The sequence below is a fragment of the Argiope bruennichi genome, chromosome 2 (genome assembly GCF_947563725.1).
Source record: "Argiope bruennichi chromosome 2, qqArgBrue1.1, whole genome shotgun sequence".
NCBI lineage: Eukaryota > Metazoa > Arthropoda > Arachnida > Araneae > Araneidae > Argiope > Argiope bruennichi.
Window position 1 is genome coordinate 133,518,754 of NC_079152.1, and position 132,433 is coordinate 133,651,186.

Below are 132,433 nucleotides of genomic sequence, written 5' to 3' on the forward strand. Positions count from 1 at the left end.
TTAAAAATGGAAATGATTAAACTGCAATTAATATAATGATAATTTTTACTGAAACAAAGAATTTTTTTTAATAATATGATTACTGAAAACAGAGCCACTGAACATTTCAACCTTATGGGCACTAAAGAATATTTTTCTTAATTTATGTAATATCTCAAGAATTTGTCAACAAATTTTTCTCAGATTCATCATGAGAAGATCGATTAATTAACACTGTTTAATTTTAAATGCCTCAAACACTAAGAAAATAAACAGAATCGTTTAAAATAATCGGTCGAAAACCGGTTAAAAAAACTACTTAAAAAACGATGCACTTAAAACTCTAAGCATATACAAAAAATATATAACTAACATAAATACAATTAAACTAAAAATAATTTAAATCAAGTCCGCATCCGATGAAAATAGTTGTCAAGAATTAGAACACAATGCGCATGCGTGAATTTTCAACGTCAGTTATGGCAAATTCACACAACGCAAATGTGTGAATTTTTCTACACGAGCTGGGGTAACGCTATGCTGATTAGAAATTTTTAATTTCCTTTATTCTGTTTTATTTTAATTCAAAGGTACTTCAGAATGAATCTGAAAGATCTATTAATTAACAATGTTCAATTTTAAATGCATTAAACACTAAGAAAATAAACAGAATCGTTTGAAATAATCGGCCCAAATATGCTAAGCCTATCCTTGCTAGCGTAAGGGGAAAAAAAAAAAAAAAAAAACTGAAGCCTTACTGAATTGGCGGCGGAGAAATGAAAAGATTTTTTTGGCGGGAAAGTTAGTTTTTAATTAATAATTAAAAATTCATAAAAAGGCCCCCCAGGAGCACATTTCCGAACTCCAAGGTATGCATGTGCCAAATTTGGTAGTTGTAGGTCGAACGATATGGCTTGTAGAGCGCCTGCACATACACATATACACATTGAGCTTTATATAAGTATAGACAGATGATCAGAATCCAATTTAAATAATTATATATATTTAATTTTGAATTCTAAGAAAGTTATGAGAAAATAAGAATATAATTTCCGCTCTATATTTTCAGACCCTCTGAGCTGCAAGGCCAATCTACGAACCTGGCTAAGATTTTCCTCTTCCAACTAATTTACACCAATTCAAAACGAAACAAAATTATTCTAGTCACTGTTTCAAAAACAATAAAAGTAATGCGTACTACATAGATATAACTTGTGAATGAAGGATAGTTTTGAGTTCTAAGAACCAGTATCGATGATGATCTACTGAAATTTTCTTGAAATCATGTCATGACAGCCATTGTAACTGATACTTTCCAATACGGAATCAATCTGAAAGCTGTTTAACAATTATGCTATGTGCATTAAACCCCAATAAAATCAAATGATGAACTATCAAACTTGGTTCAGTAGCCATTTCGATTTGCTCCACAATGACACAAATAAATTTCATCAAATATTGTATGTTTTAAAGGAAGAAAACAACAAAATAAAGAGCAACATATTTGATATTTATTTACAAGCTTGCAAAAAAGAAAATCATCAATTAAAAAAAGAAAGTTACATATTATTATTTAGTAGTAGGCATTATTTTATATTTTATCCCCAAAAATTTGTTCTTGTGCATTGAAAGAAAAACACATGGCATCAATAAATAAGAGATAAATAAGACGAAAAATATATTAAAAATACAATCTCACTAAATAGATAATAGTATAGTAAGAAAAATCATTGTAAAGTTAAATAAAAAATACATTAGTATACAATATGATGAAGAGGAATTTGGTATATAATATGAGGAAGAGGAAAATATATATTTCATAGTTTGATTTTATTTCAACATTGTTTTCAAAGAGAATTTTATATTCTGATATTCACTGTATAAAGTTAAAATTTTTAATGGATTAATTTTATACTGCAAGAAAATTATATCTGAGCTTATCTTAACATATATCTAAAAATCATACTGAAATTTAAATTAAACCTTATGTGCTGATCATAAAACTTATACTTTGGATACCGAGTTTTAAAATTTTTTAGAATAATACTAAAATGGCATAGTTATGCAAACCATTTTACATAGCACTGTTTTTAGGACCACTATCATTACATGTGTGTAGTTTATCATGCAAAATTAAACAATACCATAAAATTCACAACAGATAACATGTAAAACAAAATCAATTTTAGAGAAATAGAGCATTTTAATTTCTTTTTTAAGGCTTTGAAAAAAAAATAGTTATATTTAATCTTAAGTTGATATCTCAGGAATATAATAGCAATCAATTTTGGAACCCTTTTTAAAATAAAGTGAAATGAATGGAATAAAGCAAATAAATGAATAAAGTTTTTTGACTTTACATTATGGATAATAGGCAACTTTAAGACAGAATTTAAATTATGACAAAAATGGCAATAGATTTCTTGCAACAAACATATATATATATTAACAAACTGATATTTTGGCACTGCAGGAAATATAAGTAAATTCATAAAACTTTCAAGTGTATAAAACTATAAAATGATTACACATAAAAGTACAAACGAATTATTCATTTATAAACAAAACAAAAGAGGCTTTATTGAAAATAGTGCACACAGATGTATTAATTGGAATTTGAAATAAAAGACATGATTTCATTATGAAATGAAAACTTAGATTATGAAATGATATCTACAGAAACCATATTAAAAGAGGAGAAAATGCATTGGAATATTTTTTTGGAGAGAAGAGGTAGTCAATGACCTAACAAATAAACAAAACTTTTTTTAAAAAATGTGTTCAGTTATTTTGCATGTTATGACTCTCGCCTCTTTGTTTGGGCAGTGCCAGTGGCTGTATGAACACTTTCTGAATTAAAGAGAAATTGGAAGAAATCATACAATATTACAGAAAATTAGAATGATTTTCTTCCAATTTCGAAATTTCAATAGATACATTTGCTTCTATAATACCAAAATAAAACACATTAAATATGTTAAATAACACACTATACAGAGAAAACCATTAAAGGTCAATTATTTAAGAAAGAAAAAGAACTCAACAGATCAGTGGAAGACTTTCTGAATTATAAAACATTTGACTCTTCTTAAGTAGAATTTTTTCACAAAAGATTAACAATGCACACACAATAGGAACAAATAGAGATATTTTTGAGTATATATATATATATATATATATATATATATATATATATATATATATATATATATATATATATATATATATATATATATATATATATATATATACCATACTAAAAATGGATCAAATTGAGTGGCTTTATGTAAACATTTAATACACTAAACAAACTTTTTAAAAATATATTATAATCTACATTATTGCATGATCTTTATATATTTGATTTAAATATAAATATATATTTTTATTGCCATTTCATTGAGAAAAACGAAACAAAACAATGGTGAATGCTTTTATTTTCCGACACAGCTCTTCTATACCTATAGTAGTGTTTCAAGAAGCTTTTACCTTTCTTAAAATTAATGCGCAGATTTTGCAAACAGCAACTTAAGGCTGAATGCTTCTTCTCTAAAATTACCTTTATTATTAAAATTTTCAGACTCCAGTTATCTTCAATTTAATAACAATAATTTAAAATAATTTCTTTAAAATAATATATTAAATTATGAAATTGAAACTTGATTTTAAAATGCATGATTACACAAAGAAGAAAGATCATATATTTGTGTAAAAACAACTAAGAGGACAATTTTACTTTATAAACTGGTAACTGTTAATGACAGAATGTATAATTTGTCACATTCATGCATTTTATTGCCTTGGTTTTATCAAAATGTCTCAAAACATCAGTTATGTCTCACAACACTATAAAAATAATTATAATCTGAATAAAAATTGAGTACATGGGTGTTCTCATATCAAGACATTACTATCATTTGGCACGTAAAGCAAGCTTCAAGGTACCAATTTAATTCTTCTGGATTTTACATAATACATAACATTACATACAAAAACGATCATTTGATCATACATAAAGATTGCATACGCTCTATATAATAAAATGCTTATTGCTTAAAATTATGAAAAATAGTCCCAGAGAAGTTTCAGTTCAATAAAACTTGTACATACATCAAGTATCACTCAGAAATAGAAAGAGGAAACTTCATAAATACGATCGGATCCATAATAAAAATTTTATTCAAATATTTTGTTTAAAGAAATTAGGTTTGTTTTAAGCTACAAGGAAAAAAAGTGTTTACATATCATAAGACTCAATAAAAAGAATTAAGACATGAAAACTATTACTGATATAATATATCTAACTGATATTATAGAAAAATAAAATAAGAATTTTTTAAAAATACTAATTGTAGATATTATTTTTTATGCAATAGAATTAAACAAAAATTGATTTTTTTTCTTTCACTTAAAGTGGCCTTTCATAAAATGTAATTTCTTCCCATGCTGAAATATGTTTTCTCCCAATTTACACGAATTGCTCAAATGAAAGTAGTCTTAAAATGTTAAAAAAACCCAAGCTGGAAAACGATCCAATGGAAACAGAAAGAAAAGTTTTCCACTATATTTTTTGTTTTTAGTCAAATTGAACATAAATCATATTTACTAGAAGATCTAATAAACAATTATTAATTAACAAACAGATAATTCAGCAGGATTTTCCATATATATTTTTCAAGTACATAATACATAGAATGCATACAATGGAGTATAAAGAATAAAATTAAAATGAAGTGCAACAAAATAAGAAACTAGAAAACAGAAATTCCTACATTTTTCTAACATTTAATGTTTTTGATTTGTTGATCTTCTCAAAGAAACAAATTTTATAGAATGCAGTAAAATAAAAATTCATTACAATTTTTAAGATTTGAGAAGAAATCTTGCATAAACGGAGTTCTTAAAATGTACCAAACATAATTCTAAAAATATCAAATTCATTTATATTGCTTTTGTAAGCTTCTGAATCTATGAAAGTGGTATTTCCCTAAACATTTAACAGTTGAAAAAAGGTACGTTAAAGATAAATAAATGAATAATAATATAAAAGAATGAAATGGAGCTCTTTATATCCTAAATGATATAAAAACCTATATAATGACTCCTGAAATGTAAAATTAAGTATTAAAATAAGGAATCTATTTCAATTGAACATAGATAAGTTGTCAGAATAGTTAGAAATTTGCACATTCAATCACAACTGTACAAAGCAGTTAAGAAAACACATTTCTAGAAGCATGGTGAAAAAGTAAACCCACAAATATACAGGATTAGCATTTACAGAACATAGTTACAATTAGGGAATTACTGTACATATCACGGTAAAAAGGAAATTTCAGAGCTATTCATGATTAGGCTTCTATTATGTTTTCAGATAAGAAAAAGTATCCTCAAACATTTCTCATGAACAGCAAGGTCACAATCAAATTTTAAATAGGATCTTCTCTGCAGTACAATATCTCGCACAAAAATCTACACTGCATTCATGGTGTTTACCTATTCATCCCAGAACACCAGTTGGGAAAATGCTAGAAATGCTTTCTCTAAAGAAGTAGAGGAAGAAAATAAACAAATTAAAAAAAAAACATTTTCTCACATAAAACAAAAAATAATAGTTAAGGAGTCACATTTTTTGTTGCTATTTAAATTGCTGCTATATTGTCTTTAATAAAAACATAACTTTTATTCACCTTTCTAAAGAAAAAAAAAAAGTTAGAAAATTAGCCAGAGTGGCCCATCATATTCAAATATAAAAATTCAATGAAAAAAAAAATCCTCTCACATACAAAAAAACGACACTCCATAATAGACTCAATTTATGTTATCATATGATATATCTAATAGAGTGTATAGGCATAGATGCCAAAAGAGGTTTTTAAAAAGTGAGTGTATTGTAACTTTTTAAAGGCACATCTGCCCAAGATTATTAGAAAACAAATTTTATATCTCAGATTCTTTAGATTGTATCTCAAATTATTATTGTTACCCAACTGCATATCATGCAACACAGATTCCACTGCACTTTTTGTAGAAATTAAACAAAAACAGGTAGGAATTAGGAATGAAAAAATACAGTTTAGAGCAAGACAGTGCATCATTAGATGGTAATAACAAAGATGTTAATCATATGATTGTGATGCCAAGTAAATTGACCCATTAGAATAGAAGAGTTTTGAAGACTGATATTCATGACAAACATCTAATATTCAATTGTCTAGTCTGCCTGCTTGTGACAAGTACATCATTGGAGCTAGAATTAATTTCAAGTGATTAATAAATAATGGATATTTTCAACAACTTAATTTTAAATCTATTTTGCTTTTATAAATTATTATATCACTAACATAGTGAACCAGATGCTTATTAAAGGAATTAATAACTGCTAATAATAAAAAGAATATATGCATTGGTGTTCTACATGACAAAGTGCTGGAATACAATGGAATTTGGAACCATATACCTTAGAGAGTGGAAAAATGTCTTTTAAAGTGATTTTTTTTTTCAATTTGCATTATAAATGTTAATTAATTAAAAACTAAACAAGATTTTAGAATTTTTTCACAATAAAGAATTTTTTAATACTACTTTAAAATTAAAAAAAATGTCCTTTTAATAGTATCATTTTAAATGCCATGCATTTAAAAAAAAATTGAAAATATTTTTAAAGATATTTTTTTTACATAATTTTCAACAATTTTCCTTGCAGCAAACTGTTTTCATTTTTTGATTAAGTATTTAATCACACAATTTTTTTCAGTAGTTAAAAGTAAGAAAGGAAGATTTTGCTTATTATTTTATGGTTTACATGAGAAATAAGAAAATGGAGCTACATTAGCAAGAAAGAAAATGCAGAGTTAGAATATAGATTAATTAAATAAATACATTTTACTGGCATTATGATGTTATGGGATCTGACTCCATTTTGAAATTTTATGTATAACATAACCAGACAGGAATAAAACAATCAATATAACATGGTTTTAATGTCAAGAATAATTTGTTTTTGAGAAAAATCAAGAACATCAAGTTATGTATACGGAATTTAATGCAATAAATATTTCAGAGGAACTAATCAGTTGCCAAACACAGTTATGTAGTAATAAATGCCCTTCAAAAATGAATGATTGAATGAATTCATTTGTAGACTGATTATTATTTTTTACTGATAATCTAATGCCCTCTGGGTTCTTGGATATTTAGGTAAACTATATAGTGTTTGTCAACTCTTTTTTAATAGTTTCAAGCTGGTAGTTAAATAACAAATTACAATGCCACATCATGTATCAAGAAACAGCAACTGGCTACGACTTCCAAACAGCACTTGAGGCAATCCAATTTTAAATGGCAGCCTTATTTGGAGATGATAAAACTTGCACAAGATTCGATAAACAGGTTCGAAATAATCTAGCTTTGACATTTTGTAACTGCCTCTATAGTTAAATTCGGGAAGAGAAGAGTGGAGAATCTGTGAAATCAAAGAGAAACAATCTTAAAAATGGATGCCACTGTTAGGATGGTATATGTACATGAGCGTATTTTGTTCCACTAGAGTCCGGTCTTCAGTTCTTCATCATATGGGAAGGTCAGAACTGGATGAAGTTTGGAGCAGACGATGACCAGTTTCGTTTTCCAACATAGCTATCCGCTGTTTCAGCATTCTCACCTGCACAAAGTTTTGTTGTATATTATATTGAAAGTGCTTAAAATCAGCAACAAAAACTTTAACAAGAATAAATAAGTTTCCCTTTCCAACTAATATAAAGCTAAGTTTTATTTAAATGTTTTGCAAGTTAATGCCTCAACTTGAGAACAATGAGAGACATATACCTTTAGATCAGACAAAAAGAATGGTATTTTATTCACAAATTTATTTACTAAATTCCTACCTCAATATCAGTGTAAGAAATCTAGCTCATGATTTCAAATTTAAACTGCAACAGATTTGCATAAGGTATGGATATTTGGAGGAACTGAATCAATACATTCTGATTCTACGATTTCCAATGGTGGCTTGCCATCTCAGAAATGAACAATGTTGCAAATAATATTAATCAAGAGAACATAATAACAATAAAAAAATCTTTTGCCCAAAGGTAACCTAAAATTTTGAGGTTTTCATTACTTCAAAGATATTAAAGTAATAGCACAAGATATAAGTTTTATAAACAGAAAATAAGAGAAAGGTATAGTGATATTCCTGTCAAAAAATTAATCATCTCTGACATACTTCACACTATTAGTTTGATTACATTTATCCAAAAATGAATACCAAATAATGTATATTAGCTTTTATTCTAAGAACATATATCTTTAACCTAAAACAAACAAACATAAAATATATTTTAGCTAAAGTATTAATAAATAATAAATAAATAAATAAAGTTTCAGATTAGCACCATTTGCTTGACAAAGATAATATTTTATTATAGCAAAATATTTCAGAGTTAATTTTTTAACTTTAATGGCAATGACGGATTTTCCCTTATAAAAATTGTTATTTGAATAACATTTAAAATCCTTTAGTTATCTTTTTCTAAAATTATTTCTAACGAAAGAAAATGGACGTTCAATACACCAGAAGTATTTTTGGGGATGAATTTGAAGCAAAACTGGAACTTAAAAACAATCAATGGAAAAAAAAAGCACAGCAAAGAAAAACAATTGAGGAAGAGGAGGCAAATTTTGTGAAGTACTGGAGGACATTTCTTGGACACACAACATACAAAGATTAGGGGAAAGACGATATGTTCAAAGTGAGAAAGGGCTGTCTTTTCATCTACTGATTCATCACTGTGACGTGTGCAGTGAAAGAGTTTTGGTGTTTTCTATAGTTGTTTGATGAGTATCCTCAAATTGTAAATATCTTATTTGTTGAAGTTATTTCATCATTTTCCCCCAAATGATTTAATCAATGAATGTGTCCTCTTTGCAAATAAGTGATATAGTTTCAAAACTTAAATTCTTTTACAGAAATAAATCATATTACCTGCCTATATGATGAAATTGCTGCTGCAGTGTGATTATAATATATTTGCACAGACAGTTTTTTATAATCTTTGAATTAATACTCATAAAATACTTTCATTGTTATGCAATAATATATAAGCTTTAAAGATGGAAAAAAAAAAACCCTGTGTGATTTTATTATTATAGTTAAAATAATGATAAACAAAAGATTCATACCTGAGCATTATGTCTTTCTGTCAGTGAACTCATTTGCATTTCCAGTTTTTTAACTTTGGTCTGTTGTTTTTTCTTTGCCTTCTCAAAAGCAATAACCAAGGCACTAAAGAATAACAATTCGGTTTTAGTATATGTGAAAGTTCAAGATAATCTGCATAATAGTTCAAAGAACATGAGTTCCTTCAAGATTTGCAACAGATTAACACTTGCTAAAATTTCTATAGACACTTTAAAATTTTCTTTTTAAAAAAAGAGGCAGATACTCACAGACAAATTGAAATAGTAGTAAAGTCAAATCCTTTAGAACAACTATGCAAAAATACAGCTCATACATTACTTGATATTTTACATAACAAGTAAAAAAAGATTCCTATAGTAATTCTAAATAAATCTGCATTTGAAACATTAAACATAAACAGATTAATATGCAAATGAACAAAAAATTACATTAAAACATATTTCTGGATAATTTCATTATTTTTCCTTTTTCTCAATTTTATTTCATTAAAAAATGCATTCAAATATGCAGAACTAAAAATAATCAATCACAAGAACTTTCAAAACACAAAGAGCTTAATCTTTCATGGTAGTCAAAAAACATACATTTTTGACAAAAACAAGGGTTAATTAATTATGTTTGGTTTCTTCAAAATTAAAAGTTTTATCTCTATATTTTGTGGTAACTTTAAACGATGTCCACACAAATTATCTTTCTAATCATGCTATAAGTGTAAAATCATTGCAATAATATGACTTAAAATACTCTAAAAGTATTAATACAATGAAATTTTTCTTTTTATTATCAAAAGGTATGTAAGAATGTATTCTGGTTATCTCTCAAAACATTTTGATTATTTATATTAGCCACTGGTGTAAGTTATCTATGAAGGCCAAAATCATATGAACATTTTTTAGTGAAACAAAAACAATTACAGGAAGGTATCAATAAGTGAAGAACCCAATAATAGAAAATGAACTATATGACAATGAAAATATTGTCAATTTATTATTTTTTAGTATTTATATTCCCAGTCCTGGATCCATTTGAAAATAAATGTCTCTTAGAACACTGTCAACCTGTTCATCCAAACTTGCAAGGACTCGGTTGGGAAGCACCCACTCTGGAATTGGCAACTCAGATTTTCATTTGTTTGGGTCCAAGAAGAGGTTTCTTGTTGGTTAGAAGTTTACCTCTGACAATGACCTCATATATGTCAATGGCATTTTATGAAATTGCGATTTTCAAACATATCCAGCACTGGGACAAGTAATACTTCCATTTCCGTTTCACACTGCCATGCAACACGATTTTTGTTATTGTGTATAAAATTATGTACATTACTTATTGATACATCTTCGTATATGGATCAAATAAGTGCCAAAATGGGACAATATTATGTCATTCATTCATTCGTTTGCTTTTTAAATTTACTTTATATCTTTTATTGCACTTTTCCAAAAAGAACAGGGATTTTGAGTTAAATGAAAAGAAAAGTAAGCAGAAAATGTAACACTAATAAATATATCCTTAGTGAGATAACATATCCTGTTTTCCAATAGCACCAATAAAATTGGCAAAATACTTCATTATTAAATAGTTGCAAAGAATGAAATGCAACATAACCAATCAACATTTAAGCAGCATTATAAAAATTCTAAAACTGTAAAAACTGAAACAATTATAAGGCTAAATGGATCAAAATATGAGTAAAAAATCTATATATGTAATAATAAATGACAACTTTTTTCCCCAGCTAATTCTAAAAGGCCATTTTTAATTGATTTCTAGATGCAAAACTCACAAAAAAACCCTACTATTTTTGTAATAGAATGAATTGCTATTTTTATTCCGTAGTAAAGCATAATTGATTTAAATCAATATATTCTTAAAAAAAGCCACAAAATGTTAGGGAATGACTGTGATGCAATTTCTGTATTGCCCAATGCAAAAAAGAGTAATGCATAATTTAGGGCAGGACTTACCTATTAGTACGCTTTAGATCATTCACAAATTCAACAGATTGCTGAGCACTCAATTCAGAGTTTTTAGTGACTTTTTCTATTGTTTGAACCAGTTCCTGGATTCTGGTTTTCAATTTGTTGACTTTCTCAGCAGTTTCACTTTCATCGATGCTAACATTCTTTTGATTTAAATTGGAGGACTGAGAAAATAAACTGAATTAGAAACAGAACTGCTTTTGTAAAAACATTTAAATTCATTCATGAAAATGGAAACAAAATTTCATTTGGTCACTTACAAATGCCAAAAAATTATCAAATTATAAATCTGAATGAATAATTCATAATAATTAATTAAAATAGGACAGATTCATTATAATTTATTATGATGAATCTGTTCTATCATCTTGATAATAAAAACACTGAGGTTTAAAACTAAAACTCCAGTAGTACATGTATATTATACAATATTGTTAGATATTACTTGCAGTATTATATAATGGTTGAATATTGAATAATATAACATCAGAATACTGCATAACATTCTGGGCTACCTGAGAATATGAATTCCTAGAATGATTGTGAACAAGCACTTAGGCTGATTATTAAACATTTATTATCCATAAAATATAATATCAAATGGAAGAAATTACATAATAAGTAAATGCAAGATGTTTTTATTACCAAGATAGTTAATACAACATGTGCAATAACTATTTACAAATTGAAAGAAAAATCTATACCCATTAAGGAGGTAACCTTATAGAAAGATGAGTAAAATCATTTGATATTTTCTAAACATTAAAAATTAATATTATTCTAAATGACAGGGAAATTTTATATTATCGAATAACATTATCAAGCAAAAATATTACCACATATAATTAAAAAAATCATATATAACATTCCTGTAATAATATATAAGTCTTTGACAAATTGTATGCCAACACATACCAAATGAAAATAATATTAGCATCTGGAAATAGCAATTAAACTGTTACATGTTACTTTGGGCATTCAAAGGATTTTTGAAAAGGATAAACATTTGTTTAATAAAGCTATTTCTTAATAAAATTTTAGGATACATTTTAATCTGAGGCAATACTTACACAAGTGAAATAATGCTATAAAAAATTTAAAAATAGAGGGAAAAAAATCCTAAAAAAATAACTTTTAATTTTAAAATCCAGATAAAAAATGAATAAGGCTTTTAGAATAAAATTCTCAATGATAGAAAAATGACGAATTTTTTCTAATCCAATTTTAAAATTAGGCCACTGTGGCAAGACAAGCCATTAAAAATAAATCCCTATTACCCCAATACAGACTTTAAAAATATAAAAAAATATTGTATGAACACCATTATGGCTTCAAGGACCAAACCATGAACTTGTAATCCAACTTGTAATTTGGTGGAAACTCATTCTAATATGCTAACAATCATATTTAAAAAGTGAATTGAAAAGGAGTCAAAACTTACTTTAAGTTTTTCAATTAGTTCTGCTTGTTCTTGCAATTCACTTTTAAAATGCTCTATTTGCACCAAATAAGCTTGCTCTTGAGCTTCTCTGCTACTCAACTGCAGTTCCAGAGAAGTTTTTTCCTTTTCTAACAGATACACTTGAGCTTTAAATTCTGCCTTCTCTTCCTAAAAAATAAAATTTTTGTATCATAGATTTATTTTTTAGGAAATATAAGAAGAATTCTCATGAAATATAATCAGTATGATATTTATTCCAAAGTGAAGTTCAGTTTAAACTGTGTGAATGATTTTGACACAAATAGTTGCAGCTATGTGTGATTTGGAATCAACTACTATTTGGGTCCATTATTACATATTGTATCCAAATATGTAAAGTGGTGTAATGCACAATGAAAAAAATTTCAATTGATCTCACTTTTCATAATATAATAATTAATTTCGATTAAGGTTTCAATTAAAAGTTGCTTTTCACATTAATGGCTTTAAAATTTGAAATTCCTAAAAAAATACTAATCTAATTTTATTAAAATTATTTAATTTCATTTTGTAATTAGTTTGGTATTTTTAAATCATTAAAGTAATTTTCAAAAATTTTTTATATTGAAGGAATTAAATCACTTATTTCATGCATTTTATACTAACAAAAACTTGTGAATTTTATCAAATTGTTTTATATATTACATTTTTAGAATCCAGGATACATCTTGCTCATACTATTCATATTTATATATGAAAATTTCACACAATAACTGAAAGGAGCACAATATATTTTAATATAAAATGGTACATTTACAAAAGTGTAGATATTCTTTCTAAAATACAGTAGTTCCAGAAAATAAAATTAAAAAAAAAAAAAAAAAAAAAAACAGTATAAATATCAAGGAAAATATGAACACACTTTTTCATAGCTTAACTTTTTGTACTAACATAACTAAGTATTAGTATGAGAATTTACCATTATAAAAAAATATAAAGTCAGAAAAGAATTGCCAAATTTCCACACATATGCAGGTTTCTTTGATTTTATGGCACCAGAGTTAGATTAGTCCCTATTGAGTCAAATATATGGCAAAACCCAAAAAACCATTCAAATAAGGAGAATAAAATATTAATTCATGATGGAAAAAAAATAACAATATAAGATAAAAAATTAAGAATCAATAATGACAATAAAATAAATTAAAATTTCTAGAGTTCAAAAGTTTTAGTTACAAATGAGTTTTTGAAAATTAAAAATGAAAATATATTTAAAATTGAGGAAGTTGATAAATGAAAATTTCTATAAAATCTTAAAATACCCTTAATTTTTCAAACCAAGACTAGTTACAGCTCCAAGTAACAAAATTATAATGTACATTCTCTCCCATTAAATTTTCATATGTAAAATTTATTCTTCACTCTGTTTAAAAAAATTAATTTGCTTAATAAGTGAAACCCATTTACCTTTATTGCCATTAATTCTTGCATGAGGACGGCATTCTCCAGATCTAATTTTTGAGCATCAATAATTGTTGGTGGTTCTTTACTAGTTGGATCCACATACACGCTTTCCAATTCCACCACAGTTGTGCGAACAGCTGCTCTATCATTCTTCAATTGTGTGATATAATCACGCAATCTACGTTCATCTACTTTGGTAAATTCTCCATCACAACTACTGGAGACAGAACTGGAAGTACTAAAAAAACATATATGTTTATAAAAAATATACTTTAAAATTTACATTCATTTTATTTGAAAAATTACTGATAATTTTTTTTTTTTTTTTTTTTTTTGCATATTATTAGAATATTGTTTAAAGAAATTGTTAATAATATTTTAATGGAATTCAAAGCATCAGTAATTTTTCAAATAAAATGAATTTTAATTTTAAAGTATATTTTTTATAAACATATATGTTTTAATTCCTATGGTTATGCAATCATACTGACAGTAAATTAGATTTTTATTATATTGTCCTGTTATTTTTACTCATTGTTCCTACCCCAATGTTTCTTTCTTTTTTTTTGTCACCCTAAAATTTGAATTAACACAGTTTTATATATAAGAGTATACATTAATAATAAATTTCGATATTTTGGTAATTTTGATAGGTCAAATCTACAGAAATCTCTGAGCTCACAGCAAATTCATATTTTATTTGAAAAATGATACTGATTAGAATTAGCAGAGGGAACAAGTTCAACTGATAGGAATCTGCAGGGGTTCAAGTTGAAGTGCTCTCTAGTCTTTCTTTTAAATTAGATTAATTGCAATTAAACCTGAATTAACACTTCAAAACTATAACTTTGGCACATTATAAGTCTTTAAGATGAATCAATAATTACCTATTAAATAAAGGTATTATTAAAAGAATATAGCTTGTTACAAACATCTGGCAGAAAACATGGATAGCACAGAGTTTTAAATAAATTTTCCATCATCGATACAATAACATTACTTTCCTCACAGTCAAAATGATATAATGAAAATCCCTCACTTTCCAACACGGACAGAGGATCTTTGCTGAATGTCCTTGGTGCAAGGCAGAGCAAGCCTCTCCCAATCACATTAAATGTTTAAATTTTATGATTTTTGAGATTTTAAGGGATCCACTATTGTTTTTGGACTCTTTAGAGATCTTTGGTTTCATGGAGGTAGAACAGCGCAGCTAAACACCGGGGATTAGAAACAACAAACAACAACATGATTTCCAAAAAAATAAAAATCAATAAACATATTCACCTTGTTGTATGACTGTGTGAAGACAGATCTTCCCACGGGCTAATATGACAACCACCCATTCTACAGGAAACACCGTAGCTTCTATCAAGCTTCTGCAGGAAATGCCTTGCCATGTTCTCAGCTTGTTTTCTGTTTTCTTGCGATTCTTTCAAGAGTTCCATGATTTTTTCTTGATTTTCATCATCAGATTTGACTGTGAACAAATAAAAGTACAGAATTAATACTTTACATTCCGAGAGGAGAATTAAAAAAAAAAAATTGGTTATATATTTTGTATAGCCATCAAATAAAGTATTATCAACTATCTAACATTAGGTTGTTTTTAATTGCTTTTTAGATTCAACACTATCAAATCTTTTGCAATTCAGTAACTTTCTATTTACACACAAATTTCAATATCATTATAATCTATGTAAAAACATTTTCTTGAGCAATTTCTACAAAACAATTTATTTAGATAGAGAATTAAACTTCTATTACTATAAAAAAAAACAAAGACTTTTTATAAAGTCACTACATTTTATTCTACATTGATAAATGTGAACCATATCAAAAGGAAATGAACTCAATGTAGTTGATTGTTTCTCTAAGTAGGAAATAAAATCTCGACCCCCCCCCTGGTCAATATAATTTTTGTGCTTCTCATTATAAATTTTGTTTAATTATTTAAAATTGATCGTCTATATAAAATGAGCCCCCTTACATATACATACACATGTATGTATGTATATGTATCAGTAAATTTTTCTAGCATTTTATTCATTTTTTGTTTCATATATTAAAAGAAATTCTATCACTGAGATTATAAATGTATGGTCAAATCCAATGATTTAGTACAATATCTAAAAATATAACTTCTAAAAGTTTATTTACTTGCAGTTGTTAAAGAGTTTTTACATTATTTTAGAGAAAGAAAAATTGTTCATTTATATACACGTATATATACATATTGTATATACTTATATACAAGCATATATATCTTGATACATATATATTTCAAGACCTGAGTCTAAGTATCAAAAACAGTCAACTTTATTCGCTAATTGCTTTATTAGAATAATATTTTGAAGCTACACGAAGCAGAAATGCAAATTTTTAGCAATCCACTCCGAAAATATTCACACCATATCCATAAGAGGATGTTTGATCTGAAAACACTAGAATATATTGAAATGAATGATGCTGAATGTGCAGACAGTTTTGAAAGGGAATGTAATTTAAGCAAAATATAAAACTCAGTTTATTGGAAGACAGGATTACGCTTGAAATAGTCAAAAACAATTTTTAAGGACATCGATATATGTTAAATTAACCAAACCATGAACATCTTTAAGAAAAACACAGCCACAGCCTTGACAAGAAATGAAAATGACAGAAAAAAAAACTATAGGAACAGGCTTTAAGCATCTGAAATGTGAATACCCAATACTGAAATGTGAAATACCCAATTCCATATTTTTTTAGACTTATAATTTTCATGTTATACAGTAGATCAAAGATTAAACAATTAAAACTATAGTAATTAGATTTTGAATAGCCTAGGACAAACTAATGACCCACATGGCCTAGCAGTAAAAATAACTGTTAATGTGTCTGAATATAAATAATGAAAAAAACAACAACAACGAATTAACATTAAAGGTGTAATTAATTTGAATTTGTGACACACACATACCTGCATATACATGTTTCATGTACGTACATATATTAAACAAAACTGGAATAAAAGATTAGTCGATAATTTATTTATTTATTTTTAAAATCCAAAAATATTTTTCTATAAAGAAAATAACTAAAAGAAATTCGATACAAATAGATTATTTAATACTAGACGAAGTTAAAAGACACTGGTTAATTTATTCACTATCCAAATGATTTGCTGCTAAAACGCTTTTATTGCGGCAGTGCAATAATCTCCTTTCCATTCTTATGCCTGAATTTTTAGAATGAATTTCAGTTTGAACTTCATTAGATAGGTTGCATCTTTAAACTTTCTACCAGAAAGATAATTAAAAATTTATAGAATATCCCAAAATTATTTTTTGGCTCAAAATTTGACAAAATATTTCCAACCAGTCTTTTTCCGATTTAATGCTATAAATGTCTAAAAAAAGCAAAGAATATACATTTTTTTTTCATAATATTTCCGATTTAATTCTATGAAAATCTGAAAAGGTAAAGAATACACATTCTTTTTCATGATAGTAAGGTACAAACCTAGGCCTACAGCTCTGCAATTGGCACGTATTTGATCTTGCTCCGACTCCAACAATGCTAGCAGCACTTCGAAGGTCTCAATTGCCTGATCACTGTAGGACAGGGCCAACTGGAGGGCAGTATTGTTCGACTCATACTTTCCGATGAGGACGCTGAGTCTGTCACACTGCCCTTTGCTCTCCTCCAGAGTCAGACTGAGAAGGTCATTCTGGGACTTCAGGTGCTCGATGCGGCTGTTCAGGCGTTCCATCTCCACTTCGAATTCCCGAATTTTGTTCTCAGGGACAGGGGAGCCCGTTGAGAACAAGGTTTGGAAAATTTCCTGAGCATGGGACTCTTCGTGAACGTTCTGAGCTAGATGCTCTGCCATTTTGGTGGTTGATAGCTAGAATTTGAATTAAACGGTTTAGTTGAAATCTCATAATTACTCTCACTGATAAAACGAGCATAGTTAAGCAATGAAAATTGGCTAATTCGAACTGTGTAATTTGAGATAATCAGTAACTAATAAGTTATTTTGTTTATCTCAAAGAAAACAACTAAAAATTGACCCCCCCCAGGTGAATATGTTTGTAATTTTTATTCCCAGCGATTGCAAATGAATAATTTTTTTAAGGCCCTTAATCCATTCAAAAACTTTACTGCTATACAAAGACAAGATAAAACTTTTTTTTTTTTTTTTAATAAGCGACTCAAGAAATCTTTCTGAGTTTTGAAAAATAATAATTAAAAACAAATATTAACTGAAGCGATGTAAATTGCGATTTTAAGTACACTATCCAATTTTGAAAAGGAACAAAACCTAATTCCAATTCACGGAAAAAATTATTTATGAAACTTTGATATTTTGTGATTTGAAAACTTTGGAGCAACTAACATTCAAGTTTTAGATTAGTTTAGTTTAGTTATATTAACGTCCCGTTTTAAAGCAACGCTAGGGCTATTTTGGGACGGACCTGGTCATTTTAAACCACGTTCAAATGACGAAGACGACACCTGAGCTGGCATCCCCTCTCCAAACTTCCACACAACACCAGCGGAAGGACGTTCGGCCTCGATGGATTTAAAGTGCACCAGACCCGACGGTTTACACGACGGTTCTTCAGTGGAATCGGCTCTCGAATCTGAAATCCTCTGGTTCCGAAGCCGAGACCTTACCACCAGGCCACAGCAGCCCTATATAACAACAGTGAAAAGGCACAGAAAACGAGCTCACCCCAAGACTTGAAATCTCGGAGCCAAGTATGTGTCGATCCCCACTCTCCACCTTTTTCAGTCTCACTCTTTCTGCCATTTTGGCGATAGGAACATCTTCTCTGGACGTCGGCGTCCTCTCCCCGGTTGTCGGATTGATGTGGGGACTCTTGCTCCGGGTCGGAGAGCTACCCGTCTGGGAACCTTGAGAACTTTGGGATTGAAGACTAGCAAGTTTAGACTGCATTTCTCGAATCTGAAAATCAAAGCCACTTAAAAAAAACAAAGAAAAAATATTAAATTAATCGAATGAGTTGGGAGTAATTATTGTACATTAGGTAGAACTTAGAGAAGAAACTTAAAGACTTCTCTTTAAAAACTTTAGCTAATCCCAATAGTTGAATTCTTATTTTAAATTCATTTATATCTGATGCTTCCAGGCTTTTCTGCCAAAGCTAATTTTATTTTGTATTCCAAATTCAAAATCGAATTTAAGAAACACCTCTTATTATTCAAAAAAAAAAAAACTCATAAATATGACATTTCGCTAATAACAACAACTGCAAAATTGATTCTTTTCTCTTTCCGGTTCTGACGCGAGAAGAATATTATGGCTGTTGGTGGGTTCAGATTTGTGACCGAAGAAAATTTCAACATAGTTAAGTGTAAAAAACGCACAGAAGCAACAGGTACGGTAAATGGGATGGAATCTCGTCATACTTCAGCGTAATCAGAATACGTGATTGAACCTTCCTCTCCTAGCATAAGGTCTATTACCAGCTGCAAGATGTTAGATGATGCATGTCATATTTAAAGTGCATTAGTGTACATACAATTTCTGTTAGAACAGGATTTCAAACTTGGAATCTGTCGATTCCGAATTTATTACCAGACTACTATGACCTAGGCAAATGCCGATAATGATTTATGAGAAAGCGATCCATATTTTAAACCCACGCCAACCAAAGCGTGGACGTCTAACCTAAGACAACAGTTTTAAAGCACACCAGGGCCACAATTTGATTCCATCTTCTCAAATCCGAACTTCTTCGATTTCCCCCCCCCCCCCAAAAAAAAAACACAACTTTACCATCAGGTTTTAGACATCTCGAAATTTTCAATATAAATAGCTGCCTTACACAATGTAAGTTGCTATACTATTGCAATAAGTAGAGCGTGAGGCAAACGAAAGATCCATAGGGAAAAAAAAAAAAAAAATGAGCAGCAGGACGTTCTCAATAAATAGATTCTGCAAAATTTCAAGAATTTAACATGAAGATGGATAAATTAAAATTATTACATAATAAGTTAAAGAGATCTTCATCATTTATACAGCATGCAGGTCAACTTACCCTTCTCGAAAACCTGTCCCTTTCTTCCCGACAGCTGGAAAGCGCCGCCCTCGTGCGATTCAGCTCGTTTTCTTGTCTTCCGAGCTGTTCCTGCAGCGCCGCATTCTCAGCTCTCAGTACAATCACTTCCTCCTGTAGTTGCGAGATCTGAAGACTGTGACATGAAGTGGCTCGGTTCTCCCTGAAACCTTCCATTTCGCGATCCCGTCCGTTCTGAAAATCGAAAGAACTTCTGTAAGAAATCTCATTTCTGGAAATGATTTTAACATTAAATAAAAAACGCACATAAACCATGACACATACTTGAAGGGGCCGGTCTTCAGAACTTTCGTTGTCCCCGAGACCGCTGCTCGCCTCTTCCCCTTCTTGGAGAATCGTCCGAGAAATCTCATGCCGAGAATCTTCTTCACCGCCATACCTGGAAAGTTCTGAAAAGACAAATTAAGCATTCAGATTCCGTCATAAGTCCTTCAATAAATAAAATTTTATGACACACATTTCATCTTTCTTATGTCTATTAAATTTTGACAAGTCATCAGCGTCCTCTCTAATCTAGCACACACAAAATGAATGCTCAGTCAAACAAAACGATTTGTGCACTGCGAGATTTCTCGTTCGTAGTACATAAAAAAATTGAGCGAATACAGATTTTTTGAGAAAATTGCAACATAAAAAGCATAATGCCATATTCGATGCATGTAACATACGCTCTACCGGTAACAGAGCAATACACCGATTAAGCTAAAAAGAATAAAAGGCACCATACTTATCTTACTGTACACAATTTAACAGCGCAATGTAGGGGTTTAAACTCTTAAAATGTCGCAATACATAAATCAGAATATGTGCCATCATAAAAGTACTTTAAGATTAAAAATCAACGGATTCTAGATGGAGTGTTTATAATCAAAGAATTAAATAATTTCAGTAATAATTTAATATAAATATTGTCCCATATAATGGGTAATAATAAACAAATGAAAATAAATTTATAAATAATTATTGAAGAAAATAAATTCAACGAATGAAGCGTATGTAACTACCATTTTCTTTTCAAGCTCAAAACTTTTAAATGTTGTTTATTTACTGATATTGAAGTTATCATGGCTAAGATTAAAAATAACAATAAACAGAAAATAATATATCAAATTAACACAGAAACCTAACTGGTATAGGAAAAACAACTTTCTGAATTTTCAGATTGTGTGAAAATCTTTTTCATCAGATAATAGCTTCCAAAATCAACGTCGGAAAGTATTAACATTTTAAAATCGAAAAACAGCGATGAATTAATTGTTCGAGGAAGGGGAAGGAACTTCCTATTAAGAGAATTTTATCGAATATTTGATTGCATGGCACAGCTATTTTTAACAACGAAATGTAAGTGATATTTTAATGAAAAAAGCGCCCTGATTTTAATCTTTAAGTTGGCTTAGGTCCTTTTTTTTTTGTTCCATGCAGTTAATATCGTTATGATCATCTTTAGGCGGCAGTGATCAGAAATTATTTTGCCCGTCACATGGATCAAGAGTAGGAAGTGTATTCACATAGATCTAGAGGAAGCACTTCAAAATAAATGCTTACCTCTTTCGCTACAGGATTCTGTAATGTTATTGTCATTACTCGTACAATGACTCTGTGTTTCACTCTGCCTGGATTCTTCGCCAGATTGTTGACTGCATTCGTCTTCCTCCCTGAAAATTAAAACGAATCAATTAATTACACATTCTTAACGAATTGATTTTATTTGGTAACAACCAAATAACGAATTGATTTTGTTTGATATCCACCAAATAACGAGCATTAATTAATTAACGGATGGATTTCATTAGGTAATAACCAAACTGCAATATCGAGTAAAAGCATTTTCAGGAAAATCGTATAACATCTTTTAAAATTACTAAAATTTTACGGCAGCTTTCCAATAACTACAGACATCGGAGAAAATATCCAAAACAATGTTTTTATAACACGTGAAATTTTTATTTTATATTTTAACTAAAATATTTTCTAAGGTATACACACAAAAAAAGCTTTTCTTTTCTCTTTCTTGTATATAAGGTACATAGGAGAAAACTAATAATTGTCATAAAATTTCGATCAAGATTTTGATGAATCTATTAATTTTATCCCTCTTTGCGTAAAATGGAGGAGGGGGGGGGAAGAATTATCTGTATCTGTGAATACAACAGACAGTGGTCTTTCCAAAACTTCCAGTCATACTCTCTAATAAAGGTGTTATTACCCCTCCTCCTACATAAAGTTGTGGATCTAGCGTAAGGATAAGAATGCCTTTCATGGCACTGGCGAACAATAGTTAGGAAATATGGGTCTTTGGTGTATTTTCACAGACAATATCGAGCGATCTATGGCGATTTATTCAGCGATTAATCCCTGGCATTTAGCAATAAGTATCTGAAAACAGAATTTGGGTTTTGGACACGTTTTTCTCAACCGATTGAAACAAAAATGTGACACAGAATTACAATTGCAGATATAAAGTCACATACCATATATAGTATATCCTTGTGTTTTTTAGTTATTTAGTTATGCGAAAGTACAAACCGACAGAAAAACAATCCTTTGACGAATCAGGTTCCAAATGTCAAATCTGTCCACCAGATTTTACCCATCTATTAATTTTGTTTTGAAATTATTGTGTCAATTTATATTCAGACAGCTGGACAGACACATCTTCACTCAATGGATATGGCCAAGAATTTGACAGAATTGATGTACACACCCTATACAAGATTTCGATCGTCTAACTCAAAAGATTTTTGAGTTATTTTTGACACAGATAGACAAACATAATGCAAAACTAATTTTCAAACTACTTTCTGAAACTGGAGTTTCGACAAAATCTCTAGTTTGGATTTTTTGACGACTACACGACTTCGATGACAACAACATACTTTCTCTATAACTCTATATTTCATATCGAAGAAGTAAAAAAAAAAAAAAAAAAAAACTAGACGGATAAAACTTGGTATGGAGCATTTACATCAGGACAGAAACTCTTCCCTAAATACTGGATAACGGAAGTCTGAGTGTTTTTATTTTTCCAAAAGTATATGCCCATGACTAAAGCGGGGGGGGGGAGGAAAAGAAAGAAAGACAAATGAGCTAGGCGAATAAAATTCTGCTCACGATTTTACTACCACAATTGTAAATCTATATAAAATTTTAGATTCAGTCGAGCAAAGAGAAGAGGTCACAAATACATATTTGTTTTCTTCCGCACTGTTACGTGAGTAGAGACATAACGTGTTATACAGAGCAAAAATATGAGAAAGTCAATAAGAGAGCACTTAAAATAATTATTTAAATAATTTTTTTAAATATGTCCCATTCTTAAAACACATATTTAAAAAATATAAAATAATTAAAAAAATTTTTTTAATTAAAAGTGAAAAACGTTAAAAATTCACAATCACAAATTTTTAGGACAATCTATATGATATCTGAAGCCTATAGGCTGAGAGAAATTATTTTATACTTTTTAGACCGTTTTAAAAACGTTGTATATTAACTTTTTAAAAAATTTAAATTACTATTTTCTATTTTTGAGTCGTGTATGAAATTAGAATCGATTTTAAATTTATTTTCCGATGAGCTAACTACCTGGCATAGCGCTATCTTTTGACAATGAAAATTTTTAATCGACTGCAAAATTTGTACCGAACAGACACAAACAAACAGATATGCAAGAAAACGAGTTTATATTGCGTTGTCATCCAGTTCTAAACTACGTTTAAAGTGTCAAGATTTTAGCTCCCTGATAAGTGAGTTTAAAATAGATTAATAAATTTGTACCGAATAGATAAACAGATAGAGAAGAAGGCGAGTTAATAAACACGCAATGAAATATCAATTCTGCATATTTAGAAACAGATGCAAAGTTAAACGATATTGAAGATGAAATATAATGATAAGTTATACATAACAATTTAATCAATAAATTTTAGATTTGTTAATAATTTATTTACAAAATGAGCTGGTCAAAGACCAGACAAAATTTTAAAATTCATTTATGAATTTTCAAAACATGAATTTATTTCACAATTGTAATTATATTACTACTTTTAACAGTAATTATATCAACAAATGCTATGTTATGCCAAAGATAAATAATATTTTTAAACAATTTTTAGCATTTTTAATTCATTTATGAACTGTTAAAATAAACTGCTTAGTTATTTGAAAAAATAAATGAATAAACAATAAACCTTTGAAATACTTCAGATTTGAATTGGATAATTTTTTTCCCATAATCTTTTGGCACATTTACACTTAACTACATTAACATACATGTATGTTAGTTGTAATTTGTTTAGCATACAATTGACAACAGAACTTAAATTTGAGGGTAATAATTAATTAAATTGAGGGACTATATAGAGTGTATACAATAATCGTGGCCCAGTAGCTGATTTGTAAATTTTTAAAGATGCATATATAATTCTAGTCGGGAATTTCCTTCAGACGAGGAAAAGAATTGGAGTATATGTTGTTTCAATCAATAAATGTACAGCAGAGAAAAAAATTGGGAGATGCGGTTTTATACAGTTCATTAGTAATGTTAATCCTATTTAGTAAAATAATTCTGATACACTAACATCTTGAAAAAAAAAAATCAAATCGAAGTAATCGCTTTTAGATTGAAACAGAAAATGTGAGCACAACATCAAGGAAGGCAGAACAGAAAAGAAATATCAGTAATAAAGCAATGAATTGTGGTATGTGAAAAAAATACATTTTAGTCACAATAATAATGATAATAAGAAATAATGATTGTTTTAAAAAAGAAGTATTTAAATGAATGACCCTCAATGAAGCGCATTACATGAATCACATTGGCGACGGAGTGAGTTCGAAAGATAGCAAGCTCGCACCTACTCTTTTGAAGCAATGACATTCATTCTGGCAATTAAAATGACTTTTCATTTCTGTGTAATGTATCATATTCCTTGGATGACATTTTATATTCTATGCTGCATTACAAGTTGCCATAAAAGTTTCAAAGTTGCTCTTTAAAACAACATCAAATAGAAATGTATCTCAAAAAGTTATCGACCTACTAACATTTAAATATCACCGCGAAACTTCCTTTTACAATGTTACATTATGTTTCTGTCTTCATAAATACAGTTGGCCATCGATGAACACACATGTTGACAGCAGCTTAAAAAAACTAATGTTCATATTTTTAACTGATTATCAATGCACACGACTTTTTTTTAAAAGAATTATGTCTGTCTGTGCATAGATGACTACACGAATAAAATTAGGCATTGGGTCTTGACATCAAAATTGTATTATAAGTATGAACTTTGGCATCTATTTGTTCAAAGGCAAAATACTTTTTCTAGTTTCTATATTATATTATGAAGCAAGGCTAGATTAAGTCTTCTTGAAAGTTTTGGGCAATGCGAATCTCGGGGTGATTTTTCTCCTCCAAACTCTCTCAAAAAATTTTTTTATCGATTTTAATTTTATTTAATTAATTTGAAGCAACAAATTTTAAAAACTGAAACAGCAAAACAGTCATTGCAAATCACAATCTAAAAAATTGGTTTTAATAAATGTAATAAAATGTACGACTGAAATGTAAAATATTTTATAAAAAAGGAAATAAACAAAACTTTTTAAAACACATTTTTTTAAGAATTATAAAGTAACATAAAACATGAAAATGCTAATTAATTAGGAATATTACTAGAATAATGTAATAAATTGTAATAATTAATAATAAATTTAAGCAATACTTAATTTGAATAAATTTGATTGCACAGCTTACTTAAATAAAAATACAAAATTAAATAATTTTCAAGAAATATACAAAAAAAACAAAAAAAAAAAAACAAATTACAGCTTGGGGCTGATAGGCAATTACTTCCTTTGCCTGTTTAATAATTCGGCCGTGCAACAAAGTCAGATTATGTCAATGAATTATAAAATGCAGGGAATACAATCCCGGGTAAGAAAAAAAATGTATTTGTTTGCGCATAATAAAAGTACATTTGACATCATTATGGTAGGCAGTCGATACATTTGCAGTGACTACTCACTTTATCACATTCGCCCTCTGAGCTTCTAGTTTTTTGGTGAGCTCTGCAATGACGCTGTGAAGTTCGGTCAGCCTTTCTTCGTACCTCTGGGCTTGCTGGTCCAGCCGCTCTTCCTGTTCACGAACTAGCCGCAACCTATCGAGCTGCAAAAAAACCGAGTTAAACAAATCATTAATAAAACACCAAAGGAAATTATTATGCCCAGCAATCTTATACTTCAAATAATATTAAATTTGTTCTGAAATACTGTAGGTTGCTTAGGAACAATAATTGATGAAAATTCATCCTAGAATAATAACTGCATCGTTGCACAAAGTTTGTGAAAAAATAATGATGGTAATTACAGAACGCTTTTGTTAATTCAAGTTAATGTAGTGCGAGGGCAGATGATATGCAAAGTTCGTGAATAATATATATCCACAACTTAACAAAAGAAAACTTTGTAGTATGTATTAGTAACGTAACCATGTCGAAATCTTTGTGAAAAAGTATTCTGCAATACAGATCGCAACTGCGTAGAGGCATGGGGTAATCATAGCTGACTATTTCGACCAAACCAAAGGCACAGAAAAAATTGGAATGACCGGTTTGCCACGATGGCATTAGCAGGAACTAAAATTTAGTACTAAGGACCATCACTGGCCACAGTACAACTTCTCCTGAAGTCTCTGTACTCAAGAGGGCGTCGGGAACCAACCACCATTCAGGTAGCTTCTCATTCACGTATCTAAGGAACACCCTGGGAGGGAGGTTTAGCGATCTGGGGTAACAATATAAGATCTAACCCAAGCCAAAGTTAAATGGGAAAAAATGAGTCACCGTGAAGCATTCCGTTCGGTAAGAAAATTTTAAAGAAAATGATAGGCCATCAAAAGGCAAATCAGAGGACCAGCAGCCGGCTCGTTTACACTAACGTCTTGCGGAATGCCAAACAGCAGAAACAAACAGCGAGTAAACAGAAAAAATAGAATATAAGCAAAAAACGACCTACAGTAAGACGGATGTTTCAGGCACCACTTTAAATGGGTGTCATGAAGATAAAATATTAATTGCGTTTATGCCACTTTTTTAACGTCCAATAACATAATAAGGAAGCGAAAAAAAATAATAATACCATGCTCCAGATGCCATTTAATCTTTTCTAAAGCACTGATTAGTAATTGGATGTCAAATAATCATATTATACCCTGGGTGCTAATTTACTCTTGCTACGCCATAGTTCATATTATGCATGCAATAACAACACTGGATATACTTTATACTCCGTGGGTTTCAGAATGTGTCCGACACTCGAGATGCCAATCCATGTTTAAGTGCACATTGCATATTAAACACCAGAAAAAAAGTTATGAACTTCTTCTGGTGTTAAGATGCACATCTTCTGCATCTTAAATTATGTATATCTCAAATTGTACCATGCGCCACTCTAATACGTTACATATTGTAATCACGAGAATACCGATATCTGTTGAATAAATACTATACTACATTCATTGTAACGATAATTAAACTTCGCAAACAATACATAGATATCATCATCAGTTTAAGTGTGTATACAGTCTTTTTTGTACACTCCCAAAATAAAAAATAAGTTCGTGTTCAGAGTAAAAAACATGCAGGTTTACAGGATGCCTCAAAAATGTCTATTAGCAACTGCATGAAAAATGAATAACATTTTAAAGGTTTTATAGTTCCTTTCGTCTCATTTTCTCTTTCAATAACTACTTTCAACTAATTTACTAAAATTAATTTTATGGTATTAAGATTAATGGTTAAAGCCTCCACAGATAGGAAACATTGTGAGATCCCCACATCGAATCAATCATCATATATCAATAATTCTGAGAGTAATTCAACATACGCTTCCTTCAGAATTCCATTAAAACATGCATCTTCAATTAATTTATAAGTCAAATTAATTAATTAATTTATTTAGGAACTAATAAATACAATATTAAACTTGAATAATAAAACTCAGATAGCTTATATTAATTGTTTATGTAATAATTATTTAAAGTGCGCGCATATTTATTTGGGACACAGTGTGTTGATAAATAAATATGAAAAATTCATTATGATCGAGAATTTAATTGTTATCAAATTAATTTTTAAGAAAAAAATAAGATTAATTGGAATTGAATAGGTGAGAAGAAAAATAGCACAAATCCAAATTCCTCCCTTTTTTATGAAATCATTTTATTAAATGCAGATCTAACCAGTTGGGTCTCAATTATTTACCAGACTGTCTATTCTAAATCGAAGAATTTTAATTTTCAAAATAAATAAGAAGGTATTCCGTTTTCAATCCATGCATCGATTTACAAAGAATTCTTGTTGCTAACAGATGAACAACAATCACCAAAAAAAGTTGAGGTGTTACATTAATTTCAAAAGAAAGTTCAACGTAGATGCTAACAACCACCGAGCCTTTATTCACTACTTCCAGACATAGTATCTATCTAAAACTTTACTAAAATTATCTCGAAATAAGAGTTTCCGACAAGTACTGTTCTTTTTTGCGCAGACGGCACATGATCACGGTTTCAGTGGCACAAAACTTGAACTATTACTCTGAAATCAAAAACTAAAAACTTGATTTATTGAAGAAGATACTATCCATTCATTTCCTTTACTTAAATAGTTTTAAGCTAAAACTGAGGAGCCACTTATTTTTTGCATTTATATGTAATGAAAGAACTATCCAAATGAGTAAGGCACGGTTATAGCTCGTCAAAGCACCTGCACTCAGCATGCTCGAAGCAACTTCCGTCATGAAAACAAGATTCTCAGCTCAATCACCACCTGCGTTTCACTCAACTTTTAATGATTGATATAATTCTTACAAGAAAAGTTGCCTTTAAAAATCACCTTTTTTCCTTTTTCGTAATATTAAGCACATTCAAGAATCGGTCAAATCAATCTTTGGGAACAACACGAAGAGCTCTTTGGAAGCTTTATCTTTTAATAATTAATCAAATGATTGCTTCGCTAAAAGCAGGATGATGATACTTCCAATAATATTTTAAGACTTCATAAATTCTAATCGTTTGACTGATATACAGTCGCTACAAGTCAAACTCGGACACCATAAGAAAAAAACTTCCTCTGCCAAAATATTTTAACTAAAATGAATTAGAAAAAACGCAAAATGGTTCTTTTAACTGTGAACTTATTGTACAGCTAAAAACAGATCCTAATAGCACCAATTCATAAATTATAATTAAAAATTGAGCCTTAAAAGCAAAATTTGTGAAAAAGAGTCTGTAAGCCAAACTCGGACATTTCACAATTAAGCACCAAATAATTGCAACCCTGGGTTAAAATTACTGCCACCTTTATTATTAAAGTTTTAATTGTTCAGGAGAATTTCTCAATTATGTTGTTTTCATTTACTGTGGAAGTAAATATTAATTTAATTGAAATATCAGGGCAAAGGGTTAAGAAAATTGGTTATTAAAACTGCTAAGAATGAAAAGTATATACCAGAAATAAAAGAAATTGTCCACAGAAGTTATTCAACGGTTAATGACATCATAAAACGCTTCAAAACCAATAATCATACGAAAAATAAGCTTAAGACAACTCACAACAAAATTTTCAAAGAAGCAGATGATCGACATTTAATCAGAAAAGAAAAAGCAAATCCGTTCCTTAGTGCACCAAACCTATCTATAATTGCTGAAAAGGAAAAATTTATCCCATCAACAATAAAAAAATATGTTCCATACGGCAGATCTCAATGGAAGAAAAGCCAAACAAAAGCCTTTCATAAGTAAACGAAATCAGACTAAGACTTAAATTCGCAAAATAATTACTTAAATTTTCAAGGAACGTGAAAACAAGGATTTTTCTTTTCGGAAATATGTATTATTTACTGATGAGAGTATACTGGGAATTTTTGGATCTGATGGCAAGCCTTACGTCTGGAGAAAATAGAACGAGGAATTTCGCACAAAAAAATTTGAAATTAACTGTGAAGCATGGTGGCGTAAAAGTAATGGTCAGAAGCTTGTTTTCAGCTATTGGCCCAGGAACCCTGCATTATATTGAAGGGAGAATGTATCAGAATGTTTACCTCGACATTTTACCTCGACATACAATAATGTGTGCTGAAACTTTCTCTTGGCAAGAACTAGCGATTTTATCCGGATAATGATCCGCAACATAAAGCTTATCGAGTGCGCTCCCGGCTTCTATATAATTATTCTCACGCCATGGACACTCCAACCCAAACCCCCATATTAATTCCATCGAAAATTTATTGGAATACCTAAAGAAAAAATTCCGAAAACACGCCATTTCCTGTCAAGATGAATCGAAAAGAATATTGTTGCAGGAATGAGAAAATATTGAACTTAATTTTTGTGAAAAATTTGTGCAATCTATGCCTAAAAGTCATAAAAAGGTCATAAAAAAACAAGGAAAATACAAAATAATACTTCATTTGAAATATTAACCAGTTTTTAAAATCTTCTTATCTATCCGAGTCTGGCTTGTGCATTATTATTATTATTATTTTTTTTTTTTGCCATAATTTCTGGTTAGAATGAATTTATTTAGAATTTTTGTTATCTGTTTCTACAATAGCAATAAATATACTGTTGAAAATTCATTTAATTATGTTTCTTATCATTTTTTTAGTTTACAAATTTTGACTGTATTAGTATTTTTTCTTTGATGTCCCAGTTTGGCTTGGAACGACTGTATTATTACTTTAGAACTTCCTTGAGCATATTATAGAACTCTAAATTTTTTTTAACATAAGAGGGTGCTTCAAATGAAGAAAATGAATTTTATTAAAAATAAAAAATAAATTAAATAAATCACATTTTTACTGACGTGACGAGTAACATGAAGAGAAACACGAATAATAATTATAAAGACATCGACATTAGGACAACATGAAATATTAGAATAGTCTCTCAAGGGTTATCACAAGAATATCAAGCTCAGAATTTCTAAAGATGCTGTACTATTCAGAATAAAGCGAGTTCCAAGAAATAAGAATTTATGACTTTAGAAGTAAGTAACTGCCAAAGGACCGCTCGATAAATTTGTAGTAAAATCGCCGTAACTTTTCAATTCGTGAAACCTAATTTCAAAATTTCAGCAGTTTTTAAAGACATTTGACTTAATCGCTGATGCTATATAAGTGGTGAAATTTTTATTCAGCTCATACAATAATCATTTTCTTAAAATGTTAATATACCAGCAGAATAGGAAAGTTGATTGCCCAATAAATCTCAATAGCATGCGTTTCGTTTTGAATATTCTTCTCCTGAGACATGGTGCATGCTTTAAAAAAAATAAATAATGAATTCTTTTAAACACAAACACTGAGAAGTAAAAAAAGTATTATTAATTTAATAATAAAATAAATTAATTTATACAAAAGTGCTTGAGTTATTAAGAATATTATAGAGATACTATATAAAAGAAATTAATCGATCTCAAGAACTACAAATTTCCGAAAATATTGAAATCCGCATTTCCACGCATATTACTCATGTCTGCATGAGTGAAATGTTTACTAGACAATTACTAGATTTTCAAATCCAATTTTGCATTTCGCTGGTGATGTAAAAGGATAAAAGCTTTTAATGCTTAATTTTCAAAACGTCCAACTTCTATAAAAATATATATATAACCAATTTAAAAAATAAATTAAGTAAGGAAATTAATTTGTGAAAGGACAGACTGTCATGAAAACAGAAAGACAGGAGTTATTTAATTTCACAGCATTATGTAAATGCAACCGAGTGCCTTACCTGTGTTTTATTGAGTTGCCTCTCTATAAGGTCCCTTTCTTGAGCCGTGTGCTGAATGATAGTAGTAAGCTCTGCTATTTTGCTCTTCAACGAATCGAGTTTCGCGAGGTGCAACTGGAAGAAAACACAATACTTGTTAGAAATCATGATGGGGATAAAAACAATATTCTCCAAATATATTATACCTAACCATCTAATGACATGGTGATTTTACTTCTCTTCTTCCTATATACTGAATTTCAGTTTATCATAGCATCAATGGTGCAGCATATACAGTACACTCCTGAGTATCCGGCTTAATATGGCGGAAGGACAGGCCGGAAAACAAAAGACCCGGAGAAACCGGAATTCCATGAATTCATTTCTTTGCCCACCAATACCAGAAGACAGAGTTTTTATACCAAAACTCACTGTAATAATACTATTTTCTCACTTCTTAATGAGTACTAAGCCCTCATTTTATCCCAATGTGAACGCAGCCGTGGCCCCGGGAATCAAAGAAGCATTTGCCGGTAATGTGCGTTAAAATAGAAGGCTCAGTACTGGTAATTTATATATGTTTATACACTGCACTGCACGTTTCAAGGATTTATTAGAAAAAAAGTAAGTTTAAAGGATATAAAGTGTTCACATTTTAATAAAAATTCTGTGATTCCCAACTTAAATTTAAGAAACATAAACAAAACATTAACGTAAATCGTAGGCCTAGTTCTTAAGAAAATTGGCTCAAACTGATTTTATTTTTCACTGATAAATGATTATACAGATATGAAAAGGTAACCCTAAGAGAAGAGTCAAAACTTAACAGTTTTTAGGTTTTTGAGAAAGACCTTAATAGATGATTTTATAGACGCCTCGTCTTCCTCATTTAATTACGATAAAAGAAAAATAGGCCGGATAGACGCGAACCGGATACTCGGGAGTGTACTGTTGTTACATTATAAACGTACAAGTAACATACATCATGTCACATATACTTGTTATTCTTTCAGCAATACCCGCAATGGATTCAAAATTTGTAATGGCGTATTTGAAAAGTGCCATAAAATAACAAAATTTGTCAAGAAAAATAACAAAATAACTGTCAGAAACAAAACAATAACAACAAATAACTAACAAATAAACTGGCAGAAAAATAACAAAATTTGAAAAACGTAGAATATTAATTAAATCAATAACAGAAAATTAATTACTCTGATAAAACAAAAATTGAAAATAACTGTAAATAATTCTGTGAAAGTTCATATAGTGAAAGTTTTTTTAAATATATAAATAGCAATGTTTATCAAAAATGGAACGGTTATAGAAAACTTTTAATCATTTCTTGAAATGAATTTATCGATTCACAGTTCCACGAAATGCTACATACATTCATTATTGACTTCAATAAAAAATAAAATTAAAAAAAAAAACTCTAAGTTTTTCCTTCACAAAAATAAATATATACTTTTTTATGTTTTTTTGACTTATGGCACTTTACAAACCCGCTGACAGTTATCTATCAGCGATTTAAGTCGGGTGAGCGTCTCTTGTTTTTTCACTACCGCCAATTAGGGCCAAGAGTACAAATTATCTACTTCATGCGTCACATTCGCTTGCACAACCTCTTTTTAAGGGGGGCACATTCACATACCTCAAAGATAGAACAAAGAAGAACAACCATGCCCGAACCGGGACTCGAACCCGGGACGCCCAGATCACGGGGAAGAGGCACTAACCCTATGCCAGGACGCCAGTATATTTTTCATACATTCATAAATATAAATATGACTACCGCATTAAAGAAATTTTCAAAGGAAATTAGAAAATTCAAAGACCCTTTATGTAAACGAAAATTAGAACGGGGGAAAAATCTATAGTTCAATCTGAAAGACAAAAACACTTAAAACACATAAGATTGTTTTTTAAAAAATAAATAATTAAATGCCCTTTCAGAATATGGTTTTTCGTAAAATAAAACATTAAATTAGAATTCCTTTCACAAACATCACCGACTTAAAAAAAATCATCTGCCACATTAATTTTCATCGAACAAAGCGTTTTGATGAAAAGCAATTTCCAAAGCAATCTAATTTGCAATGCCCAAAGCTGAACAACAGGAGGGAAAATTTAATGAGGAAGTGTTAGGAAGGTAAGGGCGGGGGAGGGAAGGGACTCTCCCCATTTCGCACGAAATAATATTCGGCTGAAGCGAATGAAATTTCATTATAGCAACCCTTCCGAGTTCAAGAATGGGAAGTGGAACCCAAAACGACCGGATGTGCGTCAGGGCACCTGATGCCTTACTACATGCAAATCATCTCACGGTTTTCAGTAATGCACACCATACTCCGCTCCTAAGTGTTGGAGGATTATGAATTCCTGTGCATAATCGCAAGAGAGAAAGAGGAGGGAAAAAATGACAGATGTTGGTAAGTATGGGAAGGGGAACAAAACCACTAAAACGATTGATTAAAAAATGACGGAAAAATGTTTGGGAAGAGAAATTAATTTTTTTTTTCTCTCGGTTCAGTTTTAATACAAAATACCTTTTAAACGATAATTTGTCACATTTAATACTTCCAATAAAAATGAACGTCAGAACGAACAATTTTAGTCATTTGAGTGAGTAATTTTCCCGATCTAAATAGATGACATTTCTTTGGGTAAGTTTGACAAAGATTAAACTAAGAATTCATGTGAATTTTGGTTTGTATTCAATATCGAACTATATATACTTTAAGAAAGGCTTTATTTTATTTTATTACTTGGAAAATCGATGCATGAGGGTTTAAAATAATTCAATACCAAGTTTTTATTTATAAGTGTAAAAAATATCCTATAATTATAAGTGTCTGAAATATACGTGATTTCCAATTCACACACACCTTTTCATATTCATTTAATTCAAGGTAATTTTTTACTTATTTATTATTATTATTATTATTCTGAATCACAAGATCATCACAAGATCCTGCTGTAGCTAAATTTTACGGAATTAAAAATCTGTATTTTTTAGGCACTTAGAATTTTATTTTTATGATAAGAAGTGATATTAAATCTAATAAAATGGTAGTGTATCGTTACGTCGTTATTTTATGTCAAATTAACAACTGTCAAGGATGTAAGGAATCTGCCTTATGATCGACATACATATAACTTTTCACGTATGAAAGATGGTTATTGATAATAATTTAATGTTATTTGACGTCAAATTTGAAAGAAAACAAGAAAGATAATGTAAGGGCAAAGAAAAAAAAAGTATGCTGATGAATAAATAAAGATGATTTTTATTCCTTTCGATAAAAAATGGAAGAGGTGGAAATGCAGGAAGTAACTAATCTCGAATCATCCGTGGTTGATTTATTTTTTTAACAAATACGTATATTTAGATCAATTATATTGAAGGTATCAGAATGACGACCTATTATTCATAGAGCTGAGGGACTGACGGAATCCAAAATAATCAAACGAACGCGACAGGTTTGAACAGCATCAATTTAATTAAATCAAAATTTGTTTTGGCGGTTAATGATAATTTACGATTTCCGAGAGTCAGATAAAAAGTTGTTCAACTAAATCCTATCGCTTAAGAAGGCTTTTTTTTTCTCGTCCAGATAGCGTACATATCAGATAAAAAAAATGAGCTGAATAACAGATTGAACGTTCTACTTAATGCGAAAGCTTTTCTTGAACAATAAAATTGAACTGTTAGTCCTTACTCATTTTAAAGCGCGTTTCTTAGATTTTCTTTCCATGTCTCATAATAATCAGTCATTTCTGTTTATCTTATAATCAGTTATTTCTCATTTCCTGACAAAATTGGGTCTAGACTGATTACAAACTATATTAAATTGAAAGTATATAAAAAAATTGAAAATAAATAATTACGAGAATTTACATGGTATATTATCTGAAACAAAATACATTTGTACTGAAAAATAATAATAATAATAATAATAAAAAACCCCACTAGTTCTCTGGAGTAGCTAGGAACGGGAAATAAAATAAATTCGGAGGCAGTATTATTTTATTTCCAGAGGTAATTTTTCATCATTTTAAATATATCCCCTTCAAACCTCGTTACGGCGAAACGAACTTCCCATTTATCCTATACTCTTAGGAGCAATTAGAAACACACCAGAGTAATTATAAACGTCGCTGTAAACGAAACTGGCTAATTAATAAATTAATTTGAGAAAGAGGCATTGATCAATAAGACTCCCAAAAGATAGTTATGCACTTGTATGTAAATGATAGGTGTACTTCCTGTCTCATGAGACCATTTCAAATCGACAAAGTCTGCAAAATTAGTTCTCAAATAGCCTAATTATATGATATAAATTGCTTTCTTAATCTAATTTATTATAAGCATGGTTGGTTATTCGTTTTCCATTCCCAACACTATATAGGAACAAAAAATTTTTTCATGGCCATACTTAAATAGCAGAATAAAATGTAAAAATTAAACAGTCATTCACGATAAACAAATTAAAGTAAACACAATTACTTCTGAAATTTTCCTAGTATTTTTTCTGTTAAATGACTTTTTGAATGACACTACCTAATTAATATTAAACAATTTGGTAACAACCCTTGTTTCTAGTTGCAGTCTCCCGAAAACTTTCTCGCATTCTCTCTAAAGTGTTATCTTAAAGAACGCCTTACATGGCATTGGAGTATAATACCATGCAATTGTAATATTAATGGAAATTAATATTCACGCCAAATATAAAACTTGAATTAAACGTGATTTTAGCATTTTTACTGAATGTGTGGGATTCCTGGCGAATATTTTGGCAATGAATCCCCGACATTCGTGTTTATAATATCTGAATATCGAATTTGTGTTTTAGACGTGTTTTTCCCAACTAGTTGTAGCAAAAATGTAACACAAAATCATATTTATGCCACAAAATCACATATCAAATTTGATATATTTAAGTCATCGCGTATTTGAGTTATCGCGATTATATGTTTCTGAAAGCACAGACCGATAGACAATCAACTCTTTGTTGTATTTGGCGTAAAATTTGATCGCCATATAGCCATCTACACTATAGATGTTACATCTGCATACCGAATTTTATCTATATAACTCTTTGTTTTTGTAACTTTTATGATACATATATGTAATATTATTTGTGGTGAAGCATGATGCAGTTGAAGGCAATGAAGATACTTTTAATTTCGTGACGTCGTTTTATTTCATTTTGAAGAAGCAAGCATATGTACAAGCGACGAGCACACAGAAAGGAATGAGGGAAGAGCTCTTGGACATTTTATCCCTGGTCTTATATAACCTATGATTTTGATAGGGAAAATGCTTCTTTACAGTGCTAATGTATTATGAGATTTCGATAGGGATTTTCATTACAGGCGCCGAGAAGGTAGGGGAAACAAAGGGAGATTTTAAAAAAGTATTTGCTTGATCAGCGGTATGTTATCTCTTCACGCGTAGTGTGGGAAAGTTAGATTTTAGCTGATTCAACAATTTAACAAAGCTTCTCTTGAATTAATTAAGTAGAGACAGTGGAATTGGATCACGAAATAAGAGAATATTTTAGAATGAAGTTACTATGGGCTAAATTAAGATGAAGTTACTATGAAAATTAATTAAATTGAAATTAGAGTTAAAATATCATTACAATTTTCCCCCCACTGCAAGACGCAGAAGTATGCCGGGGCCCTCGACATACAGCCTTACCTTACAGTGGTGGTCAAGTAAGAAACTAAAATTTAAAAGTCAAAATCAAAAATTGGTCAAGTAAGAAACTAAAATTTAAAAGCATATTAAACGTGATACCCGAGTTTCCCTTACCTTTACAATAATATATAAATGATTTTTAACAAGATTATATAAAGCACAAAAAAGATAATATGATATCTGTGAATATATTGGATAATATTCAACAACACCAAAAATAATATTAAAATATGCAATGTACAAATGATTTTCTGAAGAAACTCAGTCTATTGTCTCTCAATCTGTAAGATTGTCTCTATTTGATGAGGAATGTCTCTAAAGAATGTTTGCATACAGGGTCCTTTAAATAGTAGAAGGCTCACCAAAATTATCAAATTGAATGTAAAATATTGGAATAACAAATTGAACTTATATAATAGTAATATATCAACACTGTTCTAATTTTTGTATATAACACTTGAATCTGAAAATAATAATATGAGATTCAAAATCTTATTATAGCATAAATATTTAAAATAAATGACATAAAAGTGTGTATTTGTGAAAGAAAAACTTTAACCCACTAGTTAGCCAATTAGTGGTGAATAGTAAAACTTTGTCCACCAATTTCTAGTAGTGGGTGAAACTTAATGACCCAAAAGTAGGACATCAAGAAAAGGGGATGTAATTCTTATTCTCTCTCTACTCTCATCCAGGAATATTTATTTCCAAAGTGGAGAACATATCCAGGATAAAAATAGAAAGAGATAGAAATTAATTGTAAGGTTGACCCTATACTCACATCTCAATAAGACTGAGGTATTTGAATTTATGTTGTGATGGCGCCTATCACATCATCATCATGAAGAAAAGAAAAACTAACTCTTACGAGTGGAGACAACGGGCCAACATAAGTGGGGTTATGTGGAAGAAACATGAGAAATAAAAGGATTTTTTTTTTTTAAATTTTAAATTATTATTCATGACTTAATTTTAATTTTTCTGGTGGATAATATATTCTTAATTTTGATACATGGACAATATCAGTAGCTTTGTTTGTTAATGCGTTTGGTTTAGTTATTTCATAATTTACATCTGAAATTTTAGTTACTATTTCATATGGACCTGAAAACACTGGAGATAATTTTCTACGATTTGGATAATTAAATTCCTCATACATTACAATGTCACCAGGTTTGAATGGAGAATCTATAAATCTAGCATCATATCTTATTTTATTTTTATCATGATATTTTATTGTATTATCTTTAGCTAATTTTCTTGCTTCTTCTACTGGAGGATAGAATTGATTTTGAGTTAAGGGAGGAGGATAAGGTAAAGTGCCAAATAACAAATATGCAGGAGGAAATTTTGTGACTGAATGCGGTGTTAAATTATATTCATTGATTACTTGTTCTAAAAGTTTAGTCCAAGGAATTTTAGTAGGAGAAGAATTGACTTTGCACTTTAATTTAGTTACTATTGACTGGTTAACTCTTTCACATTTTCCATTAGTTTGTGGATGATGTGAAGATGTTAACAGATGCTTGACACTGTAATTTCTGAGGAAATGTTTGAATTTAGATGAGGTAAAAGCACCATTTCTATCAGTTAATAATTTGGAAGGAACCTGAATTTGGAAAACTTGTTTTAATATATTAATATAAGTTTCAGAATTTTCATTTTTGGAAGGAAACGCCCAAACATATCTAGTCGCATGATCAATTACTATATGAAGAAATTTTTTAGTTGAATTGTAATAGTTAAATCCACCAACAGTATCGACAGAAAGACATTCAAAAGGACGATCTGTGGGGGGCACAGCCTGTAAAAGGCCAAATCTTTTTTGCTTTTTCTTTTTATTTAATTGACAAATATCACAATGTTTAACAAAAAGTGCAATATCTTTAGTAATATGGGGCCAATAATACTGAGGAGTAATTAAATTTATCATTTTTTGAGTGCCTGGATGCCCAAATTGTTCGTGAGCTGTTTGCAAAACTTTTCTCCTAAGAGAAAAAGGTACAACTATTTTAAATAAATTTTTCTTTTTAACTACAAGTACATCATTAATATTCTTATATTTAGTATTATCTAAATTGTCTAAATTTTGATAGTGTTTTATCTCATCTAATTCCAATAAATGCACAGAATGTTGGAGATATTGAGCAGTAGGATGCCTTGATAACATATCAGCTTCAACATTAGCAGTTCCCTTTAAATATTTAACTTCATAATCAAACATGCTTAATTTTAAAGACCAACGAAATAATCTTCCCCTTAAATTTTTTACATTTTTAAGCCAAACAAGAGCAGCATGATCAGTATGAATTATGAATTTTTTCCCATGTAAATAGTAATAAAATTTATCAAGGGCATCTACTATTGCTAAACATTCCAACTCAGTTATACAATAATTTTTTTCATAAGATCGTAAAGTTCTTGAATGATAAGATACAGGATGTAATTTACCAGAACAGTCAGGCTGTTTTAGAACAGCTCCAATGGCTACCTGAGATGCATCACAAAAAACATGAAGAGGTAAATTAGGGTTATATAGTTGCAACACTGGTTTAGTTATCAATTTATTTTTTAACATTTCAAAAGCTTTTTGACAGTCTTCTGTCCATTGCCATGATGTATCTTTTTTAAGAAGATTATTTAAGGGTTCTCTTATTTTAGCATAAGAATCAATAAACTTATTATAAACATTTACAGAGCCAAGAAAACCTTGAAGTTGCTTGACATTTTTTGGAGGTTGTAATTTTTTAATACTTTCAATATTATGATTATCAGGAGAAATGCATCCTTCTTTGACTTCATACCCCAAGAAATTAATTTTATCTTGAGCAAACACACATTTAGAAAATTTTAATTTAATGTTTTCTTTTTCACACATTTGAAAAATCTGTTTTAAATGATCATGGTGTTCCTCTAATGAGTTAGAGAAAACTACTATGTCATCAAAATAGTGACATGCAAAATTGGAAAATTTATGTTTATTTAAAATTCTACGAATAGTTCTATTGAATATTGCAGGTGCATTTTTAAAGCCAAAAGGTAGGACTTGAAATTCATATAAACCTTCAGTAGTTACAAATGCCAATTTATGTTTATCTTGTTCATGCAAGGGTATGTGCCAATATCCAGATGCAAGATCCAAAGTTGAAAAAACTTTAGCAGTACTTAATTTATCTAACAAGGTATCTATTCTAGGGAGAGGCTCTGCCTCAGATTTACAAAGGGAATTAATTTTACGATAATCAATACAAAGTCTACTTTTTCTATTTTCATCTCTTTTATATGCTAATGTTACAGGGGAGGAATAATTACTAGTAGATTCTTTTATTAAACCTGCATCTAACAAATTTTTAATTTGCTTATTTATTTCAATTTCATCAGTAGCAGAGGTTCTATAAGCCCTTTGTGAAACTGGTAAATCAGATGTTAAATTTATTCTAGAGGGTTCCATTCTTATTTTACCAACATCATATTTATTTTTTGCAAACACATGAGAATATTCTGACACCAGAGATAATACAGGTTCAGATAGTTTATTTACAGTCAGAGGTGGGAAAATTTCCTCTGAGGTATTCACTACCCTGACCTTATTATCACTAGTGTTATCATTTTCAACAATATGTAAAGACAGATAATTATTATTGGTATGCAAATTGGTAATAATTTGTCCATTTTGAAATATTTTATTTTTGTCACAATCTATAATTAATTTATATAAACTGCAATCTGGTAGTCCTAAAATAATATATGGTAAAGGATTGTCCATAATATATAATTTGATTTTCTTATTTATTTGGCCAATTTTTAAATATATGTCACAAATTTGGGTTAATTGGAACGTTCCATGGGCTTGTTTGACTCGAATAGGATATACATTTTTTCTTGTCAAGTTAAGTTTTTGTACAATATCTGCAGATATAATTGAAAGAGTGGATCCTGTGTCAATAACAATATTTATATTACTATGATGGTTATAAACATTGTCCAAGTTAGCTAGACTTGGTAAAGTTGAGATGTGTCCGGACACTAATAATTGTAACTGTGCTGGGCTAGGGGCCTCATTAGAAGAATTTGGTCTCCTTTGAGGATTTTTAAAACAACCAAGAGGGACCTCTGTGCACGGGGAAGTCACATTGGCTGTTATTGGAGTATTGGTCATAAAGTGAGGTTGATAAAAAGGACATGTTTGTGTCCAATGATAAACATTTGGAATACCTATTTCAGTGCAAATTCTACAGGGAGAAGGTGGTAATCTTTGTTGAAAATGCAAATTATGATTATAGTTATTGTAATTATTGGGATGTGGCCTTATTGAATTATGAAAATTTTGTCTAAAATTACTGGGAGCCCGAGGAGTAAAAGAATTTTGAAATTTATAATTAAAGTTATGCCTAGGTGTAAAAGGTTCTGGTTGTCTTATTCTGATTTTAGTTTCATTACACTTGCCTGTGTTTGGTTCTGAAGACTCTTCCATTTTTAATAATTTAGCTGTTATTGCAAGCCATTCTATAGGGGTATTAGGAGCTTTTATGCTAACTAATTGTTTTAGTTGAGTTGGCAGCCCATCAGTAAGACCTTCTAAAATAAATTGTGGATTAAGGCCTAACTGTCTGCCATAATTTAATTTTTGATGGAAATAATCAACTAAGTTACTATTTTTTGAATTAAATTTCAATTGTGAAAAATCAGAAAAATTAACAATATTGGGTTGAATAAATTGTTCAATTAATATACAATATAAATCATCAAAATTATCAATATTTAAACAACTATTTATATAATGTGTTAAAGCTGACCCTTTTAGAGATTTAGCAATATTTTTAATTTTCCACAAATCATTTTTGTTATTTTCTTGACAAATTTTGTTAAAATATCTCACCCATAAATCCACTTTCATCCCATTTTCAGGATCAAAAGGGATTATGGAGGGTTCTTGGGCTATTTGATCATTTTCTTTATCAATTTTATTTTCTTTACTTTGAGGGCTAGACACACTTATTCTTTCTGGGTGAGTCATTTTTCCAGCTCTTAACACATTAAAGTATTTTTCAAATAAAAAACATTATAAATTTATGCATAACATTTTAAAAAATAGACTTGATAAAAGACTAAAATTCAATATTTTAAATAATATTATAAAAATATAACTTGCAATAATTCTAAAATTCAAAAATGAAAATCAAAAGAAAAGAAAAACACACAATATAAATCTTGATTTTTCACTGTTGAGTCGGGAAACACTAAACACTTTTTGAAGAATAATCATTTTTTTTTTTTTAATTAATCACAAAATGCAATTTTGAGCACTGGAACTGGAGACTGAAGACTACGGCAGGTGACTATTATTTTGGTGATGACGTACAACACAAGTGATATTTTGAAAATCTGGTTGATTCAATTTAGCACTGGAGACCACTGGCGCGTATTATATTGTGGTGATGATATAAAATGGAAATGACGTCGAGATCGGGATTATTCAGCACAGGTAAGGAGCAAGAAAATTTTTATGATGACAAGGAGCCCCAACTCTTTGATGATATAAGGAGCACACACATGACAACAGTGTCGGATGAAGTCACAGGTTGTGGAAGGCATAGGTTTCAACGGGAACTGGACCGGATCCCGGACTACGGTTTGCGTGAAACAATGTGGCCGGAGGCAGCCGAAGCAGACGGCGGTGAAAACATCGCAGCTGGGCGAACCTGGACCGAAGTCATCTTTGGAGCACGGCGAGCGCATTGCAACGTTGAAGTCTGGCCAGTCGATTTAATTTTAATTCTTTTAGTTCATTTCATAATTTTTCACAGGAAACTATCCTTGTCGACTTTTTAATATGTAATATTATTTGTGGTGAAGCATGATGCAGTTGAAGGCAATGAAGATACTTTTAATTTCGTGACGTCGTTTTATTTCATTTTGAAGAAGCAAGCATATGTACAAGCGACGAGCACACAGAAAGGAATGAGGGAAGAGCTCTTGGACATTTTATCCCTGGTCTTATATAACCTATGATTTTGATAGGGAAAATGCTTCTTTACAGTGCTAATGTATTATGAGATTTCGATAGGGATTTTCATTACAGGCGCCGAGAAGGTAGGGGAAACAAAGGGAGATTTTAAAAAAGTATTTGCTTGATCAGCGGTATGTTATCTCTTCACGCGTAGTGTGGGAAAGTTAGATTTTAGCTGATTCAACAATTTAACAAAGCTTCTCTTGAATTAATTAAGTAGAGACAGTGGAATTGGATCACGAAATAAGAGAATATTTTAGAATGAAGTTACTATGGGCTAAATTAAGATGAAGTTACTATGAAAATTAATTAAATTGAAATTAGAGTTAAAATATCATTACATATATTACTTATAACTTCTCATGTTAACTTTTATTCGAACAGCCAGACTTCCTTTGAACGGATTTCGCTCAAAATTTGACTGAAATCTACAAATTAGGTGTCAATTTCAAGCCATCTAAATTAAAGAATTTTTCAATTCTCTTTGTCACTCACAAACATACAATTGTTTTCCAAAACTGAGTTTTTCGAACTCCGAACTCAGGAAGGACTGAAACGTGAAAATAGTCAAATCTATATTTCAATTTTTTTTCTTCTTCACAATTACAATACTTTTTCTATATTACGAGACTTTGTTATCTTAAAAAGTAAAAACTCTGGCTTATACCATAAAATTGAATTTTTTTTTTAAATATAAAAGTTAAAACGAATATCTTAAAAAAAAAAAATTTTTTTTTGTAACTTTTTAAATGAAGCCTTCTAAATATATCGAAACATTTCATAATATGTACAATGGAACAAAAGTATAAGAGGAATTCCAAATTTAGAGCTTCAGCACATCAAATTTAAACTATAAATGAGTAAAAATGCATATGAAATGTAATGGAGTTGATTCTTGATCATGTAACATGAGCAAAATATGCTGATCAAATTTAATTTTGGGAGTCACTATATATTCTGCAAGATCTGCATAACGAGATTTTACAGCAGAACGTAAACAGATATCATGTGTAGTAATGTTAGTCATAAGACAAAAGAATCACAAAATATTTCGTAAATGACGTTAAGGAAAATATTCCATCAGTATTAATATAAGTAGTAAGAAAAATAGTCTATCCTTAATCATTGTTACGAAAAAGAAAATATTCATATTGAGCAGACACTTTTGAAGTTACTTACTATATTTAGAATGGACCCATTAACTCAGGCCAACAGCTTAAAAAAGTTTTATTTATTTTTTAAAAGATAACGACGGTCATCGCTTATGATTCAACACAGGGGTAACATGACAAGATATATGATGAGATCTTCAAGTTGAAGATGAAAAGACCTGATAAGAAAGGAATAAACGGAAACTTCTTAAACAGATTCACTAGAATAACAAATTTTTAATGTGCAGTTGAGATGGCATTTAATGATTACTTTGATATGTTTACGGTCTCGGAATGTAAATTTTAGCTGATAAGTAGAAATTTTCCCTACATAGAGTGAAATAAAAAAGAACTTAAAAGTAGAGAACGTTTGATGTTTTCACTTCTTTAAAAACCAAGATATCTTGATTTCTTTTTAAATGAATGCATAAAATTTTCAACTCTTTCCACAGATAGCAGCTAAAAGGTATACTTTGTTATTTTCACTTATCTTTTTGTTAAAATTTAACAGACTGTTTAAATTACTATTGTTTATTTATTTATTTTTAAAATTTTACTAAGGTTTTTTGTTTTGTTTTTGTAATCATTTTTTCCCTCCAGTTAAATATAACTCTCGTCAATTTAAAGCATTTAAAAAAAAACTTGTTTCAATCTGAATTTCGTAACTGATTTTCAGTTCCTAGTGTGCTAGAGTTTTCCCATTTTGTATACGCATTAGTTGATGATATTACACTATTTCAATATTTTCAAAACAGATTTATTAGTTACTCAATGAATTTAATTAAAATTTGAATCCATAACAGCAGCGCCCATGGGTAATGAATTTGGAAACAATGAATATAAAATTCCTTCAAACTTAAATCAGTGAATCATTATATATATATATATATATATATATATATATATATATATATATATACAAAAGTATTAGAATCAAGTTAATAGGAAAAACAAAAATCAAATAAAAATTAAACCAAAAAAATTATTAAAAAATATTAAAAAAGAATCCGGCCTGAGGGTGACCCTTGAAAAAGTCTTCAGGCCGGATTCTTTTTTAATATTTTTTAATAATTTTTTTGAATCCCTGCCTGAGGGTGACCCTTGAAAAAGTCTTCAGGCCGGATTCTTTTTTAATATTTTTTAATAATTTTTTTGGTTTAATTTTTATTTGATTTTTGTTTTTCCTATTAACTTGATTCTAATACTTTTGTATAAATTCATCTGTGTTTTAGAAGTAGCTGCAATTGCGCTCTCTAAATACTATGAAGTTCCTTTTTGGTTTTAGTTTAAATAGGTAATAAATTTTAGTTGCGATTTCGAAACTGTTTTGTTTCGTTTTCATTTTAGTTTCGTTTACAAACTTTTTCTTACTTTAGATTGGTTATATATATATATATATATATATATATATATATATATATATATATATATATATATATATATATATATATATATATATATATATATATATATATATATATATGGAAACCCCCTTCTTTTTAGAATGCCAATAAAAATTCGCTTGCAAAAATTATTTTAATTTAATTATCGTTAAATTAGCATTCAAATTTAATTTTATTGCCACGATGTTTATGCTCTAATGTGATTCATTGACTTGAACAAATTCGACAATTCAAATATAAACCAATCGCTGTATGTTTCTTATTGCTTCACAGAATGTTTTTACAGTTGTAATTAATTCAAAGTTTCGCACAGCTAATTAATACGATTGCAAAATATTATTTATTAGAAATGCCAGGATAAGGGTTGCCATGACACTGAAACCTCCATTCAGGATAAGGAAAGAATACGATAGGTATCAAACAGAAGGTTTAACGGAGGGCAAAAATAGGCTTAACCGTCGTCATTTGGATTTTTAACAATAATTTGCCAAAGATAATTGATGTTCAATCCTCCTTATCTCACAAAAATGAGTTTTATATTATTTTGAAACTTAAAAAAATTACCTTTTTAATCATATTAATTTCCTTTTCTTCCTTTATTTTTAATATTTATTATTATTTTGTATTTAATTTCTTTCTTTCTTTATATTTTTTAAAAATTTAATTTGATAGATAATCTGTAACAAAAGTATTAATGTTATGATGAAATTCAAATTCATCCATTAAAATATTTAATCGCATGCTTTCGCCAATGTTAAAATGCAAATAAAAAAAAAATTGCTTTCTATGTACCTTAGCTCGAAGGTGGGATTTTTACTACCACTTTTATTTGGTAGTCTATACCACTTTTTAATTTGCAGGCGTAGTAATCTGTAGTAGACTGATTCACTTAATCGATGTTTTCAGTCTTATTCAATAACAAGACGGATTTTTAAAAAATGCATTTTATATTAAGAATTTAACAGCCTAAAAACTTAATAATTTGGGCGAACAAGTTAGTTGACAATGTCGGCTAGTAGCATTTTTGTATCCAAACGGAATTATTTACAAAATAAATACCAGAACTGTAAAACAAAATGCACGTCATGCAACTATTAAAACTAGAAATTACATTGAGTATACTAAAACACAGCATTGCTGTCTGTATAAGAAACGTAAGTATATTTGTTAAAATGAACATGAGGTACAGGTAGATTTAATACATGTGAGGAGGTACTATGCGTTTAATACCTTTCGCTCATTTTGGTAAAATTAAATAGAAAAAAGAAAGGAAAATGGGAAACGAAAAAGGGGAATGAATAAAATTCCCCTTCCATCTAAAAAATATAAAAGGAAGAGGAAGGGACCTGAACATTTGTCAGAGGATGTGACAAGCAAAAATAAAACGATCCGAAGGAAAAGGGTGGCCCAGAAAATTATTTTCATTAAGAAAACGTAGTTATGAGGCGCGTCGCTTTTGTATATCGACAAAAGAAGATGGGAAGACCAGAAGCGAACTAGTTGGAAAAAAGGGTTTTATTAAAGTGGAAAAATGAATAAGAGTTTTACCTTTGAAATGGTCCTTTTTTCCTTTATAACCCCTCCCCCCTGCTTTTGATGAATTATTGGAAACCAAAAATGAAGCGAAATTATAAATACGGCATAATTTATTTGTATGTCCAACAATTAAAACGGTATTTTGGTCGATAAAAGTCTTTAAAGGGGGGAAAATGTAATCAATGATTCCTAATTTTATGATGCAAGTCTTTTGTAAGGCAGACAAAAATTCTAAAAAAAATAAAATTAATTATTGCGCATGCTTAATTTTATCAATTAATATCATAAAAAGCAAGAGACGCATTCATTGCATTCAGGAAGGAGAATATCCCATCTCTCCTAAAATACTTCTCAGCAAACTGGAAGACAAAGGTAAATGATTCTCTAAGTTAATGTTTCCAAATCCCTTTCAATCCTTAGATAAAAGCAATAAAATATTACATATTAGAGCAATTATAGATTATTGTAATCACAAAATTCCACGTTTATTGGAAAATAAATAATATTAAGTGAACATAATAAAATTTAAACAGGTTTGTTTCAATATTAAAATATATTACTGAAACATTAAAATTTTTTTTAAGAAAATGCCAAAAGATGGTAACAGTCACCTAAAAATTTATCGTTTGCATTTAAACATATTCGAAGAAATTAATTATCGTTCGCAATTTAGGTATAAAATGTGAAATTTAAAAAAAAGACACGTTTTATATTAATCGTTCAACAGCCTAAACGCCAATAATCTGGACAACAAGCTGACTAAAAAGTTCTTAAGGTTTTTTCTGTTCAAATAACCGAAAACATTTCCCGTTATAAATAAAACAGAACTCAAATCGAGGATGTTGAATTCTTGCCAAGTATTTTCTAGAGCAGATCTCATAAAAAACAAGACTTCATTTTTTAAGGTGCATAAAACTTGTTCTCTTTGGCCAAAATCAGCAGGAACAAGCAGAACTGTTCCGAAGAGGTCGATCAGCAATCAGAGTGGACACGAAGATGGCAAATGCAATTCCACGAAGGATGACAGCAGAAGATAATAAGGAAAATAAGAAAGCGACGTGACCAGCTTGTAGATAAAGATATTTGGTCCTACAACTCACGAAACATATCTATAAATAAATACCGGATTACCGCAAAAAGAATAATACAATAAATTACGCCTGCTAAAATTAACAGCGATGATGGGAATACCATATCCAGGTTGTTTTCTAAAAATGAAATTCGATTTTTTGACATTTGTAGTCAGATAATTTTTGCTCACTAATGATTCCGGGAGAAAAAAATGTATCATAATATTGATCTTTTGCCAAAAATTGTTACACATTTTTTTTTTTTTAAATATAACCAATGTGATATGCTAGGTGTCCTCAAAAAGACTGACGGATTGTGAAAAAAAAAATAATAAAAACAAAAACGGGATGCGTTAGAAATGTGCCACTTGTGGCCTTACGCTTGTAAAATCAAGAAATTTTATTCCACCAAATTGCAAATTAGTTAACACTGTCACCGATTGATAGCGATGCAAATTAGGAAAATTAAAACCCGTATGAAAATCTTGCAAGGACTGTTGCAAACGAGCGGGAATGGTTTCCCCAAAATTTTCTCGCATAGTCTCTAATAAAGATGTTATCCCAGTAAACACCATGCATGGCATTGGCGTGCAATAGTTACGAAATATTAACTTTCGACCCGAATTTAGCACTTCTACTGAATACATTGTGCCATCGTTGGCGATTAATCTCTGGTATGTGGTTACTAAAATTCGAAAATCGAATTTGTGTTTTAGAAGCGTTTTTCTCAACCGATTGAAATATTAATTTGACACAGAACTGAAATATAATAACAAAATTACACACTAAATTTGATAGATTTCAGTCGTTGCGCTTTCGAGTTATCTCATTTACATGTTTCTGAAAGTACAGACCGTCAGAAAGTCAACCCCTACTTGAATTTCACTCGAAATATAGCAGGCGTCTATACTAAAAATGTTCAATCTGTATACCAAATTTTATTTACCTAGTTCTCTTCGCTTTACAGTTATCATGCTAACTTACATTCGAATAGCAGGACAAACATATTTCCTCTGAACAGATTTTGCTCAGAATTTGATAGCAATCCAGAAATTTGGTTTTAAGTTTGTATACCAAATTTCATCCATCTAGCTCGAAGCCTTTTGGAGTTATCTTTGTCACAGACAACGGACATTTCCCAAAAATGTGTTTTTCGAACTCACGAAGGTCTACAACATGGCGACCGAATTCAGGGAGGTGATGGTCAAAATTTCGAGTTCGAATTTTAAACCAAAAATTAAAGAACAATGTTTTCAATGCGACCTTCATTTGCAGCAACAACGTGGCGCAGAGCTTGAGACAAAAATGTCCAGACATTCGTGCAAATATGTCAGTTGGAATTGTCTCACTTGCAATGCAGCGCCACCTTTTGGTGGCAACGCTAACTAAGTTTGCAGTTTGATGAGATAAAATTTCTTTATTTCCCAACCATGAAGATGTAAGCGACACATTTCTATCGGGTCCCGTTTTTCTTTTTTATTGTTTTTCAACAATCCACCAGTCATTTTCGGGACATCAGGTATATATCGTTTATAAAAAAGAATAATAACAATAATTAGAACGCTATTTTCCTTCAAAAGCACGACGGCTGTTCTAATTTCATTTGATCTAATATATCTAACGAGTCCAAGGAAGCAAGCACTTACAAAAAATTATAAATATGGCACTGCCTTCTGGTGAAAGTGATTTTGGAGCACGTTAGGTAGAAGGCTGGTTTAGCTGCCAACTTTATAGGAAGGCTGTCGTCCCAGAGGGCTATTCGAGGAAACTAACCAAAACCAATGCTTCGATGTAGAAAAAGTATATACCCAGCCCAATAGCAGCGAAAAATTCGTTGCCAAAGCGCACCAGTCTATTAGTCTTCGAACGATGCCGATCAAGAGAGAAAGAAGAAAATAAGAGCCCGTAATTTTCTCTCTTCCAATCATGCTTCTCAGTCATAACATGCTTTAAAACCCTAGCCCATTAACATGTATTTCAAAAGCATGATTACAAGTGAGAAGAGTTCCTCCCTCTCATAACTTTGTTACTCATCCATTATTCGATTATGTGACACCATGTGCGCATCTTTATTTATTTAGTTACATTAACGTCCCGCTTCAAAGCAACACTAGGGCTATTTTGGATGGACCTCGTAATTTTGAACCGCGGTCAGATGATGAGGACACCCCAAGCTTCCACATCACACCAGAGAATGGAAGTTTGGCCCCGACGGATTTAGCTTGCACCAGACCACACTTACACATCGGTTCTTCGGTGGAATCGGGTCTCGAAACTGAAACCATCTGTTTCGAATCCGAGTCCTTATCACCAGGCCACCGCAGCCCTACACCATGTGTGCGTCAGTTACCAGTTTAGTAAGAGAATTGAGTCGATTCTGTGACCTGACTTTTTTTATTTCAAAATATCACTGTAACTTATTACATGCATCAAAACATAGACATGTAAAAATATGAAACAAAAAAGTCACAGGCTTCAGGTCAAGCATTAAATGGAAAACCGCTTAAAATTCTACAAATACACCGTGATATTTCTTATGAGGGGTCTTACTTCAGTGAAGGTGAAGACGTTTTTTATTTGAAAGAATCAACTGTACATGTTTTGAACTTTACCTAAACATTAACTGATACTTAAAGGTTGCGACCATAAATTATCAATAACATCTCATTTGTTACTGCAATATATTATGCATGATTTTGGAACCTTGAATAGTTGCAGTCACATTCAGGTTGACATCAGCTGTGGGAAAAATGATTCGTTATCAAATGCTACCAATTTGATGGCAGCCGCAAAGTATTGGAATTATATCAGACGATAAATAGTAACAGTCTAACCACTTTAAAGAATAGAATGTTTCTTTTTTATATATAAAATATTTCAACGACTGGATAATTTATTCCAAAATAGAAAATTTTCAAATACGGATCTCAAAACTAATATCTTAAAAACTGTGGATATTTCTTAAAAAATGTCTTTTGAATAACAACACTGAATAGAACTGATATATCTGTAGCTAGTGCACAATTGCTACTTCTATTCATCAAGCAAAAACACGACATGTGATCCATTTACAAGTATAGCCTTGAGAGCAGATGTTAATTTCCTCCTCCACTGCCTTAACACCAAAGATTTCAAGAAGAAAAGTTAACAACGGACAAAAACCACGACATCCTGCAACCTACACTTTACTAACAGCTACTAGTGCTGTTGTTTAATTACTGTAGCATATTTTTCACTCCGATATTTATCTAGCAATTATGCAGTGTCCTTTTTATTAAAACCTTAGTTAAAATAGCATTAGACGTGCGGTTATCCCACTTTCATAAAAATGACGTCGCAGTTTAAGCTGCGTGTTCGTGTATATTGCATTTTCTTTCTTTGTATTCCATTAACTAGCAAAAACTTCTCCTTAATGTTTCATATAAATAAAAATGTTATTTTTAAAATAATATTTTAAAATTTATAGGAATAGATTTTTATCAGAAAAAAAAAAGAATGAAAGATCCTGGAATTTTATTCGCCATTTGATATACAAAAGTATGCTTTCCCCACCTCTTCTTTTATCCAATATATTGTTTCTCATCTTTATCAATAAAAGATCGATCAGTACAGAAAATTTAAAGTACTGTTAAGTTAAGTAAGTTAACAATTATTAAAAACTAACTGATTAACCCGCCATTGTTTGGAAAGAAAATATATTCAAGTATAATTTAAGCATGAAGCTCACTTTAAAACATACATATTTAAATTTACTTAATTTGTATGTTATTTAAAAAATATTTACTAAAGGATTTTAAAGCATTCTTGTAGCACTCAGTGGAATGGTAACGCGAACGTTAATAAAAGCATTTCTTAAATATAAGTATGTATAATATTCAATGAAAAAAAACTTTTTTAATAAAATATTATAATAAACATCGTCTGTTTAAAATTTTAATTCTTAATAAAAATGAGAATTAGTAGCTCCAAACAATTTTTAATTCCCATAGCTTCTTTCAAAATTACACGAATCGAACAATTTTTAAAAACCGCTGAAAGCTATCCCCCCCCCTTCCCCTCAATAAATATTTTTCAATAAATGATTCAAAACTTAATAAAGCACTGTAAGTTGCAAATCGAAAATCTGCAAAGGTATTAAAATATTTATACAATTTTTATTCAACAGGATTGGCAAAACTAAAGGTAATTATTTGTATAAATACGGAAATATAGCTTTTAATTAAAATATTTAACTATTGTGACAAAATTTTCACAAATATCTTCCTTGTGCTTCTCAGTAAGTATGAGCAAAGTTAGATCAATAATGTAAGCCTAATCATGATTTTTTTTTTTTTTTTACTTTTATTTATATAGATAAATCCGTAAAATTTTATTCTCCGTTTCTTTTAACGAGATGGGAGAAAAAAAAAAAAAGACGCATAGATAAAAATATGGATACAGTTTAGAAAAATATAAAATTCAAAATAATTTTTTCCATTTTCAACAATATGACAGAATATTTTTTTATAAAATTTATTCCATTCATTTATGAAGATCGTTTTCAAATAAATGGAATGTCTTAAATATGAAAAATATGTAAGGAGAAAAAAAATGGGGAGGAGGGTTTAACTCTTTATTTATCGACGGTACTTTAAAATATCATTTAAATCAGGCTGATATCTTCACAATATGACTATTTTTTCTAACAGTATTCGAAAGAACACGAAAAACGTATTTCCAATAGAAATCAGTAGATACCAACTAAAAATAATATTCAAAATCTTAAATTATTAATTTAATTTATTTAAAAAATTTTTTTTTCTCTTCTTTCTAGGTTTATTCTGTACCAAAACTTAACTAATCGTTAATAAATAAATTTGAAAAATTGATGGTAAAATAAATAGGTAAATAAGGGGTTAAGAAACAAAGATTCATTTAGATAGACTATTATTTTGTTATTTTTTAAATCGAAAGTCTTATTATTAATAATTACTTTTTACAAATTCAATTTTCTTTCAGATATCGGTAAAAAAAAAAAAAATACTCTTTTATTACATATGTAAACTTCTCATAAGCATAAGATAATGAAGGGTAAAGTATTTGCAATGAGAAATCAACCAATTTTAAATATACGAAAAAAGAAAAATTGCATACATTTTTAATTTAAGTTTTTTTTTCTTTCTTTCTTTCCTTTTTTTTTTACGAAAGCATTTTAAGAAAAAATAAAAATTGCATAAATTTGAAAGATTTTAACGTCTGTTACTTGAATCAAATGAATTTCTAAAAGTATAACCCAGTACAAAATAAACTTTTACAACTTCCATAAAATCAAACTATCATTGAAAAAAAATGAGTGTACTTCATATTAAATTTAATATGTTTCGAAAAATTATAGTCTGCAATCTGAAATTCACAAGCCTCTTGATATTTCTTAAAATTATTTTAGAATTTTAACATATTACATTAAGAAAAAAAAATCGGTTGTCAGAAGATTTGTGTCACATGCTGGGAAGTCTATTAAAACATGTCAGCAGACTGATAAGAAACATGTTCCTTTTTTGCAAGTCAAATCAAATACATGGTTCGTCAAATATCACCTTCTTTTATACCTTTCAATTTTCCTGCTCATTATACAAGTTAAATCGAAGGGGAGAAAATATTAATATTTAATTGAAACATGGGAGAATTCTGCATACATGTTGGGATGGCGATAATGAGTATAAAAAGTATTCGAAAAGGTTGCATGATAATCTTAATGCAGAGAGAATTTTTATTTTATTTACATGTGGATTAAGAGCATGTGCAAACGTTTTTTTATTTAACGAAAATATGTACCAACTTATCTTTTCTTCCAGTCTTCGACCCCTCCCCCTCCACCTAGTAAATCAATTTCTATGATAAAAATGGCTTATAACTCGACTAATATAATATAATTTTTGAATGACTTAAATGAGAGCAGCCCCCAAAATGATTATTTATCAAAGAAATGCAATGCACAAAACTATAGAAATATAATAATATTTTATAATAATATGGATAAATTTTGGAGGGGCTAGAATATGCAAAGAATAATCGCAATCCATACAGATATACAGAGTTAAAAATATTATTTTCACACGATAAAATTTTGGGAGATCCCCTTCCCTCATGCTGCACCGACACAAGCCGACAATGTTTGCAAGAGATTGTCGGAAATCACCTTAAAAAGTCATGCTTCAAATGCCAACATCAGGAAAGAGACACTAGATTGTCAGCTTTGTTGGAATTTTTGGAAGAACACCACCTCTAACAAGCGCTGGCTATGAAACATTCCTCCAACACGAAAAGCCCTTCACCCATTTCAATTATGCAGTTTATCAATGCCAAAAGAACCGTAGAACACATCTGATGGTCGCATATGATCATCAGACATATCCAATCTTAATTCCTTAGTATGCCATCATTTGAACGGTTTGACAAAAGATTCTCTCGCTTTGTTAGACAATGCTGAGAATATTGCTCTAAATATTATGCGGATGCCACAGATCCGGCGACATTAGGCAAGAGTAAGATAAAAACAGAAAACCAAATAGATTTAACGATTTGTTTAAATCTGGAAGATTTGACAGCAATTGAGAGAGAGAGAAGCAGTTAGAAAAATAAAAATTCATCCACTGTCGAATATTAGATGTAAGTCGCAATCTAGAACTGATACCAAAATACAGCTGTTTTCGCAACATATTAAAAATAAAAGTAACGTTGAATTTTTTCAAAAGGTAATTATTGTATTGCATTATTATCACAGAAAAGTAAAGACGGTAAATGGCGCTAGGGGAACCGAATTACTTTTTCACCTCTCAACATATTCTATTTTAAACGGTAAAAAACTGCATTAATATTTTAGCTGCAATACAAGTTCATTCTGCAAACTTGAACGCACACAGTACAGTTTGCAACACTGAATGCTATATCGATAAATGTAAATTTCAGTCCAATAGTAAGTGAAAAATGCTTGATAATGCATCCTCTTGCATCCACAAGATAATTGCAGATAAACAACCATCTCGAAAATTAAGATTTTAAATACTCAACGAAATATCTCAATGAATACTTCTTTTATCCTTCCGTCGTTCAAATGGATTTTTCCTAAAAATTATGAAAAGGACAATGTTAAACATAAAAAACCTCGGTTTATACAGTTGCTCATGCATTTTTTTTACGAGTGTATGTGTAATGTTACGTATCTGGGTAGAAAATGGCATATTAGGTCGAAATTTTCATTTTGTTTCCTCGCTTTTCAAACAAATTTGCCAAAAAGTACGACAGTTTTCTAAATGTTATTTGAGTAATATTGAAAGAAAACATTATTTTTAGGTTAATTAAGAAGTGTACTGATGAATCTACATGAAAACAAATAAGAATAAAAGTGAATTAACTAAAAAAAAAAAAGATATACTTGTTATGGTAGAAGACAGTACAAAATGTTCTTTCGATGATCAGATATCAAAGAAAAAGTGGATAATTATTACAAGATTAATGGGATCAATTTTTTTATGTTCACACAAATTTCGATATAAATTAATAAATTATTACTTGATATTTTGAAAATCGAACATTTAATTTTGGACAAGAAAAAATATGGCAAATCAAATAATAAAATTTTTTCGAAGGGAGTATTATTTTACGCATCTCATGGTAAAATATAAGGTCGGAAGAGAAAGCAACAAACTATGTTCGAAAGAACAATTTTGAACAATAAAAGAAGTGACAGATCGTAAAAACATCCAAATTAAAATGAAATTATTGGAGAAGGTGGATAGAAAGGTTTTTCGATACTACTTCAATGACAGTCACAAGAATAATACCATCATCAATCGATCAAGACAAATCAGAGTGATAAAATAGTCCAATCACTATTATGGGGGGAATCGAATCGAATCTCCTATCGTCCGAAACTAATAGGAAGCGGATCGAAAGCCTATCTCTTGATTACTGAGAGTTGAAGGAATTTAAGGGAGTGGGGTGATTGGACGATAATAGGAAATGAGGGGTGGGGGTCTCCCGGATGAGAAAGAAATCACAGGGCTTAAGGACCCAATGGGGTTGGATAGAGACAGATGACGATACATCACGCCGATTTTAGATAAACAGAATGTTAAAAAAAAAAAAAAAAATGCCACACAGAGAAAAAAAAAAGATCATTACACAATACAACACGAAACGAAATTTCAATTACAGGGTGATGGAATGGTAGTAGAGATGATTTATGATTGGAAAGAGAAATGATGAATTGAAAAAGCATTCGGTGAAGAGAGAATTATCAGTTAATTACAAATCGATGGCTTGCAATAACAGTTTTGCACAACGGACGATCACATCAAATCCAACAGACAACTCTAAAAGACAATAATAAAATCCAACAGTACTTTCAACCATCTATACGTAGCATGTAATTTCTGAACTTTATTTTGCAGTTCGAGTTCTAAATCATTAGATTTAGAAGCATGTATTAGGTTAAAAAAAGTTACGAAGTATTAAAAATAGAGACTATCCAACTCTCTCGACATCATTTTAAATTCAAAAATCACTCCTTTCCATTTCATTCTTCTTTTCTTATTAACTGTTTTCTTAAAAATAACACATAAATCTTTCCTAAACACTAATATATATATATATATATATATCGTTTTCAAAGAAAATAATAAATATGGAATTGGTATAAATAATATATTTTTACTTCCCAATACATTTTCATTTGTTTCCTAGGACCAGAAAAGATAGATTATTTCTTTTAAACCTAACTTTTATGTAGATCTCCAATTTTGGAGTTTCAGAATTTAAATACATACCTTTTTTTTGTATCATGAAGTAATTTAGAGTATTTATAATAATTCGACTGCTGTTGATGTTTTCTACTGTCAATTTAGCATTTGAAAATCGCAAACATAAAGCAATTTTGACAATTTTCCTAACCAATAGTCTTTTAGAATGTTATCGAAATACTGTATCAATTCCCTTTCCATTCTGAGGTTAAACTCACAAAATAAAAACCTATTTATAAAAATATTTACTTAACTATGAATTTCAGAGGAAGAATCATTCATTTATCAAATTTATATTTAGAATAAATATATTAGAGGATATAATTAAATCATGTTCATCAAAGAGGGGGATTTCTATCCCAAATTTAAAGTACATTTATATGGAAGATTATTTTTCATATTTAAGTTGGTGGAAAAAATGTTGTTATTTTCTGAACTTCCGACCAGATATCAAAGGAAATATTTAAAATAGTGTAGCATTTAATAAAAACTCCAACAAGGAAATATTCCATTCATGGCAGATTTAATGTAGAGTCTAAAAAACTGGTGCAACTTCGGCATCAGTCATGATCGAGCTTACAATTCTCCGATCTCTCCTCAAACTTGACTATGCTCTCAAAATAAATAAATAAAAAGTAGTATTTAATTAAAAACTTCATTTTAAAACCAATGGTCCTTTAAGTAATACATCACATCAAAATTTATTTCTTTCAGTTGGAAATACATTCGCAGATGAAAAACTTTTTCGAAGCTATTGAACTTCGGTAATGGAAGTAAAATCAAGGCAACAATGCGTTCCTTAAATCAAGACCATAATACAAAAAAAACGTATAAAAAGTCTTTAAAACTTTTTACCCACAGAATTTTAGAAGACATTTGGGGGAAAAAAAAATGCAGTATTGAGTCCAGTTAAATTGCATTCCAAGATCTCTCAATACGAAGAAGTCTGTAATGTAGGAATTGATGCACGCCACCATAGGACTCGAAGATGTAATTCGGTTACTTGCCCGGGAGAAAACTCGACGACCCCCTTTTTTTTTAAAAAAAAAATAAATAAAAACAGCGGAACCCCATTATCGATTTCAAGGAGAGAGAGCATAAAACATTAGGGTAAAGAGGGGAGCAAAAAAAAAAAAAAAAAAAAAAAAAAAAAACTTACATATCCACAGTTTATTCCTAAAAGCCACCAGTTACAGTAAAAAGAAGAGAAAATTGAATCAGAAGAATATATTTATATATTTTTTGTGGTCATGGTATTTCGATTTAAAAAAAAGAAAGAAAAAGGGAATTCTTTTTTTAGATCCAAATCGAAAAATAAAAGCTTTATACTCCATCCGGAAAATCCATTTGTCTACATTTGGAGACTTGAAAGCTGTCCACGAGCGCAAGACTTTGAAATTTATTTTTTCCGAGTTTCATTTATTCCACAATTCTAAAGTTGTTGAAATGATTTCAGAAAAAGCTTCATTCAGAATTACGACAGATGAAACTATCTTAAAGTTTTTAACCTGGTTATAAGGCTCTAAAACACATTCCTCCTCTGAATTATAAAAAAAATTATAAATAGTTACAAAAACATACATTAACATTAGTTTTTTTTACGGATTATTCCAAAAGAGTTTCAATATTACAACACATATACCAATTTGGAGTATCTGAAAATCGTTCGTGGTTCGGATATTTAAACAGAATGTAAAGAAAAACGGTTTATTTTAATGAAAACATTTATTTTATGATAAGGATGGAGTCTCAAATAGAAGCATTAATGAAACAAATTAATCTTATAAAGCTTTTTTGCAATGGTCACTATATAACATCGAAGATATATGCTTTAAATTACGATTTGTAACTTGGATGTAGTATTATAAGACTTTAAATCAGCTTCATCAATCAATATTCGAAACTTTAAAATGTTACATTCTGTTTAACAACCCTCTCCTCTTACTTCAAAAAAAAAAAAAAAAAAAAAAATTTGATTTTGTTAAACATTTATTTAGAAAATCCATAGCTTTTTACACAGTCTAGTCAAATTCACCAGCAGTTTCAGGAAGTTTCGCGCTAAACAAGTGACTTTTAATATTATTCAACATGAAATATAACACAACATATGAAATAAAAAATAGCAATAACACCTTGACGACTGAATTTACTTAACTTCGTAACTAGAACATCTTATCTGAGGTATTTATTCTTATTTCAATTAATATCAGAACGTAAAGACCACCTGTCACTACTTACCCTCTTCCAGTGATTTTTGGTTTTTAAACTCATTTATGTTTTCTTTAATTACAGATTAATACACTAAAAAATTCTACAATTCCAAGTGCGAGCCAGATATGTCGTGACTAGGCTCAAACAGGGATTTCTTAACTTTTAATTTTTGAAAGCCAAGTTTTGATTGAAAAAACAACCCACGACCCAAAAAACAATTTACGCCCCAAAATATAGCAAACCAAACCAACTATCAAAGTAGGAAAATGAGCACTAAAATGAAAAAAGAAAAATGCTCTTTGCTTACTTAGATAGAAAAACTTGACAAAAACATCACTACAAAATTAAAAGTCAAGATCCATAGTTAGAAGCAGAAGCACCGGTTTTAAATGCCAAAGATCAATCGCACATCCAGCTTTTCATCATCATTTTGTATTTTTCAGATATTCTGCAATTTTATTTTTCATAATTGTTGATTTATTGAATTAAAAAAAATTACTTGCGAACCTTTCCTGTACTAAAAACATGATCTAATGCTACTTGTACTTACACATCAATATTAAATTATTTTGTTTTCAAACATGCTGATATACTCTTCGGTGAGCTAGCAGCAAACCGAAAAGAAATTATGACACCGTTCCACAAAGGGAACAGTGTAAAAGGAAAATTGAATTTCGCCATCCCTCTCCACGTCGTTCAAATGTGATAAATGGCACCGGAGACAAGGGGGCCCAGGGAACTGAGACCAATTAATGCAGACGGGAAAAGGGGTGCAGAAGATTCAATTTTCCACACCGTCTAGGAGAAATCAGGGCAGAAAGAAAATGAGAAATTGGGAGAAACACACACCGACAGCGATGTGGAGGAGAAGGTCAGAGATCATTAAGTGCTGATACAACCATGACATAAGGAGACAGACAGTTGATGGTCTGATTCTTCACCAAAAAGTTCCATTAAAAATACGGTGATTTCTTAGAAGATGTCAGGAACCGCTTAATACTGTCATTTCTTTTAAAGAAATAACGAAATCAAAACATTATCGGTTACATTTTATTATGCCTCATTTACTCACAATTCGCTCGTAACTACTAGTATTTTTAAATGTAAATGACTTATATGCAGACGCCTCAAACTTTTTTCACAAGCGGTATCTTTTAAGCAAAAGAAAGAAAAGAAAAAAAAAAAAATCGCATTCACATTTTTATTTGAAAGATTGGGATCCTCAACATATAAACGCGTAGGAAAATTAAAATACACAAATGGGGCATTAGTTAAAAGTAAATAAAGATGCAATTAATGGAATATTCAAACAATAAAAGACAAATGATTGGCATAATTTTTCTAAATTTTGAAGAATTTATCCAACCAATTTGCAGCCATCTTTTGAGACATTCATATATGACTCCGAAACCTTTATGATGGCAAGGACTAGTTTCGAAAGTTGACAAGCATTGATGTCCTAGTCCTTGTCATTATGATGGCAAGGACTAGAACATGTGCTTCATATTGCATGGTTTAAATATGAAGCAAATAAGCTGTTTCAATAATGCTGAACTATTTCTCGCCATGCTGCATGCATTAATAAATATGCCACAAAATAATAAAAAAAGAATTTGTCGAGTACCAACAAGTACACCACATATATTTGTTGGTATTTCGACATTTATCATGTTCAGCGTAAATATATTTTGCTGAGTGAAAATATAAAGCTCGAAGAGATTTAAAAAAAAATTCCTTAATTAAAAATTAAACTAAATGTTGGCATTATTCCATGATAATTCCGAAAATATTGTTACATAATCTGAATAAAGACAAAGAATAAAATTCATCAATTACAACAAAATAGTTAAAAAAATGTATACATTTTTGAAATTGCATTTTTAAAAATAAGAACTTAAAATCATACAGACTTTTTCCCCTGAATTTTGACAGCATTTTTACATAATTTTTTAATAGAACTTTCCATTATTACAAAGTAATTCAAACCGTTTTCATCATTTCATCTAATATTTAATCGCGTGATTTTTCTGCACGTTGAAAGTATTATGAAGTAACACGAAACAAAGTATGTATTTAAAAGACATATTATCCGCATATTTTCAAGAACAGGAAGGCTCCGATTTATGCTTCTAGTTGTGTTTTTAATAACACTTTCATGTTATGGGATTTAATGGAAGAATATTTAATATAAAATTAAGGTTCTTAAAATCAGCGAAAAGGGACCAAGGAAAAAAACCGAATAAAAAATAATTTTAACAAATGGCGCGAAAATAATTCAGTCATTGTATGCTGCATGTATACAGGGAGCATGAAATATCTCGTAACACCGAGAACAAATAAATTGGAATAACAATATTATATTTTTTTTGAAAAATAAATATTTTTACTAATAGATGAGATTTTCAAATGAAATATATTGAATAACTATGGCAAGGAGAGGAAATGTATTATACGTGTAGAAGAAATCTCAACAAATCAACGCTCTGCAAATCTGCATTTAATTTCATGATGTACAATCTGATATAACAAAAATCCGAGCAAAACGATTCCATGATTAAAAATACGACTTGATGTCTTATTTTGTAAGTCAAAAATATAGCAGCAACAAAAATGAAATTTAATAATTCACGCGAATTGGAAAGCTGAAGCATATCTTAAAAGCGTACCAGCGAGATCAACAACCTTTCTAGTTCTTTAACTGGATAATTTTACTACCAACATAAACGACAATTAGCGGGCACTAAACAGAATTTGAAATAAAACAAAAACTGAAATTCACATTTCGGTGGGAAAGGCGGCGTTTTCAACTCCCACTTATTTTCGGCGCAGTGTACGTTAATTGTTTTAAGGTTTATGGTTTCTAGTTTTATGTCATGCCTTTAACTCTTTTCTCTGCGAAACTAAGCTGGATATTCTCAGGGCAGCAGAGATTTTACTTTAAACAACAAGGAGATAACATAGGCTGGAGTTAATAACATTAATGTTGTCTTTTATCAAAGGAATCTAATGAAATTAGCTGCCTTTGGCGATCAGCTTATTCGCCCAGATAATTGACTTTTTACTGTTAAACGATTCATACAGAATACACATATTTTTTTAAAAAATCATCTTATTATTTGATACAAATAAAAAAAAATTCAAATGAATCAGTTTGCTGCAAATTAAAAAGTATATATTTGCGATAAAAGGGGAAATAAAACTTCTACCACACTGTTAGCAATTGGTAAGAGCAACTAATTAAATGTTTCGATGGATGGGTTTTAATTCCACAATAACATTTAAAACCTCGTATAAAATCAATTCTGTATCAAAATAAATTTAAAATATTATTAAATTTAAAGGAAAAATTTAATAAGAAATTGAGAGGTTAAGATAAGACCAGTTTTGAAGATAATTGTTTTGGAAGATATGAACATTTATTTCCATAAAGTCGCAGCGATTACTCATCCGGCGATGGTTAAGACTACATTTGTGCTCGATTATGTTTTCTACTTGAACCTTATTTCTCGATTTCTTTTCTATTTTCTTTCCTTTAATTGAATGAACATTTTGGTGACACAGCAAATACTCTCAAGAACAGTTCTAATATCTTTCAACTGCTTTAATTATAAATCAAGCAAAGTGTTGAATTTAATGCAGCTGTAAAAACGTTCAATGAAGCAGTCTGAAATTTGTACGATGGTTTGTTTACATTAGATTATTGTCATTTGACATTGAGTAATAAAAGCGATTTTTGTGTTGACGCACGTTAGCATTTTATATAAATAGATATTGCTACGAAATTTCCGGGTTCGTTCGGATAGTGGGAGTTATATGGTGTGGAGAACGCTCAATCAGCAGGCGGCAGTAGAAAATAAAACAACGACTTTTATTTACACGAAGACACACAGGACAGCACAAAGACGACAACTATATACAGCACAGAAGACGATTATCTTCAGCCGAGACGTGCAGAAACAACAGCATACACAGCAGCATATAACAAGACAGTAGCGCACAGCTTAGTTTAGCACTAGCTTCACTCCGTCGCTGCTCCGCTTAGCTCTGGAAGGTCAGTTCTTTACCGTCGATTCCGACTACTCTCCGACTCCACTGGTCCACGACTACCCGGCAGCTGCGGCTACTTCCTTTTATCGGTATCATGAGGCGGGGCTAGAAGCCTCTCAACCAATCAGGAACGCCCGAGGCGTATCTCGGTTCCTACTGAACGGATCGGGAAAATTCTCGATGTTTCGGGTATAATCTATTTTGGCGCCAAAGTCGCCAAGCTCTGGGATCTCCTATGGAACCCAATATGCTGGGAAGCCGCATCAAGGATTCGTAACAATATGCCAAGATGAAAATTTTCGTCTTCAAATTCGCCGCTTGAATGCAATAAAAAGAAGACTAAATATCTCAAAATGCAGAAATCTCGAATTTCGCTTGCTCATCCTAGATGATCTTGCTATAAGCAAATAACTCATATTAAGGATATTAAGATTCATTTAAAAAAAATATTATTTAGAGTTCATTTTACATAAAAATATGAATTCTTTTTTCTGCCTTTTGCTATGTTATATATGTAACTGATTATATTTACCGGATTGAAAAGTTTTTTTTTTTTTAATTAAATCTTTAGGTTGTTTATTTTTATACTTTTAATAGTTCATATTTAATGTTTTAAGTTCAACAAATTTTAACTGATGATTTTTTCTTTCAAATTCTTGTTATAGAATATGGCCTTTTTAATTTGACTGTAAATAAGTCTAAAGCAAGAATAGTAAAGTAATAACAAAATATTTTATTCGCGGTTGTTCAACTTTTCTTTGGAAATTTTTTTTATAATTATTTCACTGGCTCTAATTTTTAAAAATTTTCAAAGTCCTTTTCACCTAATTAGCCTTCCAAATTTAACACTCAGCAATTACAATTTTCCTTGAATAGAACTGAGAAAACTGAAATTTTTTGAAACAATCAACATTCTTGAAATACAGATGATAATTCTGAAAGGGTTTGAATGTTGGTAAAACTCAAGCATGCCAACTAACCTAACATTGCAAATTCAATTAAACCTTACGGGCTAAATGAAGCGATAATGGGATTATTTCAATGGAAAATTTTCTGAAAACAGAAGAAACTGAAAATTAGTTGAAACGAAAGCAAATTATTAAAATAAGCAAGCAGCACAATCGATAAACAGCCGCATAAACTTGATCGTTTTTTAGGGATGTTGTTAATTGGGAAATACAAAATGCACACATAATGTTTGAAATCAATGAAAACTATTTTTAAATTGAGCATTGTATGCATTGATGGAGAAAAAATGGAAGAATTTTACGATAAATTCATATGATGCTGGTAATTATTAAATTACCACAATATTTTCAATAGTTTTAGTCCTAGATAGCAAAATTTTTATTATATCATCATAAGGACACCTTATATAATTAACAGATTTTTACGTATAATTTATTTAAATAAAATCATTCATCTTATTTTCATGATTGATAGATTTAAATTTTTTGTTCAAATTAACACATAAACAGAAAAACAACAACAATGAAATTAAAGATTCCTTAGTAAAAGACTGAGTGTCCTTGCAATAGAGAATCGACGTTTAATATCGAACTTAAAAAGACAACTGAATAATTTTTAAAATAAAAGTTATTTTAATACTTTGATCATAATTTTAAAATAAACTCTAATTATATTTTTGATTATACTGTATACAAAACAGAGAAATAATTAAATAAATGTAATAATCAAAATTTGGTTTGATTTTTAGAAATCATTCTGTCAACTAAAAGTAAACTACCTTTACAGAAAATACGGCTTGTAATATTTCATAAGCTGTACGCAAAAAGGTATAATGCATAAAAATAGCCAAAATAAAAAAAAATGGCTATGAATTTTTATCAAATGCAATCAACGCACGTTTGAATTTGGAAATAAACTCCATTTTGAGATGCAACAGTTACAGCTAATATTACAGAGAAATTTTTAACGCTAGATTTTCCTAAAAATTAATGATTTTATTTAGATGTAGCCTGCTGTAGAGTAGATTGGAGTTGATCTGATTTTGAATCATATAGGCATAATGTATAAAATTACATCCAGAATCCGCAAAACAGCGTTTTGTTTTCAATTTTATATTGCGTCCAATTTTAATCGGTGAAATATTTAATATTTACAGCGGTGATATAGTTTAAAAACGAATGAATTAATATTAAAATAAAATACATTTAATTCAATATGAAAAGATAGAATCTGTCTTCTTCATCACAACAAACAATTTGATGTGAGATTTGAGAGATTCGAATTTTGGTCACGCTTTTGTAGAATCGGTTTGCAAGACTTTTATTATTCTACAAACATGTTTAGAAAATATTTCTGTTTGCAGGATTTTTCCAGCAGGCAATTATATTCCTTCTGACATATTTATTTCATAAACGACACGTGCAATATTTTCTTTTCACGAAATCCTTTGCTTATATGCTTAAAAAAGTCGCCAGGCTACTTATGTATAAATTCAGAAACGAAACAAGAAAATCCAACAAAATGGCAGAATATTAACTAAATTTGCATAAACTCGAAGTAGTTAATAAACATGTCATATCGCTGACAGTGACTTCCGAATACAAACAGTTTTAACTCTCATAATTCAGGATCGGGCCATGTTCGCCTCCCACTAACACACACCGCTCATCTTAATTTTTTAAAGATCAAACGTGATCTTATTGCAAAGTAAGCAGAAGAGTGCCTCGCGAATAAATATCGCTTATCTGTCGACGAAAATTCCAACAAGCCCGAAGAATTCCGAGGCCGTAACTTGTTAGGGTCTTCCGGCATCTGAATCCGACAATTTGCAGCATGGCTGCCAAAGCGAGCACTAGCAAATGACGCCCATTAGTCGCGAGTGCTGATACGCGGTTCGTCCCACTGGATCTATCTGTCGTACGAAACCGTAAAAATGCTAGAGTTGGCTTAAAATACATTAAGAAATAGCAAGGAAATTTAAGGAACATTTCTTCCTTTTCCGCCCATTAGAATCCACAAAACCATTCTTTTTTGTTGTTTGTTTATGTGTGTGTGGGGGGGAGGGGTAATAGCATTTCATATTTTTAAATGAGATCAAATTTTTACAAATAAATTAGCAATTTATATTTATTTAGCAATAAACAAGAGAAGCAGTGGTATAATTTCCGCCAGAACCTGAAACATGAGTACAGATTTACAATCGAAATTTTCAGTTAATATCCAAGATTTTTAAACATATTGCTATAATCCAGTTCTTGAATATTAACTAAAACTAGCTACCTGATATGACCATAATGACTTTTTTCAGACTGTTAAAAAATTAATATAGAACGAATTTTTTAAAGAACAATTTCACTTGTTATTTGATATGGCCGAAAAACATGAATTAACTTGAATTAGTTTAATGCAAATTAAAAAAAAATTGTAAATGTCATGAAATAAAAAGGAAGTGAAAACTCCTATTTGAATTTTAAGATAATAAAAAGACCATTTTGGTAACATAATTGCTTTGAAAGGTAAATACATCAATTTTCGGTGGTAAGGCATGGCGATTATCCATCTGGAAAACTATTTCTGAGCTCGACTAAACTTCCTATTTGAAGTCTGTTTCTTGATTTCATTCAAATTTTCATTCATCTGACTGAACAGACAATGATACGATAAACCCTCTCGAGAACATTTTTGCCAATATTTTGCAGCTCTGTTCGAAGCGTTGGATTGAATGCAGTTGTAAAAACGTTCAATGAAGCAGTCTGAAATTCGTACGATGGTTTGTTTATATCTGACTGTTGCTATACGATAAGAAGTAATAAGAGCGATTTATGTGTCACGTACGTATATATTATTTCAAATCCATTTTGATTAACAGAAAGGATTTAAAGAATCGATCAAACTGGTTATTAAAATTGTATTATCTGCTTTATGCCATTACTCTGATGGTTCTGAACATGCATTCTGGTCAATAAAAATCAAGAGATCATTCCAGACGGAAAAATAAGTAAATTTTGTCTTCGAATTTTTGATTCCATGACATTTTCCCTAAAAGTCCCAGTAACAGAAAAAGTCTTATTATTTAAAATGAAAGTTAATTTTATGGGTTCATCACATTCTTTTGTTTATATCATATCCATGCAAGATATGAGAACATAAATTTCAGAATATACTTCAATAAACGAACGGCCAAAGCTTTGCTTGAATCATCCCTGATCGCCCTATCAGGATATATCTCGGTTGTAAACAGAATTAATTAATATTTATAATCGTAATGAGTTAAAAACTAACAAAAGAAAAGAGATTTTCGATTACAAAAAAAAAAAAAAAAACAATATTTCAGTTCACGTTTAAGTAAAATAGGATTCATCTATAGTCTTACACATTAAATGCTTCTTTCATTTTTAGTTTTACACGAGTGACCATTGGCTAGCTTATTTTTCATTTTTATCGGATAATGAAATCAATGCACTAGTTTTAAATAATCCATCTGGTGCGAAATTATATCAATAATGTGATATGTAATCAAATGTCTGAGATTATAAACATACTATAATTTAATATCTTTTTTATTTTAAATCGCAATTCTCTAATATCGGCTAAAAAGTTCTTATTTTCAGAATTAAACTAGATTCATTTAATTACTACAGAAACGAAACAGTTATTTAATTGATGAAATATATCAAGAATGATTTAAAAAGAAAATCGGAGAAAACATGCATTATAAATCTGGCCAGATAATGTAATGAATTTTGGCTCATATGAAGAGTCGAGTTAATTTCGGAATCGACAGAGCATTTTGTCGTAAAAAAAAAGAATGAGATATCATACTTTAGCTCAAATAAGACAGTATAAATTAAATGTTAGGTACTATTACTTTTGTCACGTGACTGTGGCGTCAAGTAAATGACTCATTAGATGTTGTTTTCACTCACTACTTGATGATACAAAACTCTTCGAATTTTTCACTAAACACAAAAATTAATCTAAACATAAATGAATCAGTCAAGTTTTAACAATACTGTCAATATGTTTTTAATCAAGTAGAATCTACTAAAATGTTGCACCATTTATATCGATCAACTTTCCACAAACAAACAGATGTAAAAGCAAAACATTCTCGCACCTAACAGCAAGCGAAACCAGAAAGCCCAATGAACGAGATTCTTTCAGAAAATCCACACCCTATCTACCGACGGCAGCCCGTTACAAACAAGACCGAGGGCGAAAGTCCGCACCCCATCAGCATTCATTGCATCGCTTCAAATGAGAAAGTAGAAGAGCTTTCCAAAAACGAGAAAAAAGGGAAGAAGTGACAAGAAAAGCAGATGAAGGAGCAATGGACGGAAATAGATCTGCGTAAGCAAAACGTGACTCCTGAACTCTCTTCATGCCATTATCCGCAGCTTTTCCAGCCCCTCCCACACTTTATCGGAGGATGTACTTGCTTCCTTTCACTTTTCCACGAGCTGCACTCCGCAAATAAAGATATACGCTTGTGCATGGAGCATTAATCCTCAGTTTTAAAAAATTCAGAAATTTCAGATACCACTTTACTTTAATGAGTTCCCGACCACTTAAAAAAATATCTTTAAGAAGATAACCTTTTTCGCTTTTATTCAAAGATTATTATTGCAGATGAATTTTCCAGCCTCATTATCATGATTTTTTTTTTTCTTTTTCATGAACCAAGTATGGAGAAAGAGCATTGTTATACCAAAAGGAAAGCATTGTAATCACCAAAAAGATTAGACCTCCGAGATTGTGACGAGATTTTTTTTTTGGGGGGGGGGCGGAAGTGAATCAGGCTAGTCGACGAACAAACTATCTCAAAAATACAGAACTGTAATAGTCATTACAAATTACTTTCAAAAATGTATACATCAAACTTTAAACAAAGTTCGTCGACAGGAAAAGTCCTGCCTATGTTTCTGATTGCATGTAAACGTCATAAGGAAAAAAAATAAAAAAAAAATAAATGGATGCCAGTTTATGTTTACCAGATTCAAATTCCGTCCTTCAATGACGACACTCAGGTTGGCACATTTATAAAATTTGGAACGGAGCAAAAAGCGCTGAGCTTTATTCGAAAGCAAGCCACAAAGTTCTGGTTTCTCCGTGTTTAAACTTTATTAAGTGAGTAGTTCGGCAGGAAATGTGCCTTTTTATAGATTACTAGCCGCCTTGGCGACCAACCGGTTCGCCAATCTTAATGCTCGTTAAAATTTTAATAATTAAATATTTTATGTAATTCCTACTTTAATAGCTTCTTCATCAAAATATTATAAAGGCCTTCAGTCATAACGTAAAATGTATCTTTCTAATTTTCTGTTAGCTCCCGTAGAATTTATGCCTTAAATTAAAGTGGAAAGGATTAATCTGCAAACAAAAATTTTTTTTAATAATATGATTACTAAAAACAGAATCACTGAGCATTTAAACCTTATGGGTACTAAAGAATATTTTTCTTAATTTATGTAATATCTCAAGAATTTGTCAACAAAATTTTCTCAGATTCATCATGAGCAGATCGATTTATTAACAATGTTTCATTTTAAAGGGATCAAACACTTGAAAATAAACAGAACCATTTAAAATAATCGGTCGAGAACAGGTTAAAATAAACTACTTAGAAAACGATGTACTTAACACAACAAGCATATACAAAAAATATATAATCTAAAAATAATTTAAATCAAGTCCGCATCCGTTGAAAATAGTTGTTAACAATTGGAACACAATGCGCATGCGTGAATTTTCAACGCCAATTATGGTAAAGCAAATGCGTGAATTCTTCTACGGCAGTTGGGGTAACGCTACGCCGATTTAAAATTTTTAATTTCCCTTATTCTGTTTTATTTTAATTCAAAAGTACTTCAGAATGAATCTGAAAGATCAATTCATTAATAATGTTCAATTTTAAATGCATCAAACATTAAGAAAATATACAGAATCGTTTGAAATAATAGGTCAAAAAATATAAAGCCTAACCTCATTAGCGTGGGAGAAAAAAACTGAAGCCTTACTCATTTAGCGGTGGGGAAATAATTTTTTTGGCGGGAAAGTTAGTGTTTAATTAATAATTAACATTTTTATTAAAAATCCAAAAAAAAAAGGAACCCCAGGTGCACATTCCCGACCTCCAAGGTAAACATCTCTCTCTCTCTCTCTCTCTCTCACACACACACACACACACACTTTTTCGACTTTATTACTGATAAAGATGACAGCTTACAGTGAAAAATAATTTTTTTAACTGGAAATTTGCTTTTAATGTCACAATTTGTCTGTGGATATAAACAGCTCTTAGGGAAGCAAGAAAGAAACTTAATTAAATATAAGAAACTATTAATCCATAAATAAACAATGTGCAAACACACCTATATAATTTTTCTGAATCTATATAATAAAATATAAAATATACATTGTATTTAGAGAGCGCTAATGCTGCTACAACTAAAACACAAATGAACTTAACCAAAATTAGAAATAAATATTAAGTTAATAGCCAAAGAATCAAAAAGAAAGATTAACTGAATCCGGCCCGAAGACTCGTATGACAGCAGGTTTTGTTATGATGTGCCCCATCTCACAATCCAACTCGACTTCTACAAGAGGCAAGCATACTAAGTTTTCTTCTAAAGGGGTTCTTAACCAGTTCTCTTCATTTGTATAATACATATGTGGTTTTACATACTTGTTGCAGATTCAATCAAGAGTAGCACCTGCATCGCGCAAAATTTTCATCTCTACTCCATTTACTTTACCAATACTAGTATAACGTGACATCAGTTTATCGAAGCTTTCGTCAGCCGTAACATGTGAAATAGATTCCACAGTTTTCTTTAGATTATCGCACTGGGGTCTAAGATGATTACTAGATCCACATTCAAAGCAACGTAAAGATTTTCTTCTGTAGAAATCCTTTTCTTTTGATTTATCCTGCGATGCTTCAGGTTTCACTTGAAATTTAGGCCTAAACTCTTTTGCATTTTCTCTATTTTTGGAGTTATGAACGTTTCCATTTTGGCTTCGAAAATTAGGAAAATTCTTCTTAGGAACATTTTCCCTCTTAAAGCTTTCTTTAATACTTTCAAAATCGTCCAGCTTTTCTGCTAAATCGAAAGGGGTGGTAAATTTAAGCCAATCTTCCAGAAAATGATCTCTCACTTCAGCTGGTACTCGAAACTTCAGCTGCTCAGTCATCATCAGGTCTTTAAGTTGTTGAAATGTCTCCACCTTTAACTCAGTGATCCATTCAGTAAAGTAGATATAAAGTTCTTGAGCATAATTCCTCCAAGATTTGTCGTTTGACTTGTGGGGTCTATAGAAGCATTGTTTTAATTTTTCACTATTCAGCCTATATCTTTTTAAAATCAAACGTTTTACAAAGTCATAGTCATTCGCATCACTGGGTGATTCTCTGGCCAGCATATTTGATAGCTCTGGCGGTAAAACTGCTAAAAGATTCGAGTACCAGCTGAAGTGAGAGATCATTTTCTGGAAGATTGGCTTAAATTTACCACCCCTTTCGATTTAGCAGAAAAGCTGGACGATTTTGAAAGTATTAAAGAAAGCTTTAAGAGGGAAAATGTTCCTAAGAAGAATTTTCCTAATTTTCGAAGCCAAAATGGAAACGTTCATAACTCCAAAAATAGAGAAAATGCAAAAGAGTTTAGGCCTAAATTTCAAGTGAAACCTGAAGCATCGCAGGATAAATCAAAAGAAAAGGATTTCTACAGAAGAAAATCTTTACGTTGCTTTGAATGTGGATCTAGTAATCATCTTAGACCCCAGTGCGATAATCTAAAGAAAACTGTGGAATCTATTTCACATGTTACGGCTGACGAAAGCTTCGATAAACTGATGTCACGTTATACTAGTATTGGTAAAGTAAATGGAGTAGAGATGAAAATTTTGCGCGATGCAGGTGCTACTCTTGATTGAATCTGCAACAAGTATGTAAAACCACATATGTATTATACAAATGAAGAGAACTGGTTAAGAACCCCTTTAGAAGAAAACTTAGTATGCTTGCCTCTTGTAGAAGTCGAGTTGGATTGTGAGATGGGGCACATCATAACAAAACCTGCTGTCATACGAGTCTTCGGGCCGGATTCAGCTAATCTTTCTTTTTGATTCTTTGGCTATTAACTTAATATTTATTTCAAATTTTGGTTAATTAAATATAAGCTATAATAATAGCAATTTATTTATAGACAAAATATAAAAAATGGAGAGAAAAAAATAACTAAAAATTTTCATAGATATGCACTTGAGCTGCATCGAGGGATGAATCATTGCCAGTTAGGAAATAGAAACTCCTCTTCGGCTTATAAATAGGAAAAAAGTTAAAGTGCGACAACGAATAAATGACACAGTTTCTATAGTCCAAACTAAAAGTACTTTCCGGTGAAAGCCCCAGCAGAAAGATTTGTAGCAGAATTAGTAATTAGAAACTTCGCGAGGGCGCATTAAAGGAAATTTTATGCAGCCAGCAGAAACTTGTGAACAGTAATGGAAAATATGTTAATGAACATCAAAGAAGCTGGAGATAATGACTCTTGTCTCATTAGTGTTAAATATGCATCACCGATATTCTTATTTAAAAATGTTAGAACTTTACTTAAAAATAATTTAAAATTACAAACATTTGAATGTAGTTGGTTTAAAATGATCTGCATTTAGTTGGTGCCGCGAATGACAATAAATTTACAGGCAGAAAAAATGTAGTCAGCAAGAGTTTAAATCTATTCTTAATGAATTGGAAATAACTCAAACAGTACTCCAGGCGAAACCAATTCGTCGTCAAAGGCGGCTAATTATTAATTAATGAAAATACAAATTAAGTTTTAAAATTATAGCCAGAGCATACAATCAGGTATATTTATATCCATTTTAAAGCGCAATAAAGTCATCTCCATGCATCGACCTCTGAAAAATGTCAATCAACGCAAAAGCCGCTGTGGGTGGCCGTAGAGCAAAACGTCCATCAAAATCAATCGAAACCAACAGATCAGTAATAGGGTCCTCAACGAATTCCTCTTTCCGATTTCGTAATGGAACAACCCCTCGTAAACCGAAATTGGTGCAGCTAGGGGTGAAGGAAGCACATTTCATCTGCGGTTTAAGTGCAGCCGCTTCCAGCGGGTCGCACATTTCAAGTGGCTGATTCACGAATGAACAAAGACGGCATTTCTGCGAGTGACTTTTGAGTCACTTCATTTGCACTCGACTTTTATTTTTACCCCTTTCCCGATCAAGACGGCAGAAAATTTCATTCCTGGAGGTAATGAGAGCGAACGCAGCAGAGTTGGACAAACAATGAGTTTAACGCACTTTTGGAACAAATGGGCTTTTCAGCGTTTTAGAACAAAGCGAGTGACTTCTCTTTGCATGTTATGATTCAGTTTCGATTCAACACCAATGGGACATTTCGATTGCTTACTTCTAAATAAATCAATAAGATGATATATATATATATATATATATATATATATATATATATATATATATATATATATATATATATATATATATATATATATTAACACTACCAATTTATTCGACATTTGTTTTTACCATCTCAAAATTGCCTGACATATTATAAATAAATATTTTATTTCCATAAAATTCAATGATAATCACAGATCTTCTTGAGCAGTTCGAGTAATTTTTTATATTGTTCTTAGTACTATGACAGTCACCACTGATTGACAACATACTTTCACCCTTTAAAGGGCCATTTTTTTCTCGTCATATTATGTTAAAATATTTTGAGGCTTGAAATTAGAATAAGAAAAGGGATTCATTAAGCTTATTAGATAAATTTAATTTGATTCATTAATTAATTAGGTTAATTAATAATTAAGTAACAAATCAAGACACATCATTTTGTGTAAGATAAAGAACTGAAGCCTCTAAGTTTCTGCTTTCTCAAAAAATTTGTCAGAACTGATGCCAATCTACATAAATTCATACAAAGATTGATAAATTTGGTGGGAAGCATACTTCCCACGGCCCTAGAAAGGGTAAATTTTGTAACTCGCCAATCACCGGCGACTTCTATACTTTTTGCTCAGGCCACATCGGTCACTGTTGAATGATAATATAAATTTCATTCAAACTATGTTATCAATTGTTCACTGATGGCATCTGTTATAAAAATTATATTCTTTTAATAAATTTAAATATAGTGCCTGCGTTCACAATATACTGCTTGCATCCTATCGCAATTTTACATAGGTAGTCAGCACATCAAAGAAATCGGATATCACTGGCTAGACGAAAAGCACGCCAAAATAAGTTTGGCGCTAAACGTGTTAATGAGAGTATTAGTGAAAACATAAATTTTCAAGAAGACGAATATAGTATTCAGTAGGCAAATGTGAATATTAATTTTCCTTAAAATATATAAAATCTTATTCAATGTTTACTCTTTATAGTATACAATTTTTATCAAGAATATTTAGTTGGATACTACTGAATTAAGTGAACCGAAACCAAAACTCGAGGAAGCGTATAAAAAAATTTTTAAGCTTAAATATTTAACTTCTGAAAGGGAGGGAAAAAAACTATAATCCTAAAAAGAAAAAAGACCTCAAAATGTTGCTAGATTTTTTAAAAAGTCTATTTTTATTAAATAAGTTTATTTATCAAAAGATTAGCAGTCAAGTATTCCGCTGAATCGAAAAATATATGCCAATATAAAATATCTATGGTTTTTAAAGTAATAATAGTCAATGACAATTCAAATTCAAATGCACAGCCTGTTAAAAATTACTAATAACTGCATTACTGACGAATGAGATAATATATCAAACATTTTCCGATTTTAAAAAATGGTCCATGAAATAAGACAAGTTCCTCTTTTACATATAATTTTATTATGCTGAATATATCGATTATTATTATTTCAAACAGAATTCTTCTCAAATATATATGCTAATTTAAATACTAATCAAACTGAAAGAAATTAGTTTGAAATATATCAGCTAATTACATTCAGGTCTATTTATTTACGTGTAATGATACACTGAACATCTTTCCTCGTATTGTTAACCTCAATTGTCACTGATACAATCGAATTCGTCTATAACTGAATTAGCAATCAGTTATAAGCGAATTATTTTGTAGTACGAAATTTTGATCGATATTTAAAGTTAAACTTTTGAAAATATATTGAAGATGAATTATGAAATTTGATGATTATAAATTTTAGTTAAATAATTTTTAAAAATAAGGCTGGAAAAGTCCATAAATATTTCTCAGAATAAAACTGAACAAATAACTTATCAGTCATATTTCAGAAAAAAAATATAGTTTCCAATCCTTCCTTTTTCAACCAGATAAATAAATAAATAAAAAAGTCGGAAAAGAAAATGGGCAATGCAAATTACGAATTAAATGCATTTCTATCTGTAAAACTGAATAATTCGATATGAAGATTATTAGAGATAAGGCGCAGAATTATTCCAATAACTGAAAGTATCGTCGTGTCCGAATTAAACAGCTTATAAATGCATTAAAATAATAAAAAATCCCATGAAAAGAGTAACTAATAATTTTCCCATTCTCTGATTTATTATCATCCAATGACATTTCCACAATTTAAATGTTTCCGACTCCCCACTGCTTAGCCTCTTATCTACGAACTATATCAGCAGTGTAACTTACATAAAAGAGAAACATTTAACTGTTTATAATACATACATCTCAATCCAACAACAGATATGACAAAATAAAAAAGCAATAAGAAAAAAGACAGGCGCCATAAAAAATTTTACTTATCACAAAGGGGCACCGGCTTTAATTCACAATGTATTAATTACCCTGTAGGTCATGTTCCCAGATATCAAAGAAACGAAAGTTAAAACAAGAGAAATCCACAAAAGGCAGATAAGAAGTCAACACCCCAGAGGCCTGACGAAGAAAGAAGGCATATGGTAGGCATTTGTAATCTGTTGACGCGATCCGTCACCACGTGTTCCAACTCCCACCAAAAACATCCGCGCTAGAAAAGAAAAGAGCGAAATTTTTTTAAGACACTCCCCCGCACTACCCTGAGTTTGCTCAAGAGCTCTCCTCCACCAACATAAGTCACTGGTTAGATCGGGAGCCTGCCCGCAGCTGACAGAAGTCACGAGATAGAGTAGATAACGTCGGTGGCAAAATGTGCCGCACAGAAAGTGAGCGAGTTGATTCAAATGATAGCTGAAGTGGAACTCTTTAAATGGCAATGCTATAAATAAACGCACGGTCGGAACACTTCCTAACAATACAGTTTTCTTAAACGAAGAAACATTACAACAGTTTCGATCTAATTGCAACAACAAAGGCATTAAACTATTCGAAATGCAAATAAGTAGTAAATCGCCATGAAGTAACAACGATTTCTCTTCCGTAAACAATTCATTACCTGGTAGAAATTATATTAAACGACTCTTTCGCCTATTCATTTTACAGATCAATAGTTCGGCTTGCATTTAATCTTTTCATTTGTAACAGTTTTCCCTTGTCAATTGAGAAAAATAAGCATTAAGGCATAATACAAGGTAACTGTTTAATTCTATTTTGCGTGCTTAAAATTTAAGTTCCGATAAAAAAATAGCCCATGTCAGTGGCAATAAATTACAGACATATAACTAAGAAATGTATCCTTTTATCTACATGAATGATGGAACTTCAGATCATGTAAATCCTTTTTAACTAGATCGAGATGAATAAATAAATAGCGTTTTTTTAGTTATTTTCTGATGCCACTATGACTAGCAGAGTAGATATTAATGCATATGTATAAACAATGTTTTTATTATTCCTGTCAAAATTCTTGAGATCAGATAACTTTTTTATTCTTAATTTCGTATCGTCGGATAAGAACGCAAGGATTGATTCCTCGCCTGGATTTTACAGATGGATGTTTAAGCGCGAAAACTCCAATACAAATGTTTAATGGTATTACACTGACAACGGTCTTGAGCATCCTCTGATTCTCAACAAATATTCTGGTAAAACCTTGGTGAGAACAGCATGCAATCAGCATATATAACCGTCCATCTGTAACGCTGGGTGGAGTTAAAAATATCCCCATCTTTTTGATCTGGGTCATTACCGGATGTGAAAAATTAAGTTTTGTTTTAACATCTAGCAAATGAAAGTTTCTTTTGTTAAATGTTTAAATTAACTGATTTATCAGAGCACGCATAAAGCTAAGCATAAATGAATAAAAATTAGTTATGGGATCTTAAACTTTTCATCTTATTTACATTTTGTAATGCTGGATAGTAGCAAAAGTTAGTGAGCTGAGCCCTGCAATTTTTAATCTGACTTCTTTAATTACATTTAATATTTTTTTTATTACATTAAGAAATATATACACCTTCTCAAATGATGTATCGGGATATCGTATATGCTCTAATATGAAATTCAAATGGAAATTTTCTGAAAGAAGTTCAATGAAATTGTGTTGAATTCGGAAAATTTATCACTTGCAGTTAACATCAGTGATTAAAACTTCTTTCATTAAAATTTTTTTATTATTATCATAACCATTCTGCTTACAGGAGTGATGCCTTATCCGGGTCCGATTGAAAATAAAGTGTGAAGCCGCTCTTGTAAACCAAATCATAAAGGACCAAGATGACGTCAGAGACAGCGCTCTCTGATGCCCTGTAGCGTTATGACTCTGAGTTCAGATCTGGCGATGGCATGTGCTGCATGCTCTGGTCCGTCCACACACACACACACACACACACACACACACACACACACACACACACACACACACACACACACACACACACACACACACACACACACACACACACACACACACAAAATTTTAAAATTATTCCAAATATTTTTATCGAAACTGTCTGTGTGTAATGTAACCTGTAAATAAATAGCAGTTACTCTAATTCGGACTTTTCTCTGAACCTCTTAACTATCCTGCAAGGGTATATAAATTAAAAAACACAAACTATCAAGATTCATAAAATTCTTTTACAAAAGAATTTGTTTAACTCTGAAATAAAACAGTATTTCACAGACACGAGAAGGCTGTTGCAGACATACAAGGTATCAATGACAAGATGTTTGCACTGTTTTAAAAAGAATGCAAGATCGTAAAGATAGATCAGATGACACTGTAAACATTTTCCGCACCAATTACGCAAAGGGAAGAGCTACTGTTTTCTTAGTGGGTGGATAGATTGTATCTTTTTTTCTAGGCAAAGACATATTTTCTTTCAAATTATCCGATATCAGTTACCACCCATAGTTACTTCAAAAGAAAGGCGATTTAAGAAGAATTATTCATACTGCACCTTACTGTTAATATTAGCTAAATTGGGAATCCTTCTGTTTCTTTTACTTAGGGTTTCCTTACACGATTGCAAAAAAAGATTTGTATCGTCATACATTAAAGTACAAAGACAGAACATTTGGATGCATTTACATAATTACATACTAAAAGAAATTAATTTCAATACAATAATTTCGGAAATATGTAATATTTTTAATCCAGATGAGCTTTTGAATTACGTTTGTGGAATTACGATACTAAGTCCACTTAGTATATTCAGTCAATAGTAAAGGAACTAGAGAGGCTTTTCTGAAGAAGAAAGCGATTTCGGATATCCAGGAAGTATCTGAGGTAGAGGTATTACTAATCTTCAATAAATCGGGATAGATTATCTTCTTGGAGAACTTCAATGAGAAACTGGCTTACATTTGTGTTTCGTTTAGAAAAACCCGATCGCAGCGAGCCATTCGTTATCAAACAGTATATTAACCAACCAGTTTCTGAACAATGCTGGAGGCAGCAAAAGAAAAATTAAACAATATTTTGAGATTATCATACACTTTGTCAGATGAAAATTACGCATTTTTTAATGTGATGGCATATAATTTCGGATAACTTATTGTACACAATAATGTAGCCAGAATTAAAAAAAAAAAAAATGTTATACATAAAATGAAGCTTCATTTTGTACTAACATAGATGTATAATATACATTTTATAAAAATCTGGAATCGTTTCCTGTTTTCTGCGTGTCATCTTCACCTTTGTATTCTCCCTTCTCTTGATTACCACCTTTCTCTTTTACCATACATATCCGATTAGTTCGTAATTATGAAATGAGAATAAAAGGCGAATAGATTCGTCTAAAAGTACTCAAATCTGCGCTTCCTTTTCATTGGCTAATGACGTACTTTTAGCTGATTAGCCTAAGTTTCGAATAAGTACGGCTATTCTGATGCGGGCATTTAAATCAGTCATGGATACTAAAAACTTTACTGTACTGACAAATATAAGAAAATGAGTTGCATTAAATAAGGAGATTTAGAATTTTTCAATTCTGCTATCATTCTTTTAAATGACATATCGTACCAATCACAGATAAAATGTTTCTGTTTTAGAGCAATGTTCAAAAATATGGCCATACAAATCATTAATTCGGAATACAAGCAAAATTCTGAGATGAATATTTAAAATTGTTTCTTTATACTTTGGATACTGCTGTTTCACTATCCGCTATGTAATCTTAAGAACTTAATATGTCTTTCCAACTCGAAGGAGCTACTTATGTTTGTATAAAATAAATTTACTCTTGTTCTTGTTAAAAATGCCATAGTGTTTCTTGAAGCTCTGAACATTTAAGTGGAGGAATCATTCCATACCTCCACAATACTCCGTTACAGACAAATAATTTTCCTTCAGTTTTAATTACCCAGAAAAGCTATTTAAATTCATAAAAACATAAATAAAAAATAGATTAGTTGATTAACAAACAACTTAGTAAGCAAAAGTATCATTGTACTTATCAAACTCGGGATAAAATATAACTCCATTTTCTTTACAGCAGGGTTAAACAGCGGTTGACGACAATTCCTATGCTTAAAATTAACTAGGGGAAAAAAAAGTAAAAAATCAAATTGATTTAAAATGATTCATTACTATGATTTCATTATAATTTTAATCCGCTTTCTTCTCAGATATGATTAATTAATACTTCATTTTTTTTTTTAACTAGGACTTGTATCAAATATTTTCAGTGCAAAAACTGAGAGAGAAAGAATTTAGAGCCCTAAACTTTGATTTAACTAAAATTTTATAACACTGAAAATAATTGAAATTTTCTCTTTACTCTAGCAATTTATATAGTAAAGCAGACACTGTTATTCATAGTACAATACTATATTATAAACAAAAACTGTATTCGTTACTTTAGAAAAACAGCTATTTACTATTTTACATATAAACTAATAAAATTTCACTCGTGACGATTATAGTAATTAAAAGTCAATTTTTATAAAGCCAATTAATATATAAATGAATTCCATTTTATAGGAATTAGTAGCAGATAAATAATATTATATAAATAGATTTAATTATCTCATGTAGAAAAAATGCGATTGTACACACGATAATTCTATTATTATTATTAGGATTATAATTACCTCAAAATTGTTAAGAATCAAATAGATGATGATATATTTGATTAGTATAAATATATAAAATAACATAAAAATTAAAAAAAAAAAAAAAAAACAGAAAACTTTTAAAATTGGTGTAATTTTCTTTCAAAGAGTGCATTCTAATTTGTTACTTGATATATTCAAGAAATTCTATTTCAAGAAAATAATTTTCACTAATGAGAAGTTCTGTAATCGAAACGCCTTAACATTTTCAAAGATTATGTTTAGTGAGGGTCAAATTCTATTTCTGTATTGATATCACTAGTATCAAAGGATTGATTATAACAATACAGTTCAGCATCAGAAAGTTCTACCTGGGCAAAACAACTGAAGACGACAAAATTTGGCTCTCTTATTCAATAACAATTTAATTCAGATCAGAAACTAAATAACAGGAAAATTAGCAAGACATCACACAAAAATCAAGGCTACAATCGCGCTTAAGTGGAAGAATACGGAACGAACAAAAATAAAAGTTCCATAACTTCTTTCAGATAACTGACTTCTACAATAACTCGAAACGTAATCGTATGTTTGTATAGAAAGAAAAAGGAAGAAGATCAATGAAAGCGAAATAAAAGAGAACCGGAGGCGTAATTCAAGAAACTTAATGCAATAGGAAGAAGTACTGAATGATATATAAATGGAGAAGAATGGATTTTAAGAAGAAAACTACTGGAGATAATTCACCAGATCAAAGCTAAAATTGAATAAATCATTCGATTCGCTAACCAAAGCAATTCCAGAGCTGAATAAGAACAAAAGATTCTTTTTCTTTCGGAAACTTAAAAATGACGAAATGGAGAGTTCTGTCTCTAAAAGAATTCGTAAAAAGATCGTTTGATATTTCAAATTAAGATTTTATTTATTTTTAGAGCATTTTTTGAACGAAGCTACTTTGAAAAAACGTTGTTCGTATTTTAAACAAACACTTTTAAAGGGAAATGAATCCAATATTTTGATTGCAATGTAAACATTTTTGCTGATTTCATGCTAGTAAATTTAGTAACAGACGAAAATTATACATAATTTCATGTCTAGTTTTACAGATTCGATAATACTATATTACTGTTGATAAAAAAAAATTCTTCACAGACGTTTTTTTAAAAAATAATTTAACCTCATGGATTATTAATTTTTACTCAAAATCATATTTTACAAAAAAGATCCAATAAAACTTTTTTTCTTTCCTTACATATAAAATTTTCCACAATAGGGTAAACAAGCAAACAGATGTTGACAATAAATAAAATAACAAAATGCACAAAAATATGCAATTTATTTGTCAAGGTTTTTTTTTTTTTTAATGTAAGAATGCTTACGTGCCAATCACTATTATTAAATCAATATTGTAAGAAAAATTCTTTCCACACTTATGGAATAATAATAGAAAGAAATTTGAATTAAAAACTATACTAATTACTAAATTAAATTAATTTTTTTTAAATTACACAAAAGAAAGTAAAATAAATCACCTGAAAGTCCTTCTTTGAGTATAGGACAGTGTGTTGTAGTAACTTATTTCTTTTATAATTGCTGATTTAAACAAAACAACAAATATGTGATTCAGAAATCAATGGAAGCAAAATTTGTCCCAAACTTAGCCAAATCATATTTAATGTAAAAGTATTTTTTTTTTTTTACCACACTAACACAGATTAAAGAAATGCAGTTGTTAACTTGAACAGTTTTTATAATTAAAGACAATTGTCTTAATGCAAGAAAAATGAAATTCAAGAAATTTCAAATGGTCCTGGTTTTTCCAAAAGATTTTAGGAATTTTTAATTACAGAATAACAAAACTAAATCACATGTAAAATACAATTACAATTTCCCAAAAGATTTTAGGAATTTTTAATTACAGAATAACTAAACTAAATCACATGTAAAATACAATTACAATTTCGGCGATACAAAATTACATTTGATGATAACTTAAGTGTTTATTTCAGATAAGTTTCTCAATACCATAAATTTTATATAATTTTAATAAACTTACTTCGATTCGAACAAAATGCGGGTGATTTGTAGTGGTGGGAATAACGTCCAAGTTATTTTCTAAAATCCAGTCGTTGGTGTGTCTATGATGATTTCTTCTCGTCCAGCTGTTGGAATCTTCCATGGTCCTCAAAACGAATGTTATCTTAAAACACTAATTACTTTCTAGCTCCTTGAAAACAATTCAGCATTCTTTGGTCTTGCTTCAACTGCTATGAAATTACAACGTGGGAATCCATTCACAAAAAATTTTCTGCATGAGTGGCAAGCAACCTTCAGCTTTCAGAAAGATTGATGAAAAGCGAACAAAAACTATCATTCTTTATTTTATTTTCGAGGATATGAGAAACCAATAAAGAAAAACAATCACTTCATCAAAAGTATTTCAAAATTCTTAATATATGAAATCTATTAGAAAATGTTGGGAAATTTTATACTTAAAAAAGCCTCCAAACAATCAATATTAATTTCAGTGGAAGACGTAGCAGTATATAGCTTCCAAAACTGAGCTATTACAAAAAATTCGCGGGAAAAAGCACGCAGGCTCAACAAGTAATTCTTTCTTCAGAAGAATATCAATCATTCACCAACAGTTCCATAAAAAAAAAAAAAAAAAAGGAAACGACAGCTCGACTGACAGACCTCTTAGAAAGCGCATGTACCGTTTCAACACTCACAGTTGAAGGCTTCTTTGTTGGCTGTCAAATTCGCATCTTTGGAAACTTGAAACTAGATTTTATTGCCGATGAACACTACTTCTAAATTCCGACGCCATGTGATTACCACAGAGCAGCTACTTGTTGAAACTGATGGAAACTACCAACTTCGGCGGGGAGTCCAATACAATTTCTGGAATGACATCACCGTTCAACTGCCTGGAGAAATGATCCTTCCATTGACTGATGGGAAATGATGATTAAAAAATAATTTATCACTCAATTCGAAAGACTGGGGTTAGGGAGTACGAACGTTGCATGCATGCACACCCGCATGCGAAAGAGGCAGGCAGGAAGATAGATAAGAGAGAAACGCGCAGTATTGGAATTTGTGAGGGTGGGGTAGGATGACTGCTTTACTAAGAAGGATGCCCGGCGACAACTCTGGGACGGGAAGAGGCGGGTAGGAGGGTTGGCGAGTTAGGAAGAACTTTGCCGCCAACTCATCGATCGCCAAAGTTCACTGGGATTCTTCATTTCTTACTGGAAGAAGCATAATTGCGTTGGAGCTATTTTCCGTATTTATAATTTGAAATGATTTTAAGGAATGAAATGGTGAAATGAAATCAAATTTTGTCTCTCATTTATATTCTAAAGTAAATTTCAGTATCAAATGATAACACAATGAAATGTATTATATTTTTATAATAAATGTTTCCTTCCGCACAGTTATGATTCCAATGTGAACGGAATAAATTAATATGAAGACGCAAGCCAAATGTCATTACTAATTAGTTTATGCTATGTTATGTTGGCATGTCATACTTTCGCATCCGAAGAATGCAATGGATTTCAAAATGAAACTGATGAGGCGTTTTTGATATGTGTCGAGAGAGTACAAATTGATTCCATGAAGAATCATGTCAACTAATGCCAAAAAAGCTCATTTAATTGCCAATATTTTCTGTGCTCTCTGGTAGGTTCAAATTATCTGTAAACATATAATTTATGAATAAAATATAAAAAATGCTTTATTTTGCTTTCATGGCTATGCAACAATAACTCACCACTGTTTTTGTATATACATAAAAGCCAAATCAGGAAAGGAAAAGGATTTCGGGAAGAAAAAAAAAAAGCAAGAAAAGTAGTTCTTACGTACGGACTGCAGTTTTGAAAGCAACAAACGATTCTCATCGGATAATTTATTTTTCTTAGATTTGTGTAAAAATAACTGCAGTTTTCACAACTATTTTAACTACCTTTTACGAATACTTTCTTAGAGCACTACGACTTATTTCATTGTCTGTTACTTTAAAGTACGTTCAACATAATATTTAAAGATGCTGGTTTTAAAATGAATTGAGAAAAAGAAAATTTCTTTTGCGTTGATTTTAACATAGAGTGAGAAATAGCATTCCCCCCATATTATTTCCCTTATTTCCTTAAATAGAAGTAAGCTACTGAAAATTAAAGAAACACACAGAATTTATTTTTAATGACTGATTTTAATACACCTATCAGAATTAATGAGCAATGGAGATCAATATTAAGGTCAGACAATTCAAGTGGATGAGATCAAATGATTGCCGAAACCGATTCGGATTGCCATATTTTAGAATGTGAAATGAGAAAAAGTTTCATATTCATTTTCCAATAATCCACAGTGCTTGTAAAAGCTGAGAGTTTAACGGCCGATATTAAATTCCGCATTAATTAAAAGAAATTCGACAAAGGGGGGATAAACTGAATCATAATATTTCAAAGTTGCAGTTTAACACCCTCCCCAGTTATCCAAATTAAAACAAATTAAAGGTAAATTTAAAAAACGAAAAGAATGTTAAATGGAGGGGGAAGAAATGGATCTTTGCCATAAAATATATCTGGAAAAAATGTGATGACATATCACAAACCACATAGAAAGCAGAAATTCACTGGAAAAAGTTTATATTATTAGTTTGGGGGAATTTCAATATATAGTGATTTACTTTATTTTGCTTCGAATGTCTACCAATAATAACTAATAAAATTAGATAAAATAATCAGATAAAAATGTTCTGAATTGGAAATCGTTAAGAAATCCATGCTTCTCTATGATAACGGAAGAACTTGTACATCTTCAGCGACTCGTAAAAAATGATTGGAGTTGAGTTGATATGTGATATTATATCCATCATGAAGCTCAGACTTTGTGCCATCAAATTATCATTTAATGATGTTTCCGCAAAATTCCTAGAATGATAAAGGTCACGAAGATTATGATGCAATAAGATCGCACTCGGCCCAATTTATGTTGATAATGGATGATAAGTTCTACGAATGTGGGATAATAAAGTTATAAAAAAGGAGGGTGACTGTTATCGAATAAAAAGGAAAGCATATCACAGATGTAATTTCCTCCAATTTTTCAATATTGCCATAATTTAAAGAAGAAAAAAATTATTTTAGCGAAAATTTATACTTATTATCTGCAATCATATGCAATTAGAAATACTTGGTTCAACGAGTTCAAACGAAAAGCGAATATATTTTTCTAGCACCATTAGTAAAATTTTGATGTATGTAATAACATTGTTAAAGAATATTAGACTACTTTCACCAACTTTATTTAATTTCGTTTAACTGAACACACTTAAGAACATAACCTTTATACTCATCATTATCAGCAAGTCTTTTGGTAAATAAAGCATTAACAAACTTCATTATTTTCTTTAACTTTTGAATCTTTCATTTACTCATAAAACATCACGAATTTTGAGGCTGCAATAATTTTTGCCATTTAAACTTTAATCACGATAGTCATTCTTCAGTCAGAAAGACAACTGATAATTAAAAACTGGGTGTTACTTTTTTGCATATTTTTGACCAGTTAAACCTTCCAGAATACGTAGTTTAAAGAAATAAAAGGCTAATGATCTTTGTTTTAGAAAAAAAAAAAAAAAATGCAAACGTAATAAACAGAACGAGTTTAGAGTGGCGTAAAGCAGCAGAGATAAAAAGCTATATCTGAAAATAAAGTAAATAGCTTTAAAAGAAACCGATGCCGCATTTCATTTGATAATATTGAGCAACCATAAGTTGCTTTCTCAGATTTCAATCGATGTGGCACAAGTAGCAGTAACTTATCAGTTACAATAAAATGAGTCAGTTACAATAAAATGAGCATTTCTTTAATCTGTGACAAACTTACTTCGAATATGAACAGAATATAAAATTTATGACGATAATTATCGATATCGAAATACGATAATTCTAAGAATATCTTGTATTTATTATTATCTGATTCATGGGGAAAAAATCAAGTGTATGAAAATATTTTAGAAATTTTTTTTACATAACTGTATAATATTTCTCTGTATTAAGACAACTCAAATTATTATGCAATTATTCTTCCTTCAATAATCAAAATCGTCCAGTAACTTTGAAATAATTCCATTCTGTTGCGTGCGTGTTTATTCCTGCAAGTTTAAATATCAATTAGAGTGTGTACGCTTTTATATTGTCTTCTTCTTTAAAAAAAATTATGGTGTCATAGATTATCCTTCACATTCTCAAAAAAGAGATTTAATAATTCGGATAAAGGCTATTTTTTATTGTTATAACTATAATATGAGCCATTTATTTTGAAAGTGGGGCAAGTGCATTCTTGAAAAAAATGGAGATACAGTACACTCCCGATTATCCGCGGAATTGGGTGGCGCGGCCGCCGCGGATAACAAAAATCGCGGATAATCCGAAAAAAGCTAAAAACGGGTATAGCAAAAACGAAAACAGTCATTCCAACTTTGAAAAATCGTTTTATGTACAATAAAACGTAAAATAAACAGCAGGAAATGTTTAACTAATGCTTAATATTTTAGTATATCACTCAAAACTAACCTAAAATGCATTTTGTTAATGAAAACAGAAAAGTGCTTTGTATTTACGAGAGGCGTCAAGGATACACAGAAAAATGAATACATATGTACTGTTCTAATACTGTAATGTATTATGTAATTACAAAAGCATAACTGTAAAACTGCACCTATTTAAAAAAATCAGTCAAAAAAAAAAAAAAAAAAACTTTGTGCGGCAGGCGCGGATAATCCGCCCGCGGATAATCGGGAGTCTACTGTAATGGTAGTTATAGATAAAACCTGTTATGATCTTTTTATGTGTAAACAATTTCAAGTTAAAAAAAAAAAAAATCCAGATTCTAGTATTTTGAAGATAGAAGTTTTAGCTTTTAACAGCATTGAAAATCTGTTTATTTTGAAAGTAGTGCAAGTCCATCTTAGATTGAAATTATTTTTGGCTGAATATATTACAGCAATATTTAGCTCCGGTTGCTCTATGGTGAAACAACTGTGGCCGGTTGACATCATGTCTGAAATCTAGGGTGTTTCTATCTATCTACTTTTGATTTTGAAAATCGATAGTTGTACAATATTTCATAAATAATAAAAAGTATATCTTGATTTTGTGTTTCGATAATAATATGTTTACTTCCAACACCGATTGTTCACTCCAATGACAATGAAATAAATATCATTGACAACAAATTTTTGTTGTCGGAGCATTCAATTTTACCGAACGATCGTGATTTTGGAGTGGTAGAAATGATAGTCCGGAAAACCAGTTCTTTATGTATACCCCAGGAATACTATAAAGTAATACGAAATTGTTGAAAACATAATAAATTTTTATTACATGAAATGAAACGCGGATATTTATTTTCAACCCAACCCCTGGTGAAAGTGATTTTAAAAAGAAAGAAAAATACCGATGGAGAAACCGTAAATTGTTTAACTATATGCTGGATCAGATTCACAAGGGATGCACCATACAAAATGTTCTACAAAACTTCGAGAACAAGATGCGATAGAAAGAGATGCTGAATTTAAAATTATCGATTTGCCACCACAACGAGGAAGACCAAGTAATTTCAGAAATATAAAATTATCTTTTATGTATAAAAAAAGATCTATTACATCTGAAAAATGCAAGGACATAATGGATTTATTACCATATATACCTCCTGTTCATCATGAACACTTTAAAATGTTAAATCCTGAATAAAATTCAATTTAGTTATACCTACGTATAAATTGAAAATGAATAATTTCATTGAAATCTATACTTACAATAAGGTTCGTGTGTGTGTGTGTGTGTGTGTGTGTGTGTGTGTGTGTGTGTGTGTGTTGGCGCTCTGCAGTCTAGACCATCTGACCTGCAGCTAAGAAATTTGGTGCATGTATACCTTGGACGTCAGAAATGTGCACCTGGGGTCCCTTTTTTTTAATTTTTAATTATTAATTAAAAATTAACTTTCCCGCCAAAAAAATCTTTATTTCTCCACTGTCAAATGAGTAAGGCTTCAGTTTTCCCCCACGCTAATGAGGTTAGGTTTAACATTTTTCGGCCGATTATTTCAAACGATTCTGTTTATTTTCTTAATGTTTGATGCATTTAAAATTAAACATTGTTAATGAATCGATCTTTCAGATTTATTCTGAAGTACTTTTAAATTAAAATAAAACAGAATAAAGGAAATTAAAAATTTCTAATCTGCATAGCGTTATTCCAACTGGCGTAGAAAAATTCACGCATTTGCATTACCATAACTGCCGTTGAAAATTCACGCATGCGCATTGTGTTCTGATTAATGACAACTATTTTCAACGGATGCGAACTTTATTTTAATTATTTTTAGGTGAGTTGTATGCTTTTGTAATTAAATTGTATTTATGTTAGTTATATATTTTTTGTATATGCTTATAGTGTTAAGTACATCGTTTTTTAAGTAGTTTTTTTAATCTGTTTTCGGCCGATTATTTTAAACGATTCTGTTTATTTTCTTAGTGTTTGATGCATTTAAAATTAAACATTGTTAATGAATCGATCTGCCCATGATGAATCTGAGAAAATTTTTTTGACAAATTTTTGAGATATTACATAAATTAAAAAAGATATTCTTTAGCACCCATAAGGTTTAAATGCTCAGTGTCTTTGTTTTCAATAATCATATTATAAAAAAAATGCTTTGTTTCAGTAAAAAATATTATTATATTAATTGCAGATTAATCATTTCCACTTTAATTTAAAGCATAAATTCTACGGAAGCTAACAGAAAATCAGAGAGATACATATCACGTTATGACTGAAGGCCTTTATAATATTATGAGTGAATTATATGATATCAAAATTTGAAGTTTTAAAATATTTTGATGAAGAAGCTATTAAAGTAGGAATTACATAAAATATTTAATTATTAAAATTTTAATGAGCATTAAAATTGGCGAACCGGTTGGTCGCCAAAGGCGGCTAGTTCTTAATAAAACTTAATTGTTTTTTGTTATGCTATATTTTCTACAAGAATATTCTTTGTTTTGTTTCACTTTTTATCAAAGGAATAAATATTTATAAATTTTAGAATAGTATTTTGTTTTTATTATTAAAAAAAAGGCTGATGCAACTTAAATATTTCCTAATTAAATGAACGTTTACAATAATTCATTAATTTGAAAGTGAGGCAAGTCCATTTAGTTATAATAAAACTCTTATTTTTTTAGTCAGCACTGTAAACACTATTGGATTATAAACTTACGTTATCTGGCACCACAAAATACAATATATATATATATATATATATATATATATATATATATATATATATATATATATATATATATATATATATATATATATATATATATATATATATATATATATATATATGTATTAATACTTACCAATATTTTTAAATTTATCGAAATGCAAACCTTTAAATATCTCGCAATAACAAAAAAAAAGGACTTGCTCCGTTTTCAAAATAAACGGCTCATATTATGGCTAAGATTTTTTTTTTAATTTGCAGCTGCAATTCTTTTCCCGTATTAAAAAAAAAAAAAAAAAAAATGCTATATTCTTCCCTCCTTCAAAATTTTAAAAGTAAATATAAAAATGAAACGTAAATTCATAATAACTCAAAGTAACAACTTCAATTAAGAATACAATCCGGTCTCTATTTAACAGGGTCGTTATGCCACTACAAAACTTCATTACAAAAAAAAAAAAAAAAAAAAAATTAGCAAATAAAAATGTGTAAATTAAATTATAAAAACAAGATGGAAGGATTTAAACTTAGAGACTCTTTTTATTAATAATGAAAATTAATTAATACATTCTCAAGATGAAAATTTTTATTTTTATAATAAAGATCCAATTTTTCAAAATTTGTAAAAACTGTAACACATTATTTACAACATTTTTTTTAGAACTGTAGGTTTTTTTTTTGGGGGGGGGGGGCGTTGTTTCAATGCTGTTAATTTTTTTTCACGTGAAAATTTTTTTAAATCTCTTCATTTTGATTTCCACCACTAAACTATGTCGCTTACATTACTGTTCGTAACACTTTGCAATGTGTCATGCTCCAAAGTTTAATCAATAATAATGTGCATACATAAAATGCTTATGTACACTTAAAATCAGGCCAAATTTGTTAATCGTCATTTGACAATAGCTGGTACGTTCGGATTGTTTACATGCTTGTAATGGCGAAAAAATGTGAGACAGTGCTATTTTTTGGGAGCTGGATAATAATGAATGTAATCGAGTAATTTCGAATACAAATTCAAATAATCAAAAATGAGAGCTTGGAGTAGATAAAAGTGATGAAGAATCACTCATAAGAAGATTCAATCGGAATGAAAAAATAGTGGTGCATAAGTTTCAGTTTAGCAAGCAAAGCTTTCGAATAACAAGAGCATCGCCAATTTTCGTCGCCAATCAATTCGTCATAATATATCTCTCACTAGGCGAAAGATAGCTCGAAGTAAGATTTGAAGTATATCCAACCACTCGAATGCTCAATCACTATTATTCAAGTATAATCTATAAATAAAAATTGTGTAACGTACATGGCACAGAAATTGCTCTTATTACTTATTGTTAAATGGCAACAGTCAGATATAAACAAACTATCATATGAATTTCACAGCTGCATTCGATTCTCTGCTCCACTTAACTAATTAATGGAGCTGCAAAACATTATTAGAAATCTTCTGAAAATGGTTCGTCGTGTCACCAAAAAAATACATTATGTCAAAGGAAAGAAGATATACAAAAAATAGACTTCAAACACAAAGTTTACTGGAACACAAAAATAGACTTCACCATTGCCAGCTGTGTAATCTTAACGACTTGCCTATGCCTATGGAAGTTGATGTTCATATCTTTAAAACAATTATCTTGCAAAAATAATCTTTGCGTTAAAAAAAGATTTGAAAAGTTATCTGCTTAATGTTATTAATTTCATTTCTAAACAATTTTTTTCCCCTTTAATTTCAATACACTATCTAAAATGTTTGTTTTTGTTTGTTTGAATGAGGGAGATTTAGGGATTTTTAGCTACAAAGGCTGTCATCCCAGATCTAAAATGTTTCAAAAGACTAGGATGGAATTCAAACAATCAAATCACGTGCTTTTCCTAACCATTAACTCTACTGTAGGATTTTCATTTCCGCTTTTATTCCGTAATATATATATATATATATACTACGGATGAGTGAACAGATTCGATTTAATTCAAGTTTTTACGTCGTATATAGCAAGGTGGAAAGTTTTTTTAATGCCTTTCATATTAAACATTTAATAACTTCAAACGTTTATAGTCTCAGAGAATAAATTGGTCGCCAAAGACGGCTAATTTAAATAATGTTTAAATAAAATGGCATCTTTTGTGGCAAGATTCATTTATCAATTAATATCTTCTTTTTTTTATTTCCTCATATTTACATACTATATATTCTCTGTTACCAGAAAATTTTAATTTTGGAAATTGATGATTTAATTTTTAGTAATTGATGAAAATTTAAAGCTAGCAATACATGCAATTTGAAGTAATTTAAATTTATTTTTTAGTTTTTAATTTACTGATAATTTTTTATTATTAACAAAAATACATAATTACACGGCAAGCGGACAAAATGAGTTCGGATCATGCAGTGATCCCAACTCACTCATCCAGAAATATTATCTCTCATGCTCTTTAACTGTAAATCACACAAAATTAAGGACTCAGGTGAAATAAAACGTCAAATATTTCTGTTATCATGATACAAATCATGCAATAATTACTTAATAAAAACATTACAAAGCATGACTTTCTATATATTAATTTTTGCCAATCCAAGTATTTGGGTACCAATTTCTGCAGATTTTTCAGCCATCAGTTTCATGGAACTAATCCGTAAGATATAAAGCACGATATTTCTATACGACGTAACGTACATTTTTTTGGCTATTTCACTTTCAGTAACAATAAGTGAAAATATTTTCGATATATCACTGAATGCATTAAAGGTCGAATGTGAAGCAACAAGTTTGAATGCCCATAAAAATGAAGCTTTCAATGATTGTTCTTGAACTAAAAAGTTCGAAATCGGTTTATTTTCGGACATTAAATTAGACGTTTTCGAATCTGACGTGTCATTTTTTCCTGTATTCCTTTTAGACATTATGGTATCTGTTTAGGATATTTTAAAAAAGAGTATTAATAATAATATTGTTTTCCATGAAAAAGTCCTTCATTGTTTTCATGAATACCGTATACATTATAAATGTGCAACTTACACATACCATTTTTTTTTTTCTATTTTCAAGGCTAATTCATACAATTAATGTAATCTACATAGCATCATCAAGAGTCATTAAATTTAGCATTTCTTTTTGCTTAAATTATCGAAAATGATGAAAAGAAAAAAAAAATCAAGTAATTGCATTCCGACATTAAACACTATGTACAAAGAGATACTGTAAATTGTAAATGCGCTCACATCAATGAATTGCATTTGTTGTATATATATTTCACTGAGAATTTAAGTCGACCACCTTAACAAAGGACAATCATATTAGAGAGTTGCAGTGGTGTTGCAAATGTCAATAGCACCAGAGGCATAATATGATTTTTTTCGTCCCTGGTTTTTATCAAGGGCTTTTAAAGCACCCGAGGCATGGTACTTTTTTGGACCGTGCGTCGCATTTTTTTAATGGCATACGGTCACAAATGCTAACCTCCATGGCGCCTTCTCAGACTGAACAATCTCCTTGTCTTTCGATCACTACTCGTTGGAAGTAAAAGTTAACTGTCCAAAAGTTTCGCGCGAATTTTTTGTTCCTATATATTATTCTTACTGTCAACATGGTTTATATCCCCCCCCTCTCAACTAATATAGAAAGTATATAGCAAAACGTAAGAAGTCAGTGGATAGGAAAATGTTTACTGATTTCTCTGTCATAGCATGCTCAGTTTATGTTAAAACATATTGCTTACTGAAAATTTAAAACAATAGCAATAATGTAAAACAAGGGTAATTAAATAATGTCAACGACTTTATCAACACAACCATATTTTTTTCTGTTGTCTACATCCTTTTCTCCCGAACCATATAAACCTTACAACAATGAATAGTTGCCGGCGTCTTGGTAGGGCTAGCGCATCTACCCCATGATCTGAGCGTCGCGGGTTCGAGTCCTGGTTCGGGCTTGGTTGTTTCTCACCCTGTGAGGCGTGTGAAAGAGCCCCCCCCCCTGTAAAAAGGGATTGCGCAAGCGAGTATGCGAGTGTCATCTTCATATGAACTAGATGTCAGATTTCTGCCCGCAGGTGCTCAGGGGTCTTTACCCTCAGAAGCTACTGCAGCCCCTTTCCGTGGTAACGCAGACGATATCATCATCAACAACAATGATGAATAGCTTAGTTTAGTTATATTAACGTCACGTTTAAAGCAACATTAGAGCTATTTCGGGACAGACCTCGTCATTTTGAATCACGGTCAGATGTCGAGGTCGTCACCTGGGCTTACACCTCGTCTCCAAACTTCCACACCACACCAGCGGGAGAACGCTTGGCCCCGACGGATTTAACGTGCACCAGACCCGCTTACACGACGGTTCTTCGATGGAATAGATCACGAACCTGAAACCCTCCGGTTTCGAAGCCGAGAACACTGTGACCTTAAATCATTGAGAGAGAGTGGAAGTTTGGTTATTAGAAAATCTCTACAAGTTTATTAATTATATTTAAAATCCGCTGACTTTACTGAAAAATTATAGCAGTAAAAAAACATATTTATTTATTTATTATTATAAAAATATTTGAAATAAGTGGCGAGTTTTCAGGCCATATGCACAATCAATAGTCATGAATAAAATAATTTCAGTAAGTAAAATCTAGACTCCATTTCGTCCATATTTATCATCACCGTTCATTCATTTATATTATATTTCATATGAATATTGTAAGATGATAAAGCTCTTTTTTTTTTTTTTTTTTTTGGATAACAAGCATGACCAATTTGAATATATTCTCAGTACATAAATATATAAATTCATACATTTGTAAGAGCAGAGTAAATTCTTACTTGGCAATTAACTGTCGACCATCTGGCAGCATGTTTAAATGAATATAAAAATGACTATTAGCTTCGTAAGGATGTCTTTTAGTTTTGCTTCCTGAATATATATTAAAAAGTATTTTCTTGATCATGAGACATTATGATTACACATGGATTAATGAAGTAGTTAAAATCAAAGTAAAAGGTATTTTATTGCTACGATGATCCCCAACAACCATCGAATAAATAATGAATAAATCACCGAATGATTAGAAAAGGAGGGAAAAACGGGAAAAAACCTACAGTTAAAACAAAACGAGAAAAATTCTCCGATTAGTTATAACATTAAGGTAAATTTGTGAAAATAGTAGCAATTGGTTATTTTGATAAGGGTTCATTAGTGATATTCATTACGTAAATTTTGGAATCTTGGCACAGCGGGAGGAAAAATGGAAATCACCTCAATAGAGATCATAATATAACACACAATTAGATGTTAGATGAAATGCACAGTTATATTTGTGACAGCATAACATCATGTGAACTGAGTGTTTGTGACTTGATTGATAAGTATTAATCAGCTGTCTGTCAACACTCTTAATATCGCGCTCACAATGTTCTTTCCGCTTATTCTTAATATTTTTTCCGCTTTCATTAGTAATTATATGTCAGTTTCTAAAGAAAATATTAAAAATAGCTCATACTGTCAATTAATGTAGTTATAGATACACTGAAGGAATATTGTGCTGCGAATTAATTTGTTTGCCTCCCTCCTAGCCCCCAACAAATCCATTAACTTATCGATTTAGCTTTTTTAAATTCTCCTCCAACCAAAAAAAAAAAAAAATATTTATTTATTTTAAGAATTCCTACTACTTTCATTGTAAATGAAACATAATAGATGCATAAGTGAGAGCACAAGTAAACACAATTTATTGCGATTCCGATTCTTAGAAAATATATCATCCACTCATAGCAGCCATCTGGAATTTATTCATGGGGCCATGACCCCAATTTGTTGCCAAATGCTCTGGAATTCGATACACATCGGTTCAATGAAAGAAAAACTTCTCGCAAATGCGAAAACGGCAGGGGAAGGGAGGGGGAAGGAGCCGAATCGCATTACCGTCCATACAAGCTTAATTAAATGAATGGGTTCCTCTTAAAAACAAAGAACATATTCAAATGCTGTTCCGGAAGCCAAGTTGGCGATATAGCGCCAAATAACGGTCGAGAAAACGCGGCTTTTTTTATCAGTATGAACTACTCTCAGCTCACAGAAGAAAAATAATTTCAGAGAACTTTTTTTTTCCCAGACTAAAACAAAACTATATCTAGTGTAGGGCTCCTATGTATATATCTGTGTCTTCACATCAGTCCTCTGATATCTGAAATTAAACAAAGGAATTCCTACACATAGAAATAACCCCAAATTAAGACTATCAAATAGAATTTCATAATGAAAATGAATGAATTATGTGACTGAAAAACAAGAGAGGGCTCTTATTACAGTGAAAATTTTTCAGTATGTCGTTTTGCCTCAGTCTAGATTTATTCGCAATCATTTCAATTTTTTTTTTTTTTTAATCCTATAATGTAGTCCTATCTTATATTCAACAGTGCGTCACCATGGTAATAAAAATAATAATTAAGGATTTAATTAAAATCTGAAATCAAGCGTTTTCACCATTTTCATCTCTTTTTCAACAGAATTTCTCGTAGATAATGTATTCTGATGATGATTAGATGTTACCCGGTGGTGTTAACCGGTAAAGAGTTCATAATTAAAATTTTAAAAAGTAGAATTTAAATAGCTGCCAAAGAAATAGCCATTCAAAAAAAATTTCATACGCTAGATTCAAAAGATGCTAAAGACAGCCAAAGAAAAAAGAAGCCAGGAAAAAAAAAACAAAAGAGTCAGGCATAAAAAGAAAACGTGGAGAAGATTTGAATGGCTCAAGCAGCACAGCTTATAATATATACGTATTGCACAGTAACAGTATCATTTCAACATAAATATATTGTACATATGTATAACTATATGTGAGCATGCATAAATGTACATATATATTTACACGAATTATACTGCACACGAAGTATAAGGAAAGTATTAAAATCGTTTTTAAAAAAAATTGGACTCGGGATTTTGATGAATCTCCAATTTTTAGATCTCCTAGAGTTCGAAAAACACATTAATGGCATTATGTCTATCTATCTATGAACACGATAAATCAAAAACGTTTTGAGCTAGACGAATGAAATCTTGTATATGCAAATTTGTAGATTTTTATCAAATTTCGAACGACAACCATACACATTTTATTCGAGGTCAAAAGAAATCGTTAATTATAAAACGCAAAGAGCTTGGTATATAAAATTAGGCACACAGCCGTAATATTTAAGATATAAAATCTTACCAAATTTTGAATCAAATGCGTCAAAGGGTTGAGCGTCTGTCGATCAATACTTTCGAATAATTCTAATATTTTACAAAAAAAAAAAAAAAAAAAAAAAAATTACAAAATATAATTTTTAAAAAATGAATATCAACTTATTGTTTACATCACTTCAAGCTTACTGATATTTGCATCCAATAAATTGTTTCCTCCTTAACATTTCGAAATGAAATGTCGAACTTTCTTTCCAATTCTATAGATTCTCAGTAATAGTATCTTCTGGAATACTAAGGAATTCTTTTAATTACTATTTAGTATAATTAATTAAGATAAAACTTTGCAGTACAGTGAATAATGAAAATAACCTTTTATACTATGTTCTACAATTTAAAAAATTCAATATAATTATATACATAATTAGTTATTCTAGAAGGATTTTTTTCAATAGAAAAACTCTAATTATTATTATGTGTCCGATTATTTGAAAAAATTTTAAAGTTTAAAATATTTTAATTTTGTTGTTAGTATTCAAATTAAGCATTATAATAAAATAACTGTGAAACTTCATAAAACAGAAGTATACCATTGTAATATCCACTTAAAGTAGCTGAATGATTATTGACTAGAGAATTAATTTTCTATTTCAAATTTGTTTTCTTCATCCAAAACTTCTGAAATTTGCGATCTGATCTGCAAGGTAAAAAAATTAATAAAAGTTTGTCCTATGTCTGAAAATCTTTTTCACGATCTTAAAATTAGAAAGTAATAAATAAACTGTGGCTTTAACAACACCGAAAAGAAAAGATGATCGATAAAAATAGCTATTGGTAAGTTCGAGTGAAAAAGTTTTACGTTGATATAGTTTTTCTCAACTAAACTTTGGTTGCAAGCATTGAAGAAATTGAGGATGACATCTTGAAAATATTTGCAATAAAAAATGTGATCATAGCCGATGATTTAAGCTAGGCAAAATTTAAAAATAAATAAATAAAAGGGCGTTTCCAAAGAAATTTTCCTTTACCTTTATTTAATAATGCAGGTAAATATTACCAAGTTTCTGCGAATAAGCCAAAATAATAAGCATAAGGAGTTATTAAAATAATAAGAATAAAATTTTAAAACAGTCATAGGATCATACATAATTAAAAATTTTAAGGAAATAGATATTTGATCTAAGTTTTTTCGATCAAAAATAAATTTTCATTTAAGGAGGAATTTAATTCCAATTTATTTAACAGCAAAAAGTGAGAATTTTTAGTTTATTCGAAGAACAAAGAAATTTTATTACAGTCTAATAAAAATTATAATATCATTGCTTTTCTCTCATAAGCGGCTCTTCTTTTTCCTTTCGCATAATAGAATGAAATTTTTCTTTCATCCTTTCTTTGAGGCTCTTCGTGAAATAAATTGGTATAAAATTTTCAAATGGAAATAAGTTTATTTATTTGTTTTGAAAAATGGAATAATTCTACATATAAATGAGATAAATACAGGAATACAATCAAACATACTGAAGTGCTTATTAACTGCTAACCGATCCATCTACAACGGCGGATCTTATTCTCATACCACCTTAATATAGTTTTTAATATCATATTTTCAACATATTTGATAACTGCTTCTCAAACGCAAATCACAAGGCCAAACACAAATATCGTCATCCGGATCTTTATAAGGACAAAACTAACAATAAACCTTCAAAACTAAAATGTATCATGGGTTGAGATATAGAAGAAATTAAAACGTTACTGACTTCACATAATTACGAAATCGAGCAATGACGGATTTAACTATTTGGGGACCCAAGGTTATATGTATTATAAATGCTCGCTTTTTAATAAACTGATTAACATAATTTCCCATTACACCGCATTTTTAATAATAATAATTTATTTTAAGGCAGTTTTTTTTTTTTTTTTTTAAATCTGAGTAAATTGGTGAAAATGAACATCCACATTTATTTGTTTATTTACAATGATTGCGAGATATTTACACTTTTAAGCAACATTATTTAATAAATAAATGATAATTAAGTGAATGTAATGAAACAGATAGGAATCAACTGCATGTGAAAAATCCTAAGAACATCCCTTTATAACTAATAAAATTTGTAACTTTTATAAATTTATTTAGCAAATAGGTTAATAATTCTACTCGATATAGGTTCTACAGCCTCCTGTCAGCCCAGCGGCCCTAGACAGTCGTTTGGTCTGCCTAATCAGAAATCCACCACTGAATGCAAGAATATGAAGTTGTAGAGAAAGTCCCAAAGCACTTTTCTTTAGGTCGTAAGCTCAAATTCAAGAAAAAAAAAAAAAAAAAAAAAAACTCACCGCAAGCTTATACTTCGCCGACTGAATAGTCTTATCATTTTTAGAATCTGCAATGTAAGTTGAAAGAAAACATTTTATCCAAGTTACACCAAATATACCCTCCATGATTTCAATGTAGTATGGCCACAGCGGCATACAAAAAAAAAAAAAAAAAAAAAAAAAAAAATACAGTCAAAACCCATAAATAAAGCTACCCAAAACAATAAACACCGAAGAGCAACCCGATTTATAGTCAAGTACATATCCAAAGTACCCAACCTATATACAGACGGCTTACAAGTAATGTTAAAGAAGAAGGTACAAATAAAATCCGACGTCGGCATATCAATTTATGCCCCCCATAAATTTCCAGATGGGGAGGGTATAAAAAGATGATAGGAAGGACAGAGACATAATTCCTCGGAATCGGAAGTTGCAGAAAGGAGCTCTGGCCCTTTACAACCGCCGACTGTACCGGAAGTTCCGGACCAGGGTTGCTAGGAGACCTGTCATGAATGAAGAGGGAAAAAGCAGTTAGATTCGTCTTTTGCGAATGCACCCGGCTGGATTCGCGATTTATGAAATTTCCGTTTAATCTCGGCGATCGTGTGCTGTGACTCACTACTCTGAGCATTTCAAACGTTGCCACTCTTTAAAATTCACATACTAAATTTCCATTCCAGTAATATATAGAAAATTGATGACGGCGAAGATAATTTTTCTTTCTGCAAAATTCTTCCAATGTTGAATATAGAAGAACAAATATTCAGGAAAAGACTTCGTTCCTGAGCGTAAAAGACAATGGCGATTTCATTTTTCCAAGAAAATCTTTGTTCAGGAAATTTAGTTAATGCACATGAAGGAATAAACAATTAGACAAACACAGAATTAGTTAGAAGTATACAAAATATCAGTTTCCATTATCTCTTTGTATGTTCGTAATCTGTTGCATGAGATGAGGCAAAAGAAAATTTGCATACCTAGAAGGATCTAACCACGGTTCTTTTCGTTCAGAGGATCAACTAACTCTGCTTATTGCTGAAGCAGATAACATACAGGGCCTGCCTGAGTTGAATGCTATTTTGAGGATCAAGGGAGCATATTACAGGAAGAATAAAATTATTAATTACACTAAAGTCAGAAAGACTAAACCCGCCATGCAAATATAGAATAATAGTGGAAATTTTTTCACACCACGAGGGAAACTCTTTTTTTTCTTTTAAAGCATGAGAGTAAAAAATAACTTTCTAGAAATTTATTACGGAATTTTCGTCTTCTTCATGTTTTATTTTGCAAGAAATGACAAAGAACTGAGAATTTAATAGATAAAACGGCACATTTTGAAGCTACGTGAGGAGAATGAATCTCGTTATTTTGAACCGTGAATGCAAGACGAGGTCGACAAATAGTCATACGTAGTACTCAGCCTAGTAACGTACGTCTACGTATTAATGGGGACTACTATAAGTCTACGTAGTAATGGGGGCTACCTTCAATCTCAGGCAGGTCTTACTGCAGCAAGGATAAGAGCTGATGATGGATTCAAAGCGCAATAGACATGCATACATCAATGGAGATCCACCGCACCACCAAGACAAATCAAACAAGAGCATAGCATCAGGACGAGGTCGGATTAACAAATAGGCAATTGCACATGGACCACCGGATGTTTGGTTGGTTGGAGTTAGATTTTAATTCATGGGCCACCGGAATTTCTATTTACACTTTTATGATAATTGTAATTCTGTCATATATATATACATATTTATATTAATTGTAATTATTTAATAAAAAGTAACTAAAATAATTTTTTTTGTTGACCTAAGTAGAAATTGACCTAAAATTTTTTTTTATATATATTACTTGTATTATGTTTATATACAGAAAGAAAAAGATACACCTCCCGTCGACAGATTACATCCAAATCTGATTTAGATCTACAATGTTGGTGTAAAGAACTGCATAACAAATTTTGTTCATCTAGCCTGTTTCTTTTTAAATCATCTTATTTCACGGACGGACAAGTATAGTTCCAAAAATGTTTTTTTCTGGTCTTAGAGAACCCTAAAACGTGGAGATCTATTAAAATCCCGATATCAAAAATTTTAACAAAAAAAAAAAAAAAAAAAAAAAGGAAAAGAAAAGAAAACTTTCTTTTTGGATACTTGGATATAATATAATGAGAGAGCAAAATGAATCCCCTAGATAGGACATTTTTCGAAGTAATCTGCTTTTCTATATATTTCTGATTTTAATTTGAGCTGAAGAAGTTTAAACTTTATCCACTAGAAACCTCCCTTTCGCTTCTAAAAAATTTTTCGATTCCATTAAAGTTTTGTGGATTCGTTAAATTGTTTTCTCTCATTTTATACATGATGAGAAAATGACACAAAATCCAAAGGAAATACGAAATAACTTTATGTTTTCCATGTACGCGATTCGATGGGGGTAAATATGCAAAGAAAGAACAAAATTTAGTTGAATATACAGGATAAAAAAAGAACATATATTCTTTTTAAAATAAAAAAAAAACAATTCAAACTTTAAACAAACGTTTATTAATTACAATAATTAATATATTTATGAGAATATTATTTCGCTACGAGTTAATATACATGTCTAAAGAATTTATTTAAACTATTTTGCTTATTTATATGCATACGGTCATTCTATCATAGAAAATATCAAATGTGTTCCTTGAACGCAAATTATGGTAGATAAAATTTAACAAATCTTTATATATTTCAAATCTGTAGGGAAGGGAATAACATCAATGGAAGATTTTTTATTTTTATAAAGGAAATGAAAAAAAAAAAAAAAAAAAAAAAAAAAACATTAGCAATATAAAAAAAATTATCACATTAGGTAATTTAAAACACTTTTAAAGGAATTTAATTGATGAAAATATTTGACATTATAACTTAAAGGTAAGGTTGACATTATAACTTTTGATCGCACGTTGCATATAGCATCTTTACCCGTTGGAATAAAAAAAAAAAAAAAAAAAAAAAAACTTGCTCTTTTTTTTTATACAACTATATAAAGAGTGACAAATAGATTTGGTCTTATAGTATGTCTTTCATTGCAGCAGTTTCCGTAATGCAAACAGTCGGGTTAATTCCTGTATTTATGAAGATCTGAACAAAATACAGAAACGAAAACAACAGCAACAACATATATTTAAATTTCTAAGAAACTGTTTCCGTCTGGCGGAATAATGATACACATAATGCGGGGATTATACTGCAACTAAAATAGAAATCAGTTATATATCAGCTTTCAAAAGAATCCGTGAAATTTATTTTTCCGTCGCGATGAGTAACATTTGTTCATGCGAGGATTGGCCAGCATGCAATCAAATAACAGACAAACGTAAAGATTGCATTCATATCACCTGATGGAATATTCAATTTATGGAGAAAAAAATAAACCTCCCGAACGAATAGCAAAATATTGCAATAACATAACTACACCAAAATTTTTGGACGGAAATGTAGCAATGATGTCTTTATTCTAGTTCTCCGTAAATATTACAAGACGCGAAATAAAAATAAAAAGATTACAAGACCCGCGGATGTTTTTTTTTATTTTTATTTATTCTTACACTTACTGTAACTTCGTAATGGAGTGAGAAACATTCTTGACACAGGTGATGAAAAAACAACACCTCAATAAATCCACAGATTTTCTAAAAACAGTTATTCGCTATATTTCATAAACATCTTCGCTGAATCTCGAGACACACATAAATATAAAAAGGAAACAGCTATTTCATTGAGAAAAAGAGAAAAAGTTTTAAAAAAATCTTGCCCGTTATTAAAGTTAAACTTGAATAAACTAGTGATAAATAAACATCCTCTACTTACCATACCTCTTGAAATTAATACTTAATGCGTTTTCATTACAAACTACTCATAAAAAGGAAGATAATAATAGCTTATCAACTCGATTGTACTCTAATTACGTTAAAACATAAATGACACAACTAAAGACATAGACTATATTCTATGCATTGCTGTGAAAAGTATCCAAAAAAAATCATTCGACCAAATGCGATGTCAATCAAGTCATCTTCTGAAATGACCAAGGATGTCAGTCGACAATCGCCAGCGAAACACTTTTTTTTTTTTTTTTTCCCACCGCTCAGATAACTGAGCTGTCCAAGTACGAACACAAGAGGGTTTCTCTTTTTCTTATTATACGGCGCACTAATTGATGATAGAAAACCGAAAGAGAAAATGAATTTCTTTCCAGTTGATGTTTTGATTCTTTTTCTTCTTCGAATAACAACTTGTGAAATAAGAGTAAAGGGTGTTTTCACAATCTTCAATGACTTACGAGTACTAATACAATTTATATTAAATATATTTTTTAAGTATTTTGCATTCATAAAAAGTGTTTTAATAATTATTTAAAATATATTTTTCAAGACAAAGTACATTTCTACTGTCGGTCAATAGATGGCACCACGATTTAAGTACATGCCAATACAAATTAATCCCCCCTCCCATTTTTCATATACAGGGTGATCAAGAAATAACAGGTGTTTGGAGCCCTGTAGCATGTTATGTACTGGACGGAATATAACAAAATTTGACCACCATACACATTAAAGTATATGGTTTTGATTTATCAAAAAAAAAAAAATAGTATCAAAAAACGCCGATAGGGGAAATCCTGGTGTTGCAAGCACAAAATATGTGAGAAAAGAATACATAACTGCCAATGGAAACAGTAAATAGCCACACACCAAATACCAATGAAAAATGTTTATTACAGCAGCTTACAAATTTGGCTCAAGCTGACCACCAACTTGATGTCCCAATAATTGCATGCGGTACTCGAGGTTTCCGACGGTGGCTCGCAGCATATCGGCATTTATTCGTCTGACATGTAACGATAGTTGATCTTTTAAAGTAGGAATGACAGGAACATGTCCTTGATACACAACTCTTTTCAACTGAACCAGAATCGCCTTACAACCTGAAATTGCCAAGATTCTGATCATCAGTTAATGGGTGTTATCTTATACGGATAAAATTTCAAGATCTTACGCAGTATCTTCTGCACCATCGAGAACGGGGTATCTGTCGTGATATTGAACGTGCACTGCTGATAATCTGCTTATTAACTATCGCCTGATCCATAACAGCAGTTGTAACTTCTTCAATTTGCTCCTGCTTGATAACTTTACGTCCTCGTCCTCGTTGCACACCAAGAATTCTTGTTTGAAATCTTTCAACCATTCTTCGCAAGTTAGTTATGGTCATCGGTCCTCTACGTAACTGTTTTAACCACCGGTATTCACGAAGAGAAGCACTCGCATTTTCATCCCGCTTATAAAACAGCTTGATTAATAAGGCGCATTCACTTAGTAACAACGCAAACGAAGGGCGAATTCTTGCAGAATGATATAAATTCCCGCAACCCTTCCTTTAATCTTCGATGTCATGTCACAAAGTACCCGTATAAGCAAATTACATAATAAAATTTTCAATCGCTGCGCCAGAATTTCCCCTATTCGGCGGTTTTTTTTTTTTTTTGTACTAATTTTTTTTTTCTTGATAAATCGAAACCACATACTTTAATGTGTATGGTGGCCAAATTTTGTTATATTTCGTCCAGTACATCACACGTTACAGGGCGCCGAACACCTCTTGTTATTTCTTGATCATCCTGTATATTCTTGAAAGGATGAGAAAGATAATATTAATTGAGATTTATTATGATTTCAAATTCAATTTCAACTCAATTTAATGAGGTTCACATACGAAATATTTAATTAAACTTTCTATAGTTTATAATCATATGTTGCAGTAAATATTTTTCATTTATTATTTTATTAGTCGCCTTCAGCGACCAGCTGATTCGCTTAAGATATTGGCTTTCCTTAACTTCAGTTTAATCATTTAAATAAAACTTCATGTCTATGGCGCCGTCAAACTATCAGACTTTAAAGATGTGTTATTTTAACAATCTTACATATGTTCTGTTCATTGCACATATGAATTTTTCTAATGGCGACCAGTTCCATGACATCACAGCGTTATTATGCCCGCTTCATCCCTAAATTTATTTAGCGGTATCATAACTTCAATTTTTTTTCGTCTTGCAAATTACATAAATATTAAATAGCATCCATCTTTAACTTTCAATAATGAAAAAGAATCAAGAGATCAAATATTTGACAAAAAAAAAAATGAAAACGATTTCTGTTTTATTAACAACAGTAAAAATATTGTTGTGAAATATATTTAAAAATATGTTTAAAAGTCAATTAAATCTAGATTTTTAAAAAAAATTTGGCAACTAAATTGGTATTTTTGAAAACATAATTTTTCGGACTTTAAAACAGTGTAAAAATCATTCTTGCATAGGAATATTTTTGAAAACACAAAAATCCAGCTTATTTTTTAATTAATTAAAATTTTAAAAAATTCAAAAAAAATCGTTCATTTAATTTATCATATTCCCACCTTCCAAAATATATCTGAGCCAAATTTGAAAACGCGAGGTCAAACGGTCTGGTCTGTACAGCACCAAAACACATACATTCATTTTATTATAAATAGAGACATATGCTTAATTTCGTTTAAATGAAATTTTATACAAAAAATTCAGCCAAATAATGCATTTTACCTTGAATTAATAAAAAAAGTCATTTTATATCATTAATTTTTAGAATAATGAACATTTTTTAAGCATTTTTTCTTTATGTCTACAAAAAATTAAGTATCAGCTTTTACCAATAAAAAAAATAAAGCTTTTTTTTAATTGTAATTTCAAATTGAACATCTAAAAGTATTCACTAAGTTCAATTAATTTTTAATGGAAATAGCATAAAATAACAAAGTAACAAGTTGAAAGTAAACATAATCTTAAAAGCATTATTTGTATAGAAGTATTTATTTTTTCTATAGAATTTTCTTCCTTCCTTTTATTTGACATCTTGTCTTATTTTAAAGATCCAAATATAAGATTTTAATTTTAAATTGAAATTTTATCTCAAACAATTAAATCAACATTTCCTGCATAAATATTACCGAAAGATAAGTTGTATCGTTTTTATTGAAATTTTATTGAAGTTTTTTTTAATCAACATTATTAATTTTTTTATAAATGCCAATTTAGCTCTCTAATATTTGAGTAAAACAGATGACATATAAAGAAGATATTTATTTTCTGTGCTACAATAACCAAATGGCACTTTTTGATACACTAAAATAAAAAATCATATTAAGCACATAAATGTGCTCTAATTAGCCGATGTTACTCTTGCCTGATGATAAAACAAACAAACAAAAAAGTTATTTGCAATAATAAAATTTCTCAATATTGCATTTAAATCAATCAAGGTAATTATTTTTTCAAAATCTAATTTGCATGAAGTCATTCAAATTTAACAATAATTTTGTCTTAAAAAGAAAACAACTATCATAATTTTTGATATCTCTATAAAAAAAAAAAAAAGCAAGATTATCCTCCCTCAAGCAGTATTATTCAAGAAAAATAAGGAGGAAACAAAAAAAAACAACAGGAGATTAATTTCAACTAAACAAAGTAGAAAAATTGCCCCTTTTATTCATAGTACTTAAGGTTTCCCTTCAATCTAGATGCACTGATGATAATCCAAGATGCTGTTGCTGCTGATTTTGAAGAGAGAGTAAAGAAAAAATATTTTCGAAGCTCTGATGTGTTCTTATACTTTATTAATACCTTTAATCATCCAATTTACAAATATTTCACAGTAAGTACACAGAATTCTACTTTTTTTTTTTTTTTTTTTCAAAAGCCAGCAGAAATTTGAAGATAAATAATGATACAAAACATTATATTTAAAGTAAGCAAATCAATTATTCCTATTTTCAAGAATTAAACATATTTTAGAAGACATATTTTTGGTGGAATTGGATTTCACCGGTCTCTGTATGCATAACCGGTAAGTTATGCATACAGAGAAAAGTCATTTCTTACAAAAAGCATTAGATTTTAAACAGAAAGGTGGGTCATTCTAAGTCAGTGAATCAAATAACACAAATTTAATAGAATGCAGATTCACAACATCGAAACAATTAAGTGGCATGCTTAACAATATTACAAGTCAAACACAGAATAATGAAGACAAACAAGACAGCTAACCTTTGGTGTACTTTAAAGTGTTCAAAGGACTTAAATATCTGAACTAATACTTGCTTACATACCATTATTAATATAACTAAGTTATTTGTATTCCATTAAATGTGTGGTGCATATTTTATTTGGTATATTTTATTGTTTTACTTAATTTAATGATAATGAATCCCTTGTAGAGCTCCTACTTTGTGTTTAGAACTCCCTGTATAGCAAACTGACTTCTTTCTATATGCCTGGCTTTGACCTTAAAACCCTGTGAGTTTAGAAATAACCTGTATATGCTGTATAAATAAGATATTGGTCTTTCATACCTGCTTCAATATGCTAAGTCTCCAATAACTCCACTATAATTTTAATCACATTTTTTATATCATACAAGCATTGTAGACTGATTAATTGCTAAGGAAGTGGGTAGGGTAGATAAATAACCCTTCAAACAGAGAATGAAAGCTTTGAAAAGGTAAGAAAACACTTTTCTGCTTCAATATGAAAATTTCCACCTTAAGAATATGTCTTCGATTTCTATCAACAATAATCTGGAGTCTCAATTCCTAATCTCATATTTGTCAAAGTATTGCTTAAGAGAAATAAATCATACAGAAAATTAAACAAAAAAAAAAAATTTGAATTAAAAAAAAAACTAACCTTGTTAGCCAATTCTAATATATCATTACTACATCCAGATATTGTTCCCCCAGCAGCTTCGATTAATTTATGAAGTGTGTTAGGTTCAGGACTGAGATCTCGAGCACCAGAATCAAATTCCCAACTTTCATGTTTTCCACTTGCGCCATGACTGCCTAAATTTTAAGAAAAGTGAACTTTATTAATAAATCTAACTTTTTTAAGAATTAACAAATAACATTGATGTAAAAGGTTATATAAAATTTTGTGCATTTCTGAAGCAGTTACATATAATAATTAACAGGAACAAAATATTACAAAATAAAATAAAATTCAACAAAAAACAAAATATAATAATTGATAGGAACAAAATATTACTAAACAAATTAAAACTGAACTTAATTCATTTAGCAGAAAATAAACCATGAATAATAACATCACTGAATACTTATCAATTAATATAAACAAATAAGAAAAAGGATACATTTTAGCCTAAGTTTTATAAATTTATTTGCATAAAAATTTAATATTTTGTTCTCATACATTCTGCATAAGAAGTGAATTAATAAAAATATTTGTGAATTTCACAACGACAATCAAATTTATGAATTCTGTAAACAGTCAATATTTTTTAATAATAAAAAAAAACTTCTACTACTTCTTTCCTCTACAATTCAGTAGTATTTTTGACTTCCAACATAAGTTTAAAATATTGTTCACCAGGAATATAATTGCAAGACAACTTAGATGAATCTAACTAATTTTATACCTATTAAAGAATAAACTTATGTAAATACATATATAATGAATACATTAGATCAAAATGCACTTTTCTTCCATCACTGACAAAAAACAAACAAACAAAGGATATTTAACTTTTCAATAATTGCCCCACATATAAATTTTTGGCATGAAAAGTTTCTATTTAAGTAGAATTTATCAAAATATATTCAAAGTATCAAATGTAATAACTTTACTCCACAAATAACAGGTTAAGCAATTTAAGATGTGAAAATTTGGTGACAACACACAGAAGACAATTTGGTACTGATCTTGACTGTAGTTGAATTGACAGAAAAATATTTTAAAAAATCACAGCACTTAGAATAATTTTTGGAAACTAGGTACAACTTCAATTCTTAGTATAATACATAAATTATATTAAGCGAATTCCATAAAAAATTATAAGTGAATACAGCAGATAATACTGTAATTTCTTCATTTTTGTTTTAGCGCTATAATGCATGTTAATGTAAAATATCATTACACTAAAAGGAACTATGTAGTAACGATAAATTTGATCATAATGCATTTATTAGTTACATCTTATTCCCTGTTTGGTAAAATCGATGTAAAAAAGTGAACAAACAGAAGATTTAATATATTCCTTTGTTCTCCGCCTTCATAATTAAAGTTCATATTTCTAATGATAGCAATGGTGGATTTTCTACTAGGTAAACTGCCTAGAACCACTTGGTTGATATACAGACTACTACCAGTTTGGTTTTAAAAACTGTGGTTAGTTTAGTAGTCAAATAAATTCGTAGAAAAATGGAAATTTTATTTATTATAAAATATATAAAGACAGTACTAGTACTCTGTAGAATATAACTGGTGAACTTACAGTTTGTTTCGATACAGTCAATGATTATTTCAATATTATAAACATCAAACATTGGATTAAATAATATTGGTTGCAAACATGGATGTTGCACAGCCGTGAAGACAAAAAAATAAATAAATAAAAAATAAACAAACATTTTTAAAGTTACAGAAACAAGAAAATATCAATCTAAAATAAATAATAAACATATTAAATAGGTTGGAAATGAGAAATCAGAAACTGAATTAAACAAAAAGAGCGATCTCACAATGAGTATTGCCTAGGGCCACAAAATGCCTAAATCTGCTATTGGATAGCAGGTAAAATCATTGCAAAAGATAAAATTATTGCTAATTGTATGCTTTGTAGATAATCAGACGATAAGGAAATCATTCAGAACACTCAGTAATTCAGTTAAGAGTAAATATTTATTAACTTTGAAGATAGGGAAATTATATGCAATTTCCAGGTATAGTTTCACCATATTTCAGAATTAAAACACATAGGAAGTCTTACAGTTAAGTGCTAACTGGATATATATTTGATCAGCATTATCAGTCATTATTATTAGCAGAATCAATCAAAAGCTTCATGTCCAGTTACAGTTATTAGTTAAAATATTCCTGGAACTTTTTTACACAATTTTATAGTGTGAGATTAAGCAAATCTGGTGATTTGACTACCAATGTCCATCTCCACATCTGAAATGCACCTGGCAAATAAACTCAAGGGCAATTAGCAAAATTCTCCCATTTCCTCTGAACAAATCTCTTATAGTCTAAATAATAATGCTGAAAAATCAGCCTAAATGTAAAATATCTTTTCAAATATATAATAATTTATTCACCTACTAATATTTTTAAAAATTGAATACTTCTGTGCTTTGAAAGAATAATTAAAAAATAATGCATTATGTTGGATAGTGCATAGTTGCCAAAAAAAGTTATTATTATTATTATTTTAATTTTTACTTGATAATGGATGGTGAAATATTTTGCTTCGTATGTTACTAATTGTAATATGATCATATTTTCTGTAATTGCTCTTATTTTCAGTTGCTTGAGATGATTAACTACAATTTTACCATTTGATTGCAGGTCCAGTAGCAGTAAGTTTTATCTCTAAGCACTTAAGCTTTCCTTTGTTAACTTTCAACAGAAAAATGTATTTCCTAATAATTCACTATAATTATTTTGCAACTAATAACTCTAAATTTCACCTCAGTAATAATATATTTAAATACATTGTTAGGAAAAAAATGAAAATCCTTTCTTTCATGTACACAAAATGAATTTTTGTTATATTATCATAATTAATCATTCACCCGTATTTCCAGAAATATTCTGTTATTATACAATTAAAAAAGTTTCTGTCATCATAAATTAATTTATATTGCCAACACGTAGAATCTTACTGATGTTAGTAAATTCAAATCACCCAATCAAGTTCTGTTTCTTAAGATTGCATATAGTGACTAATGGTTACTTTCTGTACTAGATAATTTAAATTTATATATCCATATTCAAGGAACAGAAATATATCAAAGAGCATAAGAATGCCAAATATGAGTGATATGAATTTCAGAACACTGGAACTTAACTGAAACAAGAAATTCCAAAATTGTAGAGCAGATAAAGACAAGGAAACAATTTTTAAATCATCCTCATATAATAAACCAATCACAGTCATGAAACAAATTTTAATTGATAAACTAATAGGATGGATACTAATCATCACCAAAACTAAAATACCAATTTGGCTATTGCATTTATAGTAAAAGATGACTAGAATTTCAAAGATTACTTTAAAAGGACATTTTTATGAGATGCTTATTTTCTACTTACTATCTTTATTTGCCCCATTATCTTTCTTCTGTTATAAAATAAAATATATATCACCAAAATTTGATATTTTCATAAAAAAATGACAATCATTTTGTTGCTGTTTCTTTCCCTTCCAGTAATTACCATTCGTTTTAGGATCTTGAGACTAGCACTTTTTGGCTCTTTCACTTCGCTCAGGAGTAGTGCACAGAAAGATTTGATTAATTATTCAAATAGTCTAAGTTTATCATATTGCTAAGTGTAACCATCTTTCCCCTCACTCCTTTTTTTGACAAAATAAACGCATGTACAAAAGCACGGAGGGTTTCGGAATCTGAAGATGAACAGTAGAATGCTTTGAGCATAAAAACTTTAACTTCAGCAACTTCATACCTCTTTGCACTTTGAAAAACTTATTTATATAAAATAAAACTAACATGCTATAAGATTTGTCATTGTTTGTCAAATAATTAAATATTACAAAAATTACCTTGACTGTCACTACTAGTGGGCCAGTTTCCAGTACTGCTACTTTCAGGGGCAGGAGAAGCTTGTTGCATTGTAATGGAATGCCTTCCTGTAACACTGTGCATGGATTCATGCTCCCTTGCTTGTTCATGAAGTGTCAAAGCATTGATTTCATTAATAAGTTGCATTCTTCTACGAAGGAACTCACTGTAAGATATGCGTCCATGTTCATCAGCCCCAAGCTGCTCCATTATTTCTTCCACACAATGCTCAAGGTTAAGTTGACGGCAGACAGCTAAGAGATCTTGGCTGGATAGAAGTAGAAAAAGACAATGAATGGTCATGATAAAATAATAAATAATGATAATGAAAGTAAGAAAAGTAAAATTTATTGGACATAAAGAATGCTTTGTATCTCTAATTAATATATTCATTATTATTGGTGTATAATGGTATCATGTAGTGCAATCAATCAACAGCAAGACATGCATACTACTAGGCATACATACTAGGATTCAGGACAATGATTTAGTCAATTAGAAAGGTCATCCTATCTCATAATTTTAACAGATTAGTTAAAATATTCAAAACAAAAGTTAGTAAATGTTGCACGTCTACTATGCGGTAATCAGTGCTTTATTAGTTTACATAAGAAATTGTTTTGAGTTACTTCATGTCATAGAGTTATAACATTCTTTTAATCATTTATTGTTCACTAGCATTAAAAAATTTATCATATTTACAATCAGCTTACACAAAACACATTTTCTTAATTGATTCGTTTACACTGGAAATTATCAACAAAATTATCAGTATTTTGACGGTTATCAATATTATTACAATGCAAAGAATTTTTCCATAACAGTAATTGTTTGTTGCATAACTTATTCTAATAAATTATGCATAATAAATACTAGCAAAATTTAATAAAATACAAAAATTTGCAGTTAATGTCCTATTTTGAACCTATATGAGGATTATTTAGAGAGACAGAAATTATTGGTCATTGAATTGTGGTCAGAAGACGATGACAACATCCAAAAAAAGACATCCCATTCTCCAAACTTCCACACTATACCAAAGGAGGGAATTTTTACAAAGGGATTTAATATGTGACAAACCTTTATTCATGATGGATTTTGCCTGTATGAACAGAATAGCATGAAAAATTTCACATTCAAGAGCTTGTCCTAAAAGCAATATCCAGGCCACAAGGGAAAAAAAAGAAGAGTGTTTTGAAAAAAATTAAGCACTTTACAATATTTGTACATAAAAATTAATTGACCAACGATATTTCTAATCCTCATATTAGTGTTGCAATTGTTTTCTTTAGGCAATGAACAAGGACTCTATATATTTGAACCTTGGAAAAGATCTAATTTATCTGAATCCTTATGTTTATTTGATTGTCTAGTTGCATTAGAGAAGTCTATTTCTGAATCTTGTAATAACAATTATTCTATTACTGTAAAAAAAGTTTGATGATAATATCATTTAAAATATTGCAGCCAAAGCAAATATCAAAAATCTAATAATAGATATGTAATTATAATTTTAAAACAAAATTAAAAATATATTAAATATGAATTTATATTGTCAACTATCATACCACTCAAAGAAAAAAATATGAACTAAAAAAAATTAAATATAGAAATAATTATATGCAACTTAAGGTTATTATTCAAAAATCAAGTTTGTTGTGCTTAAACAATTAAATTAATCTGACAGAAGGGAAAAGGGTAACACTTGCTGATATATAAATATCTTCAACATAGCAGAAAGTATAGTTCAACATTTATGAAAAAAAAAAAAAAAAAACTATACATTAATTAACTTAGCATATTTAAAACTATTTAAATAATTGACTTTATTAAATTTCCATTTATTGTTTATTTGCATTCCAATGTGCTTTCAAAAATCATAAAATGCAACAAGAATAGACAAGCTATCAATCTTCCTAAATTACAGGATATAAAGATGGCAGGTTAAAAATAGTTCATAAATTCTGTTCTTACTAGCCAAGATTGACCAATAAAAGTTGTTAAAAGTAGGAATTTCTTCTATGTAATTCTACTTCATACTATATATTATATATGCTTATTAAAGTTACGAAGATTAAATCAAAATAGCTAAATAAGCTGAGTTATAAGCTAAATAAGTGTTAATTCTCTTTATAAGAGAATTAAAACAGCTTCAAAACATTGAGGTTTTATCATAAGATTCCTAATTAAAATAATTAATAATGAAAACAGTAATGATGAAATGTAATGTAATATGAAGATAGAAAGTTCATTTTAGGCTTATTATAAATAATAAAATTAGTAAAAGTATATGTAAAATTTGGTATAAAGGGGAATTTTAAGTTTTAGAACTTAAATCTCTAAGTAAACGTTAAAAAAAAGTTTATTACAAGGGAAAAAAAAGTTGCTTCTAAAAATGCACTATGAAAGAGACTTTTTTGTTATAAGTAAAAGTTACTACAAACTTTGTAAAGTCAGTTATAATTTAAATTATAACAATGCAATATTATATATATATATATATATATATATATATATATATATATATATATATATATATATATATATATATATATATATATAGCCGAAAACAATTATAGTTATGAGTCAAAATTCTCAATCAATAACTAATTATGATTTAGTGACAGATATTAATATACAATCATAAAATATTTTTGAGAGTTACTGATTAATAATCTCATTATTAAACTATCATACTGATCAGCACAATGCATAAAAAATATTATCAAATTTAAAACTGTCAAATCAGTTCTTATTTACATGACTACACAAATTTAAGACATGTTTAAAGAATCAGGTGTTTTATAAATTACTTTAAAAAGATTATAAACATATTAAAAGATTACATCTATTATTTATAAAAATAACTTTTTGTTGAGAATACAAATATTTTTTTAATGATAACTATAATTTTGTTAAACATGAAATAGATAAAAGAAAATTTAGAATTTAGTTTAAATAATGCTATCTAGTTTAAATAAAGCCGAGTCAATTCTTATTATTTAAATTGCATCACAATATATTCAAAATTCCCTAACATATACAGCAAAAGACCCATCTTTTTTAATTCCATTCAAAATTTCTTAGCATATACAGCTAAAAACCTATGAATATAATAAATACTGGAATGATGAAAACTCTTTAACTAAATCAATAATATTTAATTCCAACAAATAAATATATTTTGATGAACAAATGACAAATCATAACTATTTAAACTACTGTGGGAAAAAATGATATTTTTTTTAAACTGTAGAATATGGATTATTTAAACTTATAGTGATTAATTTTAATAATAATTTATTCAAAGGTTCATTCAATAATATCACTTGTTTTTAATCCCATTAAAAACTTATTGAATTCTTGATGCAGTTACCTGTCAATATATCCATCACCATTTCCATCACATGTTTGGAAAAGCCTTCTAATTCTTTCTTCTTCTGGAGTCGAACCAGAGTCACTTCCACTTGAATCACTGTTAATATCACTAGCCATGATTTATGACAATTTATTTTTCAATATTTACACACACGAAAAAACACAGATATGCTGTCATGAAAACAAAAATTTTACTTTACAAATGTTCAAGTTCTAACTACACGATATATATGAATTTCTGTTAACAGTAAGTTCGTGGGAAATACGGATAACATTTAAAAGAAATTTTTAAATTTCTAAGAAGTGTTCAAAGAGATTACACTATCTGTAGAAGAAATTTTAAATTTCAAGACATGTTTCGGGAAATTGAATGTGAGGTATATGTACATAGATTAAACAATAGATAAATCTCTGAAACTCTATAAACATAACACTATGAATAAACAAATCATCACCAAACAATCATTAAACATATGAAAAATAAAACGAAACTATCACATCGGATTCCATGATCGATATTTGTTTATTTTTTGTTGAAGCGGTGATGCCATTCCATTTCTTCATAGAACTCAAACAGGGCGTGTTTAAAGTAAATTTCTTTACATAAACACCAAATTTGCACAGTGAATAATAGACCAGCATAACACAAAAAAATTGGCACATTGAGAATTCCAAGAAAAATGATGCGCTCGAATATAAATATTATATAGAAATTAAAAAATTATCACAGTAAATTGCGGCACACAAAATATCAATGGAGCACAAACATATTGTTGCCACTCAACATTAAGTTTTGTATTCCCTGTTTTTTTAATTCTACTCTTAGCTTATTCCAACTAGGAATCTGACAACTTCTTTTTAGTTTAGGTTACGGAAAAAATTGGAATAATTCTTTTGATGTGATTACGTTAACTTACGCTTTTTAATAGTATTTATATAAGTTTTCATCAATATTATGTGCGTATTCTATGCAGAATAACTTTCTCTACTGTAAATAGCCTCATTACCTCTGCGTCGTGTTGTGAAAATAAATATATTTAAAACGAAAGGAGAGTTTGCACTGAGTCATAATACATACAGTGGCTCAAAAAATTGAGAGTACACCTTACTTTTACTTCATAAATCCGATTTTAAATATAAATAACACATTACCGGGAAGTGCAAACATGATTTTATTTTCACACATAACAAATGGTTTAATTTGGAGTAAAAATAAAGAAAAATCAACAAAAAATTTCAAAATTGAAAATTTTCAGAAGCATTTTAAATAAACATATGCAGAATTTTGCCTCAAAAAATTGAGAATACACCAATGAAATTTTTGCAATATCACGCATAGAAATAAAGTATCACTATTAAATTGCATGTCTTTTGGCTCTTATAATGGCCTCTAAACGTCATGGTACCGATTTGACCAATTTTTGGTGGTATTTGAAGATATTTTACGCCATTCTTCTTGCACCACTTGTTTTAAATGGGTTTTGTTTCTACTTTTGTGTCTTTGAAGCCTTTTTTGGGTATGGCCCACGAATATTCAATGGCATTGATGTCGGGGTACTGTGGTGGTGGTGTGTAACTGCTATTTACAATGAAAAAGACACCATATTTTCAAGGTACGTGTATTCTGTTTGGGATCGTTGTCTTACTGGAAAATGAAATTTCCATTTAAACCCAAATTTTTAGCACTTTTCTTTATATTTCTGCGAAGTATATCCAAGTAAACCGTATCATTTATAATGCCATCTGTTGCTATTGGCGATAGGCGAGGATCGAACTCGCAACCTTTGGGTTCGTAGCCGAGTAACAAGACCACTAGACAAAAGAAATTTCTCATGTCTCGTAGCTGTTATCTGGCTTATAAAGCGTCACCACATTACTCCCCCTTCAGTGCGTCGAAGGTGAGACGAACGATATTTTGCCTTATTTTTGTTGTTATTAGTGGTGATATATTGGCTGTTGCGCCTTATCCATTTTTTTTTTAATTGGCTGATTATTTATCAGCTTCATTTATTTATTGGCCGATTGTTTATCAGCTTCATTTTTTTAATCATTTTTTATTGGCTGATTATCTATCAGCTTTGATTTTATTTATTTCTGGTAGAGGGCGCTACAACAGTTATATGAAGGTTTTTTGCGTATCACGTCATCGGGTCACCAATGTTGCTATTGGCGATAGGCGAGGATCGAACTCGCAACCTTTGGGTTCGTAGCCGAGTAACAAGACCACTAGACAAAAGAAATTTCTCATGTCTCGTAGCTGTTATCTGGCTTATAAAGCGTCACCACACATCTATAAAAATTAAATTTCCTACCCCGAATGAAGCCATGTAACCTCAAATCATCATGGAGTCACCATCATGTTTAACTGTAGGACGTAAACTTTTTGGATACAAAGCAGTATTAGGCTTTCTCCATACAGTAAGATGGTTGTCACTGCCAAAAATGTTGAGGTTTCTTTCATTACTAAATATAGATTTCTTCCAAAGGTCATTGGTCTTCAATTGATGAGTTTTTGCAAACTTCAAATGCTTTTTCTGAATTTGCAAGCTGGTGAACGGTTTCTCTCTAACAATGCTACTTTTATATCCAGCTTGTTTAATGGCATTTAGCACAGTTTCAGCACTTACACTTCTGCCTATGATTTGAAAAGTTTCTGCAACTTTGGATGAACCATATGGTAACAGCATTCTAAAGGAAAGTGTTAAAAATTTGGGTTTAGATGGACAGAATGCACGTAACGTCAAAATATGATGTATTTTTCATTGTAAACAACAGTTACACACACCACCACAGTATCCTGACATCAATGCCATTGAATACTCGTGGGGGATACTCTAAAAAGTTGTTCAAAAATACAAAATTAGAAACAAAACCCATTTAAAACAAGTTGTGCAAGAAGAATGGCGTAAAATATCTTCAAATACCACCAAAAATTGGTCAAATCGGTACCATGACGTTTAGAGGCCATTATGAGAGCCAAAAGACATGCAATTTAATAGTGATACTTTATTTCTATGTGTGATATTGCAAAAATTTCATTGGTTATTCTCAATTTTTTGAGGCAAAATTCTGCGTATGTTTATTTAAAATGCTTCTGAAAATTTTCAATTTAGAAGTTTTTCGTTGATTTTTCTTTGTTTTTACTCTAAATTAAACCATTTGTTATGTGTAAAAATAAAAACAAGTTTACACTTCCCGTTAATGTGTTATTTATATTGAAAGTCGCATTTATCAAGTAAACGTAAGGTGTACTCTCAATTTTTTGAGCCACTGTATATTACAATTAATCTTAAAAATTTTGGCTTACTTGACAGAAAAGCACACTATTAATTACTATAATTTTTTAAAAACTCTACGGCTAACATTTTTTAAAAATTGAAATGAAAGGAAAAAAAAAAAGGATTTCGTGATGCGTCTGTATAAATGAATATATCAAGAAATTTTTTAAATGCATTTTACTTCTTAGCAGTAGAGATGCATAATCCACGATTTTTTGAATAACAAATAATTTTGCAATTGTTATTTTTAAATATCCGTTCCAAATATCTGCTATTTCAATCATATTATTATTTAAAAATTATCATTAAATATAAAATTTTATTAATTGTAATTAATACTTATTTGACTATTTTAGGTAACGTGTGATTGAATTAATTTATCTATTTCAGCTTTCTTTTTAATTTTCATTTTATTCAAAACTATTAATTTAATTTATTTATTGGAGTAAACCATTTTCTGAAAAGTTCAATTTTAAAAAAAAAGTCATTTCTTTAAAATGTTTGCTTTAGTTCTATATTCTGCCAATAGATGGCGCCTGTAGAGTGAAAAGAATGTATGCCATTAGAAAGTCATGTCACAGGCAATTAAAAATGATCTTCATGGGATAACGCATTGTCAAATGCGAATATCGGAAAGTCAAGCGGAGCAGTGATTTCACAATTATGAACACTTTCCTGTGATAACTCCATTTTTAGCGATATGCGATTGAATGATAGATAATTCTAAGAATAACCGATCCGTTCACTTTTCAACCCATTCAGAGATTGCACGATTGAATTCTTGTTTGAGAGCTTCCATTGGACAGATCGTATCGATTGTTACTTACTATCGTCATCCAAGATCTTTAATCGTAATATCGCTAGTAACATCCTGTCAAGGATTTGAATCACACCCCTTTTTGAAAAGTATTGATCACGTATTTGTGACTTTTTGATATTGGTTACGTAATAACCGCTCTTAAAATATTAGTCACCCCTACTTAGCAACAGCTTTTTTAAAATCTGGTCTTCAGAAACAAATTTTTTAAATAAATAAGCATATTAAATAATTTCATTTTTTCAAGAGCGGGGAGAGATTTTTATTATCACTTCAGGGGTATTGAAACACAAGAATGCGGTAGTACAGATAATGGCTCAATTTTAGGTAGCTTGACCGAGACAAAAATTAGTGTTCTTATACCATGTTTAAAGTCAAACATGACGAACATGTTCTAGAAGCCAACTAAATTTGCTAAGGTAATGCCGACGACTAAAGCTAAAATAATTTTATTATGCTGTGGGTGCCGTTTGCTTTCGGCAATGCAGGATTTAGGGATTTTAATTGCGTTAGGCGTTGTGTTTTATCAGGTTCCATTTTTTATAAATTCCTCGATTTAAATTCATAATTCAATGCACCTTAAAGTTATTGTCATGCTAGTGATTTACTTTAGATTAATTTTTATTTTAGAAACTTTATAAAAATGAAATTTTTATTTATATACATTGATTTATATGATTGTGCGGCATCCGATATGCAAATTTGTATACATTATTATTTACAAATACCGTAATAATGAGTGAATGTAATGAGACTTAACCAATTATACTTTACCAAATGCTAATATTATCTTAGTATCCTTTATCCTAATTTTCATATTTTGTATACTAATTTTCATAATTTTTACATTTTCCATATTTTTTATATTTATTAATAATTTATTTGGTAACTAAAAAATCTTATTAATATAAGGTTAATTGTATTTTTAATCAACATGTCTGATGTTAGGGTGGATAAAATTCTGTTTGGCCCTTTTAAGCAATACTTGAAGTCTTCCTTTTTTCCCTTCTAAACTTACCAAAACCAGATATTTATTATTATTAATAATAATTCAAATCCTTTAATATTGAAATAGTAATCTTGAAGTGCATCTTTCAACATTTCGAAATTCACCATTAAGTATCAACATTTAAATATTTTTTAACAAAAAAATTCTGAATTTAAATGTTGCATATTATTATGAATATTTAATGATTATGAATATATGAATATAATTCATTTAATAATTTATGAATATAATCATATTATTATGAATATTAGTAGCAACCTGCTGGATTCATGTGAATACTGGTTATATTTATTTTTAGTTAAATCTTCTATATATAATTTCAGATCGATGAATTGGCCGAATTGTCAGTCTTTAAAATCATTCATATGGTGTATTCATTGAGAACATGAACCATTCATAGTATTATTAAAAACGTAAATGTACGGCTAATCCATCTTCTAATTTTCGTGAATTCTTATTTGTCTTGTAAGCTATACAGATATTAAACGGAAGCATTCTTCAGCTTCTGTTTAATATCTGATAATATTTATAATGGCAGAAGATCATGCGATTAAATATTTAAAGAAACAATCAAAACGATTTGAATTTCAGGGAAATAATGTAATGTATTTATTGTTCAAAATTAGGCAAAAATATATATACATATTTTTAAAAAATTGTTACAAATTAAGAAAAATATTTTTGATAGTTAAATTGGTATCATTAAATGATATTGTTTAAAATTTTAAAACGGCATGAAATTTATTTTTGCGTAAGAATATTTTCTGAAATTATCTCGGAAGAATGCCAAAATTCAACATAATTTTTAATTAATTAAAGTTCTAATTTAAACTTCAAAATAGTCGCTCCAAGGTATATATATATCCCTAATTTGCCCTGTAGAGTGAGGACACTCAATTACACATTGAAATTTATTGTTAGTGGAGATGTTACAAATGCATTATATTTAAAATCTAATGAAAGCACAAAATAAAAAAATAAAAAATCTTGAATTGCTACGTGAGCATCCAAGAGACCGCCAGAGTTTCGGGGACAACAAAGGCATTGCTTAATTTGCCTATTTGATAATTAGGTCCTGCCTGTGTTTCGCCTGAGCAATCCTGAGTAGTTGTCTTGTCTGTTTATGCAGATACCTCTTGCTGACTCTCATTACACTTTTATAGCGATGATTTCTGACAATTTAAATTGCATACTTTTTCCGTTTAGCAGATTATCAAATAGTTGAAATAGGCATTTGACTAGAATCCTCAATGCCTTAAGATTTTTTTTTTCTCTTTTTGCAAAATTATTCGGATAATTTAATTTGTTTTCTTTTGATTTACGAGAACCGTATATTCGCACTTATTCAAATGAATAAAATCCAGCATTCATTAAATTTCAGAGCATTATTTTTTTTTATATTTTAAAATGCCCTTGCAGATCAGCATGATTCTTTTTATTGCAGTTTAAATGCTTAAGTCGACGACCTTGATAAGTTCATTAATTTAATGTATGAATTTTTATTTATTTTTAAATAAAAATATAAATTCAAAATAAATGTTCGCATTTTTTTACAGCCTTCCTTACTTGTTTATAAATATTTATACAGATACAGCTTAACATTTAAAAAAAAATCATAAAATTAAAATCATTGTCAGTATTGCGGAACACCTATACAAGATGATTGATAATATCTGCAGCGGCCAAACAGGCGATAAATGACTGTTTGTTTCGCCAGTTGGCGATAAGCATCAATCATACCTTTGGAGATGAACTTTGCTCTCCAACGGATACGAGTGACTCACTTCCTGCCTTCGCCAGCTGGCTTAGAGCTTCTGCCTCGTGGTGGTCGATGGAATTACGGCCAATGTATCATATTCTATATTTGTTAATTTAATTTGTAATTAAAATTTATTTTTGTTATTTACATGGCTGGCAGTTTTCATTAAGTAAAAATGTTTTAATACTTTAATTTAAAGTAAATTTGGCAATGCGTGTTAAACCACGTACCAAACTGGTGACCCGTACTTTCGTTTTTACTCTTCTAAAATTTGCGAAGTCCAGCCTCAAAATTTTAAAATATGCTCAAATCAGATTTTGGTGATTGAGCTCTTCAATTACTTTTCGTAATGGATTATTGTGCCTAGAAGTAATGCATCAAGGACCAGGTATGTGCTCAAATTTTCTGTTTATTTCTCTGTGATTGGTCAATAATTCATTTCCCCATTATTTTGGCGAAGAAATCTTATTATTTATATTCAGCATTAATTTTTGTGTTATTTTTCGTATTCGAAGTATTAATTTCTTATTACTTTCGTTTTGGCTACCATGTTTATTATTATGATTCTTTACTCCAAATTTTTTTTAAAAAAATCGTGTATTTAAATAATCATAACTTTTTCTGATAATCATAAATATTGTAAAAATTATTAGTTTTCCCCAACGAGAAACCAAAAATGCTTAATTCTGAAAACGAAACTGTTAATGCTGACGCTCCAACAGAGTCGCAGGTGTCCCATCTTTCGGTGAAAATACCACCGCTGTGGAGGAACAATATAAAATTATGGTTCATCCAAGTGGAAAGCAATTTCGCTCTAGCTAAAATAACCAATGATCTTACAAAATACAATAATTTGATTGCAACTATTGATCCGGAAACTTTATCTGCGGTAGCTGATATTTTACTCGCACCCCCCGACACCAATAAATATGATGCATTAAAGGCTCGACTTATAACCGAATTTTCCGCTTCGGAAAATGAACAAATCCGTCGACTGCTTTCTGAACTACATTTAGGCGCCGATAAACCATCGCAGTTACTCCGAAAGATGCGCGAACTCGGTGGTGACACAGGCATAAAAGACGATTTTCTCAAAACTTTATGGCTGCAAAGACTACCGTCAGAAATGCAGGCAATTTTATCCATAAGTTCTGAACCCCTGGACAATTTGGCCAACATGGCCGACAAAATTGCTGAGGTTCGTATTTCCTTAGCAGATAACAGCGTCTTTGCCGTCAGCCGAGGCGAGGAAAGTACTGCCATGCGGAATGCTTCCACTCTGGATGAGTTTACTGCAATCCGAAGCGAAATCGCCGCTTTAAGTAAACAGGTGCAACGGCTTTCACGCGACAGAAGCAGAGGCCCTTTCCATCGGAAAAACAGACACCGTAGTTTTTCGCGTGGGCGTTCCGCTGACCGTGGGAGAAAATTATGTTATTATCATGCGCGTTTCGGAGAAAAGGCACTGAAGTGCGTAACGCCATGTGCGTACTCAACTAACGCGGATCAGGGAAACTCGCAATAGCGGCTGTCGATCAACCTACATCGACGGCAGCCGCGCAATCGTATCGTTTGCATGTTTTTGATAAGAGATCGCATTTTAAATTTTTGATCGATTCTGGCTCTGATGTTTCATGCATACCACTCAATAAAAACCAAAAAAATCTAAAACCTGATTCTCTGCAACTTTTTGCAGCTAACAACTCCAAAATTTATACTTATGGATCTAAATAATTAAATGTGGACTTAGGTCTCAGGCGAAATTTTCCGTGGAAATTTTTAATTGCTAATGTGCCTGTTCCAATAATAGGGGCCAATTTTTTACAAACCTTTGACCTATTAATAGATCTCAAAGGGCGCAAACTTATTGATAATGTAACTAAATTTACCCAACCCGGAATAATTTCAAAATCAACAGATTATGCGTCTCTAAAACTTATTTCTGGTGAATCAGTATATCATAAAATTTTGGAAGAATTCCCAGAATTAACAAAATTAACATTTGGGTTAAAATCTGTTAAACATAATACAGTACATTTTATTGAAACAACCGGTCCGCCTTTCCATAGTAAACCTAGAAGGCTAAATCCAGAAATGTATGACGCCGTCAAAAAAGAATTTCAGTTCATGATGGACCAAGGCATATGCCGACCATCAAAATCACCTTGGTCATCTCCCCTTCATGTCGTTACCAAAAGCTCAGGCAGCATTCGCCCTGTGGATGACTATAGGAGATTAAATGCCTGTACGGTACCGGACCGTTATCCCATACCCCATATCCAGGATTTTTCCAATGCACTCCACGGAAAAAATATTTTTTCGAAACTTGATATAGTCCGTGCTTATTTTCACATACCAGTCCATCCGGATCATATACAAAAAAAAGCAGTTTGTACACCATTTGGACTGTTTGAATTCCCATTCTTAAATTTTGGACTATGTGGGGCAGCACAAACTTTTCAGCGATTCATGAATGAAATCCTGGGAGATATTAAATTTTGCTATGTTTATTTGGATGATATTTTAATATTTAGTTCCAACCAAGAAGAGCATAAAGCTCATTTACGAATCGTACTAGAGAGATTAAATACATATGGACTAACCATAAATGTTTCAAAATGCATATTTGGCGTCTCAGAAATTCCTTTCTTAGGTCATTTAATTACTAGTTCGGGAACTAAACCTTTACCCCATAAAGTTGAACCGATTCTCAAATATCCACAACCAAAAACAGTTAAAGATCTTCAAAGATTTTTAGGTTTTTTAAATTTCTTCCGTAGATTTTTACCGAACATAGCAAAACATCAGGTATATTTAACTTCATATTTAAAAGGCGCAAAAAAGAATGATAAAACGAAATTGGACTGGTCAGATAAAGCGGAAGAAGAATTCCAAAATTGCAAAATTGCAACAATTAATCGCAAATGCTGTTTTATTGGCACATCCAAAACCAGATGCCACATAATTTTACAAGTAGACGCTTCAGACTTTGCAATCGGAGGGACATTGTCTCAATTAGTTGATGAAGAATTGCAACCACTAGCATTCTTTTCTCGGAAACTCTCCCCAGCAGAAAGAAACTATAGCGCTTACGACAGAGAGTTAGCAGCTTATGCTGCCATCAAACACTTTAGGCATATGCTTGAAGCTAGAAATTTCTCTTTGTTTACGGATCATAAGCCGTTAACTTACGCTTTCCAACAACGCTTGGACAAATGCTCTCCGAGACAGGCTAGACAATTAGATTTTATATCTCAGTTTACCACCGATATTCACCACGTAAAAGGCTCTGAGAATATATTAGCAGATGCACTTTCGAGGATAAACGCAATAAACATGCCAAATCCCATAGATTATAACGAAATTGCACAAGCACAACAAATTGATTCTGAATTAAAAAATTTAATCGATAATTCTGCAACATTACTATTTAAAAGAATTGCTTTTCCAAATTGCGAAACTCCCATTTATTGTGATGTATCAATAGGTACAGCTCGACCTTATATTCCTGAATCATTTCGTCAACAAATTTTTGCATCATTACATAATTTATCTCATCCTAGCATTCGCAGCACTTCAAAATTAATTCGATCGCGTTTTATTTGGCCTTCCATTCGAAAAGACTGCAACAACTGGGCTAAGCATTGCATCCCGTGTCAAAAATCGAAGGTAATTCGCCATACTAAAACCCCAGTAGGAAAATTTGTAGACCAATCACAGAGGTTCGAACATGTGCACCTGGACCTTGTAGGCCCTCTACCTCCTTCTCAAGGAAACTATTACTGCTTAACAATGATAGATAGGTTCACGAGATGGCCAGAAGCCGTACCAATTCCAGACATGACAGCACAGACAGTAGCGCAAAATTTTTTTAAGCACTGGATAGCCAGATTTGGTTGTCCTGTAAGAATTACCACTGACCGGGGCAGACAGTTTGAGAGTGATTTGTTCCGTGCTCTCTCACAGCTACTAGGAATTAAAAGGATCAGATCTTCTCCTTATCATCCTCAGGCCAATGGCTTGATCGAAGAGTTCCACCGCCCATTAAAGGCAGCTTTGAAAGCCTACAACACAGATTAGTGGTCTGCAGCACTGCCCACCTTGTTACTCGGATTCCGGTCCGTCTTCAAAGAGGATCTACAAGCGACGACAGCTGAGCTGGTATATGGCAAGTCTCTGCGACTACCAGGAGAATTTTTCGATCCAACACCTGGAGACGCATCACCCAAGCAGCTCGTGGAGGACTTAAAACGTCATTTTGCGACGATGAGACCAGTTCCAACGTCCTCTCATGGCCAAAGAACAATCTTTGTGCATCCTCACCTCAACGTGTGTTCACATGTATTTGTGAGACATGACGGTGTACGCAAACCCCTACAAGCACCATATGATGGACCGTACAAAGTTCTTGTCAGGCGACAAAAAACGTTTGATCTCGAGATCAAGGGAACTTCCCATACCATATCCATAGACCGTCTGAAACCTGCTTTTATAATTCCTCCTGAGTGTTCAAGTATACTACCGGCCAAACAAGAAGCAAGTTTCACTACTAATTGTACCAAAACACTTCCAGCTGAGACATCCATCGTCGTTCCAGCAAGGCAAACAACTCGCTCAGGCCGACAAGTTCGACCCCCACGTCGTTATGTCCATTTCCAATGAGACTGCGGAGGGAGTGTGCAGCGGCCAAACAGGCGATAAATGACTGTTTGTTTCGCCAGTTGGCGATAAGCATCTATCATACCTTTGGAGATGAACTTTGCTCTCCAACGGATACGAGTGACTCACTTCCTGCCTTCGCTAGCTGGCTTAGAGCTTCTGCCTCGTGGTGGTCGATGGAATTACGGCCAATGTATCATATTCTATATTTGTTAATTTAATTTGTAATTAAAATTTATTTTTGTTATTTACATGGCTGGCAGTTTTCATTAAGTAAAAATGTTTTAATACTTTAATTTAAAGTAAATTTGGCAATGCGTGTTAAACCACGCACCAAATATCCTTTTAAATACTACAAATTCAGAACACGGTCTCATACAGCCAGAGCAGAAGCAAGCTCCTATAGTAAGTAGTCACATTTGTGGTACCTATAGTAAAGTGACTGCTGAATTCATTGAGACAAGTTACTGAGAGTTAGTTTAATTTAATTAAGTTATATTAACGTCACGTTTAAAGCGACATTAGAATTATTTTAGGGCAGAATTCGTAATTTTGAACCGCGATAAGGTTATGAAGTCTACTCGTGAGATGGCGCATATCTTCCCAAACTACCAGGTCAACGGAAGGACCGCTTACTCGGTGATTTTTCGGTTAAATCTAGCCTCGAACCTTGAATCATCCGGTCCCGAAGTCTATGCGTTACCATCAGACGAGCGTGAATTGATGAAAGCAAGGCGATTGGCCGAACAGTCCAGTTAAAAAAATGTACATTTTACCACAATGAAAACTCAGGGGAAAATTTCATGGAGTTATCTGTGAAATTGTCGGAGATGTTTGGAAAAACATTCATCCTAAAATTCAAAAGTATATTTTCCGGAATTATCATTCAGTCTTTTGGAATGAATTTTATACCCTTTTTCAAAATTTAAAAAAGGGTATTTTGTACAGAATTTTGGTATTTGTTAAAAATTTTTGCTTAGTGATTTATTTATCCTTTGCTCAATTTCCAACTATTGATTGCATTGTTGTCCTGAAATTCAGACCGTTTTTATTGGTTCATGAAATGTTTAATCATCGTGTGATTTTCTTTAAGCGTTGAAAGCTAAAGAAAAAAAGGATTCTTCTTAATATCTGAATAATTTACAAGACGATTAAAAAAGTGAAAATGTAATACCGTGATATTTAGTGGGTAAATGAACCGGACATTTACGTTTATAGTAGTGCCATACTGTTATGGAACAAGTCTGCATTAGAAAGTCCCATACACACAATAAACAGAAAAGTGAAACGATTAAAAGAATACAGCTTTAAAGCCTGACAATTTGACGGAATCATCAAGTTTTATCTAAACGATTTATCTGAAATTATTTCACACACACACAGTGTTGCTATAAAGTATTCATCCATTGTCAAAACGCTATCTATATACTCTGAAGCATTACATGTACAGATATAAATAATATAAGAACAGTATAACAAACGCAACAAGTTTGTTTCACACACGACAGATCTTCAGTATGTACCTTCTTGGTAAAACGATAGATGTCCAAACTGTAGTTGTACACGTTTACACACAATTATCACTGAAAATTTACGTGTAATTGTGACAGTTGAAAGAGATTAGCTGAAGATATTTTTTTTTTGTACAGTTTCACAGATAGGCCGTTTTTCTTATATGAGAGGCCTGTGACTGATGCAATTTAGCTGGATATGTTGCAGTTATAGTTATATCTGCAACGGGCTGATGATTCCAGAGATTTTATCATCCAGCAGGATGGAGCATCCTCTCATTGGAACATTCAGGTTTTTTTTTAATTCCTGAACTATGAATATCCGCATTTTTTTATTGGTCGTTTTGGTGAAGATGACCTCGCTTCCTTAGCACATCCACCCCCTCCTCCTAGATCACCTGATTTAATGTTTTTTTCCCGCATACGTAAAGGGTCTTGTTTATCTATCTTTGCTAATAAAAACATTTGAAGAGTTTAAGGAACAGATCAATGCTGCAATGATAACCATTAACTAGATGATGCAACAAAATGTATGAAACAAGTTCAATTATTGTCTGGACAAGTGTCGCATGTCCCAGTTGACATATGGAACAATTGTAGATTGTACAGAAAATATAGTAAATTTAAGGTTATTATTATTATTATTATTATTTGAATATTTAGTATTTTTGAATTCATAGAATTTTGAAAATAAATTAATCTTTTATAATAGCCTTATATGTATATTTTTAAAAAAGTACTTCAATTGAATTCACAATTTCTTTGAAAATCAGTATATTAAAATTAAATTACATATTAAACTTACTGTTATTTTAAAGTTTTTTTTATGTTATTTGTGCATATATAAAATTTTTGCTGATGTTTCCGTCGGACAAACAAGATGCATACTAACAAGTTACATTTTCATCATAATGGAAGCATTCGTTTATAGGATATATATAATCAAACTGTTTTCTTTCTCAGTACTCAACATAATCATACCTGCTTCAAAACCATCATAAATAACTCTATATTTGGGGATATTCGGTGAATTCTCGTGAGAAAAAAAGTACTTGGCTACTAACACATGCTCTAGAGAATTTATATCTAGTAGTCTTTGAGGACCTGTTGTTTAGCTGAGGATATCGATTGTTCTTACTTTTCTCATGACTCAGTGTGCAAAATAGAAAATATTTTAAACATCAAATTGGGAGAGTTATTGAAACCATGTATTTTAATCTCCTTACACCTATTCTATTAGGTGCTTGCATGTATTTTAGTCAGCGACATTTATTGGTAAATATGTGAAGTATCTATATAAACGACATTGATTTTAGGTTTTACCAATTTACTATTACTTTATTGTTATCATTTTGAAAGTTTTCCATTTAGTATTATTGAGTTATTCAGTGTATGAAGACCCAAATCATGGAAAAATTGCATTTTCGACATTCATTGCTTTTTTTTTTGTTTGATTTGAAGAAATCTGCTGCCGAAGGGCATTAGATACTTTCAGAAACTAATGGTGATGCTGCTCTGTCATATCCCAATTGTCGAACTAATCACCACTCTTAATCGGTTTCAACGATTTAAGAGTGGTGATTTCGATGTCAATGATAAAGAATGGCATGGAGGACCAAAAAAAATTCGAAGACAATCAGTTGCAAGACTTATTGGACAAAAATGGGAAAAAAGTTGTAAAAAATGATTGAAAATATTTTGATTGATATATATTATACCAATTTCTCTCAATAAATGCCTTTTTAAAGTGAAAAATAATTCAAATACATGTAAGCACCTAATATTCATCTATATATATATATAAAAAGTTGTAAATCGTGTTAGTTGCACCATTTATAACTCAAGAACGGCAGTACCGATTTTAATGATAAGGTTTTTTTTTTTTTTTTTTTTTTTTGGATTCGCCTCGGCCCCGAATAGCAGAACTACCATTAAAATATCACAAAAGTTCATGGGAAAAAGATTAATACATAGTATAAATTAAGTCTCCTGAAAGCGTCTGTATGTTTGAACAAGAAAAACTCGAGAAATATTTAACTGATATTGGAGATATTTGTACCATTTTATAGAGCATTTATTGGGGAAAGTTTTAATATAATGAAGTCATATAAAAATAAAAAAATGGAGTGTTATAATTACGACTCTAATTATTTTCCTACTATGATTCACGTATGCGCAAAACAGTAGTATCTGAGCTTTCACTTATCCACGCATGTGCGAAAACCTCAAATTGCGCATGGGCAAATAGCAGGAATTGTGGTATGCATATGTGATACATTTCTTTGTTTATGACTGATTTTAAACAGCAATTCAAAACTTATTGTGACCACAAAAAGGAAATCCGACCTTGGCCGGAGCACATGAAATGCCAAAGCGGTTCGTTTGTTGCGCGATAATAAAAATGTTGAAGAAATAAAACATTAGGTTAGCGAATATCAGCGAAAGAATGTCTACACTTAGGGAAGGAGTGTCTTCTGCTGAGCGAAGTAACCGCTTCTCTTTAAATCGCACTGCAATTGAATTGCAAAGACAGAATGAATCTCGCCTTTCTGCTGACAGAGAAAGACATTTAAATCTGAGATAGAGGAGAAGCGAAAGAACAAACATTCCTGATATTTGATCCGAAAAAGAGTACTCCGCCCTGAATTACAATCCATGTGGGGATTACAGAAATGATGTTTCGGTTTCAATAGGAACAATGTCTATAGTCTGTCCATATTGTTCAGTTTTAAGATGGAAAGATGAACCAAAAGCTATGTGTTGTTTACAAGGAAAAATTAAATTAGAAGTCCTCCCCCACCTGAACCATTACATTCACTTCTTACTAATGAACATCCTACTTCCAAAGAATTTACGAAGAACATACGCCAGTTTAATAATGCCTTTCCAATGACTTCATTTATGAGTGCGCATGTGCATGAACACTACTTTATGCCAACATTTAAAGTACACGGCGAAGTCTACCATTTGTCTGGTTGTCTCTTTTGTCTTGGCAGCAGGAGGAAAAACAGCCAATATAGTTTACAAAGAAATATTATGAAGCATGCTGAATTTTATTTTCATATCTGATTATACAGAATTAATAAACAAGTGTGGAACAGTGCGTACAATGACTTATTTGTATATCTTTAAATTTTAAAACAACTTTTCTATTGTATATTTAAGTGAATTGTTTTGTCTATGAACATATCATATTTTTACCACTTTAACAGTCTAAATATGGAACAGCTTTGATATACTGTCATTTTTACCCCAAAAATATCGCCAAATTTTAGTGAAATGGCTGAATGTGGCTCGAACGACAGCAGTAGCGTTTCCAATCGTGACATTCCG

General features: G+C 30.4%; 1 protein-coding gene across 3 annotated transcripts; it reads right to left on the reverse strand.

Annotated features, from left to right (window-relative positions):
• Positions 1-3,251: 3,251 nt before the first annotated feature.
• On the reverse strand, positions 3,252-116,585 carry LOC129989167 (colorectal mutant cancer protein-like). Of its 3 annotated transcripts, XM_056097536.1 has the most exons (16): positions 116,066-116,585; positions 112,671-112,957; positions 108,776-108,930; positions 31,931-32,044; positions 26,163-26,305; positions 21,676-21,785; positions 20,395-20,519; positions 20,092-20,304; positions 18,762-18,995; positions 17,546-17,930; positions 15,329-15,521; positions 14,048-14,282; positions 12,602-12,769; positions 11,146-11,324; positions 9,163-9,265; positions 3,252-7,642 (listed from the first exon to the last, which is right to left on the reverse strand). In XM_056097536.1, exons 1-16 carry the CDS (start codon positions 116,182-116,184, stop codon positions 7,550-7,552), a joined length of 2,856 nt encoding a protein of 951 aa, XP_055953511.1. In that variant the 5' UTR covers positions 116,185-116,585; the 3' UTR covers positions 3,252-7,549. The 3 variants fall into 3 exon arrangements, with proteins under 3 accessions (XP_055953511.1, XP_055953527.1, XP_055953520.1); XM_056097552.1 differs by lacking the exons at positions 108,776-108,930; positions 112,671-112,957; positions 116,066-116,585 and adding an exon at positions 103,864-103,975; XM_056097545.1 differs by lacking the exons at positions 108,776-108,930; positions 112,671-112,957; positions 116,066-116,585 and adding an exon at positions 83,263-84,325.
• Between the last annotated feature and the right edge of the window lie 15,848 nt (positions 116,586-132,433).

Excerpts from the sequence above, each read along its gene's own strand:
- LOC129989167 (XM_056097536.1), bottom strand. The coding sequence starts at position 116,184 with ATGGCTAGTGATATTAACAGTGATTCAAGTGGAAGTGACTCTGGTTCG. Across the intron at positions 20,520-21,675 it reads AGAATCCTGTAGCGAAAGAG|AACTTTCCAGGTATGGCGGT; the intron begins GTAAGCATTTAT and ends TTGTCTTTTCAG. Across the intron at positions 12,770-14,047 it reads AAGAATTAATGGCAATAAAG|GAAGAGAAGGCAGAATTTAA; the intron begins GTAAATGGGTTT and ends TTTATTTTTTAG.